This window comes from Malania oleifera, chromosome 13 (genome assembly GCF_029873635.1).
Source record: "Malania oleifera isolate guangnan ecotype guangnan chromosome 13, ASM2987363v1, whole genome shotgun sequence".
NCBI lineage: Eukaryota > Viridiplantae > Streptophyta > Magnoliopsida > Santalales > Ximeniaceae > Malania > Malania oleifera.
This window is the reverse complement of record NC_080429.1, coordinates 34,256,275-34,400,453: the sequence shown is the minus strand read 5'-3', so window position 1 is coordinate 34,400,453 and position 144,179 is coordinate 34,256,275. Positions and strand designations below refer to the sequence as shown.

The window sequence follows — 144,179 nt, the reverse complement described above, 5'->3', positions numbered from 1 at the left end:
ACTTATTTTCAGATTTAGTGGTTGTATATGAATTTGTGTTCTTGGTGCTTCATCATTTGCTGCAAGTTTAATTATTCCGCTGTGCATCCTATACTCGATTTCCACAACATATAGCTCATATAAAACCATTCAAAATAATATTAAAATTTTAAAAGTACTTTATACAATACAATAATAACAGTAACAATAAAAATTAAGTGCTAATATATGGGGTTGGTTACATGAATCCTTTTCTACTAATTTATTCAATTGAAAGGGTTTTTCCCCTATAACTTAAGAGTTATTAAATATTTTCTCACTATTGTAAGTTATTTTAGGTCTATTTCACGTCTATCTCTACTCCTTCTTCATCATTCACATGTATTGGTTGTCCCTGCTTCTCGCCTTATGCTACGCTTGCTTTGCATACCTCCAAGAATCTGGGAGGGAGGGGGTCTTTTTCCTGTGCAAGACCTCCCAATATTTAAAGGTAAGGTGAATGACACACATAAAATGAGCAAATGGAAAAACATCCTAAGGTGCAGATAATTTCTGTCCTTTTTTTAGCTATCCAATATTAAAAGCTTGGTAATTAAAAAAATGGAAGAATGAAAGTCTTGATCAGTTGATTTCAAAGTTAATATTATGTTAATTAGGTGTCGCCCATCGGACAAGTGTGTAGAGGCTGCTCTAATACCTTCCTCTCACATAAGCGTACTCCCAAACCTTATCTGGCTATGTAGACTTTGACTATTTGTTCATTGACCTTAGGTTAGCTTAAAGGCCAATTAACTGGTAGTAATTAGTTAGGCATTCTAACCTCATCTGGGATGAAATAGGTTAGTGGTGACTCCATTAGACAAGACCTTAAACCCATTACTCATTAATTTTAAGATCACTGATTATGCATCAAAGTTGCGTAATTAGGCGTTTAAAATCATGAATTAAGGATTACAATTTTACTTAAATGCCTAATTATGTCAACTATTTCAATATTGAGTTCAATTTATAATATTTGAATTTTTATCCTATACTTGCCTTAAATTTATGAGTTTTTGTATTTACTTACTTCGGGGTATTTTGGGAATTAAAGAAATGGAGTCATGCAAAATGATGCAAATGGAGGCGTTAAGTGCAAAACAAATCTAATTGGGTTATTATAGACAGTTTCGACATCGCTTCGTAATCTAGGCATACCTCTCTCATCCAAACTCCAATTGAGATTATTCAAGATGCTATGTAATTTCAATAAAAAGTTCTATAACTTTTATGTTTTGAGTTTTGAGATATACTAGCTACATCAAGGTCGAAATCGGGCTTGAAGTCTCTGCACCTGCTACACAAACCATGCGCTGGAAAGAAGCCTAAGGTCGTGCGTGCTTGTGAGTGGGCTATGTGAGGCCCATGCAAAATGCATGGGTCATGCATGCATTTAATAAGGAGCACGTGGGCTAAAGAGAAAAATAGGTCTACTATGCATTTTATTGAAGATGGGTCGTCCACCACAAGAAGAGAAAAAAAGGCCTGCCATGCATTTTTATGAAGATCGGTCATGCACCACAAAATAAGGAAATGAGGCCCATTTGGCCATGGAATTGAAGAGCAGAGAAGCCCATGCGCTGGCTATGAGCTAGAATTGAAAAAGTTTATTCGATGCTTTAAATTGAGGAGAGGCTAGAGGGTTTTAAAAAGGAGAATAGGGTTTTGTTTTTCAAGGTGCTTTGAGGGAGCCGAATACAACGGCCATGGAGTCTCTTTTTTGGGAGTTATTGGGAGCTACACTACAACATAGAAGAAAAAAATAGCGACTGTTGTTTCTGTGTGGAAGAACACTTACAAGAATCTCTTCATCTCTCTCTCTCTCTCTCTCTCTCTCTCTCTCTCTCTCCTTGTTTGAATTTAATATTTGTTTGAGTTATTTTTATTGTTGAGTTTTGTTTGTTTTTATTTAAAGTTATTGTTGAAATTAAATTTTGTTTAACATATTAGTGTGTTGAATTTATTTTAATATTGAAGGTTTCTCACTCTCTCTCTCTCTCTCTCTCTCTCTCTCTCTCTCTCTCTCTCTCGTTTCTTTATTCAATTATTTTGTTTAAACTTCAATGTCATTTTAATATTTATTGGAACTTATTATTTTTGGATTGATTTTCATTTAAGCTCATTTTAGTGTGGATTTATTTTGTTTAAGCATTTGGTTGAGTTTATTTTTGTTTAGGCCTTTGTTTAAGTTTAGTTTTTTTTTTGTTTTTTTTTTGTTTAAGACATTATGGAGTAAGTTTATTAAGTTGTTGAATGCTTTTATGAGATTAATTAAGTCTTCTTTCTTAGTTTATTATTTGAATGCTTACACGGTTGGTTATTTTGCTTGTTTAATTCGTTATTATTAATTTGAATAGTTGAATGAGTCATCGAATGGATTATACTAGGTTGACATAGTTGGTTGGTTTGTTTAGTTTCATGTTAGCTATCTTTCTATTTAAGCATGTCATGTTTTTCATTTAGGTTTCTCTTTGTTTTAATTTCGCCACAAACTCTCAAAAACCCCAAGAAATTGAATATAAACTATGTTCAGTGGATGCTTTTTTTTTTTTTCCCTTTTTGTTTTAACGCGAGTTTGAAATTAATCTACAATCTTTGAGGAGATGATCTAAACTTTTGGGCTAATTATGACACGATAGAATTCCTATACTTGGAATAACCTTTGTGTTGCTACCTATTTTTGAGCGAGTCAAGTTTTTGGCACCGTTGCCGGGGAATTGTTAGATTTAATTTCAAACTAGTGTTTTTCCTTTTATTTTGATTTTTCTCATGAAAAAAAAAAAGTTTTGAAGAAATTATGGCTGCATCCGCACCATGCACTCTTAAAGATTTTTTGCAGCCCACACGAACCACTACACCACATGCATTGCTTTACTTGATGATGCACCTAATTTTATGATTAAGCATGGGATGATGTGAGGGATACCTCAGTTTCACGGGATGGATTTTGAGAGTCCTTACCAATACCTAATGGACTTTGAGTTTGCTTGCACTACTTTTATTACTAGAGTCGACACTGATGAGTTTATTAAACTTCATTTATTTCCTTTCTCTTTAAACGATAAAGTGAAGATTTGGTTTAATTCTTTGAGGCCTAATTCTATCTCTAGTTGGATTGATATGCAATGTGAATTCTTACATAAATTTTTTTCCTTTTTAGAGAATTCAATTTGTGCAAGAGTGGATCAGTCAATTAATGCATAAAGGTGATGAGATTTTCCAAGCTTGTTGGGAAATATTTAAGGATTTGATAAACATCTATCCACATCATGGGTTTGATTCTTGGAGGCAAGTCAACAATTTTTACACAGCTCTCACTCCTGAATGCAAAAAGTTTGTTCAGATTATGTGTAACAGGGAATTCTTTAGCAAGGAACCGGATCAAGCACTCTCATTTTTTGATTACCTAACTAAAAGTGTCCAATAATGGAATACACGATCTGATCAGGCACCATTGACAACATAGCCTCTCAGAGCAATTGGTGGTGGAGGTGAATATGAAATCAAAGTGAAAAATGATCCCCAGACTCATATTGTTGCTTTGACTAGGAGGGTAGAGGTTATTGAATTAGAGAAGGAGAGTGGGTCTAATCATATACAATCAGCGAATTATGTTAACAGAGCACCAAATCAGCCTTTCGCTAACACTTATAATCCGGGATGGAGGAGTCAACCGAATTTTTCATGGAGGAATAATCAACTTAGTCAATCCTCTTCACATTTTTAGCAACCTCCCTATTGACTTTTTGAGTCCAATCCATGTTTTGATAATGACAAAGCACAAGTTACTTATGTGTGTATTCAGTGATTGAACATGTTTTAATTCAACACATTCATAAGGAGACTAACAATGGAAGTCTTGAAAGATGCAAAGACTATACACTCGACTAACAATGGAAGTCTTGAAAGATGCAAAGACTATACACTCAGGCGCACTCCATGATGTCAGAAAGCGAAGAAGAAGACATATTTGATTTATTTTGTATATGCATTTAGGTTTTTTTATTTATGTCTGTAATAAATGCATACATCATGTATAATATGATTTAATGCTTAGATAGGCCATAGACAGACCTTAGGACAGGCTTTGGTCGATCGAAGGTTGATTGATCTTGGGCTTTTGGGCTTAATTAAAAAGCCTAAGTCATTGAATGACAAAAGGAACCATGACCCTCACACTTGAATGCCACATGCGTTTTCACCAGGGTTAAAATTGCACTAGAGACCAAACAAGACATAAAGGCCATTTTTTTTTATGTTTCGGGCGATCGAGTTTTGGCAATATAAAATTTCTCAGTTGACAGAACTGGCTGGAGGTCAATAGTTGACCATGCCTCAGGCTATCAAACCAAAATGAATGTAGCTTCCACGGTCGACCAAACCTTAGTCACTGGCTTTTCCACTGTCCCCGGGCGCCCGATCTCTTAGTTCAAAATCACCTTGGGTGACTGAATCGTGAGGTTTGGCAAACCAAACAACTCATCGAGCGACCAAACCTCGAATGATTGGAAAATCACCTTGGCCCAACCAATCGAACTCACCCTCAGGCACCCAACTCAAAAATTCATCTTTTTTCTTTGTGTCTGTTCAGGCGACCGACACTAAGGACCGAGTGACTGAAACTCTCGGGTTGCCAAAAGTTAACTGTGGTAATTGGGGTTAAAATTTAGTTAAACTTTTTTAAAATTCCCAATAGGTCCCAACAGTCATATTTTGTTGAAAAATTATAAATACCCCTTTCATAACTTAGATTAGCAACTTTGATTAGCATTTTTTCTCAAATATTTTTAACCTCTTGTTAATCAAAGTTCCCTAACTTATTTTTTATTGCAAAAATTATTTCTTGGGGCAAATCTTTTATTCTCCAAAACTCTCTTTCATTTATTATTGTAAATCATTTTTACGAGTATTTTGTTTGGACTTTTACTTGCTTTGATTTGCACATAGAGCTTCAAATGCTTATATTTTGTTTTGTACAAAGTTTTTGAAACTATAATCCTAGGTTCTCCAATGTCTTATTGAAAATATTTTTGGAGAAACATTTGGTTTAGGGTTTAAATCTTTGAAGTCTTCATCATACATATTTTGTTCAAGGATTGCAAAAATATTTTGAGAAATACACCCTTACTCTACTGAGTACATTTCATATCATAAGAGAGCGTATGTTTTTAGAGCATAAATGTGTACATCTTTGCTTGTATTTTCAAAAGCATTATTTTGTATAAAAATGATTTTATTATACCGATTGGGTTCATACCATTAATTGAACTAGGGAGTCTCGGCCCCATAAGTGAGACCAGTTCGGTTCAGTCCGGAAATTGAACTGGGAAGTCTCAGCCCCGTAAGTAAGACAAGTTGGGCTTAGCCTTGTAATTGAGTTGGGGTTTTTCTAATCCCATAAGGAGAGAATGTAAATGGCTTTTGCTCTGCCCGTTTAGTAGGGATAGTGTAATCCTTGGGGGGATACCCAAGGTGAGGACGTAGGCTAGTTTGGCCGAACCTCGGAAAAAAATATCGTGTGTCTCTCTCTCCCTATCTTATTTACTTTCTGCACTTTTAATTTAAGTATGTGTATGCTTATTCATATTGTGTTATAACCATCTTGCATGCACATAGAATTAATTTAAATGAGATATGCAACACACATGTATGTATGCACATATTGCTCACTTACTTTACACACATGTTTTATTTCGAATGGGATATGGGATTTGGTGAATCGGCGTAATTGTTTAAATTATAGAAAAAATTTTAAATGTCTAATTCAACCAGCTCTTAGGATCACACCAATTCCAACACCCTCCAATCCTATGCACTACCTTCTCAGCCGACATATCATCAGGCTACCCCTTAGCATCAGTATCAGCCACATCAGATTTCTCAGATCTATTCTTTAGTAGCACCCGGTCCACTAAAGAAGTCTATTGATGATAGCATGACATAGATGGCTAATACACTTTAGCAATTTATGCAGAGTCAAACCACAACCAATACGTAGACTTCTCAAGCCATCAACGAGTTTAGGACTAATTTGACAAGGTTGAACACAACATTAAGGGCATTAGAGAAAGGTGAATCCCCATTTCAAGCCCAGCTAAATACTCAAGTGCAGGTTGAAGCCATGGAACCATCATCCTTTATTGCAGTAAATGTCAAGGATTGCAATGCCGAAGCAAATCTTCGCAGTGGTAAGGTGACTGGTACACCAGACAAGGAGGTTGAGTAGAATAGTAAAAGATCAACTTTCAAGGAATCAAGTAAAAATTTTAATGTTGATGTTTATGAAGAACCAAAGGTAACTATCGCAACACCTTTTCCTTAAAGACTCGTTCTTAAAGAATTAAATTTCCTAGAAAACATACTGGATAAAGATATTTTCTTATTAAAACAAAAAAGACAATTTGAACATATTTTGTATGAAACCTTGGAGAATATTGACTTATCTAATACTAATTCAATGAATCTTGTTGCAAGTAACAAAACAAACTCATCATGGTGACTCAAATATGGAGATCCACAAGTTCAATTTATAACCTTGCACCCACTAGATGAAATTCATCCTAAGCCTCCTCCAGACATACTATGATGTTTTCTTTCCTTTATTTCATCTTATTTTATTTTGTTTTATTTTTAGTTTATTTTCAGGTGTATTTTCCCTTAGTTTCAGTTTTTCTTTTCCTTTACTTCTTTACCCAAGTACTCCTTTACTTCCCTCATTATCATTCTTCCGTTTCCTTTATACTTTCACATTGAGGACAATGTTTCTATTTAGTTAAGGGGAGAGAATATATATGTGCAATTGTGTGCTGCCATATGATAGAATTTTAATGTGACAATTGCATGTGATGTTTGCATGTATTAGAAAGTTTGGTCCTCCCTTGGGAAAGTGTTAGTATTAAGCTCAGAGCATGCTAAATTCCTTATTTGTAAACATTAGATGCTAATTTTTTTTCTTTTGAGGATATGGAATATTGACTTTTTGAGCTATATCTCATTTTGATTATGACAAATACAAAGTATCTTACCTGTACTCTAAGTTTCTTGAACATGTTCATCCTTAGCATGCACTAATTGTAGGAACACAAGGATGTCATCGAGTCCATAAAGTTCAAGTCTAAGATGGCTCTTAAAGAAGTAAGAGGAATGAAGACAACTTTTATTTCTTGTAATTGCATTTAATTAAGTTTGGTCTATAATAATCATATCGTCTGTAATAATCTACATTGCTGCATGATAGGCTAATATAAGCTCAAATTACCCTAGGATAAATCAAAAGACATTAGACAAGACGGTCAATCGATGCCAGGATTTTAGGCTTAATTGAAAAGCCTAGACCATAGTCTGACCCTTAGGTCCCTGCACTTCACTTAGGAAAATAACAAGGGCTAAATATGGCTTAAGGTTTAAAAATGGAAGGATTTCAGGTGACTGAACCAGGCACATTGAAAATGCCTTCATCGACCAAATTGTTGACTGGTCAGAACGTTGACCTGTCTTCGGGTGACCGAACCAAAATGAACGTAACATTCTCAATACCGAACTCGTATTAAGGACTTTTCCAACAACTCGGGTGCCCGAACTTCATTGTTCATTTTCACCTTAGGTGACCGAACTTAGAGTTAGGAGATCGATCCTAGGACATTTTGGAAAATCACCTTGACCTCGACCACTCGAATGTTTCATCAGGCACCCAAACCTCAAAAGTACCTTTTTTGCATGTGTCATCCCCCGAACCCACGGATGGGCCCCATGTGTGAATTTAGTAACCTAACATGTCTCTGTATCAATTAAAACATACATGATATTACACTAAATGAGGGTTCGACCCTGTGGGGTACACGTATACCCTATACACATTCTCCTACACATACATACACATCACATACGTAGCAGAATTGTTCTTTCTAATACACACATCGTACCATACAGAGTCTATAGATAACTAGAGTCTACGCTCCCAAATATAGTATATACCCCAGGTGTCTACAAAACCCAACAATTACCACTCAGTTACAAAAATCAGTACTTACTCAAGTACTATACGTAGCTAACCAACAATCACACTCCCGAACGCTAGGACGCTAGTTTCGGCTACTCAAAGGACCTGAAAACACATTTGTATATTCGGGTGAGACATCTCTTAGTAAGGAAGAAATATGTTGTATCAGTGTGTGGCATACAAGTGTTCTTTCGACATAAAACATAACACGATACAGTTCTAGTATTTTTACAATCTAGTTCCAATACATACGATATAAAACATACGGTCAGTGTCATCACACTTTTCGGACGAAACCAGCCACATTACATGGAGCACCCGATAATTTGGAATTAGCCGAAGCCCCGCAAAGATATCGTTGCTAATACGGTGTCCACTCACACCCATCGGTGACCAATCGAAACAACAGACAATGTTTCACACCCTCGGATATAGAGCCGGATACTCTCGCCCACGGTATTTAGCCGAGACATGGCGTTTGCCCATGGTAATTAACCGAGATGTGGCAATTTCAAAAAACCTGGAACATTTTTGAACTCATGTTCCTATACCTCTCAGCTTACGGTAATTAGCCGTCATGATTATTTTCACACACTTGGAACATTTTACATACAACAGTTAATTCCACACTTATTTGGTATGCAACAAATCATATCGTTTTTAGTTTGAGAATATGGTTTAATACAAATATAGGTACAATCATCTCAATATCACAGTTTTATACAACATACGATTTTCCAATAGAAATAGAGATGATACCCGAAACCCTCAATTTTTTCCAAAACAGTAACTTGAAAATCCCGTATTTTCACTTGATATATTTTCCCAAATAAGTAGTCAAGTTATACATACAATCGTAAACTACATGTTTACCAATTTTGATTTCAAAAATAACTTATGTAAACAGAATCCCTTTACCTTTTCCCGAATACCAAAAACCCGAACTCTACGACCCCAAAACTACGAACCGAGTTCCCAAAACCTAAATAATGAAGAACAATACTTCCTTACAATACTATTCTCTACAGATCTACCGAAACGGAAACGGATTCAGAACCTTACCTCAATTTTGGGTCAAAACCCAAAAATCCTTAAAACAAAATTTTGATCCGCTATAAACGTAAAGATTCTCCTCCTGATCCACGTAGCAACGTCGGATCGTTGATTCTAGCAAAAGACGGCCCGAAATCCTAGAGAGAGAGAGTGTTCGATTTCTATAGAGAGAGAGAGAGAGGATTTTGGTTTCTTCTTCATTAAGCAAGTGATTTAGATATTTATAGCTTGGTTGACCCAACCAGACTTGTTGACCAGACAGCGTCCTTGTTGACAGGCTTCAGAAGGAAGTTCATTGACACCAAGGTGGACTCGTCTATGAGCCTGAGATTTCAGGATTCCCTAAAATCTCTTGGTATCTCCTCGTCGACGGGCTACTGAATCTTGTTGCTAAGCTGCACAAGAGACTTTGTTGATGAGAAAAGAAGCCTTGTTGATGAGTCCTGCTGATTTTTACCTTTTCAAATTTTCATTCTCTTTTCTTATTTATTTAATACACCTATAAAGGGTCGGGTTCTTACAACCTCCCCTTCTTACAAAAATTTTGTCCTTAAAATTTGTTATCTCTCATTTACCAACTTAGCAACATACCTAAATGCATAACTGATTCTAGAAAGAGCCGGTAGCCACCCACATAGTAGTCTCGTCCCAAATACATACATCATACCCTCACTTATGGCAGAGGAATACCATGGTTACATACATACCATCTCGGGAGCTCACAAAATTACAAAACTCTCTCAGAGACTAACCACACACCATTACTACGATAACAGAATATTACCAAAGCTACTACCAAAGCTACTACTCAGAACAACTGTGGATATTTTTGGTTTATTTCTATCTCTAACTCCCAAGAAGATTTCTTAACCACGTGATTCCGCCACAGTACCTTCACTAACGGTATCTCCTTGGTACGTAGCTTCTAAACTTTCTAGTCAAGCATCTGAACGGGTATCTCCTCATACGCCAAAGCATCCCTAATCTCTAAGGATTCGTAACTAACCACATGTGACAAATTCAAAAAATATCTTCTTAACATGGATACATGGAACGCATCGTAGATCCGAGAAAGCGCTGGGGGTAGTGCAATCCTGTAGGCTACCAAACCCACTCGTTCAAGTACCTCGAATGGTCTAATATACCTCTGGCTTAGCTTGCCCTTCTTTCCGAATCTCATCACCCCTTTCATCAGAGCTATTCTTAGCAATATCTTACCCCCACCTCGAATTCCAACTCACGGAGGTGAACATCCGCGTAACTCTTCTGCTGACTCTGAGCTGATTCAATTCTATCATTGATCAATCTAATTTTCTTAGAAGCTTGTTGTATGAGTTCAAGACCCAATATCTATCGTTCACTAACCTCATCCTAATACAGAGGATACCTGCATCTCTGACCATACAAAGCTTCGAATGGTACCATACCAATACTAGCTTGGAAGCTATTGTTATAGGCAAATTCCACTAATGGTAGAAACTGAATCCAACTACTGCCGAAATCTAACCCGCAAGCCCGTAACATATCCTCCAAGATCTGTATCGTCCTCTCTGATTGTCCATTAATCTGGGGGTGGAACGCTATATTGAAAGTAAGTTTCGTCCCTAGTGTTTCCTGTAAGCTCTTCCAAAATCGAAAAGTAAACCTCAGGTCTCGATCTGAAACAATGGACACTGGTACCCCATGCATTCTGACTATCTCCTACACATATAGATCTACTAGCCTACTCAAGGAGTAGCTAACCTTCATTGGTACAAAGTGAGTAGATTTAGTCAACTTGTCCATGATTACCCAGATTCCATTCTGCCCATGAACTGCTGGTGGTAACCCGTTGACAAAGTACATGGAGATGTGCTCCCATTTCACTTCGGGATACTCAATGGTTGTAATGGCCCTGCCGGCCTATGATTTCCAGCCTTTACATGCTGACATGTTAGACATTGCTCCACAAATCAAGTAATCTATCTTTTTATGCCACTCCACTAGAAAAATTCACGCAAATCCCGATACATCTTTGTACTACCCGGATGTATCGTATGCAAAGAACAATGCGCCTCATCTAGGATCATCCTCTTTATACCTTCGTTATTTGGAATGCACAGCCTGATCCCAAACCTCAGCACACCTCCCTCGGAGATGTTAAAATCTGTAGCCAACCCTTGCTACACTTTCTCCATATTCTCAACCAACTCCACATCACCAGCCTGTGCGACTTTAATCCTCTCTAATAATGTCGGTTGGATCACCAAGCCAGCAGTGAAAGTTTAATGATTACCATCCACTAACTCCACACCAAGACTCTCCAGATCCCGTCTAATATGATGCTGACCTACTACTGTAGAAAATGATGTGTGCTCTAACTTCCGACTTAATGCATCAGCTACCACATTAGCTTTCCCCGAATGATAGCTAATGGTGCAATCATAGTCTTTGATCAGTTCTAGCCACCTTCTCTGCCTCGAGTTCAACTCCTTCTGTGGGAAAAAGTATTTGAGGCTCCTATGGTCTGTGAAGATCTCACACTACTCACCATATAAGTAGTGTCTCCAGATCTTCAACACATACACTACTGCTACCAACTCCAGATCATGCATGGGGTAGTTCTTCTCGTACTCCTTGAGTTGCCTAGAAGCATAAGAAATTACTTTCTTCTATTGCATCAACATACATCTCAAACCCTTTAGCGATATGTCGCTATAAATCACAAAACGTCCGTCCTCGGATGGGATGGTTGAAACCGGAGTAGTGACCAGTCGGTATTTCAACTTTTGGAAACTCTGCTTGCACTTTTCTGTCTAGTCAAATCTCACACCCTTCTTCATCAACCATGTTAGTGGGCCAGATAACTTAGAGAATCCCTCCACGAACCATTGGTAATACCCAACCAGTCCTAGGAAACTCCAAACATCCTGCATGCTCTTCGATTTCACCCAGTCAACCACTGCTTCTATATTACTTGGATCAACTGAGATACCACCTCTCGACACGACATGGCCAAGAAATGCGACCTGCTTCAACCAGAACTCACATTTCTTCAACTTGGCATACAACTTCTTCTCTCGTAGAACCTGAAGTACCAACCTCAGATGGTTTTCATGCGCTTTTGAACTCTTAGAATATACCATAATATCATCGATAAACACCACTACAAACTGATCCAGGTTGTAAGAACCCGAATCGTGAGATGTGGGTTTATTATGTCAAAGAGAGGTAAAAATGGAATTCTGCAGACTTCGTCGACGAGGCCATAATTCGTCGCAAAGGCAGAAGGCTTCTCGTCAACTAAATTCAGAGGTTCATCAATGAGGAAAATCCGAGAGGCAAAAGTTGGAAATATTAGGATTCATCGATGAAATTTTCATCTCGTCGACGAAATCCCTGAAGATCTCATTGATTAGAAACACCAATTCGTCGATTAAATCCCCCGGGTCAAAGGTCTTTATAAGGATATTTGTAGTTTCTTCTTGGCTAAGTTATTATTTTTCTCTCTCTCTTTCTCTAGGATTTAAAGGTCTCTCTTTCTCTCCTCAATTGCTTCGTCGTTTGTCACTTGAATTGCAAATCCAAAGTTATTGAGAGGATCAGTGAAAGATTATTTACGTTTCTAGCAGATCGAAATCTCATTTCGAGCGATCTCGGGTTTTGAGCTAAAATCGAGGTAAGTCTTGATTTTCGTTTCTGATTCGGTATATGTGTAGTAGTACGGACTGTAAGTATGTAATGTATTGTGGTTTGTAGGTCTTGGAGTCATAGTACGTAGTTTTGGGGACCATAGAGTTCGTAATTGGAATTCAGGTTAAGGTAAGGGGATTCTGTTTATATCAGTTTATTTTCAAAATCGGGATCTGTAAGCTTATAGGCTACGATCGTATGTATGATTTGAATACTTATTTGGGAAAATCTATCGAGTAAAAATGTAGGATTTTTGGGTTACAGTTTTTGGAAAAATTGGGGATTTCGGGTATCATCTCTACTTTGTTTGGAAAACCGTTCGTTTTGTTTAAACTGTATTATTGAGATGACTATTATCTATTTTTGCATAAACTGTATACTTGAATTTGTAAATGATATGATTTGTCATAAACCAAATAAGTGTGGTATGTATGGATGTATGTATTTGTTCCAAGTATTTGTAAAACAACTATGTGGCTGCTTATTATCGTACACTGACATGTATAGGAATGTGAGTTCCAAAATGATTCTAGGGATTTGTAAAACAGCCATGTATCAGTTAACTACAGTGGGTGAGAGTGGCCGACTCTATATCCAGGGTGTGAAATATCACCAGTATGTTCCGGCTGGTCACCGAAGGGTGTGTTCTACACCGTATATAGCAATGTAATCACTATGGGCCTAGGTCGACGCAGCGTAGTTGTGCATATGGCAATGTAATCAATGTGAGACTAGGTGACCTTGTGTAGTTGCGTATGGAGCAATGTAATCACCGTAGGCCTAGGTCGTTGCGTTGTAGTTGTGTATGTAGCATTGTAATCGATGTAAGACTAGGTGACCTTGTGTAGTTGCGTATAGAGCAATGTAATCACTGTGGGCCTCAGGCGTCGCATCGTAGTTGCATATGTAGTAATGTTATCGCTGTGAGATGAGGTGACCTTGTGTAGTTGTGTACTAGTGTGACGACACTAACCGTATGTTTTGGGTATCGTATGTACTAGAATGGTTTTGTGAAAATACTAGAACTGTATAGAACTATATGTATACGTATGAAACTGCATGTAAATGTTTCGAACTATATCGTATTTTATAGTGTTATGAAGTATAAAAAAAACACTGGTATGCCACGCACAAATATAAACTACTTTCTTCCTTACTGAGAGGTGTCTCACCCCGAATGTACGTACAATATTTTTCAGGTCCTTCAGGTAGCTGTAAGTAGCATCCTAGCGTCTGGAAGCAAGGGTGTAGTAGTTACTACTAGTACCTACAAGGTACGGGATTTTGGTATCCAGGTTGTCGGGATGGTTTTTGTAGACACCTGGGGTATGTTTGATGTTATGGGAATGTATATCCTAGTTGTATAGACTCTGGTATGATACTGTATGTGTATAAAAGACCATATTTCACTGTGGATTTTGATGAGTATAAATGTTTATGTGTATGTATATAGGTTATCCGTTCACCCCACGGGGTCGGACCCTCCTTTTGTGTTGTATTATGTATGTTTTAATTGATTCAGAGACAGGTTAGATTACTAAATTCACACCTGGGACCCACTCATGGGTTCGAGGCGTGACAGCTTGGTATCAGAGCTAACTAGGTTGTTAGGTCTTGTAGACTTGGTTAGGAGTATTAATGTGTACATACCAAAGTATAGGATGTAGGAAATGGGTAGTGTTGGTCAAGGGTTGTTCTGTTGCTAGATCGGGATGTGTCGGCGGTATTCTGTGTTTTTCCTGAAGTAACTATTCCAGTAAAGGCACGGCAAACAATTGATGGATTTATGTCGGTGTGACAGGACAGGCTTAGACCTGTGGGCGTAATAGTTGACATGAGTAGGTCTATGATTGTGTTAACTGCGTATGATATAGGAATTCTAATAGATTCCAATTCTGTTTTCAGAATGGAGCCCAAGGATAATAACTTGGAGAGTGGCTCCGAGGACATGGCAAGCGATGAGTCTTCTTCTGTGTCTCGTGGTTTGGCAAAACAGGTGATCCGAGAGATTGGGCGAAGTGTTAGGAGACGTGAGAGCTCTCCTATTGATGCGGGGTGTACCATCGAGAGGTTCACACACATGCACCCTTTGACATTCATGGGAGGACCTGATCCGACAGTGGTGGAGGACTAGGTCGAGAAGACCGAGAGGATTTTGGAAGTCCTCCACTACACTGAGAAGCAGAAGGTTTTGTACGCTACCTTCCAGCGGACTGGGGAGGCAGGATGATGGTAGACGACGGTGAGTCTGCTTAAGAGGCAGAGAACTGGTCCATCTGGTATGATGTGGGGCCACTTTAAGGAGGTATTTTTCGAGAGATACTTTCCAATCTCCACTCGAAATGCGAAGGCTAATGAGTTTTCGGGCATGACGCAGAGAACTTTGATGGTGCAGAGGTATGCTACCAGATATGTTGAGTTATCTCGATTGCACCATACTTGGTTTCAAATGAGCACGAGAAGTCTCGGAGGTTCGAGAGGGGTCTGAGGAAAGACATCCGCCATCTTGTGGGGATGTTGCGGATCCGTGAGTTCTCTATCCTGGTGGATAAAGCCACCATAGTTAAGACCGACCTTCGGGGAGGTGAGGTAGTGCAGGTTCAGGGGAGAAGGCCAGTATCTTTTGGTCCTTAAAGTGGTCCTTGGCAAAGTTAGTGGAAGAAGAAGAAGATGAATTACAACTTTGGTTATCGGCAAAACACCGAGCGACCAAGTTCTCAGGGGGATCCATCCTCTACACCGTGCGCCAAGTGCCGTAAATGGCATGATGGCGAATGTCGGCCATTTTGGGGTGTCTGCTACAACTGTGGCAAGACAGGCCACATGGCGAAGAGCTGTCAAGAATCAAGGAGGATTATGCCTGTACAGAGTCAGAACCGTAGGAGTAATCAGATGCCTCGGGTAAACCACCAGGCAACCACGGCTTCGGTGAGAGTATATTCACTTACTCTAGCAGATGCAGAACACACTGGGAATGTGGTGACAGGTACCTTATTATTGCTTTCGAATAAAGCTTCTGTTTTGTTTGATTTGGGTGCAACCCACTCCTTGTATCTGTGTATTTTGTGGGACGGTGTGGGGTTGAGACCCAAGACATGAATGAGGTGTTATATGTTACAACACCATCTGGGAGTGTATCTTTCTATAGGAAGATGTTGGTAAACTGCCCAGTGGAAATTCAGGAGAAGCTGCTATCAGTGAATCTTATGGTATATGACATGTCAGGGTTCGATATCATTCTGGGGATGGATTGGTTATTCTCCTGTTATGCTGTGATCGACTGTCGTAGGAAGGTGGTAGTTTTCAAACCTCATGGGGAGTAGGAGTACAAATTCGTGGGATCGTGTGTGCGTCCAACGCCATAAATTCTGTCGGCACTACAAACGAGGAGGCTACTCTTGGACGGATGTCAAGGGTACCTAGCTTGTGTGCAGAAACCATCGTGGAATAAGTTGAGGCTCGAGGACATTCGGGTAGTCAGCGAGTTTCCAGATGTGTTTCTAGATGATTTACCCAGTTTACCTCTGAATCGTGAGGTGGAGTTTGCGATAGAGTTGCTGCTTGGAAAGACACTGATCTCTAAAGCTCTATACCAGATGGCTCCAGTAGAACTTCGGGTGTTGAAGGAGCAGTTACAGGAATTATTGGATAGGGGTTTCATTCGACCTAATGTTTCACCCTGGGGAGCTCCAGAATTATTTGTGAAAAAGAAGGACGAGTCGATGCGTATGTGTATTGACTACCATGAGATTAACAAAGTGATGGTGAAGAACCATTACCCTTTGCCTCGTATAGATGATCTCTTTGAACAACTGTAGGGAGCACAAGTCTTTTCAAAGATCGACCTACAGTCAGGATATCATCAAGTGAGGGTTAGGTCTGAGGATGTAGCGAAGACTACTTTCTGAACCAGATACAGCCACTATGAATTCTTGGTTATGCTGTTCAGGTTTACCAATGCGTTGGCAGTATTTATGGATTTGATGAACAAGGTGTTTCATGAGTACCTGGATCAGTTTGTAGTGGTGTTCATCATTGACATTCTGGTATACTTGAGGAGTCCGGAAGAGCATGAAAACCATTTGAGGTTGGTGCTATAGAGGTTACGAGAGAAGAAATTGTATGCTAAGCTGAAGAAGTGTGAGTTCTGGATAAATTAGGTCACGTTCTTAGGCCATGTGGTGTCTTAGGGCGGTATCTCTGTTGATCCTAGCAAGATCGAAGTTGTGGTCAACTAGGTTAGACCGAAAAGTGTGTAGGAGGTTCAGAGTTTTCTGGGATTGGCAGGTTACTATCGTCGGTTCGTGGAGGTTTTCTCTAAATTGTCTGGACCTCTGACACGATTGACTAAGAATGGGGTGAAGTTTGACTGGACTAGCAAGTGTGAGCAGTGCTTTCTTGATCGAAGCACTGGCTGGTTACTGCTCCAGTATTGACCATTCCTTCGGGGAATGGGGGTTTTGTGATCTATAATGATGCATCCCAGAAGGGTTTGGGATGTGTGCTTATGCAATAGGGTAAGGTGGTAGCTTATCCTTCTCGACAACTTAAGGAGTATGAGAAGAATTACCCTACACATGATTTGGAATTAGATGCTGTAGTTTATGCCCTAAAGATATGGCGACACTACCTGTACGGTGTTCAGTGTGAGATTTTCACTAACCACAAAAGCCTCAGGTACTTTTTCACACAGAAGGAGTTGAATATGAGGCAGAGGCACAGGTGGTGGCTAGAGTTGATCAAAAACTATGACTGCACGATTAGTTACTATCTAGGGAAGGCTAATGTGGTAGCTGATGCGTTGAGTTAGAAGTCAGAACATGCAGTAGTATCTGCAGTTGTAGCTTAACATCATGTCATGTGGGATTTGGAAAGCCTTGGCGTGGAAATGGTGTCTGGTGATCATCAAGCTTTCATTGCTAGCTTGGTGATTCAGCCGACTTTGTTTGAGCGTATTAAAGCCACGCAGACAAATGATACAGAGTTAGTTGAGATTGTGGAGAAAGTGCAGTAGGGTTCAGCTGTGGATTTTAACATTTCTAACAGAGGTGTGTTGAGGTTTGGAACCAGGCTGTGTGTTCCAAATGACGATGAGATCAGAAGGACGATTTTGGAGGAAGCCCATCGTTCTTTGTATACGGTATATCCGGGTAGTACGAAGATGTATCGGGATTTGCGCGAGTCCTTCTGGTGGAGTGGTATGAAGAGAGATATTGTCCGGTTTGTGGAGCAGTGTCTGACGTGTCAGCAGGTGAAAGCTGAACATCAGAGGCCGACAGGGCCATTGCAGCCTTTACCTATTCCGATATGGAAATGGGAGCATATTTCGAAAGACTTTGTTATCGGTTTGTCGCCAGTGCTTCATGGGTAGAATGCTATCTGGGTGATCGTGGACAGGTTGTCAAAATATGCTTACTTTGTACCTTTGAAGGTTGGCTATCCCTTGAGGAAGTTAGCAGACATGTATATGCAGGAGATAGTTAGATTGCACGAAGTACCTGCTTCCATTGTTTCAGATCGGGATTCAAGGTTTAATTCTCAATTTTTGAAGTGCTTGTAGGAAGCACTAGGGACAAAGCTTACTTTCAGTACAACGTTCCTTCCCTAAACTGATGGGCAGTCGGAGAGGACGATACAGATCTTGGAAGATATGTTACGGGTTTGTGTATTAGACTTCGGTGGTAGTTGGATTCAGTTTTTGTCACTAGTGGAGTTTGCCCATAACAACAGCTTCCAGGCTAGTATAGGGATGGCATCGTTCTAGGCTTTGTATGGTCGGAGGTGTCGATCTCCTTTGTATTGGGATGAGGTCGGTGAACTTCAGGTTTTAGGACCAGAACTTATACAGTAGGCGTCTCAAAAGGTAGGTTTGATCCGGGAGAAGATTAGATCATCTCGGTGTTGGCTGAAGAGTTATGCATATGTTCGCCACCATGATTTAGAGTTCAAAGTGGGAGGTAAGGTATTTCTGCGTATTGCTCCGATGAAAGGGGTGATGAGATTTTGGAGGAAGGGCAAGTTGAGCCCGCGGTATATCGGACCATTCGAGATACTTAAGCGAGTGGGTCCGGTAGCCTATAGGATTGCATTACCTCCAGTACTTTCGAGGGTCCATGATGTGTTTCACGTATCCATGTTGAGGAGGTACGTGTTCGATCCTTCACATGTTTTCAGTTATATTAAGTATGAGGAGATACCTATTCAGGTTCTGGACCGTAAAGTTCAGAAGCTTTGTACCAAAGAAAAAACGTTAGTGAAGGTATTGTGGCAGAACCATGAGGTTGAGGAAGCTTCTTAGGAACTAGAGAAGGAAATACAGCAGAAGTATCCGCAGCTTTTTTGAGTAGTATTTGGATAACAAGGTAGTATGAGTATGTATGTATTGTAACGGCGCTGCGTATAAATGGCCGCCGTATTCTCTAGAGAATGTATGTATGTATCGTAACGGGGTTGCGTATAAATGGCCGCCGTATTCTCTAGAGTATGTATGTATGTATCGTGAGGTTTCACTTCAAAGTGAGTATGTATGTAATAGTATGAATGTGTTTGTAATGAGAGATTGCAAATATCGAGGATGAAATTTTTGTAAGGAAGGGAGATTGTAAGAACCCGAACTGTGAGATGTGGGTTTATTATGTAAAAGAGGGGTAAAAATGGAATTTTGCAAACTTCATCGATGAGGCCATAATTTATCGACGAAGGTAGAAGGCTTCTCGTCAACGAAATTCAGAGGTTTGTCGATGAGGAAAAGCTGAGAGGCGGAAGTTGGAAATATCAAGATTCATCAACAAAATTTCCGTCTCGTCGACGAAATCCCTGAAGACCTCGTTGATGAGAAACACCAATCCGTCAACGAAATCCCCCGGGACAAAGGTCTTTATAAGAATATTTGTAGTTTCTTCTTGGCTAAGTTATGGTTTCTCTCTCTCTCTCTCTCTCTCTCTCTCTCTATCTCTATAGGATTTGAAGCTCTCTCTCTCTCTCTCCTCAATTGCTTCGCCATTTGTCACCTGAATCGCAAATCCAAAGTTACTGCAAGGATCAGTGAAGGATTCTCTACTTTTTTAGTAGATCGGAATCTCGTTTTGAGCGATCTCGAGTTTTGAGCTAAAATCGAGGTAAGACTCAGTTTTCGTTTCTAATTCAGTATATGTGTAGTAGTACAGATTGTAAGTATGTAATGTATTGTGGTTTGTAGGTTTTGGAGTCTCAGTACGTAGTTTTGGGGACCATAGAGTTCGTAGTTGGAATTCGGGTTAAGGTAAGGGGATTCTGTTTATATCAATTTATTTTCGAAATCGGGATCGATAAGCTTGTAGTCTACGACCGTATGTATGATTTGAATACTTATTTGGGGAAATCTATCGGGTAAAAATGCAGGATTTTCGGGTTATAGTTTTCGAGAAAATTGGGGATTTCGGGTATCATCTCTACTTTGTTTGGAAAACCGTTCATTTTGTTTAAACTATATTATTGAGATGACTATTATCGATTTTTGCATAAACTATATACTTGAATTTGTAAATGATATGATTTGTCGTAAACCAAATAAGTGTGGTATGTATGAATGTATGTATTTGTTTCAGGTATTTGTAAAACAGCTATGTGGCAGCTTATTATCGTACGCTGACATGTATAGGAATGTGAGTTCCAAAATGATTCAATGGATTTGTAAAATAGCCATGTATCAATTAACTACAGTGGGTGAGAGTGGCCGGCTCTATATCCAGGGTGTGAAATATCACCAGTATGTTCCGGCTGGTCACCGAAGGGTGTGTTCAACACCGTATGTAGCAATGTAATCACTATGGGCCTAGGTCGACGCAGCGTAGTTGTGCATATGGCAATGTAATCAATGTGAGACTAGGTGACCTTGTGTAGTTGCGTATGGAGCAATGTAATCACCGTGGGCCTAGGTCATTGCGTTGTAGTTGTGTATGTAGCAATGTAATCGATGTAAGACTAGGTGACCTTGTGTAGTTGCGTATAGAGCAATGTAATCACTGTGGGCCTCAGGCGTTGCAGCGTAGTTGCATATGTAGTAATGTTATCGCTGTGAGATGAGGTGACCTTGTGTAGTTGTGTACTAGTGTGACGACACTAACCGTATGTTTTGGGTATCGTATGTACTAGAATGGTTTTGTGAAAATACTAGAACTGTATAGAACTATATGTATACGTATGAAACTGCATGTATATGTTTCGAACTATATCGTATTTTATAGTGTTATGAAGTATAAAAAAAACACTGGTATGCCACGCACAAATATAAACTACTTTCTTCCTTACTGAGAGGTGTCTCACCCCGAATGTACGTACAATATTTTTCAGGTCCTTCAGGTAGCTGTAAGTAGCGTCCTAGCGTCTGGAAGCAAAGGTGTCGTAGTTACTACTAGTACCTACAAGGTACGGGCTTTTGGTATCCAGGTTGTCGGGATGGTTTTTGTAGACACCTGGGGTATGTTTGATGTTATGGGAATGTATATCCTAGTTGTATAGACTCTGGTATGATACTGTATGTGTATAAAAGACCATATTTCACTGTGTATTTTGATGAGTATGAATGTTTATGTGTATGTATATAGGCTATCCGTTCACCCCACGGGGTCGGACCCTCCTTTTGTGTTGTATTATGTATGTTTTAATTGATTCAGAGACAGGTTAGATTACTAAATTCACACTCGGGACCCACTCGCGGGTTCGGGGCGTGACACAGGTATTCATGGAAAATCATGTTCATTAGGTCCATAAATACCACCGGGGCGTTGGTCAACCCAAATGACATGACCAAAAACTCGTAGTGACCGTATTTGGTTCAGAAAGTAGTCTTTGCAACATCCTCCATCCTAACTTTCACCTGATGATACCCTAATCGTAGATCGATCTTCAAAAAGACCTGTGTTCCCTACAGTTGGTCAAACAAATCATCTATATGAGGCAAAGGGTATTGGTTCTTCACTTTTACCTTGCTAATCTCGCAGTAATCAATGCACATTTGCATCGACTCGTCCTTCTTCTTCACGAACAATATTTGAGCTCCCTAGGGCGAAACACTAGGTTTGATAAAGCCCTTATCTAGTAGTTCTTGCAACTGCTCCTTCAACTCTCTAAGTTCTGTTGGAACCATCTGGTATGGAGCTTTAGAAATTGGTGCCTTACTTGGAAGCAATTCAATAGCTAACTCCACTTCACGATCAGGAGGTAAATCGGGTAATTCTTTTGGGAATACATTTGGAAATTTGTTAACCACTCGGATATCTTCAAGTTTCAAATCATCCCATGGTGGCTCCTTCACAAAAGCTAGGTACCCTTGACAACCATCCAAAAGCAACCTTCTCATCTATATAGCCAATAAAATCTATGGCGTCGAACATACACACGATCCTACAAACTCATACTCCTGCTTCCCAAGAGGTATGAACATTACTACCATCCTAGGACAATCAATCACCGCATAACTAAAGAATAACCAATCCATCCCCAGTATGACGTCAATTCCACACATGTCGTACACTACTAGGTTCATCGTTAGCAGCCTTCCCTAAATAACCACTGGACAGTTTTCTAACATTTTACTATAGATCGTTACACTCCCAGTCGGTGTAGCCACAGACAACCACTCATCTATCACTTGGGTTTCAACCCCACATCGTTTCAAAAAACTTGCATATATAAAAGAATGGGTTGCTCCCGAATCAAATAAGATAATAGCTTTATTTGAAAGCAATAACATGGTGCCTGTTACCACATTTCCCGCATGTTCCGCATCTGCTGGAGTAAACGAGTACACCTTTGTCGGAGCCGTATTTGCCTAATAGTTTCCCTGAGGCACTTGATTACTTCCATAGCTCTAGTTCAGTGCAAGCATGTCGTTCCTTTATGCCTACCAATTTTGGGATATGTGACCCAGTTTTCCACAGTTGTAGCAGTTACCCTAGAATGACTGACATTCACCATTATGCCATTTATGGCACTTGGTGCATTGCGCGGAAGACGGATCCCCCTAAGGACCCTGTCGTTCGGTATTCAGGGGATAACCCGAACCATAGCTCTTCTTCTTCCACAGTCCTTGCCGAGAACCAGTATGAGAACCAGAAGATACTAGCCTCTTCTTCTGTTCCTACACCATCTCATCCCCCTGGAGGTCAGCCTTAACTATGGTGGCCTTATCGACCTGAACAGAGAACTCTCAAATCTGTAACATACCCATAAGTCTGCAAATGTCCTCCCTCAGACTCTTCTTGAACCTCCAAGTCTTCTCATACTCGTTCGTGATAAAACAATGTGAAATGAGATAGCTCAACATACCTGGAAGCATATCTTTGCACCGTCAAGGTTCCCTAAGTTAGGCTCAAGAACTCATCGGCCTTCACATCACGAGTGGAGGCCAGGAAGTATCTCTCGAAAAATACCTCCTTAAAACAACTCCAAATCATACTAGATGGACCAGCTCTCTGCTTCTCAAGCAGACTCATAGCTGTCCACCATTTTTTAGCTTCCCATGCCAACTGAAAGCAGAATAGAAAACCTTATGCTCGTCAATGCAGTGTAGAACTTCCAATACCTTCTCGGTCTTCTGCACCCAGTTTTTTGCTACTATCAAATCGGGTCCTTCAGTAAACGTTAGAGGGTGGAAGCGAGTGAACCTGTCAATGGTACAACCTATAGCAGTAGGACAAAGCTCACGTCTCCTAACACTTTGTCCAATCTCCCGCATGACCTGTCTCGTCAAACCCCAAGGCACAGAAGGAGACTCATCACTTGCAGTCCCCTCAGAACCACTATCCAAGTTATTATCCATGACCTCCATTATGAAAGTAAGATAGGAATCGGTTCGAATTCCTATATCATACACACTTAACACAATCATTGAAAGGTAATCATGTCAACTACAACTCTCACGGGTCCAGGTCTTTCCGACCACTCCGACACGAAACCATTAATGGTTTGCCGTGATTTTACTGAAATCGTCATTCGAGGAAAAACACAAAACATCGCCAATGAGTTCCCATCTAGCTACAAGACAACTCTCAACCTGCTCTACCCATTTCCTACATCCTATACTTTGGTATGTTCACATAACTATGCCTAACCAAGTCTACAAGACGTAACAACCTAGTTAGCTCTAATACCAAGTTGTCACGCTCCAAACCCGTGGATGGGCCCCAAGTGTGAATTTAGTAACCTAACCTTTCTCTGTATCAATTAAAATATATATGATACTAGTGGGGTACACATACACCCTATACACATTCACATACACATATATACACATCACATACACAACATAATTGTTCTTTCTAATACATACATCGTACAATACCAGAGTCTACAGATATATGCTCCCAAATACAGTACATATCCTGGGCATCTACAAAACCCAACAATGACCACCCGGTTACAAAAATCAATACTTACTCAAGTACTATACATAGCTAACCGACAACCATACTCTCAAATGCTAGGATGCTAGTTTTAGCTACTCAAAGGACCTGAAAACACATTTGTATATTTGGAGTGAGACACCTCTCAGTAAGGAAGAAACAGGTTAAATCAGTGTGTGGCATACAAGTGTTATTTCAACATAAAACATAATATGATACAGTTCCAGTATTTTCACAATCTAGTTCCAGTGCATACGATACAATACATATGGTTAGTGTTGTCACACTTTTCGGCCGAAACTGGCCGCATTACACGGAGCACCCGATAACCTCGCATTAGCCAAAGCCCCATAAAGATATCGTTGCTAATACGGTGTCCACTCACACCCATCAGTGACCAATCGGAACAACAGGCGATATTTCACACCCTCGGATACAAAGCTGGACACTCTCCCCTACGGTATTTAGCCGAGACATGACTTTTGCCCACGGTAATTAGCCGAGACGTGGCAATTTCACAAAACCTAGAACATTTTGGAACTCATGTTCATATACCTCTCAGCTTACAATAATCAGCCATCACGACTATTTTCACACACTTGGAACATTTTACATACAACAGTTAATTCCACACTTATTTGGTATACAACAAATCATGTCGTTTTCAGTTCGAGAATAAATTTTTAATACAAATATAGGTACGATCATCTTCATATCACAATTTTATATAATATACAATTTTCCAATAGAAATAGAGATGATGCCCAAAACCGCCAAATTTTCCCAAAATAATAACCCAAAAATCTCATATTTTCACCATATAGATTTTCCCAAATAAGTAGCCAAATCATACATACAATCGTAAACTACATGTTTACCAATTCTAATTTTAAAAATAACTGATATAAACATAATCCCCTTACCTTTTCCCAAATACCAAAAACTCGAACTTTATAGCCCCAAAACTACGAACCAAGTTCCCAAAACCTAAATAATGAAGAATAATACTTCCTTAAAATACTATTCTCTACAGATCTACCAAAACGAAAACAGATTCAGAGGCTTACCTCGATTTTGGGTCAAAACCTGAAAATCCTTGAAAAAAAATTTCGATCTACTATAAATGTAGAGATTCTCCTCCCGATCCACGTAACAATGTTGGATCGTTGATTCCAGCAACAAACGACCCGAAATCCTAGAGAGAGAGTGTGTGTTTAAGTTCTAGAGAGAGAGAGGATTTATGTTTCTTCTTCATTAAGCAAGTGATTTAGATATTTATAGCTTGGTTGACCCGGCCAAACTCGTCGACGAGATGGCATCCTCGTCGATGGGCGGCAGAAGGAAGTTCGTCAACACCAAGGTGGACTCGTCAATGAGTCTGAGATTTCAAGATTCCCCAAAATCCCTCGGTATCTCCTCATCGACAGGCTACTGAATCTCGTCGCTGATCTGCACAAAAGGCTTCGTCGATGAGAAAAAAAGCCTTTTTGACGAGCCCCGCTGATTACCTTTTTAAATTTTCCTTCTCTTTTCTTATTTATTTAATACACCTATCTCAGGTCGGGTTCTTACAACATGTGTCTGTTTAGGCAACCGAACCTATAGCTCAGTCAATTGAAATTCTCAGGTTGAACATTTTTAACTTTAGTAAAATAAGGTTAATTTTATTTAGTCTTCATTAATCTTTTCCAAAAAGACTCCCATGTCCCCCAACAATTATATTTCTATGAATGTCTATAAATACCAGTTCATTTAGAAATATTAATGATGGATTAGCATATATCATTAGCCAAAACTCTCTAAAATTCAAAACCCTTATTTTCTCATATACAAGCCAAAAATCAATCTCTTACTTATCCTACTTGCTAAAATCCTTTGGTAAGAGTTTTATTGAGATTGTTTATATCAGCTCACACTTTCATTGTAGTTGATTTTATTGAAAGTGAGCTAGAGAGTTCCCTTATGATTTAATTCATTAGTCTCTAGTGGGAATACTCTCTAGAATTTGTGAATCTTACATTATTGTTGCAAGTATTCAAAGGTGTTAGAATTGGTGTAATCTGAGGGGGGTTGAATTGGGTTTTTAAAAATTATTTTGGTATTTCAACCCTTAATTGAAAACCTAAACATACAAGCACAAATGTGGATTTACACTAATTTCAATATTATACAACTTAATTAATTTAATAAGTGGATATCTCAATTAATTCAAAATTACCCAATTATTCTCACATATTTTAGATATTCATATATACCAATATTTAAAACATGCACAACAAATATAATATGAATATAAAAGATGAAATATAAAAGAAATGGAGAGAGAGAGAGAGAGAGAGAGAGAGAGCTCGCGTAGACACTGAATTTTTAACGAGGTTCAGCCAAATTTGGCCAACATTCTCGCCTTGGGCAAAACACCCAAGGATTCCACTAATTCCGCTCCTTTAACTAGGACAGAACTTCCCGTTACAAACCCGCTACTTACAAAAGGTACAGCTTCCTCCTACTTCATTGTTTGCAAAAGGCACAACTTCCTCCTACTCCGTTGCTTACAAGAGGCGTAACTTCCTCCTTCCCCTGTTCACAACTTGAACCGTCAATACAGTAGATTGATAAAATTCCTAAAAACTCAGATGTTTCTCAAAAGCTAATGAGTACAATAAAATTCTTAAAACACATTCATAGGATATAACTTGAAGCTCAATGAATGTATGTGATAATTTAAATAATAATCAAATACATGATCTTTGTATATAAAAATATATATGATGAGTTCTCTCAGAGATTGACACCCAATACAATATCTCTCCAAAAATTAATTTTTCAAATAATATGTGTTGGAGATTTAAGGTTTTCTCAAATAACTTTTGAGATGAATAAAATAATATTAAATCTTTGAATAAAAATAATATCAAGAATGCTTCAAAGATTTAAAATCCTAGTGAACTTCTCCCACAAGATTTTTCAGACAAAAATATGAAACTTAAGGTTCTTGCTCTCTTTTTAAATTAAATAAAAATATGAGAGAAGAAAAACTTTTATAATGAATATTAAATGCCCAAATATAAAACCTTGTATGCCAAACCTCAATATAAAACGTGCTAGTAATATGTGTGCATGAATGCCCTTTGCGAAGCTGAGAGAATGCCCAAAAGATGTTTGAACTTGATAGAGTGTAGGCAAAGTATGCAAAAGTTTAGCAATCTTTTCAAAACTCTCAAGAGGTAGGAAAAAACTCATGTCCTAGGGTTTAGAGGTCATATTTAAAGGTGTTCTCGACCTTAGGTTAAGTTCTGGCCGTTGGATCAATTTTATTCAAGAATTTTATGTGCTTATCCGCATTGAACCGCCATTCTACGCCGCAACATTGGTCAACAAGAGCACACATTCGTCGACGAGTGTACAACACCCGTTCGTCGACGAAAACCTGATTTTGTCGACAAGAGACCTGTCTGAGCTTTTTGGGCTCTCGGTATATTTTTGTTGATGAGACAGCACTGTTCATCACCGAATGACCTTCATGCATTCGTCGATGAGGCCATGGGGTTCGTCGATGAGGCCTCTAAAATTTGCCTCTAAAAATTTATTCAACCTAAAACTAATGTAAATGAATTTTTCATGAAATGCATGAGTCCTAAGGTCTGTCTAGGGAAAATTTGAGCTTTCAACTATATCTTATGAAATATGTAAATACAAGTGAGACTAAACACACATTACAACTGAAAATCTGAGGTGTCCTCATCCTTTTGCACTTTTAATTTCATGTAATACATCAGGTTGTATGCGCTTCAAGTTCCTCATAGCTTCCATAGCATTCGTATCATCCATGCGTGCTAAATAATGATTCTGCTAAAAGACTCAACGCACATATGAAATAATTGTGTTTTGTCATTATCAAAAAAGGATCGGACGCGAAAAGTAAAGAATTTTTCCCTTTTTGATGATGAAAAATACAAGAGCAAAATGCAATAAAATTCAAATATATCCAGAGAGAAGACACTGAGATATTTCAAGTTGAGAATTTTAAGTTTAGCTAGATTTAGCAATAGAGCATATTCATATTAATCGTCACCCCTTAAAAATCCTTTCTCCCTAAACACAAGGAGTATATCATTTTGCTCATTAATCCTCTCCCCCTTTTGGCATTAGCAAAAATGGTTAAGTTAAGTGTAAGAACAAAAATTCTTAGCTTTAAAAAGGATGACTCCCCCTTTTTGAAACAAATTTTATTTTAGCTAAAAAAAACTCTCCCCCTTTTTGAAAAAAAAAAAATCTTTCCTTTTTTTTTTTTTTTCATTTAAGCTCATACACATTATAGACTATGCAATTTTTAAAAAATATCTCTCCTCCTTTTGATCTCAAAAAAAATTTCTCTCCCCCTTTAGATCACAAAAAGTTTTGCTCTAGTACATGTCTCTCACCATTTGGAGAAAAAAATTTGTTATGAATTTTTTTTTAAGTACTTTTCAAGAAAGATTATAACCAGAAAGACTAATCATACAGCGCCTATTTATATCAATGCATTTTAAAATAAGATCATATGGTTAATTCAAGGAACTTGTGGCAACACAATATATTTTTCATCTAGAATGTTCAATAAGATCATCATGATTGAGTGCATGCCACAGAAAGTTTAATGCACATCTAAGCAAAAAATATTGGTGAGCATAATAAGATAGGAAATAATTTCTAGATGTTCCTCCTATGAGTTTGAAATCTTACTTGGATGAAATAAAATGCTTATACTTATCAAGGATTAATTTCACTACTAGTTCAAAGTCATATAAGCAATCATTGTAAAATATTTTAGACCAACTATAGCTATATTATGATGCACATGAGTTCTTTATGCTCTTACTGGAGCTCAACTTCCCTAAATATTTTTAAGCATGCAACAAATTTAGTTTAGTATAGTTTTAAAAAAAAATTCATGTGGTTAACACATTACATCAAATATGCATAAAAAAATTTACACATACCATTCATTATTTGATATCAAATGTGAATACAAAATAAGATACCAAAATGTGATTATGCTTATTTTTTATAGTCATAGAATTTTCAAGTTAATTTGCTCCCCCTCAATTATGCACTTATCATCGTCTTATGTCTTTTTCTTTTAATCATTCTTCACCAGTTTAGCTGAGTATTCTAAGATTTTCAATGATTTATACTTGACTTTACCTGCTTTGGCTTAGAGGACCAAAAAGTCATAAACAATTCTTCTTCAGGTTCGTAAACCTATATTGATTCTTTTCCTATGGATCTCAATGCATAGGTTTCCTAGTCATTTGCATTTTCATATAGATTGAAACTTATTGCAAATAACTTAGCCATTTGACATATTCAAAAGCTTCTAATAGATTTGATTTAAGGTTTGGGAGCTTGTGAAGTGAGATTGGACAAATACTCCTAACAATTAAATTATCATTAGTTAAATTCAGAAGAATATTCATTATGAGTGATCAGTATTCAAAATATGTCATGGAAGCAAATATATCCAACTACTTAGGCAAAGAGAAATTTGGGAGAATATTAATTTTTGAATACTGCCCTTTGAGTATTTCTAATTATCTTACCATTGGACGGTACCTTATATGTATGTCTTCAATTTTAAGCAAGTGTATGAGCTTAGGATATATGAATCTTTACCAGATATGATTGTGATATGGTAATGATTTCTTATGGAGGAAATGACTTAATCACAAATCAAAATTAGGGATTTTTACATTTTAAGCACAAAGGGAATATTTATTAAAAATGTCTTGATAAAAAATTTGATTCCCTTAGAGAATGCCCCTAATTTGATTATAACAGAATGTCTTTTAATAAGCACTTGATAGATATAAAATTTATGATTTATCAATGCTGAATCCTAGAGTTAGGACTTATTTTTGATTAACGCTTTTTATAATAAGAGAAGAGTTTAGGGATAAATGAAATATAACAAGATGAATATCGTAAAACTCAAATTTGTGCAATGGACAACTACGCTTTGGATTTTAATCATGGATTAAGCATTAAGAATTATTTACCAGACATAGTTACCTTGTCCATTTGGAAGTGAATTTCATAGAACATGCTTTTGAGATTTTCTAGAAGATGTGATTTATATTTTTCATTTTATAGAGCAACGTTTCTAATATTTTAGATAGTTAATCTCTCAGCCTTCACTTTGAATAAATCAAGGTTTGCATGTTATCCAATATTTTAACATTTTACCCAATCATTATGATATAAAAGCATTAGGTAGTCAGATTGGATATATTGCTTAAAGAAATCATATTGACTTAACTTTCTTGTAGAATTCTTAGTATAATAATAGTGTAGTAAATACATATACTAAGATTTTACATTTTAAGCATATACTATTCCCCAAGCCTATTAGTCATCACGACTCCTTTTTGTTTATGTGGCTAACTCCACTAAATTCTCAATCCTAAAGTCTAAGGAGGAGTGGGGGTTTTTTTTTTGTACCCATTTTTCTTTAACTCTCCAGACCTGTTTGGGTTTCACACCTTTGCCCTTTATTTTTACATAGTACACAGGTGGTGTGAGCATACGGACCCAGAAGGTTCTAGCACAAAATTTTAATACTTTAACAAAGTACCCCATGTATAAGTTCTTTTTTCTTCTATTTTCAATTCCATTATAACCTATACCTTCCTTATCTAAGATCATCTTTTGAGAGCCCAAGAGTTTATCAAGATTTTCTTTGGCCCTAGTAAATGTGTGGATGATCTTAGCTTGATCCTCTATCTTTCTTTCTAGGTCTTGAATTTTTAAATTCTATAAGCCTTTACAAACATCTTGTAATTTTACAAATTCATCGGTCATTTTGTTTGCCTTACATTCAAGTTCAAAAATTTGAAAATCTTTTTCATTATCACTCGAAATCTTGGATCTTAACTCTTTTAGCTCATTTGCCATCATATCATTCTTATTTTCTAATTTCATGATTTTCAAATCCTTTTCTTTTTCAACACTAATTTTTTATTCTAAATCTTTCAATGATGCCTCATTTTTGTTTACTAATCTCTTAATTTCTAAGTCCTTTTCAATCTTTTCTTTTTCCTAAGAAGTATGAGACTCTTTAAAATCTTATAATTGTTTTGCTAAGTCTTTATTTTCATTTTCCAACATTGTTTTCTTTTTAGACATCTTTGTTAGAATTTTATGAGCCTTAACGAATCCCTTTTGTAATTCCTCAAAAGATGGCACGTTGTCATTATCTGATTCATCATATGATTCACTACCAGAATTGTCATAATATATATCACAAGATTTATCACAATCATTGCATGAATCATTTTGAGAATCATTATGAGAAGTGGAAGGAGATGAGTGTACCTCTTCGTTGATTAATGCAACTAGGCTACAATTTTTCACTACCTGATCATTTGAGCATGAATCTTCCCAAGTGGTGGACTTCTTTCCTTCGATCTCTCCAAATCTCCTATCGAGTTCTTCCCATATCTCCTTAGCACTTTCACATGACTTAATTTCATGGAAGACATTAGTATCTAGAGCAAGCAATAGAATATTCATGGCACCAAAATTTATTTGCATTAATTTCATGTCATTCTCATTCAGCTCATATTCATATTTAGGATTTTCAACATTATCAAAAATTTTCATAGGTACTAAGTTTCCTTGAGCAATTACTCTCCAGGTCCTCCAATCCATTGATTTGATAAAAATAGTCATTCTTGTTTTCCACTTGGTGAAATTTTCACCACAAAACATTGTAGTTTTTGCAGAAATTTGTCCCACACCAAATGGGGATACACCAAAATAAGTCATCGTGATCTTTTTACAAAAACGTTTAAGTATATTTAACAAGGCTCTGATACCAAATGTTAGAATTAGTGTAATCCCAAGAGAGGGGGTGAATTGGGTATTTAAAATTATTTTCGTATTTCAATCCTTAATTGAAAACCTAAACATACAAGCAAAAATGTGGATATACACTGATTTCAATATTATACAACTTAATTGATTTAATAAGTGGATATCTCAATTAATTCAGAATTACCCAATTATTCTCACATAATTTAGATATTCATATATACCAATATTTAAAACATGCACAGCTAATATAATATGAATATAAGACCGAAAATATAAAAGAGATAAAGAGAGTGCAGACACCAAATTTTTAATGAGGTTCGGCCAAACTCGGCCTACGTCCTCGCCTTGGGCAAAACACCCAAGGATTCCACTAATTCCGCTCCTTTAACTGAGACAGAACTTTCCATTACAAACCCGCTGTTTACAAGAAGCACAACTTCCTCCTACCCCACTACTTATAAGAGGCTTAGCTTCCTCCTTCCCCAGTTCACGACCCGAACCGTCAATATAATATATTGATAAAATTTCTGAACACTCAGATGCTTCTCAACAAGCTAATGAGTACAATAAAATTCCTAAAACACATTCATAGGATATAACTTGAAACTCAATGAATGTATGTGATGATTTCAATAATAATCAAATATATGATCTTTGTATATAAAAATATGTATGATGATTTTTCTCAAAGATCGACACCCAATGCAATATATCTTCAAAAATTAATTTTTCAAATAATATGTGTTGGAGATTTAAGGTTTTCTCAAACAACTTTTGGTACGAATAAAAGAATATTAAATCTTTGAATAAAAATAATATCAAGAATGCTTCAAAGATTTAAAGTCCTCGAATGAACTTCTCCCATTAGAATTTTCGAACAAAAATATGAAACTTAGGGTTCTTGCTGTTGGAATTGGTGTGATCCCAAGAGAGGAAGGGATGAATTGGGTTTTAAAAACTTTTTGACTAAATTAAACATTTACGTCGATTCACCACACATCATGTCCCATTCAATGTACACATGTGTATGTAAAATAATTTTAACAGTGAAAGTAAACATACACGTGCGCAGTATATCTTATTTAAATCAAATGTGTGTATGCAAATAATTATGACATTAAACAAACATTCATACACACGCTGAAATTTAAGTGCAAAAATTTAAATAAGATAGAGAGAGACTGACACACAAATTTTTTAACAAGGTTCGGCCAATACGGCCTACGTCCCCGCCTTAGGCATACTCCCCAAGGATTCCACTATCCTTGTTCACTTAAACGAGCAGAGCAAAAGCCGTTTACATGCTATCCTTACGGGACAAGGAAAAACCTTAGCTTAATTATAAGGCTGAGCCAAACTTGTCTCACTTACGGGGCTGAGACTCTCCACTTCAATTTTCAGGCTGAATCGAACCGGTCTCACTTACGAGACTAAGACTCCCTAGTTCAATTCTAGGTTGAACCCAACTGTTATAATAAAAGCATTTTTGTACATATGAAAAAGCTTCTAAATACAAGCATGTATGTACACATTAAGCTCATAAAAATACACACTCTAATGATATGAAATAATGCTCAGGGAGTAAGGGTGCTTATCTAAATAATTTGCACAAATAAAATACTTGGATATAAAAATGATTATTATATTCTCCAACAAAGATTTTTTTCAAATAAAAGTATTTGCGAATCTGGATTTTATTTTTAAGAAAATATTTGTTTAATAAATAATTTTCTCCTAAAAATATTTATCAAAGAAATAATCTGGGAGAAAACCAAAGCTATACTCTCAAGAAAATGATTTTCAAAGACGAATAATATGTGAGAGTGTAAGCATGTATATATATATATAAACAAATGCCCAAAATGAATATGCTCTCTTCCAAATTGATTTTGAAATAAGTAAATGGAAAGGGAGTTGGAGAGTTTTGTTTAAAGCATTTGCCCCAAAGATATGATTTTTTTGCAATAAAAATGATTTGGGGGAACTTTGATTAACAAAGGATTAGAGAGAAATTTGGAGTTAATCAAAGTTACTAATCCAAGTTACGGAAAAGGTATTTATAGAATTTATAGAAAATCTGACGGTTAGGGACATATTAGTCATTTTAGCCAAGGTTTAACTGAGGTTAATAAATGTTACCTATGTTTTAAAGCATATCATCTGTGTACCATGTATACTTTTTCTGTGCCTTAGTCACTAATGCTTTTGTAAGTTTATATCTTTCTATGTGATAAGGATATTGGGAATCATAAGGATTTTGAAAAATTGAGAGAGAAAAAGTCACCACTCTGAGCTCAAACGTTTAAGGAGTAAATTGGAAAGGTATATATTTATCGTCCTTATACTTTATTGTATATTTCATACCATGATTCATGATACTTATATTGTGTAAAATATTATTTGAATGATGTAAATTTTTTTGTGATTGCATACCAACTTATGAGGTGCACTTACGAATAAAATTTTATTAATACTCATAAGATTTTTAGAAATTGTTGTAAATAGGGGTTACTATGCTTTGAATGCTTAAATAGTATTTGTGCTTAATATTCTAAATCTTAGTAAACACTATTACCATACTAAGAACCCTAAGGAAATCTAGCCAATACTGAGTTTTAGTGATTATATCCAATTTTATCTTAATATGTACATAACATTTTGATTGGTGAACATGTGAAGATATTGGTTATCCTCTTCGAATGGACAAAAGGTTTTAATTGCTAAAAGATTCTTAATGCTATATATATGTATAAATATCTTGAATATAGCATAACTTGTCCATCACACTGATTTGGGGATTTAGAAAATTAATATTTTATATATTTTATTTTCCTAAAATCATCATTGAGCTTAAAGGATAAATCATTTTCAAATGATAAAATAAATTTAAGTAATTCATAAGTCTATCCCCATATTAAAACATCAGTTATGCCAAATAATATTAATTGAACATATAACTCTTTGACTACATAATTGAGAGGGGAGCAGCAATTTTCAGAAAGTTCATCCAATATGCATTTTATTATAATGAGCTTATGCTTTTTGGATGATTTGTTATTGAGCTGAATGCAAATATCTATCTTTGCTAAATGAATATATTTTCTGATGGAATAATATTTTTTTAAAATTTGATCTGCTTTGAGCAAATTGCCACTATCCATCAGTTGTTGCCTAATGATTATATCTTTGTATGGATAATTTATATTTTATTTGATATATTGATAGAACTACTGAATGCATGCCTGTATTGAATGTCTCCTGCATGGCGGATGCAGTGATGTGAATTACATGCTGGTAGTGGATATAGGTTCTTGCATGCTTGAACTGAATTATAAATTGATTGTGTGAATCTATCAGGTTTTAGGTATATGGAAAAATGGGAAAATGTTCAATTTACAAACGAAATGTTGTCGAAATTTCAGTAGAATTTTTTCCATAAGTGAAACCATGTATTAAGATAGATAATTTAATGCTTGCTAAAATATTTTTGAAAGGATGAGTGAATCATAAAAGAATATTAATTTTCATCCTTAGTTATAGGTGCATGCCAAACCGTCCGCTGGTGCATGTTGAATTTTTTAAATGAAATATGCTAAACTGAAAAACATGCACAATCTTCATAGTTGTTTCCTAGGAAGTTATATAACTGAATAGGTTGTACATGTAAAATCCAAACCTCTATATAAATTGAAGACATGTACACATTATATTGTCCTAGGAGAGGCTAGTTCATGGACACCATTTGGTCCAATTCTTGGGTTATGCACTTTCATTCTGGACCCAAATGGTAAAGTATCATCCTTGTAATCAATCGTCACATGTTTTGATGATGGTTCATAAACTATGAGCAATTGCATACCTTAGGGGGAGTTTTTTCATTTCACACACACTCATTGTGAATTTTGAGTTGTGTCGTCTTTGTTGAACCCATTTTGCATTACCCTTGAATATGGCCTTCATGGGTTATCGTATTTTAAATTGAAATGCAATATGTCATGCTGTGTGCTAAATGATCAATATTTGCTGCATGCTGAAATATTTTGAAATGATGAATTTTTTATGAATGTTTTTAAATGATTATCATCCTTGAACATTATTGCAAGTATGCATGCATGCAAATATACAGAGGAGCTTAAGCCCCATTCATAATAAAAATAAGACAAATGAACTCAATACCTATAATCTTTTGCATGGTAAGTAATATTTAGAAGGATGAACGTATGATGAATGTGCTTGAATGAAATTCATCCTTGAGCGTAAATGCACTTATGTGTGCGTGAGACTATACTGGAGAGTTTAAGCCCTATCCTTGAAAAAGGATTTGAATCACCTGACCCATGGACTCATATTTTCATTGCTTCTACTTTTGAGGCTAAAATTTATTTTTTTTTTTTTGTACCATGAACATCATATCATGTCTCTACTGAATCATTCTTTGATATGGATTGTTCACGGTATAAATGAACACCATGTAAGACCTATTGCTTGATATTTAGTGCATGTGTGTTTAAGGACATTTTACTAATGAGATTCATTTATCCAGTAAAATTTGAAAAAAAGTACTTATACTGTTTAAACTCTTAAACTTTCAAAATTTGTTTCAGTATTAGTTGCCAACATTCTAAGCTCATATTCAAAATGATAGGGGGAGCATCTTTTCTTTAAATCTCTATCTTGTTATGCTCACCAAACTTTTCACTTAGATTTGTGTTAGCTCATTGTGGCATGTGCTTTACTATAATGCTTTTATTGAATATCATAAATGAAAATATTTTTGATTTGGGGGAACTTTGATTAAAAAAGGATTAGAGAGAAATTTGGAGTCAATCAAAGTTACTAATTTGAGTTATGGAGGGGATATTTATAGAAATTTTAGAAAATCTGACCGTTAGGGACATATTAGTCATTTTAGAAAAGATTTAACTGAGGTTAATAAATTTTAACTGCGTTTTATCCTCAGTAATTCTCACCAACCCGAGAGCACCTGTCAACCGAACTTAAGGTTTGGTTGACTAAGTGGCTGGGTTCGGTCGATCGGGAGAAATTTGAACTATAAGGATGGTCGATTGGACTTGAGGGGTTCAAAGGAAATTTTCCAAATTCGCGCGGTTTGGTCAATTGGGTCAATTTGAATTATGAGATTCAATTGACCGAGCAATTGGAATTTCCCATATAGGGGTTCAATTGACCAGGGCGTTACCCATATAATTCTGGTCGATCAACCGGGAGGTCAACTTGTTGACTAGAGGAGATTCGGTCGACTAGGTCTTGCTTGTATATATCTGGTCGATCGACCGAGAGGTCAACCTGTTGACTCGGTGGGAGTTCGGTCAACTGAGGATCTCAGTGTAACTGAGTTCGATCGACCGAACATGACAATTTCGACATTTTTGGTCCTTTTCTTTTTGAAATACTTCCCCTATTCATATGATGATTAACTTAAATATCATAGAGCATTCATTTGTGCATGCATGGAGAACCTAAGGTTAGTCTAGGTCTCTTTGAGAAATAACCCTAAAAATCCGGCGTCGATTAACCGAATGGTGATCCCTAAGGTTATTAGATTCCCTATGGTCAAACTACGACCATCTGAGCATATAATCCATATCATGCAAATGCATGCATTATTACAGAGCAGAGATATGAAAATAAATGCAATACAAATAAAACACAAATGTCTTCTTCTTTCTTCTTTCTTCTTTCTTCTTTACTCTTTAACTCTATGGAATACACCAGATATGAGCTTTGAGTCGTGTCATGGCTTCCACGTCTTTTTGATCTTATGTGTGACCTGAATTATACCTGTTCACGCACTTAAAAGCACACATAAGAATCGCTTGTGTTTGTTAGCATCAAAACGGAGATTAGACTCAAAAAGCCAACACTTGTTCTCTTTATAAAATATTAAATAAAAACATAAGAGAAGAAAAACTTTTACAATGAAGATAAAATGCCCAAATATAAAACCTTGTATACCAAACCTCAATATCAAACGTGCTGGCAAGATTTGTGCGTGAATGCCCTTTGTAAAGCTAAGAGAATGTCCAAAAGATGTTTGAACTTGATAGAGTGTAGGCAAAGTATGCAAAATTTTAGCAATCTTTTCAAAACTCTCAAGAGGTAGGCAAAAACTCATGCCCTAGGGTTTAGAGGTCGTATTTAAAGGTGTTCTCGGCCTTGGGTTAAGTTATGGCCGTTAGATCAATTTTATTCAAGAATTTTACGTGCGTATCCACACTGAACCACCATTCTACACCGCAACATTCATCAACGAGAGCACGCATTTGTCAACGAGTGTACCACCCGTTCGTTGACGAGAACTTGAGTTTGTTGACAAGAGACATGTCTGAGATTTTTGGGCTCTTGGTATATTTTCATCAATGAGACAACACTGTTCATCGCCGAGTGGCCTTCATGCATTCGTCGACGAGGCCATGAGGTTCATTGATGAGGCCTAAAAAATTTGCCTCTAAAAATTTATTCAACTTAGAACTAGTGTAAATGAATTTTTTATGAAATGCATGAACCCTAAGGTCTGTCTAGGGTAAATTTGAGCTTCCAACTATATCTTATGAAATATATAAATACAAATGAGACTAAACACACATTACAACTAAAAATCTGAGGTTTCCTCATCCTTTTACTCTTTTAATTTCATGGAATATGTCTTGTCGTATGCGCTTCAAGTTTCTCATGGCTTCCATAGCATTCGTATCATTTGTGCATGTTAAATAACGATCCTGCTAAAAGACTCAATGCACAGATAAGATAATTGTGTTTTATCATTATCAAAACGAGATCAAACTCAAAAAGTCAACAAAAGGTTTGTTTTGTGCTTTGTGAAATATTTTTCAAACAAGCTTGATATCAAATATCTCCTATACTTTATACTTAATATTTGTTTTAGAGACATTTGGGTGTGTTCTTGAGTTCTTTGTGGTTATTGCTAGTCATTAATATGCACATTTTTAACACAAGGATATGTTCACACCATTCTCACATATTTCTTGATAATATTGACATTATCTTAAGAGTAGTCACATTTAGACTTCACTGAGCTTAGACTTTCATATCATACGGAAGTACAATTTGTAATTGAATTGAGTATATCGTGGTGCATATCTGCTTGTGTAGAAGCATTTGAATTGTACACATCTTGTATTGTTCATTGATTGTATTGCAGGCATGCCTTGAGGGGGTTTGATCTAACTCGGAAGGATTAGTTGTTACAGCCTTCTCTGCCCCGTAAGGAGAGTGCGTAAAGGTTGAGGTCAACCCTGCTAATTTGACCTGGTTGTAATTGGTGCCCTTCCACCCATTAAGTGAGCCTTAGTGTAATCCTCTAGCTTGCAAGCTAAGACGGGGACGTAGGCAGTATTGGTCGAACCTTGATAACATTTCTTATGCTAGTTTCTATTTTCCGCACTTTAAATTTTAGCACTTGAATGTGTGCGTTTAATTATTTAAATATTTGTTTGAGTTTATAATTATATAGAAAGACCCTAGGTTTGTGCAATACTGGTTAAGGAATTTGAATTGACCTAGGAGAAATTCTTAAATTTCCAATTCACCCCCATCTTGGGTGTAATGCCCCAAACCCAAAAATTTGGTCCGGTGCGTCATACCTAATTAATCGTGTCTTGTGGCGCCTCGAACTCGCCTTATGGTACCCGAGTGCCACGTCATTTATTTTCCTGTACCCTTTGTTCCATTAATAATTACACAGCTGAAAACATAACTACAATCCTCAATTAGTATAATACCAGAGTTTTCTACATCTATTTACATTCCAACATAAATCATACATCCACCTGTATCCACATATATATACATGACTTCAAAAACATAAACCACCACTTTCAATATTCACAATCATCCATTTCTCGAAAGACTTACAACATAAAAACATAAAACATAAATTTATACAACCCAAAAGAATCGTCAAATTTATACCCTTTTTCCTTTCTAACTCAAAAATGGTATAATAACATCGAGCTCTCTAAGCTCGATCTCATGGAGGTCTTGAAAAAGAATAATTTGTATTTGGGTGGGACACATCTTAGTAAGGAAATAAATAATATATTAAAATAGCGTGTGACCAACATGAGATTTGTATATAACATATAAAAATCATCATTTACAATTAATCATAATTTCTAAAATCCTTTCCTTTGCCTGATCAAATACACGTAAGGTATTTTACCAATGAGATTTCTTAAGGATTGAGGTGATTAGCCGCCCATACAAGTAGCACCCCTCTACTCTGATACTTTAGGTAACTCGAATGTCATAACTGAAGCATATCAAGGCACTCACCTTACTCAGTAAGCCTTCAAGTGAAGAAGTAATCTCATACTCACACTGCTCATACAATGGTTTACCAGCAAAGGCTCCTAAGAATAAGGAAATCTACCTGCCCATACAAGTAGTTTTCCTCTACCCTAGTATGTTATGCAGCCTAAAGGTACATCTGATACCTACTAGGGTACTTTCCTTTCTCAGCAAGCCCTTAAGCGAAGAGTTTGCCCCACCTGTATAAATATATATCATAATAGCATGAATACTGATACTGCAATATACAATTCATTCTTACTTTACTTGGTATCTGTTATCTCTTTTTATATATCTTTTCATGTTCTCAACAATTCATATTACACAATACACTTTCACAGTTCACATTACATAAAACTCATAAAAAGTCCACATTACGTGGATCTCATGTAAAGTCCAACCAACGTGGATCTCATGTATAGTCTAACTTACGTGGATCTCATGTAAAGTCCACATTACATAGGTCTCATGTAAAGTCCAACCTACTTGGATCTTATATAAAGTCGACATTACGTGGGCCTTATGTAAAGTCTACATCATGTGGATCTCATGTAAAGTCCATATTACGTGGGTCTCATCTAAAGTCCACATCACGTGGGTCTATTGTAAAGTCCACATCATGTGGATCTTATGTTAAGTCCACATCATGTGGGTCTCATGTCATACATATCATCTGCAACAATCCACATTGCGTGGATCTCGTGTAAAGTCCACATCATGTGAATCTCATGTCATATCAAACAATACACATGCAATACATATTTTTATCACATTTTAGTATTCCCAACATCTCATAAATGTACATATCATAATTCATCACATAATTTCTATTTTACTCATGCCACACAATTTAGCAGTATATTTCAAATATGTTTTGTAAAATAAGCCAACCCTTATTTAATATTCTTATACTGAAATTATACCTCTAATTTCTTACGTAATTATCCTAAAAAATTTTCCACTTTTATCTGTCCATTTTTGCATATACATAACTAATAAAATAACCCTAGGCTCAAAATACGTAATTTAAACGGTTGGCATTTTAAACCCATACAAAAACATATACACATATATTCATAACATATTTCATTTTTCAATTAATTTATAAAAATTTGATTTAATATATATTCCCCCTTACATGCTTTCTTGAACTACGCTAACAAGAATCCCCAAAAGATACTTGTGACGCTCACCCGAACCCTAGTTCAAATACCCTAGTTTAATTAAATAAACCACAAATAAACTACTATTTCTACATTTTCTCAACTTATAAACTTTAAATAAACCTTTAAAAACCCAAAATTGAGAATCTTAACCCTTACCTCAACTTAGAAGCGTTTCCCGAAAAGTTCAGTTTAGAAAACTGCTCAGTTAAATGTGTAGAGAATCTTCCCTAGAACACCATAGCAGTCTTCAATCGTCGATTCGGGCTAAATCTGGGTCGAAAAGCTAGATAGAAGGCAAAGAAACTTCTATAGAAAGAAACAAATGGAGGAAAATAAATTTCCTTCGCCAAGAAGTTTCCCCACCTCTTTTATACATGGTGCTGCCACGTGGCCTCGTCAACGAGAAGAGAGGGTTCGTTGACGAGTCACTGAAGGGACTTCATCAAGGAGGAGATTCATTCATCGACGAGTCTTAAAACTTGAAATTTGCTCATTTGGGATCATCTCATCGACGAGGAACTGAACTTCGTCGACGAGGTCTGTTATTCTCTTTCTACCAAAATTTTCCCTTTATTTCTTTATTCCTTATTTATCTATTCCATTTATCATTTCCCTAATTATTTAATCATTAAAATTTTCCAGGTCATTACATTAGGAATACACCAATTCCAACATAGAACATGTAGGATGTAGTGTAAATCAAAGTTTAAATCAAAAGGGAAATTTATCCATTTCACTTAGTTGCAACCAAGGGAAGGATGTTGAAAGTATTGCTAAACACACACAACATAGGTCAAAATACTTAAAAAGACTACCTTAGGTCGTTATTGATTGATGTACACTTCAGTTGTTTGAGACTCTAATGAACCATATCCTAATGGCTTAGAAAAGAAAGAAAAAAAAATGTTTGATGCAAATGAAAATAAGAAACAAGCCAGAGATCAATTGCAAAAAGAAAAGAAGAAAAAGAAAGAAAACAAAAAAAAATAAAAAAAATAAAAAAAGAGGGAAACAATTATGTATTGGAAAGGTCTACCTATTACTGGGGTCCTATCTAAATAAGAAAGTGGGTGCCTTTTAAAGTATTATAGTGTGAAAGCCACCAATGTACATTCATGTGCTGGAAATGGCTACCTACTACCGGGGTCCTAACATTCAAAGAAAACGTGAAGAACGCTAAGAACATTCAAGGAAAACTTGAAGAACTCCAAAAATATTCAAGAACATGTGAAGAACGTGCGAAGAACATGTGATAAACAAGAAGAACAAGACCAAAATAACACCACACAATGCCTAGGCAAAGCCAACAAAAGCAATGAAAGCAGACAAAAAGAAAGGAGGACTGAGGGGCATACCTAGTAAAGGAAACCTTTTGATTGAGACAAGGAAGAAGTGGGCAAGTGTGAACCTTTTATAAAGCAAAGTTGGCTTGAATCTCCAAAAAGCACATATCACGAAAAGACAGGAATCACTAGGTGATTCACATCTCGAAGAAAAATATACAAGTCCTCGTACAAGCACACAATCCAAGGAAGATGCATATCCAGTCAACCGATCAGGTATAGATATTGAACATACACATGCTGACATGACTTTGGAGCATTTACTTATCCTAAAAAAAAAGGTACGTATAAGCACGCATCCCAAATAGATGTGACACCAAAAAAACATGACGACAAGCCCCGAAAAGACTTTGAACCCATGCAAGTATGACTCAACTTATGAGCAAAGCTCACGAGGCCTAAAGACAACCCAAATGATGAGCACGGCTCTTGAGGTAAAGGAAAATCGGCTTAACTGATGAGTAACACTCATGAGGCCCGAAGACAGCCCAAATGATGAGCACAACTCATAAGGTAAAGAAAAATTAGTCCAACTGATGAGCAATAATCATAAGGCTTAAAGATAGCCCAAATGATAAGCACAACTCATTAGGCAAAGAAAAACCAACCCAACTGATGAGTAATGCTCATGAGGTCTGAAGACAACCCAAATGATTAGCACAATTCATTAGGTAAAGAAAAATCAGCCCAATTGATGAGCAACGCTTATGAGGCTTGAAGACAGCCCAAATGATGAGCATAACTCATTAGGTAAAAAAGAACTGGCCCAACTGATGAGTGAAACTCATGAGGCCTTAAAATCAGCCCAACTAATGAACAATGCTTATAAGGCCCAAAGACAGCCCAAATGATGAGTATAACTCATGAGGCTAAGGAAAAATTGGTTCAAAGAGATGTTCAGCACAAAAAGGCCCTTAAAGAGCTACTCAGCACAAAATTCCCCTTAAAGAGCTGCTCGACATAAAATGTCTCTCAAAGAGCTGCTCGGCACAAAATGCCCCTTAAAGAGCTGCTCAGCATAAAATGTCTCTCAAAGAGCTACTCGGCACAAAATTCCTCTCAAAGAGTTGCTCGGCATGAAATACCTCTTAATTAGCTGCTCAACACAAAATGCCTCTCGATGAACTGCTCGACACAAAAAGCCCCTTAGAGAGCTGCTCGGCACAAAAAGCCCCTTTGAGTGTTGCTCGGCACAAAAAGCCTCTCATAGAGTTGCTCATGACAAAAAACCCCACATAAAGCTATTCGGCACAAAAAACCCCTTATAGAGCTGCTCAACACAATATGCCTCTCAAAGATCTGCTCGGCATAAAATGCTCTCGAAGATCTACTCAGCATAAAATGCACCTCAAAGATCTGCTCGGCATAAAATGTCTCCTAAAAGCTGCTCGGCATAAAATAACATTTGGAGAGCTGCTCGGAAAAAAATGCCTCTCAAAGATCTACTCGGCATAAAATGCCTCTCAAAGATTTGCCCAATAGCTGCTAAGCACAAAAGACCACACAAAGAACTGGTTGGCATAAAGATTACCATGAAAAGCTGCCCAATTTTAGCTGGTCGGATCGAAAATGGCTCGAAAACATTGGCTCGGATAAGCCGACAACACTATCACCACGACTCGGCAAGTCGCGTACCCAACAACATCGGCTTGAATAAGACGACATCACAACAACCTCGACTCAGTAGATTCGCCTAAGCGGCTAGTAACAAACATTGGCTTGGTAAGCCGTATACACAGCTACATCGGCTCGGATGAGCCGACAACATAGCGACCATGGCTTGACAAGTTGTGTGAGGCTCGAGGCAAACACCAACTCGGCAAGCTACACATACAGCAACATCAGCTTGGATGAGCTGACGACCCAGCAAGTTCTGCTCGGCAAGCTATGTACTCTGCAAGATCGACTTGTATTAGTCGACAACGTTCTGACTTTGGCTCGTCAAGCTACACACGTAGCAACATCGGCTTAAATGAGCCGACGACCCAGCAAATTAGGCTCGGCAAGCTATATACTCATCAAGATCGGCTTGGATTAGCCAACAACATACCGACTTTGGCTTGGCAAGCCGTAAACTCTTCAGTTTGCAAAGCCGTGAAAGTTAAGGTGTAGTCCCAAGATAGGGGTGAATTGGGTTATTAAAATTTTCTTTTAACTCTTATTACAAATTTGCAACCTTTTGTTAATTAAATGAGCACATATGTTTGTTTTAACTTCTAATGCTTAGTTAGATTAACCACAACTTAAATATCAACACAACCCAATAATTCTCAACAATATCAATTAAACAAACATTAAACCATTCAACCACAATATCTCAACCAAGATATGATATGTAGTACTTTTGCAATTTTCAGCTTTTACAAGATCTCAAAGAAAAGTTTGTTTGTAGCCCTATGAATATGAATTTGATTCAAGCTCTCTATGAATGAACTTTGTTTCCTCAATGCAAAACACAACTCAAACTTCCAACTACTCAAACTTTAAATAAACTTTTAGTTAATTTTTCTTGGGTGTTAATGTAGAGACCCGAAGAATTATAGTAATTAAATAATAAAAGAAAGGAGAGAAAAAGATTTTTCCAAGGGGATTCAGCAGGGACTCGTCGACGAGCACAGAATACTCATCAATGAGTGGCCTATTAAGAACGTCGACGAGGACACGTGTCTCGTCAATGAAGAGAAACCGAGGGGATTATATCAGAGCCTAAAGTTCATTGATGAAGGTTACGAGTTCATTGGTGAACTCCCCACTTGGACTCGTAGACGAGGTGACGTGTCTCGTCTGCGAGGCTGCACTTTATAAATATGCCAAACTCGGGTTTCCAGTGAGAACTGCATGCAAAAACTCCTTCTCTCTCTAGAATTTCATCTCCTCTACCTTCTCTCTAGATTTTTGGCTTCATTCTTCGCCGGTTCGACAATTGGAAGTCATAACACTACTCCTGGGAAGATTCTCTACAAGTCTATTGGAGTAGTTTGTTTGTTAGGCCAACTTGGGCACAATCCCAAAATTTGGGTAAGTTGGTTTTTTTAAGTTTTATAAGGTATTTGGTATTTTTGGATTAAGGAAAATGTATTATGTAAGATAATACTGGAGTTTTGTGGGGAAAATGTGAATTTTAGGGTGTTGAGCTAGGAACACACGCAGTAGCAAGTTTGATTAGATTTGTGGGCTTCTCAGTAAGTCAGGTAAGGGAATAAATTTAGTCAACATTTTCATGAAATTATTTATTATTATACAATATTTATTTTCAAAAATTGCATATGATATAATACAGTGTTTGAGAATATTGTTGTTGAATAGAAAAATAGATTTTATACATTTTAGCAAAAAACATGGTTTTAGTCCAGGTTTTATATTTAGAATAACATTCACATTTGTGTGGCATGAGTCTAATTTTCCATGAAAATTATGCTATACCAAAATATTATGATTTCCCAGAATAAGTATGTTATAATAGTTTTCAAAAAAACCATAAAAATAGTATAGGAACTATGGTTTTTAAATAATATGTTAAAAGTGCAAAAATATCAAGATTTAGTATGTTATGTTTTATGCAGGCACAGATGCCGTGATTTATACGATATGATATGTTGGTGCAGATGCCGTGATTTATGTTAGCATAAATGCCATAATCATGTATGTTGTGTTAGAATTCATGAAAATATGATCATGTTAGATATTTCTATGAAATATGAAATAGTTATGTATCTGTTAGAATTAGTGTATTCCCAAGAGGGGAGGTGAATTGGAATTTAAAACTTTTTCTCCTAGGTTAATCTATCCAACAGCAGTATATACACAACCTAGGGTCAGTCTATTCAATTTCCAAATGTGTAGATAAATATAATGTGGAAATTAAGTCATACGCATCATTCACCCATAACATACATGTGCTGTAAATATAAAGTGTGGAAATGTAAATGAACACACGATATGTTATCGGGGTTCGGCCAACTGTGCCTACGTCCCCGCCTCAAGCTCGCAAGCTAGAGGATTCCACTAATAGCTCACTTAAGGGTGGAGCGAGACCGTTTACAACCAGGTCAAATTATCACAGGGCTGACCTCAACCTTAACCAGGTCAATTAGCAGGGCTGACCTCAACCTACACGCCTTAACAGGACAATGCACCTAGCTTTCCTAACCGGGTCTAAGCCAATCCGGGACTATTCTAGGGCTAGTCTCCCTCTTCAGGCCCGTGCCTAGAATACAACAGGTCTGCTTAATAAACCAAATGGTACAGTGATTGTGCTTTCAAGTAAAGCAGATTTGTACCCAATTACATTCAATCACATACACCACAATATGAAATAATATGTAAGCTCAATGTGGTCTAGATGGTTCAACTCTCAAAGTATATTCTATTAGTGTAATGCATACGTGAGAGTGTCAAACAAACAATCTTTGTATCACAAGATATTCAAAAATAGGTTCACACAAAGATGTCAAGTCTTATGTATTTCAATCAGTAAGATATCTCAAGCATGTAAGTATTAAACGATGTATATGCTTGGTTTGCAAAAGATGTGTATTCAACAAGTAATATATGAGTGAAAGAATATTGCAACAAAGACCACTGTTACACAAACAAATATCTCTTCAAATATTTTACAAGATTAAAGTGCAATAGATATTTGGGAGTGTTTGAAAAGTTTTTGCAAACAAAAACAAATGCACTCTTCTCAAGATCTTGCAATGAAGTTGCAAGCTTAGAAGATCTAACAAAGTTTTCTTAGGAAAGGCTTATTAGCAAAAGCCCCCTAAGAATCCTTAGGTTTGGCTCTCAAGAAAATCGTATCAAACAAGTAGCAAAAGGAGAGCAAACCTATTTAAGCAAAACACTCAATCAACTTACAAAATATGTAGACAATGATAGAAGGCAAGCTTGAGCGAATGAGGGCCAAAAATGAGTAGAATAGGGTTTTTATTTTTTAGAGAATTCTTCCCTAATCAAAGTGGCTAATCACCCTTAATTTTCTCAAATGAAGTCATATATATAGACATGGGAGAAAATATGACCGTTGGGGACCTATTGGGTATTATTAGAAAAGTTTTATGATGTTTAAAGCATTTTAACCCTGTTTAAAAAATATTAACTACGGTAAAAAATTAAGACAACCCGAGAGGTCCAGTCAACCAGAAATGGTTTGGTCGACCAGGACTCAAATGGCTTGGTCGACCAGGGGACTTTTGAACTGAATGGTCGGTTGACCAGGGCAAGGCGATTTTCCAAATTTCTGAGGTTCGATCGACCAGGCCATTTTGAACTGTCTAGTTCGGTCAACCAGACCGCTAGGAATTCTCCCAAGGACCCTTCGGTCGACCAAGTAGTTGGAGTACAAAAGTGGTCGTGTCGACCGGGAGGTCAAAATGTTGACTCCCAGGTGGTTCGGTTGATCAGCAAGAAATGAACTGTGAAGTTCGGTCGACCGGGCCTTGGTCAAACCGTTGACCCAAGGCCGGTTCGATCGACCAGGCCAAAGTAAATTGTGTTGGCCGGTCAACCGAAAGTGCACCAAGTGTGCATTTCGGTCCCGTATTGAACCAAACAAGTCCTATTCAAGTGCCTAACAAACATATGTGTAAATGTGTGTATCTTAGGGTCACTTGAGTCCAAAATAGAGACACCGAAAAAGTCCAATGTCGGTCGACCGAAGGGAAAACCCTAAGGTCTTTCTATGGTCATTTTCTCATTCATGGTTTGTTTGAGCTTACGTAGTAAATCATACATGTGATGTGTGTGAACTTATTACAAACCAAGTACCTACTTACTATTACAGACCAATTAAATATATTTATGAATTAAAACTTTGGTCTTTGGGCTTTTCTTGACTTTGTGCACATCTTTATTTTAACACCTTTAGTTCCTGCACAAATCCTCAAACACTCATTAGATACAATGAGTATTTGTCATAATCAAAACCGGGCGTGACCAATAAGGTCAACTGTATCAGTACTATGAAATGTATTATATGTTATCAGAATCCGGATGACCTATTTTAGTTTCACGAAGCACGGTACCGTAGCTATATGTTCATGATTATGATTATGTTAGTGCTACCACACATCTCAGATAAAGTGTGGGAGATGGTAGTCAATGTGGCTTCATGGTAGTGTAGGTGTCTCCCTGGCAGTCCAACCAGGTGAAGCAAGCCCATCGTACTTACATAGTTATGTTGACTTAGCGTGGTCGCCCAGCCATTGCTAGGTCCTGCCTTCGGGCCACACAGCCCTGTCATATGGAGGGTAAGACATGACATCAGCTAGCTATCCATCCTGAGTATTATTTCAGTATTGTACAGTTATATAAGATGATTCACATGTGTAGAAATTTAGTACGTTATACCATGTTATGTCAAATCATGTTTTATTCAGAAACTATACAAGTAATTTTACATGTTATACAATTAAGTACAGTTCATGTATATGTCATGATAATACTCATGTTGCCACACACTGATGTTAGTTTATCTCACTTACTGAGAGGTGTCTCACCCCAGCATTACAAATATTTCAGGAAATCCAGGTATGAGGGCGGATAGAGCCCTGCAGCAGTAGAAGTTGACTGAGCTACCCTGTCAGGAGGGTAAGTAGTTGAGCTAGGGTCAGATGGGTTTTTGGATTGAGACCCAAGGATACTTTTTGGTGTTTTTGTGGATGATTGTATATATATGACGGATTCAGTAGAACTCTGGTATTGTGTTTGGTGATGTATGGTATGTATGTAATTTTATATTTTGCGCTGCTTAGGTATCGATGATGTATGACAGGTATATCCCTTGTACCCATGGGTCTAGGTTGATTATGACTTTGGAATTTTAGCAGGTAATTAGAATTATGAGAAATATTATTTTGAATATATATATATATATATATATAGCAAAAATAAACAGATCGTTATAGTTAACCAATCAATGTACTCCCTTTAAGGTTTTCGCAATTTATTTTAATCAACCAACGTAGTCCCTTTTGGTTTCCGCAATCTCAAAAACAAATTAAAGCTTGGTTAATTTAATTTTCAATCCACGTGGTAAATATGATCAAGAATTAAAATCCAACCATGCAGTTAATACAAATAAGAAATTAAATGAGAGTAAGGAAGAGAGTGAGACCGAGATTTTTTACGAGGTTCAGCTTATGCCCAGCCTACACCCTCACCTTATGCCAATACCACCTAAGGTTTCCACTATAAAACTCCTTTTCAAGTGGATCAAACAGTTATAATCCCTTCTTCAAGGTGGAGCCCCCTCTCCAAGCGATACCCCACACTCGGTCTAACAATGATTCAAGAACTTGAATCGTCTACAAAATAAGAAACAAATATTGGTGTACAATTGAAATCTATATACTTCAATCAAAATCACAATATGGAAAGATGAAGCTCAAGAAGATATAATTGGGGTTCTTTCTTAACTGTACAACTCAATTAAGAACATAAGAACCGTGACCTTTAAATCAGCCAAACCTCACTAGTGAAATTTAGAAATTGATTGCACAAGAGAGCTTTGAGAGAATTGGGAGATTGAGAGTAAGAAAGCTTGATTGCTGTATTTTCTTGGTGTGTTTAATCCTTAGCCTTGGGGGTTATTTATAGATAAGAAATCAAGTCAACTTCGTGTTCCTCAAGTGACTTGGAGTGTTTCCCAAGTTTATAGAAATTTGGGACACAAGAAACTTAAATTTGAATTTTAAAACATTTAAAAATTATAGCCGTTAATAGTGTTCAGTAGACTGAAGTATCAGGTTCAGTCTTCTGAAGTTCTTTAAAATACTGAAAAACTAATTGGAAACGGGGTTAGTCGACTGGGCTGACATGGTTCAGTCTACTAAAGTTCAGGTTCAGTCTACTGAGGATACACTACCTCTTCATAAATTCATCCAAAAAGTCTTCAGTAGAGTGAAATTAATCTTCAGTTGTCTGAGGAAATTCTTCAGTCTTCTGAGATTAAACTTCAATCGTATGACAACTTTGACCCCCCTTTAATATTTTGGTCATTACTTTTTCTATACAATTACAAATTAAATGTTCTTGGTATCAACATAAAATTAAGAGAAAATCCTACAACTTTCATGTTGAATACATTTTATGATAAAGAGTTTTTTATAGAGAACAATGTACATCAATACAGATATAGAAAAAATAAATGAATTTGGAAAATCTCATTTTAGTGCTTTTCATTTCAAAAATAATTTTAGCCTTTTTGAAATAACTTTTGACCTTATAAAAATATTTTCAAGTATTTTAAAAGGTATATTGGTTCAAGAAATTAACTTAAGAGTTTCATGCATTCATATTGAAATTGTTTGAAGTAATTACATAAAGACTTCTTAAAATTTTGACATTTTAAGCACTTAAGTCTTCATGCTTGTCTTTCTTTGACTCTATCTTGTCTCCAAGTTTCAATATACTTTAAGCTTTTAGCAAGTTCTCTTTAATATTCATGCTCTCATGATCTTCAAACTTTATTAGATCATCTTGGAATTCATGCCTTAATATTCTTTAAGCTTCATTTGTTCATCTTTCTTTGGAGTATAAGTTTTAAATGATCCTTGTGAGCACTTGACCTTGTATTCACATACTTGAGTCCTGAAATATCATCACTTAACCAAATATGTTAAGTTCCTCTGATTTTTTGTCATCAAAACAAGATTTTAAGTCTTGTAAAGCCAACAATCTTCCCCTTTTTTATGATGACAAATAATGAACAAAAAAATTGAGTAAGCCTTAAAAAAACTTCCTCTTACAATAAGCATCAACTTAACAATATTTGCAATATCAAGATCAATTTCAATATTAATTTTAATGTCATGCTCATATATCAAAATCACATCATTCAAGATTAAGATCACATCATTCAAGATCAAATACTTTCATAGTTGAGCCAACATACATGCTTAGGTATGTAGTATCATGCTTAATTTTTGCCCAAAACTTCTCCCTCTTTTGACATCAATCAAAAAGAGTAAGATATCAAGAAAAACGTATAAATACTGAGGCAATGAGCAACCATAAGTAAAAGTATAGATCTAGTGAAGACTCAAATAGAAACTTTGCATTCAATATGCATAAAATGATAGATAGTTAGTTCCTAAAGTAGTATGAGAAAATACAAAAGATTGTATATCGTAATTTTCAATGATTTTCAGTAATGAACATAAATCATAATATCATTATTTATCAAGTCTAACTCCTCCTGAATGAAATGTATTTCATATTCAATAGGTATATAATTTCATTCTTGAAGTATAAACTATGTATTTATGAAGGTGTTAAGATTACCAATCATGCTTTTAAATTTATCATGTCATGCTCAAATATCAATTAATTTCATGTAAGTGCTCATGGATACCAATATTAAGAATAATATCAATATCATATCAATATCATCAATATCATAATATGCTTATGTTTAGTTTGTTCACATTCCAATTTTGCTAAACTTTCTCCCTCTTTTTATATTAACAAAATGATTAAACTAAAAGAAATCTTATGCTAAGGTACTAAGGACAAAAAAATTTCGCATTTAGATTGCAATAACAAGGTCCATAAGCCAGCATTTATCATAACATGTTTATCCATTAGTCAATCATGCAAGAGATATATAATGTGATCCATCATTAGCATGTAAACTGATATGGTCAAGAATTAATTTCATACTTATATATCAATATCATATCAAGATTCATTCTTCAAATCATGCTTAATAATTTCATGCTCAAATTGGCAATGTATAGTGAGCCATAAATCATCAATATAAGTCAAGTCATTATCATGTCTTTGGCAATATCAAGATATCATACATGTAAGCATTTTAGCATAGTCATAACTCAGTATTTAGTTCATATTACCATGTCATTAGTATCTCACCACATATGCATATCAGAATATCAGCATTTGGCATGTAAGTATGGAGCATATTATTATCATTTGTGCATTGTGCTACAATTTTGCTCAAATTGTTCTCATGTTGCTCAAGTATCTCTCATTTTGCTTAAATGTCTCTCATTTTGTTCAAATATCTTTTCTTAATCAAAATACTCATGTAATAAGCTCAATTTGCTTCATATTTTCTTTCTTTTGATTTCATATGAATTCCCAAAATTCATATTGCTTTCCAAATCTTAATACTTTCTAAGTTAAGTCTTGTACGAATCATCCTTGATTTTGGCCAACAATGTCATTTTTATTTTTATTTGTTTCAATGTTATAGTCGTTAATAAGCTTTTAAACTCTTCTTTGATATTTTCCATTTCAACTAGTTCAATATCCTTGTATTGAATTGGATTAAGTAGGTTTCTTAATTTCTAAAAGGGAATGACTAATCCTAATATCTTTTGAGTTCTTAGTTTGTGAACTAGGTTTTTTATCTAGGTACCCATACTTTCTTGGGTCTAAATGGTTTAGAAGAAGTTGATTCTTTTATTCTCCAAACTTGTCTAATTTTCACATCTTTCCTCTTTAATGAACATTCGAACTTAATGTGTCCTTTCTTCTTACATAGAAAACATGTAGTGTGAGTATAAGCATTAGAGGAGATGCTAGCATAGTATTTGGAGGCTTTCGTAAAGTACCCCATATAGAGGTTCTTTTTCTTTGTATTTTCAACTCCATTGAACCCTATGTCTTCTTTATTCAAAGACATTCTTTGTGCACCAATCATTCTATTAAAGTTCTCTTTTCCTCTAGTGAAATTGTAAATTATTTTAGCTTGATCTTCAAATTTTCTTTTAAGATCACCAATTTCTAAGTCTAGTATATTTTTGCCCTTTTCTTCTCGCTTTACTTGGTATTGAGACATCTTGCTAATTTTGTTCTCTAGTTCAGAAATATATTGATCCTTCTCATTATCCATGGAAGTTTGGGATCTTAAATTTTCTAATTCCTTCATCACTTTTTCATTCTTACTTTCTAATTTCTTAATTTTAAAATTTTTTCTCTTTCAGCAAGTTTTGAGATTTCGATTCTTTCATTACAACTTCATTCTTATTTTTCAATTATGTGTATCTTTTAGTCATTTTAACTAAAATCTTATGAACTTTGAATAGTTCATTTGTTGTTCTTCATAAGATGGCATACCCTCATCATTGGATTCATTAGATTAATCACTACAATAATCATTAAATGAGTTGGATGCCGAATTTTGTTCTTCATCATCGTCCCATGCCATAAAGTATGCAACCTCTTGGTCCCTTGATTCACTATCTGAACTACTTGTACTCATTATCCCAAGTAGGTGCTTTCATTGCTTTTTTCCTTTTCTTTTTGGAATCTTTTTTAAGTTATGGACAATCCGATTTTATATGTCTAACTTTCTTTTTCTTTTTTTTTTTGGATTACGCACCGGGTATCCACATGTCCGTTTTACGGTCCACGTGACTAATCCTGTGCCCCTTGAAGTTGACCCCACAACTCCAAAGGGAGGGTAAATTCAGGAGTTCAGGGGCAGAAATGAGCCCAAGAGGGTTTGAACACCTGAAATATGTCTAACTTTCTTACAACTATAGTATGTTGGAGGTTCAACCTTTGTTTTCTTTTTTTATTGATTTCCTTTTCTTCATCTTCTTCTTCTAATTTTGAGTTCCGAATTTTTCTTGTAAATTTATTCTTCATTCTAAGAATTTTTGCAAGTTTCTTGGATATGAAAACTATTTCATTTTCATCCATCTCTTCTTCATCTTTATCACTAGAGTTTTCGTTTGATGCTTTAAAAGCAATGGAATCCTGAGCTTTAGATTTTCTACTTCTTTCATTCATAGCCATCTCATACGTGAGAAGAGATCCTATGAGTTCATCTAGTGAGGTAGTCTTAAGGTTTCTACCTTCCGTTATAGCTGTAGCTTTTGGTTCCCGTACGGATGGAAGTCCTCTAAGGATTTTATGTATCATCTCATAGGTAGAATATGTTTTTCCCAAAGCGTTTAATGAGTTTATAATATGTGTAAACCTAGTGTACATATTTGTAATTGATTCATCGGAACTCATCCTAAAAGCTTCGTATTCACTAGTCAACATATCAATTCTATTGTCTCTAACATCTACGGTACCTTCGTAGGTTACTCCAAGTTTATCCGAAATTTCCTTTGCTATTTTACAAGCCATAACTCTATTGAATTCATTGATGTCAAGTGTACAATATAGGGCATTTATAGCACTAGAGTTGCAGCATTTTATGATCCATCTCAGTCATCTCTTTTTCTTCCTTAGGAACCTCTTTTTCGTCTACTAGTTTGGTAGGAATTAAGTCACCATTTGTGACAACCTTCCATGTAACACCCCGACCCCGAAGGGTCTAGGATATTAACTTTTTACTATTGATTTACAGCGAAAGTAAAATAAACTCAATTTTTATTAAACCAGAGCGCTAATTATCTATATTACAATAATTTATTTCAAAAGTAGAAAAATTACACAAACATAAATATCTGAAATCATACTAATATTTAATATAAATCTTTATTTTTCTAATCCCCACCTGCATGCTTGTTAAGCCTGATTTCCGATATGTCCTTCAGAGTTATCTGAAATAAAATATGATTGGGGTGAGACGACGCTCAGTAAGTAAATAAGATTATTATTAGTGTGTGGCCAAAATAAGCTTTTTAAAAATTTCGTAAAACAATATTTAATACTATAACTTCAAAATTTCTTTTAGAATAAATATAAATTTAAAATTTTCTACATAAAACTTTTGTCATCAATTACAACAGTAAAATTTTATAATTATATACTATAACTGTTAAATTAAACTTTTAACTTTAAAACTATATAAACATTTAATGATAAACATACATATACTTTTCCTTATACGTTTTCCTTAAATCGTCATTTAAGCACTAAAATGATCATTTTCACGTAAACTTACACTTTTTTTTCAAATCATCAGTAAATTTGTACACATAATTAAATACGTATAAACACATATTATAAAAACCACCCTTAGGCCTGTTTGTCGTAAGTCATGTTTACCCCTATGACTGGGTTGTGCGGTCCGAAGACTGGACTTAGTTAGCTGGCCAACCAAACTAAATTAACGTACATAAACTTTAAGTAAGATTTTCCTTATTAAATCCTGATCCGGAATCAGGTGTGCACTTAGGAGAAATCTACTAACATAAATAATCACTCTGTAAACAGTGTGGGTGCACTCTGATCCGTATAAATTTTAAGCTGCGGTACCGAACATCTGTAACTTTGAACTTACTTTACCATAAGGGGTTTTAAAATCATCTTATTATAATTTATGTAATTTAAAATAATCTCATGAAAATCTCACATTCACTTATATTTTCATAAAAAAATGCAACGTGGAAATAAACTTATGCCACACAATTTTTGTGTTAAAAATATATATGATTTTATTTTTGAATAAAAAGAAATGTTGAAAATTTACTCGAGGGGATTAGAACATTTCTTAACCAAAAAATAAATATAAGTATATTAAAGATAGAACTGATATAATTAAATATGCGTAAAAATAAACTCATGGAAATTTTGTGGAACTAATTAATATAATTGAAATTTACTTATAAAGTAAACTCGGATATGAAATTTAAATAAAAAAAACTAACATAATCAAAATTTACTTACATTCTTCTTTTACTGCGTGCTACGAACACAATAACTATCTTTAAGAAATGAGATCGGAAAGAGTGGGTGATTGAGAACTTATTCAAAAATTTTCTTTCCAACACAAATTCTTTCATTCACTAATCCTTCTCTTCCTTGGAAAATTGTTGTGAAAAATAAAGGTTAAGAGCTCCCTATTTATAGGAAAATTTTGGGGAAGAAATGAAATTTATAAAAGTGTGGGGAGATGGGTGAAATTATAATTTTTTAAAAAATTAAAGAATTGGCAAGGGATGGGCAAGGTATGAGTTTAGTATGAGATGGGGATGGAGGCCATGTGGGAGTACTTGCCACCATTCCCATTAAATAAATTTTTAATTAATCACTTACCTAATTAATTAGTCAATTAGTTAATTAATTATTTTTCTTAATCATTATTATCATTATTATTTTCATTGTTTTTACTTTTAAACTATTTTTAGTATTTATTTATTTTATTATTTATTTTTGAACAAAAATTAAATTTGAATTTTGAAAACTCATGTGGGCCCCACACAACTTTGAGACTCGAATGGATCCTACGTAACTCAAATAAATCTCATACGATTTTATACGTCCTACATAGCTTTAAAACTCGTGTAAACCTCTACATGGTTTCGGGACTTATGTGGGCCCCACACAGTCTTGTGGGCCCCGCATAGGATACTTATATTATTATTTTATCATATATTTTTATAAATTATATCAGTCAAAACATTATTTTATGTACTTATTTACGTATAAAAACAGTGTCTTGTGGCTCCGGGATTCATGTGAACCCCACATAGTCTTGTGGGCCCCACATATGATACCTATATTATTATCATTTTATTATGTATTTCTACAAATTATGTCTGTCAAAACACTATTTTATGTATATATATTTATTTATATGTACAAACAGTGTCTATCCTGTTTATCCTATGAAATTCCATTTTGACCAGGCCGACCTCCAAGGAGTGACTGAGCCGCAATGGTGTCTGAGCACTCGCTTAGACAAGGTCTTTCTTAAGCATCAAACATGGAATCAAGGATCCTATAGAAAAATACTTCTGTATTGATATTAAATCAATGACCATTTTATTATTTTATTATTATTGTGCTTTAATCATATATATATATATATATATATATATATATATATTTTTGGGTCATCACATTCCAAGTTTTCTAATCCATAGTTTGAAGATAAATCCCCATTCGTTGTTTCCAAAAGGTGTAATTAAGTCTACAAAAGATAGGTGATCTATAGTCCCAAGAGCGCCCGAGGGGGTGAATTGGGTTATTACAATTTTCTTTTAACTCTTATTACAAATTTGCAACCTTTTGTTAATTTAGTGAATGTAACACCTCAACCCCGAGGGGCCTAGGATATTAACTTTTTACTACTGATTTACAGCGGAAGTAAAATAAACTCAATTTTTATTAAACCAAAGCGCTAATTATCCATATTACAATCACTTATTTCAAAAAAAAAAAAAAATTACACAAACATAAATATCTGAAATCATACTAATATTTCTAATTAATATTTATTTTTCTAATCCCCACCCGCATGCTTGCTAAGTCTGATTTCCAACATGCTCTTCAAGTTTTCTGAAATAAAAATATGATTGGAGTGAGACGACACTCAGTAAGTAAATAAGATTATTATTAGTATGTTGCCAAAATGAGTTTTTTAAAAATTTCGTAAAACAATATTTAATACTATAACTTCAAAATTTCTTTTAGAATAAATATAAATTTAAAAATTTCTGTATAGAACTTTTGTCATAAATTACAATAGTAAAATTTTATAATTATATACTATAACTGTTAAATTAAACTTTTAACTTTAAAACTGTATAAACATTTAATAACAAACATACATATACTTTTCCTTATACGTTTTCCTTAAATCGTCATTTAAGCACCAAAATGATTTTTTTCATATAAACTTACACTTTTCCTTCAAATAATCAGTAACTTTGTACACGTAATTAAATATGTATAAACATATATTATAAAAACCACCCTTATGCCTGTTTGCCGTAAGTCATGTTTACACTCATGACTGGGTTGTGCGGTCCGAAGACTGGACTTAGCTGGCTGGCTGACCAAACTAAATCAACGTACGTAAACTTTAAGTGAGATTTTTCTTATTAAGTCCTGGTCCGGAACCAGGTGTGCACTCAGGAGAAATCCACTAATATAAATAGTCACTCTGTAAACAGTGTGGGTGCACTCTGATCTGTATAAACTTTAAGCTGCGGTACTGAACATCTGTAACTTTGAACTTTCGTTGTCATAAGGGGTTTTAAAATCATCTTATTATAATTTATGCAATTTAAAATAATATCGTAAAAATCTCATCTTTACTCATATTTTTATAAAAATGCAACGTAAAAATAAGCTCATGCCACACAATTTTTGTGCTAAAAATATATATAATTTTATTTTTGAATAGAAAGAAATGCTGAAAATTTACCTAAGAGGATTAAAACATTTCTTAACCCAAAAATAGATGCAAGTATATTAAAGATAGAATTAGTATAATTAAATATGCGTAAAAATAAACTCATGGAAATTTATTGGAACTAATTAACATAATTGAAATTTACTTATAAAATAAATTCGGGTATGAATTTTAAATAAAAAAAAAACTAACATAATCAAAATTTACTTACCTTCTTCCTTACGAACACTGTAACTATCTTTAAGAAATGAGATCGGAAAAAGTGGGTGATTGAGAACTTACTCAAAAATTCTCTCTCCACCACAATTTCTTTCACTCACTAATTCTTCTCATCCTTGGAAAATTGTTGTGAAAAATGAAGGTTGAGAGCTCCCTATTTATAGGAAAATTTTGGGGAATAAATGAAATTTATAAAAGCGTGGGGAGATAGATGAAATTATAATTTTTAAAAATTAAAGAATGGGCAAGGGATGGGCAAGGTATGGGTTGTATGGGATGGGGATGGAGGCCATATGGGAGTGCTTGCCATCATTCCCATTAAATAAATTTTTAATTAACCACTTACCTAATTAATTAATCAATTAGTTAATTAATTATTTTATTATTTTTCTCAATCATTATTATCATTGTTATTACTTTTAAACTATATTTAGTATTTATTTATTTTATTATTTATTTTTGAATAAGAATTAAATTTAAATTTTAAAAACTCATGTGGGCCCCACACAACTTCGAGACCCGAATGGTTCCTACGTAACTCGAATAACTCTTATAAGATTTTATGCATCCTACATAGCTTTGAGACTCGCGTAAACCTCCATACGGTTTCGAGACTCATGTGGGCCCCACACAGTCTTGTGGGCCCCGCATAGGATACCTATATTATTATTATTTTATTATATATTTCTACAAATTATATCAATCAAAACATTATTTTATATACTTATTTACGTATATAAACAGTGTCTTGTGGCTTCGGGACTCATATGGACCCCACATAGTCTTGTGAGCCCCACATATGATACCTATATTATTATCATCTTATTTTGTATTCTACAAATTATGCCTGTCAAAATACTATTTTATGTATATATACTTATTTACGTGTACAAACAGTGTCTATCTTGTTTATCCTATGAAATTCCATTTTGACTAAGCCGACCTCCAGGGAGCGACTGAGCCGCAATGATCTCTGAGCACTCGCTTAAACAAGGTATTTCTTAGGCATCAAACATGGAATCAAGGATCCTACAGAAAAACACTTCTGTATTGATATTAACTCAATGACCATTTTTATTATTTTATTATTATTGTGCTTTAATTATATATATATATATATTTTGGGTCATCACAGTGAACACATAGGTTTGTTTTAACTTCTAATGCTTAATTAGATTAACCACAACTTAAATATCAAAACAACCCAATAATTCTTAACAATATCAATTAAACAAACATTAAACCATTCAACCACAATATCTCAATCAAGATATGATATGTAGTACTTTTGCAATTTTCAACTTTTACAAGATTTCAAAGTAGAGTTTGTTTGTAGCCGTGTGTATATGAATTTGATTCAAGCCCTAAATGAATGAATTTTGTTTCCTCAATGCAAACCACAACTCAAACTTCCAACAACTCAAATTTTAAATAAACTTTTAGTTAATTTGTCTTGGTGTTAACCAATCAACATGCTCCCTTTGAGGTTTCTGCAATTTATATTGATCAACCAATGTACTCTCTTTCGGTTTCTAAAATCTCAAAAACAAATTAAACCTTGGTTTATTTAATTTTCAATCCATGTAGTTTATATGATCAAGGATTAAAATCCAACCCCACAGTTAATATAAACAAGAAATTAAATGAGAGTAGGGAAGAGAGTGAGACCGAGATTTTTTACGAGGTTCGACTTATACCCAACCTACGTCCTTGTTTTAGGCCAATACCACCTAAGGTTTCCACTATACCACTCCTTTTCGGGTGGAGCAAACCGTTACAATCCCTCCTTCAGGGTGGAGCCCTCTCTCCAAGCGATACCCCACGCTCGGTCACTCCTTTAATAGGCTAAAGCAACGCCTCTCCAAGCGATACCCCACACTCGGTCTAACAACGATTCAAGAACCTGAACCGTCTACAAAATAAGAAACAAATATTGGTGTACAATTGAAATATATATATACTTCAATCAAAATCACAATATAGAAAGATAAAATTCAAGAAGATATCATTGGGGTTCTTTCTTAGTTGTAGAACTCAGTTAAGGACACAAGAACCGTGACCTTTAAATTAGGAAAACCTTAGTAGTGAAATTTAGAAATTGATTGCACAAGAGAGCATTGAGAGAATTGGGAGATTTGAGAGCAAGAAAGCTTGATTGCTGTATTTTCTTGGTGTGTTTAAGCCTTAGTCATGGGGGGGGGGGGGTTATTTATATATAAGAAATCAAGTCTATTTCGTGTTCCCCAAGTGACTTTGAGTGTTTCCCAAGTTTATAGAAATTTGGGGCACAAGAAACTTAATTTTGAATTTTAAAATATTTAAAAATTATAACTATTAACAGTGTTCAGTAGACTGAAGTATCGGGTTCAGTCTTTTGAAGTTCTTTAAAACACTAAAAAACTAATTGGAAACAAGGTTAGTCGACTAGGCTGACATGGTTCAGTCTACAAAACTTCAGGTTTAGTCTACTGAAGTTCAGGTTCAATCTACTGAGGATACACTGCCTCTTCAGAAATTCATTCAGAAATTCTTCAGTAGACTGAACTTAATCTTCAGTCGTCTGAGAAAATTCTTTAGTCTTCTGAATTAAACTTCAGTCGTTTGACAGCTTCAACCCCCCACTAGTATTCTGATCATAACTTTTTCTATACTACTTCAAATTAGACGTTTTTGATATCAACAAAAAGTTAAGAAAAAATCCCAAAAGTTGAAAACTTTTTATGATAAAGAGTGTTTGATAGAGAACAATGTACATTAATGCGGATATAGAAAAAATAATAGAATTTGGAAAATCTCGTTTTAGTGTTTTTCATTCCAAAAATAATTTTTGTCTTTTTGAAATAACTTTTGACCTTATAAAAATATTTTCCAAGTATTTTAAAAAATATCTAAGTCCAAGAAATTAACCTAAGAGTTTCATACATTTATATTGAAATTATTTGAAATACTTACATAAAAACTTCTTAAGACTTTGACATTCTAAACATTTAAGTCTTCATGCTTGTTTTTCTTTGACTCTATCTTGTCTCTAAGTTTCAATATACTTTAAACTTTTAGCAAGTTCTCTTTAATATTCATGTTCTCATGATCTTCAATCTTTATTAGATCATCTTTGAATCCATGCCTTAATATTCTTTAAACTTCATTTGATCATCTTTCTTTAGAGTATAAGCTTTCAATGATCCTTGTGAGCACTTGATCTTGTATTCGCATACTTGAGTCCTGAAATATCATCACTAACCAAATATGTTAAGTTCCTCTGGTTTGTTATCATCAAAATAAAAAACTCAAAAAAAAAAAAAAAAGGACAACTTTCAAACTTTGGAATCGAGCTTCAAAAATTCGAAACCTTCGGGGGGGGGCGGGGGACTGATATACCCCAAATATCACTAGAAAACTAGCCTATCATAAATTAAGAGAAGACTAGCCCTACATTGATGAGGGTAATCACTATCCAAGTTAATTGCTTGGCCAGAGGAATTGACGCCAACACTATAATGACTATAAAGAATGGAGTGATTCACGCTAAGCACTATAAACGCACTCATAAATGACATATTAACCAGGGTCAAACGTAGCCAATATAAAAGATGGATGCCATGAAATGGTATAGGCATCTCATTCTAAACTATTCTGCCGTTGCATAAAACATCTTGAGCCAATCACTTGTTTAGACATTGGAGTGATCCTCCGAAATACACCCTGAGTTCTTCAAGCAACCCTTATTTCATTCTTTTTCAGGTGATCATGATCGGAAAGCATCTCGAAGGTCATTCGACTTTTTCATTTAACAACAAATTATAATTTTTCAAATTATCCAAATAAGATCGAACAAACAACATAAGTACTTTTAAAAAGTTGAAATAAAATCTAAATGAAACAAATGGTTAATTAATTTTTTATTAGATTTAATTGAATTTTATAGTTGGAACTAATTTTTAAAATTTTCATGCTCCAAGTTTTCCTACCGAAAAAAAAAAAAAAAGGAAATTCCAAATTGCATGACACGACGCACGTGTCCTGGCCACAATGACCGTAAGCCTGATGGCATTCAATTAACGAAAACAATCTCAAACATAACCGCCGTCAACTAACGGCGTACGCACCGTCAACATCCCCACACCTGCATTAGTTCCTTTCGGCTTTCACTGCATTTCCTCTACTCTCTCTCCCTCTGGAAAAGCTTCGTTAGCTCCGCTCTGCAACCTTCTGAGTCTCTTTCCTATAAGACTCTCTTTATCGGTTCCTCTTTGGGACTTTCCCTCTCTGCCATCCACTCCTTTGTTCGGCTGTCGCTAAATATTCGTCTGATTTCGAATAGATTCGTTGCATTTGATGCTTCGGTTCGATTTGTTTCTTCGATTCAAGCATTCGTGGCACGAAATGAGGATTCGATCTTTGCGTGTCTTTAGGGTTTCGAAGTAGCTTGGCTTCCATGGCTATCAGAGGAGTAGATTTCAAGTGGTGAGTTTGAAAATTTCGCTGAAAATTATCATGCATGTGTGCCTGCCTGCTTGCTTGTTTGTGTTCATGTCCTCAATTTTTTTCCTTTTTCGGTTAATCACATTCTTGGTGAGACAGTCTTGTAAATTTTGCCCTCTATTTTTCATTCTTGCAGGTATGATGGGTTTTTCTTGTCAATGCTTGCGACAAGTGTGTATCCCTGGCATTCGTCATTAGGGTTTCAATGTGGATGAGCTGAGGCATAGTTTCGCTGTATTATTTAAAGATTTTCAATTTTTGATAGGTCTCTGTAAAAGTTTTGGGTTTTATGTCGATAGGTTCGAATTAATACATTTTTGAGTCAGTTTTTACAATGCGAATTTGTCAAGTGTAATTCAATATCCGCATCTTTATCAAAGATTTTTCTCTATTTGTGTTCTTTAACGATTGAAAAATTAGAATCATAGTGGCAATCAATTGGAGACGGTACCATCTTTGTACATACCCATTGCATATATGGATTGTGGTGAGTTTTTCACTCTTGAAGGATTCTCATTGATTTAATATTTAATTTGGCTTTGGGTTGCAAGGAGAAAGTGTTGTTCTAAATTTTCAATGCTTGTATTCTTTTTACTGGCTCAGGTTGACTACACTACTGTGTTTGTGTTTCGGCTGCTGATGTTTGTAGATAATGGGCTTGCTGCTGGAATGGGTTTGTAAGCCCTCCTATCTTATGCCTTTGAGGTTATTATTCATTTTTTTCTTCATTATAGTTGTATGCCATTAGAGGCTTCTTTTTTGTTTTTTTTTTTGGGGGGGGGGGGGGGGTGGGGGGTGAGATAGGTTAAATGAGATTAAATAAGAATTCATTAACCAAGATAGAGCAAGTTGAAAAGCTGCTTCAGGAAAAGACTGCTAAATTAAAAACAAGGAAAACAAAAGAGCAAGAAAAACTGTGCAACCAGAAAAGGAGGATTTCTTTTCCTTGTATACATGAATTCCGGTTGTCTGACTTTATGCATACTTTGGAATCAAGTAATTCTCTTTGTACTGACTGCTTAAAATTCCTAAATGCTCATGAAAAATTTCAAGCACCAGCACTGAAAGGGCGAGGGCATCATTAATTATTATCTTATGTCTAGGCCAGACAACATGGGAATAATATTTTGGTGGTATATGTTTATTTATTAACTTACATAATGCATGTTTGATTGGAGTTCCATGTTAGTCTATCAATCCTTAATGGGAATGAGCCAATTATTGTTGTGGAAAAGAAGCACATGGTGACTTAAGCCTAAAGATTCTCTATGCCAAGTGACTTTAGCTTCAAGCTTTGAGCTGCTACAGTGGTTGTAATTTGGAATACATGATTTGTGTTGAATTGTTGCTGGATCCTTTTTTTTTTTGGTCACGGTGGAGATTTGATGCTTTTGAATATCTGCTCCATATTACAAACAACTTTATATTCACACATGATAATTTAATTGTTGGCATAGAATGCTCATCCACTTCAATTTCCCCCAATCCCTTGTCCAATCTAGAGAGAGAGAGAGAAGATTCCGGCATGAAAGAACAGTCTTGATATGGCTTCCATCCAACAGTTACCCTTTCTTCAATTTTTCTTTTGATATTTTAGATCTCCTTTTTTTCTTCAAAAGTATATCTTCTTGGCAGGAGTATCTTAATCAGTAAAAAAAGCTTCTGTTTTGAAGAAAATGGCAGTGCGCTGAACATTATCGAGACCAATAAGATGCATAGTTATTCCATCATTCTTTCATTAGAGGAGTGAAGGTGGTTTGTAAAGGAGTTATATGTTTTTTCATTTACCAAAACTCCATCTCCATGGGTGAAATCTCTCAGGGCTCCAAATCATTTCTTGTTGGCTTGATTAAGAGTCAACAAATTTGGTCATTTTATTTCAAAGGAAAAGATTCAGAACAAAGTGCCATCCAAATGATGTGTGCCTGGTGGTATGGAAGCCTTAAGGTGGAAGAACTTGCTTGAAATGTTGGAGGGGAGCATAGCAAAACAGCCTTAAGGAGAAATGAGGTAGAGAAGGGCGAAGAGGATAAGAATCCAAGGTGCTTGGATTGTATTTCTTTCAACTGAAGCCATGGATCAGTTCCATTGGTTTTGACTAGCAAGAATCATGGTAATCAATTTTCAAACGTTTAGAGGCTCCTTAGCGGTGGCTATGGAATTTTTCTGGTGGGTGGAGGCTGAGGAAGACAACCTCAGTACTACGCTATTTGGGGAGGATGATTCACGCCAAGAATTATAGGATGTTGCCAGCAAATCATGCTAATTAAGGGGGCAACAATTCAAAAGAAGTGGAGGCTGTGCAACATATTGATGAAGGAGATTGGGTTAGAAGTGAGCAAGATATTTTGTGTTTGAGGCCCTGTCCTCATGGTAAAACCCAAAACTAGATTAGGTTTGGGTCAACTAGAAATGGGCTGCTGGACTTAATAAACCGTGGGGCTAAGGCGGTCATTACGGATAACAGGCCCTAATTTTATGAAGCCCAAAAGAAGCCCTAAGCTTAAGGAAACTTATGTGGGTGGGCCAGAAGAATTCTATCAATTACAGGCCCTAAAGAGTTTGACTGAAAAACATAAGTGATCCATTTCTTTGTTTGGATCACGAGAAGGAACTTGAGCTTGTGCAGAGTGCAATCATCTCTTTTGGAGGCTGGGGAACCAAGGGTGCTAAAGATGGCAACAAGAGATAGCGATCAAGAATGCAGTTTTGAAGACACTCCGTCGAATCAGAAAGCAGTGATTCAGTGCCTTTCAGAGCTACATGAGGATATGAAAAAACGTTGAGGACAGGAGATGAAGATGAAAGGGAAGGAACTTTTAGTTTGTAATTCTTTTGAGAATTTTGGTGTTTATCAACAATTAAAAAATAATATTTCATGCCTATTTTTTCTCAAATTAAAAAGAAAAAATATATTAACTAATCAAATGATATTAACTAAACAAACTACACGAGTACTACCTTAGCCTATGAGTGTTATGCCCCTTGTTAATGGCAGAACACTATACTCCTCCAAGAGTGAAGAGTGGTTTTGTAAAGGCAACACAAGAGCTAAAGTACTATTTTTCTCCTCTTTCTTAGCACAAAGATTTTGTAGAAAAAGAATGGAAGGTAATTGTGTAAAAGCAAAGGCAATAAAAAAAAATTAAATCTGTTTTGAGGATTGTAGACCAGTCAGGCTGTTGGGATACGATGGGTATAGAATCGTGGTGGGTTCATACTGATTTATAAGATTCATGAGGTCCTGTATAGTTTCAGCATGATTCAATTGTTTTTAGACTCTCTAGTAAGATTCGAATAAATTTGGTGTGGAATTTATATGAATCTTATGTAATGAATTGAAAATTGTAAAATCTTCCCGCATGTTGCCTCCCAAGCAAGAAAAGCAGCCTTTTCGAGGGCTGCTGTCTTCTAGATGTGATTCCAAGGGAAATTGCAGCAATTCGTTCTGATTGGTGAGAGTTTCCTGTAAAAAAGATTTGACCGTGAATCTACCGTTAGTATCTAGGATCCATTTTGGTTCATTGGTAATGTTTTGATATTGGAACGTGTACAAACTGCTCTAAAAGTCAATGGGGTGATCAAGTTCCCAATCTTCAACATTTCCAATGAAGGAGAATGTTCCAAAGGATCCACAATATGATCTTCTTCTAGTATGAGTTATCCATTAATTGTGCTCGAGCCCATATTTAGAAGCAATGATTCCCGCCAAAGGTGATCTTTTTTCCCTCATGAATTTCTAGTGCCATTTCCCAAGAAAGGAATTATTGAAAATACTATTAATTTTTTTATCATCAAGGTTAATATTTTTCTAATATTCCTTCTATCATGACTAAAATTACATTTCATATATTTTGTATTATTTCTATTGTCTTAAAACCTCTAGATTCTAGAACTTCTTTTCACAATTTTGACCTACATTCTACTCCACCTATAGTTTCATCTTTGGTTGAGGTTTACCACACAGCCAAGTAGGTGGAAAAGTAGTGGTGTGAACTTATTGTGAGACTCATTGACGGGATATCTACAAGTTGTTCTCTTGACAGATTGGGATTGGCTTAGGCGTTGGCATTGATTATAGTCTTGATAAGGGAATTTGGATTCTTTTTGTCGAGAACATCAAGAGAGGGTGTTTGTGGATGCCTCTATCCACTATTTCTTCCAAATGTTCACATAAAGTTGAATTGTCAAGTTATAAATATATCTTGATTTCGTAATGCTTGAATTTAAATTGGGGGGTAAAATTTACATCATAAATTAGTGTGGTTTTATGCATGTGGAAACTCTGTTTGGGGGGGGGGGGGAGCAGTGAGTTAGTTGCTGTTTCTGACATGAAAAGGGTAGGGTAGGCCTAAAATAACTTGGAATGAGATAGTGAGCAAGTATTTAATAGCTCTTAATCTAGTAGAGAAAAATGCTCTTAATTGGGTAAATTAGCTGAAAAGGGTTCATGTAGCCTACACCACCAAGTGGGACTTAAGCCAGCCCTTTTTTTTTGTTTGGGGGGGGGGGGGGGGCACAAAGGGAAAATGTTACCAATTAATTTATTTATACTGCCAGTACAACCAAATAATTTTCCCTTTCCACTCCATTTTTCGTTCAGTTTTTGAGCTACTTTGGACAAAAAATTTTGTGATGATGTGATTTTAGCGTTCAGTTTTGTTCGATCATCACTTTACCTAAAAGCTTAAGTTGTTTTGTTGTGGGCCAACAATGTATATCATGCTATTTGGTACTCCCCTAATGTGCAACACCATCTTGCACATGAAGAGCCAAACATTCGAACTTGTACATGTGTACAAAGACAAGCATTACAAAGTGGCCTATAATTGACATAATGGGAAAAAACTCAAATAACTGGACTTGAACCTTAGACCTCCTGGAACCAAAGGTCTAAATGCTACCTTTCCTTTTATGTTGGTTGTTAATGTTGGGATAGAATGGTTAGAAGGCTAAATGGTGGGTTGGGGGTTTGTGCAGGGTCTTTTGGTTGGATCTGAAGAGTTGAGTCTTTTGCATTTATAGTTTGCTGATGATTTCATTTCATATCTAAGGAAAGAGTTTCTTTTGCCAAGTCCTTTGTTGCAATTTTTGAATAGAATATCTGGCCTCAAAATTTATATTTCTATGAGTGGCTTGGCTGCCTTGAATTTGAGATCTAATGAGTTATTTAATTTGGCTTCTCTAGCTAGGTGTTTTACTCTTTTCAACCTTCTAGTGATGATGGTATTGGTAGGATTTGGACCTTGGATAGTTATGGTCCCTTATGGAGTTTATTCTTGTAGATGCTTCTATTCTCATATTATTCAACCTTTTTACCTCTTTCCTTTTGTGAACAATTGAAACTAAGTTTACTACTTGGTAGTCCTTAACAGAGCTACAGCTAACACCAATAATCTGTTGCAAGTTTGATGGCCTTATTGAGGTTATTTGTTTAATGCGTCAGAGTCATGGTGAATCTCATTCTCATGTTTCTTTGCCTTGCGCTGGTCCTTTGAGGAATATACATTTTGGTTTGTTTGGAGAGCAGGCCTGCCAGATTCTCTAGATGGGGTTTCACCTTTTTCTTTGGTGGGGTAGGGGGGGAAGAAATAAGGAGGAAAAAATGTTGTGGAGCGGGGTGGCAATCACTGCGATTGGTGTATTTTGTTGGACAAGGTCAATATTTGACTTTGAGCCTGCTTTGGAATAACATAGTCTTCCTTGCCTCTTTATGGCCTTCTGCTGCTCAATTTTAAAGGAATGCTTTCAACTGATATTCACTGGAAAATATTGGTTGTATTGATTTTGCCTTGTTTTCTTTTTTATATATTTGAAAATTAAGAGGATGTCTTATCCTCTTGTATTATTTTGGTTTTCACCCTCACATCCTTGATAAATCAGTTCTTATTATCCAAAAAAAGGCTTGATGTGTGCAGGTATATTGTCAGGCCTCATATGCTTGCATTCAGTTCCTTTCTAATTAAGAAAATTAATAAATGTCCTTCGATAGTCTGCAATGTAGCTGTTTCAAAGTTTAGAGGCATTTACAAAAATGTGACTAGTGAGTCTTAGTTTCCTGGGTGTGATGCTTGTGATGCAGTGCTCCTGCGCCAGTGAATCATAGTTAATATTGTTAGTTGCTAATTGCTGTAGTATTTATTAGTTGTTGTTATCTGGGCATCTCTGTTAAAATCAAGTCAATGTGTTATTTCCCAAGGACAACTTTATTTTCAGAGTTCATTAATAAGGTTTCTTTTTAGTCTAGAGAAGTTAGAAACAACTGCAATCAAGATTAGTCATTTCCTTGGCACATTTAATGAGCAAGTTTCTATGTACTTATATTTATGTTACCCCAGATAATGAAGGAGCAGTCCGTAATTTCCCTTTTCCATTTTGGTTATCAATTTTGATTAGTTTGGAATTTTCCCAAGAATTTGGAAGTATGGGTTGAGGATTCACCCAGTGGCACCTTCCGTAGTCTACACGCTGCATTTCCATGCCAGAGGATTTCTCTCCGCCACTAAATCTCCCTGTAATTATCTCTAATCGGTCAAAATTCCAATATGATGGATCCCACAATCTTTTTCTCTGCACATGCTACCTCAGCTTGTCAGGTAGAATCAGTTCTATTTGATTTGATTTTAATTGTTTTCCTCTTATTTGAAGTTAGAACTTCAGGTGTGGCATGGTCCCAGCATCCTAGTTTAAGTTAGTTCACAGTGATTATATATTGAATAAATAATGAGAATTTTTATATGCCATTGTGAATTTTGCATTGCTTTTGTTAATCTTTCATCCAAATGAATCCCGGTAGATGTTGTATTATCTCTTTGGTTCAATTAAATTTCGAGCGAAGGGAATAAGTTGGCCCTGTGGGTTCTTTATTTGGTTTGACATGGTGTTGAATCAGAAAAATCTTCAGGACTACTGTCTGGATTTATGGAGGGAAAAAGCTGTTGCTTTGTTATGGATAATTTATTAACATTATAGTCCTGTTGTCTCAGTCACACAACTCAACATAATTACCTGGATTCTGGTTTCTTTTAGTTAAAATAATTATTTGCCCCTGTATCTGCTTGAGTGTTGACCTAAGCAAGTTAGAAATGTTGCTTTCAAATCATTTTATGATGTGGTTGTGTGACTTGTGTTGCTTTCAAATCGTTTTATGATGTGGTTGTGTGACTTGTGTTAGTTTGGTTCTTTTGGTACTTTATTCTTCACTAGCATCATATATGTACCCACATTGAAGATAATAAGGGCTCCTTTTTCTCAAATTTTAATGGTTTTAGGGATTTTGGGCGGCAGCAGAGATATGCTCGCTTTTGTGGAAGAGTTGTGGTTCTTTCAATTCTTTCTCTGCTACTTTATCCCTTTCTTTGGGCTTGGACTATAATTGGTACCCTGTGGTTCACAAGTGCAAGAGACTGTGTAAGTTATTCCTTTAAATTCAAACACATATTTTTTCATTGCCATATCTATGACACAGTTATGTACCATTAAACTTAGAAAATTGAAGTAATGTTTGTAAATGCTTTGCAGTTGCCTGAAGAAGGTCAGAAATGGGGTTTCCTCATTTGGTTGCTTTTCAGCTATTGTGGGCTCCTTTGCATTGCTTGCATGTCCATGGGGAAGGTGAGCTGCCATTCTTATATTCCAGTTCTCCTTGTATTAAATTTGGAGTACGACTTTGTTTGATTGCATGGTTGATATATTGTTTCATTCCCTATATTGCTCCATATCAATGTCTTAAAAGGCAAAATTGAGCCTTGCCTGGCGGCTCTCCTCAAGACGAGTGTGCTTAAAACTCCTTGAGGCATAGTATAAAATACCACACCTTCAAAACGTAATCACCTTTATTGCCTTCTTGGTTGAGGCTTTTACATTATGGATTTGTGAGTTTGAAGGCATACTTTACTTGGTTACTAAACTAAGGTCTGGTATAAGTTAATTAGGTGTATATATGAAAGGATCAAGACATGCTGTTATCTGAGTGAATTTCTAAAACTCTTGAACCTAAACTTTTTTGGAGCAATTGAGAGTTGCATTTTGAATTGTGAACGATTGTGAACACAATATATGTTATGTTTATCTTTTAGCATGGTTTACTTGAATGAATTTAAGTTTGTATCCTAGAGTGACCAACAACTACTTTACAGATCATATTTGATTTTATTTTTCAAATTTATTTTCAGTTTCCCTAATATTCCTTATTTTTTCATAATTGTTTTGTAATTTATGTATATATTTATGCATATATTAATATATGAACAAGTGAAATTCCCAAAAGGCTTACATTTTAACACCTTGAGGCTAATTCCTTGTCTTGTTAGGATTAAATGCCTCACATTACACTTTCCCCCTTTAATTCATTGCTCAATATTACTAATTTTGTGTGGTTGGTTTGGCATCAATGCATGACAAAAGCATTCAATGTTTACATTTTCCACCCACAAACACGTATGCTGACATTTGATCCTTGTTTTCTGATTTTCTCCTACCGGTGCAGTGGTTGACACGAAGACAAGCACACCTATTACGTGCACAACAGGGGATTCCTGTCTCAGAATATGGGGTAATGTCTTATCATAATTGGTGGGTTTAATTATGATTATTTGCTAGTGCTGTGTAAGGGATCATGAAAGAATTTGTCAGCTTGCAAATTTGGTGCTTTTTTTTTTTCCCCATTCACCTGTCTCTTTTGCATGAAGTTTGAAAAAAATGTGAAGAAATAGTAACTCAATTAACATTGTCAAGAAATGCAAGTCTTGCTGTACTGCTATAAATGATCTATCATGTGATGTTTGGTTTGTGGGATCTAAGATGCCCATTTGAGATGACATTCTTGGGCACTCTGTTCCTCGGAATGTGATGCATGGCTCAAGGGAATATTTTGTTTGGTTTGCTTTATAGGGTTCTAGGATACCCATGTATGTGTTTGATTCAACATGGAAATCTTGTTATGCATTCAATTAGCTCATGAAAATACCCTTGACCTGTGTCTGTAATATTATAAACAAAGAATAATCATATGTTAATGATATATAAATATATTTATTTTAATACTTTAACTTCATATTATTAATACTATAATAATTTATTATTGCATATACCATAATGGTGTGTGATTATAATGTATTATAAGATAAAGTACTTTATTATATCATTTTATGAATACAATAAAAATAAGTAACTAATAATGTGATATTATAGTAATACGTTCATTTTTAAAAATTTTATTAATTTATTTTTGGGAATATAATAATGATATTTAATGATATTATATTTTGAGGGGGGAGGGGCATCGACGTCCACCCTGCAAAATTAGTGGGGACAATTTAATCTCTTTTTTTACAAGAGAAAATTGTATTAATAGACAAAACAGTGTACAATGGAGGAGGTCAAGAAGTCCTCATGATAATCTACAACCGAAAAAATAAAAAAGAAGAAAATTCCACATGATGACTTCCAATACCTTTGAAGGTCAGACAGAGATAAACCCCAAAAGAAGACAGCAATGGGCTCAAAATGAAGCCAAGAACATAATTCTATCCCATAAGAGGCTAGGGCAGGATGTGCGGCCCATACAGATCCTCACATTCGTCTTGATCCAAAGGGTCCATAAGATAGTGAAAATTGCTCAACTCCATAAAAAACAGCCCTTTCTACTTGAATCTAAACCCCTATGCTTCATGAGCAATAAATCTCCCTCGTTTGGTAGTGCCACCCAAAGGCCGAAGGCTACTTAACAGTGCAGAAAATAATGTGCATTCGTTTCTGTGGACTCATGGCACACCATGCACATATCAGACCGAGTGACATATAAGACCTTTTGATCTGTAGCAGATTCAGCATGTTAATCCTATTCAGTATTTGAGTCCAGATAAATGTCCGGAATTTCCAAGGAACTTTAGCCTTCCAAATAATGTGGCTCCAAGGAAAACCATTGGAGAAAGGGGTTTTTAATAGGTGTGGGAAAAAAAGATTTAGAAGATCTGAAGAGTCGCCCTCCCCCACTCTGCCATCAACATGTTGGTTGGGATGAAATGCTCCTGTGCAGAAAGCAAGGTGGTGAGCTCATCAACCTCTCTTTCATTGAGTTTCCTGAAAAAATGGAAGTCCCATGAAAGATGGCCCCTCCCCAAGAGAGGAATGGATTGATAGGTGCGTTATGAATAGGAGAAATCTTGAGCAAACAAAGCACCTTCAGCTCCAAAGAGACCTCATCCGCCCAGACATCCTCCTAAAAATGCGCCCTCATCCACCCATTTCCTACCTCGAATCAAATTAGAGGAAAGACTGAATCGCACCTGGGACACAAACTTCCAGGGACATGCTTGAGAAATAATACCACTTTCTCTAGTCTCCCACTCATTTTGATGAATTCCATCTTTACTTTTAATCACCTTAGCCCCAAAAGTAGGATGCTGAAATCTAAGATTCTTTTTGTTGGAATGAGATTTCCATGTTTTGTGGGAATCCTTCGTTCCCAAGAATAAGATTACTGTTGTCACTTTTGAACATGAAACAAATAGAAATGGGATGCCACAGCATAACATTCATAGAAATCCTCAAGGATCCCTGAACTAAATGACACCGTAGTGTATATGCAGTCTTAGTGGTTGTTTGTTTCTTAATCCGTGTTACTTGGATACAAGTATGTCTATCAAGTGTGGATGCATGTCCAGTTGTTCATGTCAAACTCATCCATGAATGTCCAGTGGTGCTCCACAAAGTGTTTGGCATCTGTTTTTTAAGGTGAAGTGTAGGATCTGGATATCAGAGGTTCAGATATGCATGCTTTTTTAACTCTTCTTTTACTCTTCACGTGTATGTTTATGTTTATTTTTATTATTTTTGTTGCCTTCTTTATTTTTATCTCCCCGCATGAAAATAGCCTAGGCATGTTTTGTCTCCCTGCATGAAAATAGCCTGGTGCTTTTTATGTCCCTTGTTTATCTTTTTTTTTTTTTTGGCTGCTCCTACAATCACAAAGCTGTAAGATGTATTTGACTGCTCATTTCAGGTTTTGGTTGACATGATTCGGGTACCAGATTGGGCGTTTGAAGCTGCTGGTCAAGAGATGAGAGGCATGGGCCAAGATGCAGCTGCATACCATCCTGGACTTTACTTGACCCCAACTCAGGTAACTACTTGTTAGTCACCAGATATCATCGGCTAGAAACATTGAGCCAACTTTTTTGAGCGCCATTATTTGTTGTACCACTTGATTATAAAAATTATGATCCTAGAACCTTTCAAGCAGTTGATTTTGAAGTTATTGGCAATTCAAACCTACAATTTGGTGGCAATGTCTAATTGTCTATTGATTAGTATTGGGGACCAACTTTCCTTGAGGTACTTGTTATGAAATGTTCAACAAGAGGAAGTTGAACTCTCTCTCTCTCTCTCTCCACATGCACACACACGTCTGCATTGCATTTCCTTCTAGTTTGCTCTGTGGTTCCATTGAAAATTGTTTGCTGTATTCCTGGCAATGTTCCCACTATGAATAAAAGGCTCATGACTATTTTGCACATGATCTCTTTTGATGCACATGCAGGCTTTCGCTTTGGGGTGTATTAAATATCAACTTATAACTATTTAACTTCTTTACTGCCCCCTATGCTATTCCTTTCAAATAAAAATGGCGGATGTTGTATTTTTCACCTTATCTTTTTAGTGGATATTAGTACTATCATTTATTTCAGTGTGTTTAAATATCAAGTTGACACTTGTTTAATGTATATACAGTACCCCATGAATAAGAAAGGCTAATAGAGTGTTTTACACTTGATCTCTTTCAAGAATGTCAGTATGCATCTCAATATCCTTTTAGGATCTGTTACTTATGATTTCTTTTCTTCTTACTCAGGAGTCTTTGTTAAGGAATTCTATAATACTGTTTCTTGTACTCAGATGGCCCTGATTGTTATTTTGGTTTTGTGCAGAGAGAAGCTGTGGAGGCATTGATTCAAGAACTTCCCAAGTTCAGGCTAAAAGCTGTTCCTACTGATTGCAGTGAATGCCCTATCTGCTTAGAAGAGTTTCGTGTGGGGAATGAGGTTAATATTTCCTGTGTTCAATATTTATTCACTTATCCTGTGATAGCAGTATTATACAGATTTGAAAATTTCATATTTTATTGATTCATTTTTTTTCAAAAAAATTATTACCTTATAGTTCATTTCCTCCCTTTTCTGAAAGGGAAATACTGAACAAGTCATTTTTACCACCAACTCGATCCTAGGCCAGATCTTAGTACAGGTCTTCGATATTCTTTAATAGATTCATGCTCAGGGGGACCTACAAACAATTTATGCTGGCTGTCAACTACACACACACACAGAATTTGGGCTAGTGGCTGTTTTAGATAAATCAATGTCCTAAATGACATGCCCAAGTAAAACGGAGTGTCAGATACAAAACTGTACATTTACAAATTTACAAGGTATATGCAGCGCTACATGCACATGTGAATGACACTTTTGTTAGAAGCTGGACCCAAGTTTCTGACTAGAAGTGGTGCAGGTTCGCGGCCTTCCTTGTGCTCACAATTTTCACGTCGAATGCATTGACGAGTGGCTTCGATTGAATGTGAAGTGTCCACGGTGTCGTTGCTCTGTCTTCCCAAATCTTGATTTGAGTGCCCTAACCAATCTCCGTCCTGATTCGGAACGCTCATCTGCCAGTGTTGTGACTTCCACTCGGTATGTGAGGACTCAAACCTCCAGCCAGAGCTATCTGCTGAGATTGCAGGGTCTTCTACGCCCAGTTCGTGCAGAAAATGCTGGGGCGGGCAGTGATGCAGATACTGCTTTGGAAACTGCTGAGAATGGAGGTGTAGCGGTGGCAACTCAGGACCCCACCAGCATCGAACCACCCTTTGTTGAACATGTGTGTATTCACTCCTTCCAGCCTCAGCAGTAAACTGTTCCTCCAGTTGTCTCATACAGGTTCCTCCGATTCTCATATAGGTCTTACGTCATGCCCTAACATGGGTTCTTCCCATTCTTGATTTTTGTGCTGGGTTCTCATTGTAGTTCAGAGAATCTTTTGATTGAATCACATAAGTTGGTAATGATATATTTGATTTTTTTTTTTCCTTTTTTTGGCTGGCCATTGGAATTTAGGTATGTAGTCGTGTTGTAACTTGTGACTGCAGCCCCATTTTCTTCAATATTTTTCTTTTCCTTGTTTACATGGTTCTGCTTTTTGGGGACTGCCGGATCCTACCCACAATCATTTCTCATCCACCCTATAGATCATGTAAATTATGAAATTTGTATTTGCCCGCACTTCTAAGCAAAGTGTTTTACCTGTCATCGTGGCTATTTATATTAATATATTGAGACTCCCAGTTGCTTCCTACACTTGTTGCAGTGGCTCTATTAAAGTCTTGCAGGGTCCCATGCGTTTTGGTTGCTTTGCACTATTCCAAAGCAACTTGCTGGATGGTTGGTTTAGATTATAGGCTTAAAATTATGTTGATTTGGTAGAAATTCAATATAGTTGGATAAATTCACTTTTAAATTTCATGTTCCCAAACGTACCGTCAATAGTTTTGTTTTGTCTGGAGTTAAAAAAAGGAGTGGAAAGTGTGGAAAATGGAATTGCACGAGTGATCTAAGGCTGCATTTGTTTTATAGGTTAAGGGCGTGTTTGACAAAATTAAGCATTATGTACAGGTTGCTAAATATATTTCTGAATTCTGGAACCAATTTCAGTGTTTGATTAAACCCTAAATAGTGATAATTTGAGTTTGGCAAACCACTGCTGAAAGGAAAACAATGGTTGTTCTGATGGTTGAAAGTTCTGGATGGCTTTACTAGATTGTTGCTGCTACGCTTGGTAGAAAGGAAAAGCGAGGGAACAGGCTGAACAGCTTAGCGAGAAAAGAAAGAGGATAGAAAATGAAGGTGTTAATGTCTTTTCCACTTTTTAGAAAGATTGAAAAAGCATGTATTTTTTTTTTTTTTTTTAAAGTTTAATGTCAACTATTTTTTTAACATATCTATGCAAAAATAGTGAAATGATAAATGACTACTATGACCTGACTATTAATTAGTATAATTAAATATTTTTATTTATAAATTATATTTAATTAAATTTGTTATCTAAACCAATTTAAAAATGATATGATTTAAAGGGTGGAAACTAAGAGAAGGTTCTTTCGTCTCGTGCTTAGAAGTGATTTATATGCCATTTGAGGAACTAAATATTGATGATAACGTTTAATGGCATTTTGATATTTTATATACATCCCAACAAGATTCCCTAACGTTGTTATACTTAGTTAGGATAATAGATGTAATTGCATGAAATTATTGAGTTTTAAGTCTTTTTCTACTAGGAGATATTCTAGTTATTAGAATTTTAAACTTGTGTGTTAGAGATCTTAGATTGGTGTCCTACGAGCAGTGGGGATAGACATATAGCATACGAGATGGATTACTTTTGTTATCTAAATTACACCCATATAAGCTTATAATTGACTGAAAAAAGTGGATATGAATCTCAAATTGTATTAATTAAAAATATAGGGAGTAAAATAGATTTCACTTTATATATACAAAGAAGGGTTTTTTTTTTTGGGAAAGTCATTGAACTTTAGCTAACTCACGATCTCTTCTAACATGAATATGTATATTGAAACCATTGAGGCATCTAATAATAAAGTACTCAAATATGATTAATACAATTATGTTAAAAAGTGTGTTTTCTTAGTGTTACTTGATATTGACAAAAATAATGTAATGGTTAAAAATTGTGTAAGGCAAGTTGAGGGATGATGACAACATTGTATTTTGCATTTCAATTTGATAAAAAGGAAAGGTAAAAGAAGGAAAGATGGGTAGAAGTGAAAAGTAAAAAGAAAATGTGACCTATTTTCGGAGAACAATTTGAAAGGCTTGAGTATGAGATATTTATGTTAGGTCTAAGTTTAAGGTTTTGAGAAAATATAAGGATATGTACATAAAATAATGAATTAATTATATATGTTATGTAACTAGGGCCCTGTGGGCCTTATAATGAACAAAAAAGAAGAAGAAAAATGTTTTTCCTTTGTTAAAAGGAAAGAAAATAGATGGAAGTGACTTTGAAATCAAAGTTTTTATATTAATTCCTTTACGCTCCATTCGGAACTAAAAAAATATTAAAGAAAGGAAAGAAAAGGAAAGGAAAATATTAAGGAATTGATGTTTTTATGTTTGGTTATCAAGAAAAGTAAGAGAAAAAAATGAAAAATGCACCGAGTTCATGAACAAAATTTAAATTTTATACATCATTAATATTTAGTTTTTCTTAATTTGCAATCATATTAAAACAAACTTTCATTTTTAGTAAAATTTAATATAGAAGAAAAATATAATGAAGAATGTATTTCTTTCTTATTTTCCTTTCCTTTCATTTTTCAAAGTAAAATCCTTGATCCAAACGTATTATTAAAAGTAGGAGGAAATGTGTGGAAAGACATTTGACATTAACTAAATGATAATTATTTAATTTCTTTTTATTTTTTATTTAACCAAAAAAGAAAAGGAAAAGAAGATATTCCTTTCTTTTTCATTATGCACAGTTTTTCTTTCCTAATTTTTCCTTTTCTCTCACCCAACATACCCTTAGAATTGGACTATGCAAAAGGTCTATAATTTTTTTTTTACCGAGATTAATCATATCATTACCTTGATTTTCTTTTAAAAAATGTGATTGAGTTTTATGACGAGAGTTTTAGAAACCAAATGAATGGACTTGTATATTTCACTTTTTTTTTTTTTAATATACATGGAAGATCCATTTGTTTTAGTTTATGTAAGGGAAGTAGTACGCCCTTCTATTCTAATCCCTTTCTCTCTCTCTCTCAACTTATAAATTTCAAAATGACTATCTTTTGTTCTTTTGAACATGTTTAATTTTGTTTTAGTTGGTTAAATGATTTGAAATTTTTTTTTTATTACATAGGAACTTCAATCACCAACAAATCCTTCAAACCCCTTGATGCAGCACCAAATCTACGGATTAGTGTCATCTTCTAGATCTTGCTGATCAGATAAAGTTTGTAATACGGATACGACTTCCGTGCATCAGTTATTTGTAAATTACTGGTGACTCTGTTAACAATTATATGAATTTTGATAGGCTTGTAGTAATTATTTGTAAATTGCTCGTGCTTCACTATCAATAAAGTTGAAATTTTTGTATATATATATATAGAATGGACCGAGGTTATCCTGTTCCTGTTGGACCCACATTTAGGGGTCTGGATGTATTTTGAAATGGACCGAGGTTATCCTGTTGATTCTATCCATATATCGAAATCTCCGAGGAAGAGCTCGCAGCGGCGAGGGGACGGTGAGAGAGAAAGAGGGAGAGATGGCGGTCACAAATGCATGGGGCACGGCGATGGCACATGCAGTAGCCGTGCCTCGATTGAGACAGACGCACTCTTGTTTTGTCGACTTCTCTGCTAAGAAATTTGCCAATTCGAGCTTCTTTGGGCCTGATTGGGGGTGGGGTTGTGCTATCCACAAATTGCCGGTTTACCAGCAACGTAGCAATTCAAATCTCCGTTGCCGTTGCATCAACAACCGCAAGGAGTCCTCTGACTGGGACTGGAATCGTTGGTGCCGCCACTTCTCTGAAATTGAGCAGGCGGAGGGCTTCACCTCTGTACTCAAGGTAGCTCCCAATTTCTCTCTCTCTCTCTCTCTCTCTCCCTCTCAATGGGAAATTAGTATCGCGTGTACAATTTCTGAACTTTTTGGCGATTACTTTAGCTCTTGGATGGCTGCTTGTTGGTTTTGAGCAACCACTTCAATACTTTCTACTCTCTGTTTATTTATTTATTTTTTTCTTTTCCATCGGGTATGCTTAAATTTGGATAAGTGGGTTGTTTAATTGGCGACTCATTCGATGCCAGTCATAAAACTTAAATGATGGTTTATTGTTTGCCAGTGCAGCCATGTTAAGTTTGTTGTGAAATAAGTGTATGAATGCTGAAATTTTGGTTGTGCACCGTTAACAAACAGACGGAGAGTATCCTAGAGGACTTATGGGATCATCTGAGGTGTGCTTATGCACTATCCACTGTCCTAAAGGTAAATTCCATGGAGATAAAAAAACGCACCTGACTTTGAAAAATATGGTCCCTTTCAAGTTGAAACTAAGTTGTGGTTTAGGTGTTGGACAAGGGGATCTGCTATCTCCATTTTTGGTTGTGCTTGTTATCAGTATTTTGAGTATATTGTTAGATAGGGTGGTGGATAGCGGATTGCTGAGTAGCATTGAAATGGGTAGAGAGCGGGTACTTGTGTCTCACCTTATGTGCAAATGACATTGGTTTTTTTTAGGCAATCATAGAGAATCTTTTTTTGAATGTTCTTACTCTCCTTCAAATTTTTGAGCAGATTTGTGGATTAAAAATTAATGTGAGGAAGAGTGGAACTGCTTCTAGTAATCTTAGTTATAATAAATCTAAGGGGTTGGCATCTTTAGCTGGGTGTGGGATTCTATAGTGTTCCTTGACTTATTTAGGGGTCTCCTTGGATGGTAATCATAGGTTTGTGGGTTTTTGGGAGCCAGTGATGGTGAGGGTGTCCTAGCAGATTGATGGTTGGAAGGTTCTTTGTTTTCTTTAGAGGGCCGAAAGGGGGTTTCTGTCTTGGTAAGACGATGTCCAAGAACATTGCTTCAATGGATAGTTTTGGCAATCCCTCTTAGACAAGAATTCTCTTTGGCATGAAGTAAATTTGCCATGCATGCGAATGGCTGGGAAGAAAATGTGGGAATCAGATGTTCTTTTGTGAGCCCTTGGAAGTGTTTTGGCAGACTTCCCCCCTCTTCATTCCTTGTACTAGATTCCTTTTGAGTAATGGTTCCAGAATTTGCTTTTGGAGAAAGGTTATTGCTTTAAACTTTAAATTATGACCTTGATCACAATGGGTGGATATCGAAATAGGCTATGCAGTCCTATCCGTGAAGTGTCTGGAAATGAATCAGAAAGGTTGGGAGGATTTCTTCACTCTTATCCATTTCAATGCTGCAAATGGTGACCATATATTCTTTTGCCATGACACATGGGACAGCTCATCCCAACTTAGCTGTTTGCTTCCAATTTCTGACCATTTTCAATTTAGCCTGCAACAAAGATGCTTTATTGCACACATGCACTGACCGCTGATATCCAAAGAGGCTAGGCAGTCCAATTGTTATCCGAAGAGGTTAGGCAGTCCTATTGGTTAATTTTATGAATATGAATCAGAAAAGGTTGGGAGGATTTCTTCACTCTTATCCATTTAAATGCTGGAAAAGGTGAAAATATCTTCTTTTGGCATGACATATGGGGCAGCTCATCCGCACTTAGCTCCCAAATATCCTACCATGTTCAATTTTGCGTGCAACAAAGATGCTTTAGTGCATATGTACGCTGACCATTGATATTAGAACAGCCCAGATCCCCTGTGTGAGAAATGCCCCAGATTGAGAGCTTGACTGTTTTGCTGATTTCTATGGATGCTTATACAAAAATGCCTCCAACTGGACCAACCTGGATGTGCCTAAATGGAAGGTTACAAAAGTGGCTACTTCACTTTCAGATTCTTGTATAAGAAGTTGGACAACCCTCTGAGATAAGGATTAACTTTCCAAGAAAGATACTTGGAAGCTCTAGTGCTGACCAAAGTTGTTTTTTTTTTTTTGCTTGGCTGGCAACTTTGGGGAAGATTATAACTATTAACAACCTCTGAAAAGGTGTATAACTTTGGTTGGCAGATGCTTTTTATGCGAAGATGATGCTGAATCTATAGACCATATTTTGCATGCGGACCCTGGACCCGCGATCAATTGAATCTGGTACCATTCTGGTTGGCCGTGCTGGGCTACAACTGAAACAGTAGAACTGAAACAGTAGAGAAGGAGATATGGGAATGGAAGGGTATACATATGAACAGTCAAAGGAAAAAGCCATTTCCTTGATATGTCACCACTTTTTGGCTAGAATTTTCAAAGAAACTGCTACTTCTCTTACAACCATCAAGGATTGATAACAACTCTTACTACTTGGTTTAGCAGACTGTACTAGCTGGACTGGTTCACAATTCTTGATTTCTTGAATACATTGGTGAAGATTGATTTGACACTTGTTTTGCATCTTTCCTCTTCTTTTCTTGTGCTTGGGCGGCACCTCTTTGGTGCCCTTTTAATGAATTCTCATTTTACTGATAAGAAAGTGAATGTACGTGTACCATACATATGCATGCACATTGTGAATGTAAGCTCAACTAATCCAAATGCATGCAACTCCATGTGTGGACACAGTACACTTGTTCTGGGACTATGAAATCTTAATAAATTTGGAAATCTAAATTAACCAAAATACATGTAACTATGGGCGTGTACTGTTTTTCCAACAGTCAATGGCTAGAAGCAATGTGCAAAAATGTAGTGATGATGCAGAAATAAAATGATATTTGGAAGTCAAGATATTTGTTATTATTGTTTAATAATTTTAATTTAAATTTTTTTATAAATCTGGTATGATGCTCAATAAACATTTTAATGGGACTCTTTTTGTTTGCATCTGTATATTGAAAATTTTCTGAAAGATTTCCTAATTCTAGAACATAGAACCAACTTTACCTATAATTTTTGTACAATTTTCTTATTTCTGGATATGAGCTTCCTGGGTAATGAGTTCTTCTCTTCGGAAGTGATTTTTTTTGGAATTATGGCCCATATGTTAAAATGTATCTTTTTTTCATCCTATTTGCTTCAATTTCTCTTTAAGTTGTGTTGTCCATGTAAATATTTATATAAAAGATTGCATTTAAATCATCCTTGTAATGTCTCATTTTGACATATTCTAGATTAAGTGAAATTATTTCTCCTTGACTCTCTCTCTCTCTCCCCACAACATTTTTCTTGCTTCTGATGGATCTATGTGATGTAGCACATGCATCCGTGAGGGAAAGTGTGCGCATGCACGCACACACAAGTGATAATCATTTAATTTGATAAATTGGATGTGAAATTGTTGTAGGAAAAATGGGAGTTTTAGATTTTCTTTGCATGTTTATTAGGTATTCTAGTCAGTGATCCATAAACCACCAACTGATCGTAACTGAGATTGGGGTGGCTGAGATCCATCCACCTTGTTTAAAGCTAGGTAAGTAGAAAAGGAAAAAAATTGGAGTTGACCACAATTTTCTTTTTGGATAAAAAAGTCACTCTAATTTCATGGGATTATTTTCTTTAAAGCTAGATACACACCCAAAAAAAAAAAGTGACGCAATATTTTATTTTTACTTGATATTATGCCTTTTCAGTTTCAACTGGAAGAAGCAATTGAGAAGGAAGAGTTCCAGGATGCTGCAAAGTTAAAAATGGCTATTGTGGAAGCCACATCAAAGGACAGTGTTGCTGAAATCATGTTGCAGTTGAAGGTTAGTTTTGAAACACTAGTAGTAAGTAGTAACTAGTAAGTAGGACCCTGCATGCTTAACTTTTGGTTCTTAATGATCTTTTTGTTTAACTGCAGAATGCAATTGAGGAAGAGCGATATCGTGATGCTTCGAGGTTGTGTAAAGATACAGGAAGTGGTTTGGTAAATTTTATAGCTACTCTCCCGCAATGTCCCTTTCTGGATATTATGGAAATGCTTCAATCATTCCATTTAACTCCTTAGCTATCTTAATTAGCCAGAAAGCCAGATGGTGGATATTATTTGGCAGTTCTTTTTTTACTTGTTTCTTATTAATAATATCTGGTCACATGCACTTTGGCTGACAACAACAACAACAACAAAACCAAGCCTTAAGTCCCACTAGGTGGGGTTGGCTGCATGAATTATTTTCTGTCAATTTATGTGATCATGAACAATTTCTTTTGACGAATTCATAGCTATTAAATCCTTACTATCTCATTCCAAGTTATTTTAGGTCTGACCCTATCCCTTCTACTACCCTCCACAATAACTAACTCACTCTTCCTCACTGGTGCACTATGTGGCTTACGTTGCAAGTGCCCAAACCACCCGAGTCATCCCTCCCTTATCGTATCTTCTACAGGAGTTATGCCTAACTTACTGCGAATATGTTCATTTTTTAATTTATCTTTCAATGTCATGCTATTCATCTATCTAAGAATTCTCATCTTGACAACTTTCACTTTTTGATATGTTGTTTCTTAGTTGCCCAACATTTTGATCCATATAGCATAGCTGGTCTTATAGCCATCATATTAAACTTTCCTTTTATTTAAGGGCTATCTATGATCACAAAGCACACTTGAAGTAGTTCTCCATTTTACCCAACCTGATTTAACTCTATGCATTACATCCTCTTCAATTTCTCTTTCAACTTGCATAATGGAAATACTTATTCAATTGTAGGGTAAGGGAAAATACTTTCAAATACTTATAGTCAACCAGTAAGTGCTAGGCAAAGGTGGCATGCCCCTAGTACATTTATTTATTTTCATTTTTTTTTTTTTTTTATAAAATTTTTGTGCTCAACTTGAAGATATGTTGAAAGAATACTCTCAAGCCTCCAAGTCTCCAACATGATTTTTACATGATGCCTAGGCTGTAGTGTAAAAATGGTTTTTTTTTTTTAATCCACTTGAAATGGATGGTAGACATTTTTCTTGGATGATTTTGTAAAATATTATATGAAATAAAATGACAGAAGGAGATATGTTATCATCAGATAATTGTGATTAGTGTTTGAAATGCCACTAGTTGGAGAAATTAGGCTTTAAAGAATCAGCATTGACACAAGATAATTAAGTGAAGCCAAATAAACTGTTCCACCTTGCAATGGCAGTAAATGCAATAGAACACAAAAAGCAGTTCCCCACTTGAGGAATTCATAACCTAGATTTTAAGCTGCAGTAGTAAGGGTTTCTGATGTTTCAGAAAGTAGGTTTTTGAATGGTCATCTGCTAGAGAGGTTACGAGCATTATGCCTGTCGGCTTCATGATCTTGTCATATATTTGATTGTGGTTGCAGTTGTTATGTAACTATTACTGATCTTAAATTTCTTATTTGATAGACAAGGGGAAATTTTCATTGAGCCATTCATGGGGTGCATGCGCTATGGCGTTTTAAGAATGATGACTAACCTATTGTAATTGAACCATGCTAGAGATGCCCAATTAGAGAAAGGATTGGAAAAGGACATGAACTAGGAAAATATTTAAAAAGAGAGTAGAGGCTATTACCCAGTTCCTGGCCTGTTGTCAGCCCCTTGATCACTTGACACTGCCAAGGCATGTAGACCATTAGGCCATATGCCAAGGCAGCAGCAAGAGATGGCCTGTCATGGTCTATCCTGTGGTTTTTAGACCATGCACTGTATTGCTTAGGAGGGAGCACATAGTATCTCACTCGATGGTTGTTGGGGTGCCTTAATGGATGCTGCTTGACATGGTGAGAGATGGACATGGTTGGGGCCATGGTCTTTGACCACATTGCTACAGTGGCTAGTTTGGTTATGTAGCAGGATGTGTGGGCAATTAAATTGTTTGTGTCAAAAAGAATATAAGGTGATGTGACTACATGCTTTTGTGTGGGAGGTGGCATAATTGAAGGGAAATTATCTACAATACAGAGAGTTGACCTGCATGTCATGTGCTTTAGCGAAGGACGTGGACAGTTTGTTGACATGTTGATGCAGGGGCAGCATCAACGTTCTGCAGCCATGGAGAAATTAGAACAGAGGAAGGAAGAGGAAGGGAGAAGAGAGCAATTAAAATTCATCAACAACTAACGTACAGCATGGCTTTCACACACTATTTATAAAAAAAGCATAAAGACATAAAATTACACACACAACCCTAAACTACAGAAATTACAAACAAACCCTTACTTTACACAAATATTACAAACAACCCCCAAATTCACATAATCCTATACTAATTAATACTAAACACACATAATAAACTACTAACTACCAAAAATTCCTTAACCCTACTCTTTTTAATTATTCTCCAGCAAGGATCTTTCTCAGGTCTTGCTTCTTGTCCTACATCAACTCTCCCCCAATTATAAAAAATCTGGCCTCGAATTTTGAAATGTGTGAGGATCAAAAGGGAGAAACAACCTTGGACTCTTCGAAAGCTAGTGCTTGAATGAGACAAGAAACTGTGTTCCATTGGCAACACCATAGACTTGACTTGAGAATTAGCATCCATAAACACATCGGGAATGAAAAACTCAAGAATAGGACTGTCTGGAAGACTTTGGATGTTTTCAAACACTTCCATTGCCTTGCTTGTAGTGTCTTCAATATGAGTAAATTTGACATGATCACTAACCTCTGATTTTTTGTCTTGGTTGGTTAGTAAAGCAGGCTTCAAAATGATTTTCTTCCCATTATAGTGGAAGACATATGTGTTCCCATGTCCTTGAGTTGCAGCTAAAGCATCTAACCAAGGAGAACCAGGAGGGGGTACATGGCCAATCTTCATTGATATGATATCACACCAAACATGATCAAAGTAAGCACCCATTTGAATAGGAACCAAACATCTTTCATAAACATGTAAGGTAGTGTTATCAACCCAAGACATCTCGTAAGGCTGTGGGTGAGGTTCTGGATGAAGTTGCATGAGTGACTCCATTTATAGAAACCATATTTATAGGGTGTTGTCCATCAATGAAAATTTTGCAAACATTTCCTCCACACTCGAGAAAGGTGTGGAAAAAGCTTGAAATTGTGCCCAAGGTATGATAAATGGCATTCCTTTATCCAATAATTTGTCACCATGTTGTTGGACTTATACTTGTATGCACTGCAACTATATATCACCAAAAGTTCTTTACACACTTGCCCACTATTCTCAAACTAATCATGCAAAACCATAAACTTGACTCCCAATTTTCAAGAAATTTCTTCAGTTCACCTTAGATCTTGAGTGTCTTGCTGAAATGAAATAAATTCACTTGCAAAACTCTCAAAAATTGCAGCAATAAAACCTAATTTTTGATGCTGGCAGTGCAATTTCTTACTTCTCATAGCAAATTATAGCACTTGCTGCACAATTTCAGATTGGGAACCAAAATATTATAAAAGGGTAGCCTGGTGCACAATGTTCCTGCATATGTGGGGTCCAGGGAAGGGGTGGACCACGATGGGTCTATAGTACACAGCCTTACCATGCATTTTTGCAAGAGGTTGTTTCCACGCCTCAAACCCGTGATCTCTAGGTCACATAGAGACAACTTTACCGTTGTGCCTATGCTCCCCTTCAACCAAAATATCATACTGCAAATCAAATACTAAGAGAAAACACCAATTGCTCATAATTGGAACCAATTTCTCGCAATTTTGGCAGCAGGAGGGAAGTCTGGCAGAATCCCACTCGCAGTTGCCGATGTGTGCCCCCGCATGAGTTGCTGGTGGAGAGGCTCCGGTGATGAAAATTTAGTTGAAGGGAGATTAGGGGATGATGAGTCTAGTGGTGGTGGCAATGTGTTAAGAAAATCAACAGAAGTTGGGGATTCAAGGGGGCTAACAGCTGGAATCCTTTTGGCTGGCATGTGAGGCTGTTCTGGTGATCAAAAGGCGATGAAATTATAGGGGAAGGGGCATCGGGGTATTCTGTCTTTGATAGTTTGGGTGGTTGCAGGATGGTTGCTGGAAACTGGTGTTTGAGATTTGGGGACAAACAGGAATTCTGGAATTTGTTCAGAAATTGCTTTTCAGTGGGTTTTTTTATTTATTATTTATTTTTTATTAATACTGAAGTTTCAGAACAGAGATGATGAGATGAGAGACAGAGAGGGAGAGATTAATGGAGAGAATGGAAGAAGAAGAAGAAGAAGAAGAAGAAGAAGAAGGGAGAAAAACAGAACAGAGAGGAAGGGAGGACTAATACAGAACAGAGAGTAAGAGAACAGAACAGAGAGCTAGAGAACAAGAAGAGAAGAAAGAAGAAGCAGCAGAGAGGGAGCGAGAAGGTTCAAAACAGAGGGGACGAGGAAAGAAGAAGAGAAGAGGAGAAGAGTGAAGGGAAAATGGTTGGACTGAAATGGAAGAGTGGAGATCATGATTGGGCTTTAATACCAAATGATGCAGGGGCAGCATCAAGGTTCTGCAGCCATTGAGAAATTAGAAGAAGGGAAGGAAGAGGAAGGGAGGAGATACCAGGGGGAAAGCTCACATTCAATTCAATTCAAATTCATCAACAACTAACTTACAGCATGACTTTCACACACCCTAAAGACATAAAATTATACACGTACCCCTAAACTTCATGAATTACAAACAAACCCTTTACACAAATATTACAAACAACCCCCAAATACACATAATCCTATACTAATTAACTAAACACGCATAGTAAACTACTAACTAAACCCAACGATTCCTTAACTTTACTTTTCTTAATTATTCTCCAGCAAGGATCTTTCCAAGGTCTTGCTTCTTGTCCTACATCACATGTTGACAACCAATGTTCTAGCCATGCAAATATAGTTAGAGTGGGTTAGTGCCTTGTTGGCACGTGCTGGTTGCATCTAGTAGATTCTTTGCTTACATGCTATTCTGTCTCTCTACTTGCAGGGTAACAAACCAATGAGTTTGGTTATGGGAAATTGGCTGAACTAAGTGGGACTTGGTGGCTGTCACCATCACAAAGGGGAAAATTCATGGGAAATTTCTGCCCCGTGAAAATTGGTATGGTTTGTACATGGCAGATTTGGGTTGGAGGGATGTAGTTGATCAAGTGTAAAACTTTCTTGATTTTCCATATACAGATTCCATTGGCGTGTGGTGCAATGAATAATCAAGGAATTGGTTGAATTGCTGTAGAGGCATCTTGAATTTGTGGTTGCAACAAAGACGAAGATATCGTCTTTGTTGAATGATATGACAAGCCTGAGAGAATCCGTTGGAAGGCTCAGTTCTTTTGATGGGGAACTTATGCTTGTAAAGAGGGCCATGCCTTAAGTGGTGTGGGTGAAGTTTCTTATAATAATTGAGTTCAAGCCAAAGCCTTTGAAGGGGCTCGAAGTACAAAGAGCTTGGAGAATTTCTTGTGGGGTATGGAATGATATTTCAAGGCTGTTCATATTCTAGGGAATGAAAGGGCTGCAATTACATTAATGTATTCGGCAGGTGACCTGAAAGTATGATGGCACACTCAAATATAGGGCAATGCTAATGTAGGAAGGGCTCAAATTGAAATGTGGGAGACCCTAAAGAAGGATTGAAAGATCGATTCCTCCCATATAACATGACATAGGTTGCAAGAGATGCCTTGAAAAGGTTGGAGTGACATGCACGATTCATGACTATGTCAAGGAGTTTAGTTCCTTGGGGCTGGACATCAAGAACATGTTGGAGGAAGGCAAGTTATTCAACTTGTTGTCAAGCTTTTAAATTACAATTGTGGGCATTGGTGGAATTTTGGAGACATGGTGTGAAAGATCTCTCAACTGCCATAGTAGCAGCAGATGGATTGTGGATTTCAAAATCAATTCTGAGACCAAGAATTCCAAAGCTAAGCCAAAGAAAGACAAAGGTAAAGCCAAGGAAGACAATGAAAGGAAAAAGGAAAAATGGGACAACTCCAAGGTAGACGGGAGCAATCAAAACAAAGGAAAGCATGCTTCACAAAATTCTAGTTGCTTTAGCTTTAATGGTCCTCATCAAGTCTATGGCTGTCCTAAGCAGGAGAAATTAAATGCTTTGATAGCCTCAAATTCAAAGGATGGGGATTTTTATGTCGAGGGACCATCACAAGTTAATCCATGGCAATGTTTGAATGCTCTAACTTTTGAGAAGCCCCTCTCTCAGAAGGGGCTTAAGTATGTGCTGGTGACGATTATTGGGTTGAAATAGATGCAAATGGTGGATTTGGATGCTGCCCGTTTGCAAGCAATCCTCCATCGCATAACTTTGTTGTAGAGAAGGAAGTGACAATGTTTGTCTTGAAGCTCCCTTAGAAGTTAGAAGGGTCAAGGCTGTAAACTTTGTAGCAAAGCCCATTTAGGGGATGGTCAATGGCTATGACATTTCTTGCATTAAGATTGTGGGAAGGATAGTGTATTTTGATGATCATAACTTTGGATGACTTTGATTCTCCAGGCATTGAGTTCTTTGTGAAAGTCAAAGGTCATGTTGATACCCCATCTTATGAGAATTTCAATTTCAAATGAACCTGCCTTTTGCTTGTTCCTGCAGTGTATAAGGACCCAAGCAAGAAGGTAGGCAAGTGTAAAGTCGGTTGATGTCAGCCACACAAGTGAATGCTGGGTTATGAAAAGGGAATTCGACGTTCTTCACTGCTCTTGTGGAAGTCCCTAATGTGGCCCCTAAAGCCCCTTATGGTGCCCTAGTATTAGAGACAACATGGCTTGTTTCGTTGAATGATTTGCTGAAAAAGAATAAGAAATAGGTGTGGGCAGAGGCATGTAGGGGTGAGCAAACAGTCGGTTCGGTAAAATTCGGTTAATTAACCGAATTAACTGAAAATTTCGGTTAATCATTTCCATTAACCGAACCAACTGAATAAGAGATATTAACCAAACCTCGCCCGAATGAATTACTTGTTCGGGTAATTCGGGTAACCGAATTTAACCGAAATTATTTAAAACTAATTATTAAAAATAGAATATAATTATAAATTTTTTTTACGAATTTTGCATCTATTCATTTTATTAATAAAAAAAATATTTTACTATTAATCTATAAAAGTGAAATTTACACCATTACTATTAATTTATATTTGAAATTTAATTAATTATTAAATCGGTTAATCGGTTAACCGAATTTATATTTCATGTTCACCGAACCGAAACCCGATTCACCGAATTTTGGTGAAGCTTAACCGAACCGACCGAACCAGTTTTTTTACCCGAACCGAACCGACCAATTTTGGTCGCTTAAATTGGTTAATTCAGGTTTCCCCGAATTATGCTCACCTCTAGAGGCATGCTAGAGTGCCTTTGATGAATTGAAGATGGTTGATCTCCTATACCTAATACCTGCATTGCAATTACTTGTGTATGATATACCATTTGAGGGCGTATTGATGCTTCTGATAGAGCTATTGGTGCTATCCTTGTCCAAGAAGGGAACCTTATAGCATTTGGGAGAAGAAAGTTGCAGGATGCTGAGACTCGGTTCCACTCATAAGAAGAAATGCATATCCTCTTGGGACTTGATTCACAATGGTGACAGATAATGTGGCTAATACCTATTTTAAGACTCAAAAGAAGCTTTTCCAATGCAAGCTTTTTGGAAAGTGTTCTTGGCAGACTTCAATTTGAGTGGGTTCACAAGCCAAGGAGGCAGAAGCTGTGGAGGTCTATGTGGCAGCTCTTAGTTAGAATGCAACTTTGTTGATTGGATTTGGGATGCTGCAAAGAGTGCCTAAGATAGATGCTGAATTTAATAGATTCTAACAATGGTGCGTGATGGTATTGTGAGTCATTATTGGTTGAAGAATGGGTTATTGTATGCTAATAGGCAGAGTTTAGGTTCCTCACACTAGAAGCTTAGAAGGCTTCAGAACTAGTTGTTGAGGTAAGTGCCTGAAGCATAGTGGGCTGGACATTGAGGAAGGGAGGGTACATTTTTTGTTAGTATAGTCATACTACTGGCCCTAGATGGAAGAGGACAAGGAAGTTGATGTCGAAATTTGTTTTAATTTGGAGAAGTAGAAAGAAGCAAGGCTGTTGCAACCTCTACTTGTTCTAGAGAAGCAATGGAGGAACTTTTTTATGGATTCTTAGTGAGATTACCAAAGGTGAAGGATTTGCAATCTTTGTTGTGGTAGACCGATTTTCTATTTATCCAGTCTTTATTGAAACCCCACGTGCTTGTCATATAGAGGTGGCTGGAGAATTATTTTCCAAGCATGTGGTGTAACACTTTGGGATTTTTGAGGATATTACGAGTGATAGGGACACTTGTTGAATTGAGAGTTCTTGGGTTCACTTGTTCATTTGGATGGGGATTGAATTGAAGTTCTCTACAAGCAATTAGAAAGGTGAGTGCTTTGCTTAAGGAGTATCCGAGGCACTATGTGAGTGCAAGTTAGAAAAATTGGGTTGATTTAGGAGATGTAGCTTGGTTTTGCTATAGTCTGCCTAGTTCTGCCTCTAGAATGAGCTTGTTTGATTTGGCCTTAGGGTCTTGTTGAATAGTTGGGTAAAATGGAAGACTTAAACTCAATGGTAGGTTTTTCCCTTTATTTATAACATATGTCAAGTACAATAGGAATGACCGTAATACCCTTACTAACTCACACTTATTTACTAACCAAACTCTAACACATAGTAATAATGCTAAATGACTAAATAACCATTAGCGCTCCCCCTCAACCTGGAGCATATATTTATATGCTTTTAGCTTTTTGCAAATGAATTTCACATGAGCACCCCCAAGGCTTTAGCGAACAAATCAGCAAGCTAAAACTTAGACTTCACTTGAGTGTTAATGAGCTTCTATACAAGTTTCTCTCGAATAAAATGACAATCAAATTCAATGTGCTTTATCTGCTCATGGAAGACAGGGTTGGTGGCAATATGAGTAGTAGCTTGATTATCACACATCAACTCCATAGGCTGAGAATGTGAAAAACCTAGTTCTTTCAACATGTTCTTAAGCCAAACAAGTTCACATGTAGTGTACGCCATAGCCTTGTATTATGACGCAGCATTTGACCTGGCGACCACGGTTTGTTACTTACTTTTCAAGACACCAAGTTACCACCAACAAAGATAAAATACTCGGTTGTGATCGTCAGTTAGAAGGTGACCCAGCCCAATTTGCATTTGTATATCCCTGAATATGAGTGTGACCTCAATCCTAATATAAGAGATCTCTCCTTGGTGCACCTTTGAGATATCTCAAAATGCAAATTACTGCATCTCAGTGACTTGTTCTTGGTCCATCGAGAAACTAACTCACAACACTTGTCATGAAGGATATATCTAGTTGAGTGACTGTAAGATAATTCAACTTTTCAACATGTCTCTGATAGGGGTGTAATTGAGTCAAGCTTACTTGCGAGTTGCTCAGATTCAACTCGTTTCCTAGCTCGACTCGACTCGATTCTATTCGAGTTTGAGTTGAGTTTGAGCTACTTGAGTATTTTATCGAGTCGAGTTCGAGCTCAGTAACAATACTCAAGTCGAGTTTCGAGCCTAATCGAGCTTTTTAATTTTATTTTTAAAATTATTTATGTTATATAATATATATTTTATAAGTATATTTAATATTATATGTACATTAAATATATGTTTGTATATGTATCTAGTATTAATTTATAACTGAGTTGAGCTTAATCGAGTCGAGTTCGAGTTTTATGAACTTGTAGTCGAGTTGAATTCGAGTTTAACAATTAAGAGATCGATCGAGTTTGGGTCGAGTTTCGAGCTTAACATTTTCGAGTCTATTCAAGTTCGAGTATTTTACTATATTGACTTGACTCCACTCAAATACATCCTTAGTCTTTGGTACTGACTTGGGTTAGGCAACAAATAACCAATATTTGACACTAAATTACTATTGGAATCCATGGGTATCAACAGGTTTGGATCCCAATAGCCCAGTCCCATCTAAAAGATCAAGAACATACTTCCTCTGTGACAAGATAGTTTTCGTATGAGATCTTGATACTTCTGTACCCAAGAAGTACTTCCATGGTCCCAAGTCCTTGGTTTGAAACTTACTTTGTAGGAAAAGCTTTAGGTCTTGGATGCCTCATTTATCATCACCAGTGATCACAATGTCATCCACATACACAGTAAGCAAAATCCTACCAGATGGAGTATGGCGATAAAATACAGAGTGATCTAATGCACACGGATGGCGGCCAAACTCAACTACTACAGCACTAAAACAGCCAAACCATGCTCTTGGAGATTGTTTTAATCCATAAAATGATTTCTTAAGTTGACATACTAAGCCTCACTCCTCTTGAGCAACAAACCCTAGTGGTTGCTCTATATATACCTCCTTATGAAGATCACAATGTAGAAAAGCATTCTTCACATCTAAATGATGTAGAGGCCAATGACAAGTTGTGGCTAAAGAATTGAAAAAATTTGCTGAGGCAAGTTTAGTGATTAGAGAGAATGTGTTTGAATAATCCAAACCATTCACTTGAGTATGCCCCTTAGCAACAAGGTGGGCCTTCAAATGAGCCATAAAACCATTTGGATTGACTCTCACATTGTACACCTAGCGACAACCAACCAAAGACTTATCAGGAGTAAGAGGTACCAAATCCCAAATGTCATTAACATGTAGTGCATGCATCTCTTCAACCGTTGCTGTTCTCCACCTAGAATGGGATAGGGCTTTAGAAATAGATTTTGGAAGAGCAACAGAAGACAGAGTACTAGAAAAACAATAATAAGAGGGTGACAAGAAATCATAACAAGAGGGTGACAAGAAATCTTAACAAACAAAATTAAAGATTTGATGTTGAGTACAAGTGCATGTACCTTTTCGAACAACTATAGGAGGATCAACATCATAGGAAATAAGATCATTTGATGAGGAAACTAGAGGCACAGTAGTAGAAGCTGGAGGAGGCACTCCCCCCTTGAGTAGCTGTGTGTATGCCTGCAAATTGGGATGATCCAAGTGATGAGAAGGACTCAAATTGGATGAAGATGTAGGAGGATTGGGCACAGATACTAAGTTTGGATTTGGAAGGCAAGGCAGAGGAAGGGACTTATCAAGGTCAACAAAACTCAAGGATCAGAGTAGTATGGTGTAGACTCAAAGAAGGTGACATTAACAGAGACAAAGAATCAATGTAAAGCAAGACTACAACATCGATATCGTATTGGAGTATAGGAATAGCCTAGAAAAATACATTTGATAGCACAAGGATCCAACTTATTCATTTGTGGAGTTAACTGATGAACAAAGGACACAAAATCTATTGTGAAAATTGAATGCACAGCGGAAACAAATGATCTTACAATGCAGCAATCGACAGTGAAATATACAGAACCACAAACACACCGAGTATAATAAAAGCAATAAAACAATGACACGAAGAATTAAGTGGTTCGGCAATGCCTACATCCATGAGAGCAATTGACAATGAATTTTACTATCGTGTGCCCAAAGACACAGAGTTACATCATACAACATGTATATGTAACTCTCCCGGAGGCTTTTCCTCCAAAACCCAACCTATCCAACGTCCCAATTCAAAATTTGAAAACCAATGCTGAGTAACCGAGCCAAACCGTCGATGGTTTTAGACATACTGTCGACAGTTTAATACCGAGAGCAAACAGTCAATGTAACAGGATACCTGTTTTCTTCCATGTTTTTCTCTTTGTATATGCTTTCCAGCCACATGTTACAAAACAATCAAATATACGAGGAGGAAGGGAGAACAAAGCAACCTTAGGGAAGATAACTGAATATGGGATTTTACCGCCAAAGACAGAGGATGACATTTTATTGATGAGGGAGCAAGTTGTGGGCACAACATCACTCCAAAAAACTTTGGGGCATTCATTTGATACAGGGTATGAGTGACTTTAAGAATATGTCTGTTTTTCTGCTTTGCTACTCCATTTTGTTGTGGAGTGTGGGCACAAGAGGATTGATGGATCATACCAGAGTTAGTCATATAAGTATTGAATTGGCTACTAAAGTACTTCTTAGCATTATCACTATGGAGTATCCTGATTGGCATATCAAATTGAGTCTTTATTTGGGAACAGAAGGTACAAAAGATATCAAACAACTCGGAATGATCTTTCATTAAATATAACAAGTCATCCTAGAATAGTCATCAACAAATGTAACAAAGTACCAAAACCCCAACTTTGATGTGGCACGACTAGGACCCCCAATATTGGAATGGACTAGCATGAAAGGACTAACCACCTGTTTGTTGACCTAGGAAGCAAAGGGAACATGATGATGCTTGCCCAAATTACAAGAATCACACTCAAGATTAGACACAAAACTCAATGTTGGAACTAGCTGTTTCAACTTGTCCAAGGACGAATGACCAAGGCGACAATGGATTTGAAGTGGTGTAGCTGCGAATGTACAGGCAATGGGTTGAGAAGGCAACTCAAAGTGGTAAAGTCCATGAGCTTTACGTCCTATGCCAAATTGTCTTTCTTGTCTTTAGATCTCGAATAACCACAGAATCTGGAAAGAATGTGATTGAACAATTTAGTGACTTTGTAAGCTTACTAAGTAACATGAGATTGAAAGGAGATTTAGGAATGCATAAGGCAGAAGAAAGAGAGATATGGGTAGGATTTATTGTTCCTATCCCCTTGACAGCAATAGTGGACCCATCAGCAGGGTAACTTGAGCTAGATTTTTAGGATACTGTAGATCAGCAAAGAAGTTGGTTGCACCTGTTATATAGTCCGTGGCAGCAGAATCAATAACCCAAGGACTAGTAGGAAAGATACCAAATGACGTACAAACTATAGGATTATCTTTCTAGGCAACAGACGCAATGTGATGAGATGCTTGTTGAGACAATTGATGCTGTAGAAACCATGAATACTCCTCCTCTAATATAGTCACAGTATGGTTACACTCAAACAAGTGACTAATGAAGGAACCATATTTTTGGGATTTGCAAACTCCATCCCAACATTTACAAACTCAGACCAATGATCATAAAATTAATTGCCAGAACAATCGGAACAACCACGAACAAGGTGACCCACCATGAACAAGTCACAAATAAATCAATACAAGGCTGCCACAGCACCAAGAAACTTCGATGCAGCCCCAAGAAAGCAGCACACAGCACTGGAACACTTGGAAAGGTGAACGACTGAGACTACCATGGACAAATCACCAACAAACTTATATAACACTGCCACTGCTTCACACAAAAACAGCTTATGAGCACTGCCACTGCCCGAAGAAAGTCACCAATGACTGTTACTAACACCGAACAACAACTAACAAATTATCATGAGTGCATGGTCATAACAAAGATTGGATCTTTGAGAAAAACACATGTCCAACAGCTTGATATTTTGATAATGGAGGAATTAGAACATTGAATCAAAAAACACAGCAAATCCCACTATTTCAGACCCAATAAATTCAATAACCATTGATAAAAAGCTTCACAAAGCATTGAACAACCATTCCTTGGGTGCCGCACATGAGCAATTAAAAAAGTTGAGATCTTTGGGAAAAAAAGCATCAACAAAAACTTCAATAACATGTTAATAGAGGGATTGGATCACTGCTGGATGATTTTAGGTCAAAACCAAGCCTGAAAGTACCTCAACTCACCGGTGCATGGGGTCAGCTCTGGCAGCCTTTGAATGGTGTGTGAGGGCGCGTGGGACACTGCCAGGAGATGGGATTTCAGCGGGGAGTAGATCGCCAGTGTCTGGGTGATTTTGGTGTTGTTTTTGCAAAATCTGTAGTAGATTTGATGTTCTCGAACTGGCAGTGTCACCCAGAAAATTCCAGCGACTGGTCTGCCTCTCTGTTGTTGCTGGTTGTTTTCTAGGATTATAGTACAACAACAACAACAACAACAACAACAACCCTCAAGTCCCAATAGGTGGGGTCGGCTACATGAATCCTTTCCCGCCAATTCATTGATCTAGAGTGTTTTCCTCTATTAGATTAAGGGCTATTAAATCCTTCCTCAATACCTCATTCCAAGTTATTTTAGGCGTACTCCTACCCCTTTTCATGTGAGAAACAATAACTAACTCACTCCTCCTCACAAGTGCTCTACTAGGCCCATGTTTCAAATGCCCAAACCATCTTAGCCGCCCCTCCCATATCTTGTTTTCAATCGGTGCTATACCTAAATTATTGCGTATATGCTCATTTTTTATTTTATCTTTTAATGTTAAACCACTCATCCACCTTAACATATGCATCTCAGCAACTTTCATTTTTGTACATGTTGTTTCTTAGTTGCCTAACATTCAGAACCATAAAGCATAGCTGGTCTTATAGCCGTCTTATAAAAATTTCCTTTTAATTTTAAAGGTATTCTACGATCACACAATACACTTAACACACTCATTCATTTTAACCAACCTGTCTTAATTCTATGTACTACATTTTCTTCGATTTCCCATTCAGCTTGCATAATAGATCTAAGAGATCTAAATCTATCAATGTTATTAATCTCTTGATTATCGAGTTTAATCTTCTCTCTATTGCTACTCCTTGCATTACTGAAATTACATTTCATATATTTTGTCTTTTTCCTACTTATCCTAAATCCTTTAGACTTTAATGTGGCTCTCCAAAGTTCTAGCTTAGATTCCACCCCATTTCTGCTATCATCAATCAACACGATATCATTTGAAAGCAATATATACCAAGGGATCTCATTTTGGATATTCCTAGTCAGTTCATCAATTACCAAAGCAAAAAAGTTAAGGACTCAAAGTAGAACCTTGATATGCACCTATTGTGATTGAAAACTCTCTAGAATCTCCTCCTACAGTTCTAACGCTAGTCACTACTCTCATACATATCGTTAATGACCTCTGTATATCTACTGCAAACTTCATTCTTTTCTAATACCCACCAAAGAACTTCCTTAGGTATTCTATCTTAAGCTCTCTAGGTCAATAAAAATCATATGCAAGTCCTTCTTTTTCCTGAACTTTTCCATTAAAATTCTTAGAAGATAAATAACTTTTGTTGTTGATCTCCCAGGCATAAAACCAAATTGATTTTCTGAAATCTTCGTTTCTAATCTTATGCTATGTTTAATTACCCTTTCCCATAATTTCATTGTATGACTCGTAATTTTAATTCCACGATGGTTATTATAGCTTTGAATATTGCCTTTGTTTTTGTACAAAGGTACTATCATACTTTTCCTCCATTCTTCTGGCATTTTCGTGGTTTTTGTAATAGTGTTGAATAGATTAGTTAACCAAATAATTCCTTTACCCCCTAAACATTTCCAAATCTCAATTGGTATTTTATCTAGTCCTATAGATTTCCCACTCTTCATTTTTTTTAATGCCATCTTTGTTAGCAGAATTGACAGCTACATGTGCTGTAATTGACAGCTACATGTGCTGTATGTTGGCAGAATTTGTTTAGGATGTAATAATGTTGAAATCCCTGAAGTGTGAACGACGGCCACGATTGGTGAACGACGGCCAGCAGGGTGAACGACGGCCACGGTTGGTGAATGACGGCCACCTACCATGGTAGGTGAGCCACCGCCACTGCCACCGCCACCTACCATTGTAACACCCCGACCCTGAAGGGGCTGAGATATTAACTTTTTACTATTGATTTACAACGGAAGCAAATAAACTCAATTATTATTAAGTAGAGTGCTAATTATCCATATTACAATCATTTATTTCAAAAGAAGAAAAATTACACAAGCATAAATATTTGACATCATACTAATATTTCTAAACAAATCTTTATTTTTCTATCCCCACCGGCATGCTTGCTAAGCCTGATTTCCAACATGCTCTTCAGAGTTATCTGAAATAAAAATATGATTGGAGTGAGACAACGCTCAGTAAGTAAATAAGATTATTATTAGTGTGTGGCCAAAATGAGCTTTTTAAAAATTTTGAAAAATAATATTTAATATTATAACTTCAAAACTGTCTCTAGAATAAATATAAATTTAAAAATTTCTATATAAAACTTTTACCATCAACTATAACAGTAAAATTTTATAATCATATACTATAATTGTTAAATTAAACTTTTAACTTTAAAACTGTATAAATATTTAATGATAAATATACATATACTTTTCCTTATACGTTTTCTTTAGATCGTTATTTAAGCACTAGAATGATCCTTTTCATGTAAACTTACACTTTTCCTTTAAATCATCAGTAACTTTGTACACGTAATTAACTATGTATAAACATATATTATAAAAACCACCCTTAGGCCTATTTTTCGTAAGTCATGTTTACCCCCATGACTGGGTTGTGCGGTCCGAAGACTGGACTTAGCTGGCTGGCCGACCAAACTAAAACAACGTACGTAAACTTTAAGTGAGATTTTCCTTATTAAGTCCTGATCTGGAATCAGGTGTGTACTCAGGAGAAATCCACTAACATAAATAATCACTCTGTAAACAGTGTGGGTGCACTCTGATTCGTATAAACTTTAAGCTGCGGTATCGAGCATCTGTAACTTTGAACTTTCGTTGCCATAAGGGTTTTTAAAATCATCTTATTATAATTTATGCAATTTAAAATAATATCGTAGAAGTCTCATCTTTACTCATATTTTCATAACGTAGAAATAAACTCATGCCACACAATTTTTGTGTTAAAAATATATATAATTTTATTTTTGAATAGAAAGAAATGCTGAAAATTTACCTGAGGGGATTAGAACATTTCTTAACCCAAAAATAGATGCAAGTATATTAAAGATAAAACTGGTATAATTAAATATGCGTAAAAATAAACTCATGGAAATTTTGTGGAACTAATTAACATAATTGAAATTTACTTAAAAAATAAATTCGGGTATAAATTTTAAATAAAAAAAAAACTAATATAATCAAAATTTACTTATCTTCCTTACGAACACTGTAACTATCTCTAAGAAATGAGATCGGAAAGAGTGGGTGATTGAGAACTTACCCAAAAATTCTCTCTCCACCACAATTTCTTTCACTCACTAATCTTTCTCTTCCTTAGAAAATTATTGTGAAAAATGAAGGTTGAGAGCTCCCTATTTATAGGAAAATTTTGGGGAAGAAATGAAATTTATAAAAGTGTGGGGAGATGGGTGAAATTATAATTTTTTTAAAATTAAAGAATGGGCAAGGGATGGGCAAGGTATGGGTTGAGTATGGGATGGGGATGGAGGCCATGTGGGAGTGCTTGCCACCATTCCCATTAAATAAATTTTTAATTAACTACTTACCTAATTAATTAATCAATTAGTTAATTAATTATTTAATTATTTTATTATTTTTCTTAATCATTATTATCATTTTTATCATTATTATTATCATTGTTATTACTTTTAAACTATTTTTAGTATTTATTTATTTTATTATTTATTTTTGAACAAGAATTAAATTTAAATTTTGAAAACTCATGTGGGCCCCACTTGGTCTTGTGGGCCCTACACAACTTCGAGACTCAAATGGATCTTACGTAACTCCAATAATCCTCATACGATTTTATGAGCCCTACACAGCTTCGAGACTTGTGTAAACCTCCACACGACTTCGGGACTCATGTGGATCACACATAGTCTTGTGGGCCCCGCATAGGATACCTATATTATTATTTTATCATATATTTCTGCAAATTATGTCAGTCAAAATATTATTTTATGTACTTATTTACGTGTACAAACAGTGTCTATCCAGTTTATCCTATGAAATTCCATTTTGACAAGGCTGACCTCTAGGGAGCGACTGAACCGCAATGGTCTCTGAGCACTCGCTAAGACAAGGTCTTTCTTAGGCATCAAACATGGAATCAAAGATCTTACAAAAAAACACTTCTGTATTGATATTAACTTAATGACCATTTTTATTATTTTATTATTATTGTGCTTTAATCATATATATATTTTTGGGTCATCACAACCATGGTGGGTAAGCCACCATCACCTACCATGAGATCTTGCCACAAGCCAGATACTATAAATTGAGACCCCCTACCGAAGCTAAACTACACATCTCAACTACAAGTTGTGTTCTCTTCTGTTTTTCCATATTTTATTTTCTGTGTACATGTTAAATAGGGACCCGAGTATGTAAAGAATACACAATTGAATATACAATTGATTCATTCAAACCAAAATTGACATGGTACCAGAGCCCCAAATTATTTTCATAGTTATCTCTCAGCTTGGCTGAAGCTGAATTCTTGGTTTCTTGGTTTCTCGGTAATTTTTTTTTGGTAGCAGCAGAGAGTTTTGGGTAGTAGCAGTTTCTTTAGGAGATCGGTAATTTCCTGTGGGTTCTTAATTGCTGTTTAGTAGTTCTATTGAAGGTGTCAGGAATTTTTTTTGTGAAGTCCTAGTAAGTGGTTTTCTGGTTCGGAGGTTCAGTTTCTAATTGTGACGAATTCTTGGTGGCTGTCGGCAGATTTTGGAGGGGCAATTCTGGTGAATTAGGTTTATCCTTTCTGATTTTATCTTTATTGCAGGCCTGGTTCCTATGGCTATAAGTTTGTAGCAATTTTGTTTGGGTGTGTGGCTATCGGAAAATATTTTTTTGGTGTTGTTGGGCTGTTGAAATTCTTATTCCAATAACTGTTGAGATTTCTCTATTCTGCCCAAATTATTTTGGGTGGTAATTATGTCAGGAGAAAATTCTATTGTTTGCCTTAATTGCAAGAACTATGCCAGTTGGGAATTTCGGTTCCGAATGTTTGTGAAAGGGAAGGAGTTATGGGGTCATTTGGATGGGTCTTCTTAGGCTCCAACTGATTCCAAGGAACTTAGTTCATGGGAAAGTAGGGATGCCAAAGTTGCTTCTTGGCTACTCAGCTCTGTTGAACCTCATATGGTCAACAATCTTCGTGGGTTCACTACTGCTAAGATGATGTGGGATTACCTTCGGCAAATTTATTATCAAAATAAAACTACTCGAAAGTTTCAATTGGAGTTAGACATCGAAAACTATCGCCAGGGGAATCTCTCCATTGAGCAATTTTATTCTGGTTTTATTAATTTATTTAATAATTATTCTGGGTTAGTGCATTCTCAGGTTCCCAAAGAAGCTTTGGTAGCACCACAAGCGATTCACTCCGAGAGCCAGTGGGATGAATTCTTGATGAAGCTCCGACCCAAGTTTGAAAGTGCACGAGTTGGGTTAATCAATCGCACACCTGTCCCATCTTTAGAGGTTTGCTTGGGTGAACTCTTGCGTGAAGAACAACGTCTCGCCTCACAGCTTAGCCTTTCTCAAGATGTTGGTGGTTCTGAGACTTTTAATGTGGCCTATGCCGCTCAAGGCAAAGGACGATCCAGATCTCTGCCACAGTGTTATAATTGCAAGGAAATTGGGCACATTGCAAAACATTGCAGCAAGAAATTTTGTAATTATTGCAAGGAGGGTCATATCATTAAGGATTGTCGTGTACGTCCTCAAGATCGATCCGCTCCTGCTTTTCATATTGCTGTTCAGTTCAATTTTGTGCCTACATCTTTTGCACAACCTGCTATTCTGGGTCCGTCTTCCAACATTACTCTCGAACAAGTTCAATAGATGATCATTTCAGCCCGCTCTACTCTTGGTCTCCAAGGTAAGAAAAATCTTCTTACTTCTCCTTGATTAATTGACTATGCGGCTTCCAATCACATGACCGACAGTTAGGTAGTTTTATGTGATGTTCATATGTATAATGGTAAGCAACATATTCCGATCGCCGATGGCAGTACTCTTCCTATTACAGCTGTTGGAAATCTAGGGTCTTCCTTTACTAATGTTTTCGTGTCTCCTGATTTATCTGCCAATCTCATTTCGGTTGGACAATTAGTAGAAGAAAATTGTTCTTTTCATGTGCTGGATCAAGCGTTGGGACAGGAGATAGCAAGGGGGCCTAAAGTGGGACGTCCTTTCCCTCTTCAGTCATTTACCATTCCTCGTTCAATTTCTCTTGATTGCTTTGTATTGCTAATAATAATAGCCAATTTTGGCATAAGAAATTGGGTCATCCAAACTCTATAATTTTGACACATCTTATGAAACATGGTTATTTGAATAATACAAGTGCGTCTTCTTCGATATATGTTGATTGTGCTTCTTGTACACTTGGTAAAAGCAGATCTTTACCTTTTCCTTTACAGGGTAGCCGTGCGTCAACGTGTTTTGAAATTATTCATTCTGATGTTTGGGGTATGAGTCCTGTTTTTTCTCATGCTCAATACACATATTTTGTGACATTTATTGATGATTATAGTCGTTTCACATGGGTCTATTTTCTTCGTTCTAAAGCTGATGTGTTCTCAACCTTCCAAACTTTTGTTGCCTATGTAGAAACCCAATTTTCTACCCGTATTAAGATCTTACGCTAAGATTCTGGGGGCGAATACATGTCTCATCCTTTTCGATCTTTTCTCCAACAGAAGGGTATTCTCTCTCAGCGTTCGTGTCTTTCCATCCCTCAATAGAATGGTGTTGCCGAGCGTAAGAATCGTCACCTTTTAGATGTTGTTCGTACATTGATGATTGAATTTCTATTCCATCTAGATTTTGGGTAGAAGCCTTATCTATGGCTGTATATTTGATTAATCGTCTGCTTTCGTCTACCTTGGATCTTGATTCTCCATATTCTCGTTTGTTTGGTGTTTCTCCTGATTATAATTCTCTGCATGTTTTTGGTTGCGTTTGTTTTGTTCGCTTACCTCCCATTGAACGTCACAAGTTTGCTGCTCATAAAGGGTTTGTGTGTTATAATGCAGATGCTAACAAGCTCCGTATTTCTCGCAATGTGATTTTTTTTTGAAAATCAATATTTCTTTCCGTCTCGTACTAATCATGTTTATTCCTCTATTTTGCTTCCTCCTTTTGATGACGTGTCTAGTATTACTTCTCGTTTTAAGCCAGGTTTTTTGTATCAGTGACGTCGCCCACTGCCTCTTCCTTCTTTTGAACCGCCACCTGATCTTGTCTTGCATGCGCCTCACCGGTCTACTAGGGTTTCCCGACCTCCAGATTGGTACAGTTTTTCTTCTTATGCTCTTTAGGCTACTCTTAATACTACCTTTGTGCCTAAGTCTTATTCTCAGGCTTCTGCTTATGAGTTTTGGTGGCAAGCTATGTAGGACGAACTTTAGGCTCTTCAATACAATCACACTTGGGACATTGTCCCTTGTCTTGCTGGAGTTAAACCTATTGGGTGCAAATGGGCCTACGCTAACAAGCTATGTGCTGATGGTTCTATCGAAAGACATAAAGCTCGTCTGGTGGCGCTTGGGAATAGGCTGGAGTATGGGCTTGATTATGAGGAAACATTCGCTCCCGTGGCCAAAATGACTACTGTCCACACTGTTATGGCCATTGCTGTTTCGAAAGGATGGTCACTTCGCCAGATGGATGTGAAGAATGCATTTTTTTCCATGGTGATCTAAAGGAAGAAATATTTATGACGACTCCTCTTGGCTTGTTTCCTTCCTCTTCTGTTCAGGTTTGTCGCTTAGAGCGGGCTCTGTATGGTTTGAAGCTGGCACTTCGGGCATGGTTTGAGAAGTTTGTTACTACTTTACTGGGTTTCAATTTTACTCAGAGTTAGTATGGCTCTTCTCTTTTCTTTTGCAAGACTGCCCTTGGGATCGTTATACTTCTTGTGTATGTCGATGATACTGTGATTACAGGATTTGATCCCCAGTTAATTGAGCAGCTCTTACAGCACATCAAATCTTCGTTTCATATGGAAGATCTTGGTTCAATGCAGTATTTTCTTGGACTTGAGGTTCAACATTGTCTGAATGGTACACTCTTACATCAGCATAAGTATACCCAATAACTTCTTTCATTAGCCGGCCTTCAAGACTGTAATTCGGCTCTTACACCTATGGAGGTCAATTTAAAGACGCATCAGGCGGATGGTGATCCCTTATCTGATCCTTTGATGTATCGGCAATTGGTGGGTAGTTAAAATTATTTGACCATTACTCGACTTGATATCTCGTTTGATGTTCAGCAGGTCAGTCAATTTATGCAGGCTCCGTGGCAATCACATTTGGCTGCTGTCCGTCGTCTTCTTTGAAATCTCAAAGGGACATCTGGTCACGGCTTGTTCTTCCCTTCAGGGAATTCTTTACAGTTGATGGGTTTTAGCAATGCCGACTGGGCTGGATGTGCAGATACTCGTTGTTCTGTTACGGGTTGGTGTATGATTCTTGGTGATGCCCTCATTTCTTGGAAGAGTAAGAAGCAGGCTCGTGTATCGAAGTCATCCACCAAGTCTAAATATTGGGTTATGTCGTCTGCCTGTTCTGAAATCTTATGGCTTTGAGGGTTGTTAGGAGAACTTTGTGCTCCGTAGCTTACTCCTACTCCTCTTTATGCTGATAATACAAGTGCTATTCAGATTGCTGCCAATCCCGTTTTTCATGAATGCACCAAACATACTGAGGTGGATTGTCATTCCATTTGTGAAGCCTTTGCTTGTCAAGAGATTACTCTTTCCACACATTTCCACTGAACACCAAACCGCTGATGTTTTCACCAAGCTCTTTCTCGTCCTCGCCATCAACTTCTTCTTGCCAAATTGATGCTTCTCGATCGCCCAACATCAATTTGAGGGGGGATGTTAGCAGAATTGATAGCTACATGTTTTGTAATTGACAGCTACATGTGTTGTAATTGACAGCTACATGTGCTGTATGTTGGCAGAATTTGTTTAGGATATAAATAATGTAGAAATCCTGATAGTGTGAACGGCCACGGTTGGTGAATGACGGCCACCTACCGTGGTGGATGAGCCACCGCCACCTACCATGGTGGGTGAGCCGCCACCACCTATCATGAGATCTTGCCACAAGCCAGAGGCTATAAATTGAGACCCCCCACCGAAGCTAAACTACACATCTCAACTGCAAGTTGTGTCCTCTTCTGTTTTTCCATATTTTATTCTTTGTGTACATGCTAAATAGGGACCTGAGTATGTAAAGAATACACAATTGAATATACAATTGATTCATTCAGACCAACATTGACAATCTTAACTTCAAGGACTCTAATTTTGCGAATAAATCTCTTATTTTTAGTCTTCTCCTCAATTGTCACTTCCAAATTCAATCTTTCATTTGGGTTTTCATTAAACAACTTATCAAAGTATCTCCACCACCTCTCTCTTGCATCTTCTTCTCTAATTAAGACATCATCATTTTCGTCCTTTATACATTTACATCACCTAAATCTTTGCATTTTCTTTCACTAGCTCTAGCAAGTTTTCTAGGATTATAGTATTGCTGGAAATTCTTCTATGATGGTAGACATGCAACGGATTTTGGGTTTTAGGCTTCGGTTTTGATCCCAACTCCTTGATGTAGGAAAAACTAACTTTTTTGCTATTCAGCTTTATGCAGGGCCACATATCCTGCATTGAATTGAAGGCAATCATGTATTTTCTCACTTTAGCCCTTTCCTGTCTCCTTTTGACTCTTTCAACCTGAATCAAAGCTTATATTTGTGTATTAATAGGTTTTGTCTGTACATGACCTAAATGTAAAAGACAACTTTCCCTTTGTGTGACCATCAGTTGCACTGCCACTTCCCATCCAGTACTTTTGTATTTTTTATTTTTATCAGCTCACACTTTTCTATTCCATCCTTGTTTTAGCTTTCTTTTGAGCAGGTTGTTTCTTGACTGCACAGAATCAAATGTTAAAATTGGGATCTTACATTGATTTATTAAGGATTTTAGGATTGGATCATAAGATTCTACTGACTGGAAAATAGCATTTATGCCTAGAAAAGGTTCTGATTTAAGATTTTTGGGATTTGAAACACTTTCAAAGCCTAAAATAGGATAAAAGTTGAGAAAATAAAATTATTCTTCATGGTATTATTTAATCACAAATCTAAATTTTATGGACAAAAAACAATATTTAATGGCAGAAGGAATAATTCATATAGCTAACGCTGCATAGTGTAGTTATGGATTTTTTGTCATTGCAGAAGTTTTAATTAAAAATCGATGATGACATAAAGTTTCTCTCCTTGATGGCTATCACTAATTGAGAAAAAAGTTGAGAGAATTAGTCAGAAAAGAATGAATGAGATCTAAGAGAGTGGGTAAGTGGAAGAAAGATTAGGATTAAAGAAACCTGAAGGAGGAAAAATGGGAAAATAAAATGCATATCAATTTCTGATCCATTAGGGGAATGAGTAAATGAGGACTGACATGAATCCATAGAATATAAAAATTTTGAAACTTTCTTATCAAAGTGAGGCTGTAACAGTTTTTCTGCTTTGCATTAATAAAAAAAGTTCTTCTATTGTGCTATCAAAGCTAAGACTGTGATCAGGATAAGCCCCTTTTCTTTTTTTTTTTAGGCACATATTTAGACGTATTTTTTCATTTGGTCATGTGGTAGACTTAATTAAGTGCTATTAAAACACAACTGTATGAAAACTTGAAAGTAATTCTACTGGGTGTTTTATTCTTTAAATTTTATGAGGTGTAGCCTGTAGGATTGCTGGATCCCAAATATCGCTCAATCCTAGGACTCAAATTGGTATACCATAGGGATCCTACGATTTTAAGATTTTTGGTGGGAGTCTGATCTTTTTTGTGATTTTTACAATATTGCCAGCATTCTTACCACCTGTCCCTCCTACTTCTTACATTTCTTCTATATTTTTACCCGAATCTTGCCACGTAAGTCTTGTGCATCTTTATCAGTTCATCCTGTGTTGGATCTGTTGATTTGTTCTCAGAGCATTTACTATTATGTCAGTTGCTGGTTGTGGCATTAATGTATCAATTATTTTTTGATCGCATAAGTTACAGCCATTGACTTTCTTATTGAACCTCTATAGGTAAGAAGATATACTACAGTGCTACCTGGCACGGGCAAGATTCCTTTATGGTCATCTCAACTTAATTGGCAAGGTAGTAACTGCCAAGGCATAAATATCAATTGCAGGCCTGATGTTAACCAGCAGTTCAAATGGTTGGGCTGCTTGTTCAACATCCAGATCAAACAGTTGGACTGCATGATGTATATAATTGTGATATGCAATTCGAAAGCTCTTGAAAGCAGACCTGGTTGCCAACAAATCATTGGGTTGGGTGATTGGTTGAACCACTGGGGCAAAAGTTTAGACTGTTGATGTGCAATTTGAAAGCTTTTAAATGCATGTATGCAATTAAATCCTTAAATTGCAGAAGCGGTAGGGATTGTACTAAGCTATCAAAGAGATCCGTTTGCCAGTGAGGCTTCATATTTTTCTCTGAAAATAAATGCCTGGTATAATTGCTGAGTCTATTTGCTGAAAAGCTCCAGTTTTTGAAGTGGGTTACACCAGCTTGATCTGGTTTTTTTTTTCTTGCATGGCCAAATATAATAATCAAACCAACAAAGCTGATGGGTGGCTGATTTTCTGGTCTAATCAGCCACTCTAGTCTGGGTTTGATGTCTGTGTATTAGTGGATGGAATATTGCTAGAGCTTAAAAGATTCCTAAAATGGAATTAATGTGGCAGCCTGAATGAGAGCATTAAATGAGAGCAAGCCTTAGCCCAATGGTAAGTATGCTGCACCCAGCCCTGGAGGTCATAGGTTCAGATAGTAGAAATGTCCTTTCTGAAAAAGTGGAGATAAGTCTGCACATATCATTTTATCCCAGTCCTCTGCTGTGGTGTGTGAACCTTGTGCACTAGCCAAGATGTTTCATTGCAACTGTAGATGATGGAAAATTAGGATACATAGTGGAAAATTAGGGAACTTCGTTCTGAGGCTAGAGAAAATTGGAGGAGAAGATGTTTGTAATTATACGAGAGAAGAATCAGATTTGATATCAGTGGATGAAAATGTCATTGTTGGCGATTCACTGGATTGTTTACAATTTGTCCTCAAATTCATAGGAAAGGTTTGGTCCATTTGAATATTTCATTATTTGGTGGTGATTAGACCAACTAAAATTCTAGAAGTGGGTTTGATATTTAGAGGTAAGGGCTATTCAATTTTCATTCAGTGGGTTTGTGTGGTCATAGCTGGAGAATTTTTGTGGATGGATTACAAAGGATTTTAGAACAGAAGGGGTCAAGCAGCCCAGTCTTCCTAGATTTGAAGGACAATCAACCAAAATGTTGGAGGATGCTTTGATTGGGTCTAATAATTTGAGAAGGATGATAATTTGTTGGTTTGCACTTTATATGGTCAGAAAAACGGCTTCTTCTGGGGATCAGCTTCTCAAGTCATTGGTCAAGATTAGCATATATTCAGGTGCCTCAAAAGGTAGGAAGGAGGAGGGTGGCGGTGCTGGAGAGTTTAGGGCTTAGTTGGTTTGCAGGCTAGAAGGGAAGAGAAGGGCTGTGTGGTCTCAGGCATGGTTGGGGACTGTTTTTCTTATCCAGCGATGGGCATTTAGGGCTTGGTTAGTGAAAGATGGTCCAGGTGTATGGGCGATTCTGGATTTCAGCTGTGTACGAAATTCAAACATTTTTGCTGGCGTGAGCTTAAGGGGTTTGGGTTACTTGAAGGGAGAGTCTGATAATCACTAATCAGCCCATTTTTAATAGTGAGGTCCAGCAATTAAGTTTGGGGTTTGAGTTGTTGCTGCTGATGATGATAGTAGTTGTAATAGTGAGTGTGCATGTGATGACAGACTGTTACAGGATGTCTATCCTAAGGAATTTGGGTATGGCTCAGATCAATCAGATGTATTGGGTAATATTTCTCATGTCTCTCCAACATGAGAAGGTCTAGAAGGTATTCCTGTCTTTGGAGATGGGGTCAGATAAAGAAAATTAAATGAATAATAATAAACAGGATAGTATTTTGCCTACCACTGCATCTCCTGTAAAGGAACTAGAAAGTTAATAGAAAGGATATGGAAGGTCAACAAACCGGTGGAGAAAATGGGAGCATGGTTTTCTGGTGCTGGAGGCATTGAGATTTGGCTGGATGGTGGTAAGAATAAGGCAACGAAAGGTTAATGTGAATTAGCTAATTTAAAATGCTTAATTAATTATGATGGGAAGGGGTTGAAAAGGGGATTTTGTATTGGCTGTGTTAGGTTTTTCTTTCTTCTTTTTAAAATTTTCTTTTCCTGCTTTCATTTAGTTTTTGCATGAGGACTTCTTGTCCTCCTGGTGATTGTATTTTCTCTTTCCTCCCTTTTAATAAATTTCTTGTTATTAAAAAAAGGTACATAATCTTCATGTGAAATGCTCTTTAGTAGTCCAGTGGATCCCATCACTAAACATTATTAAATTTCATCTTGTTTGTCATTTCAGCATTAATGACCAAAATGGTTGGGCTGCATATGCTTATAAATTGGGAATGAGTTCTATTTTATCGTGTGTTCCGTTGTGAATTGAAAATGTTTTTTCACAGTTTGTTGGTGGAATAAATTGTTAACAGATATCAGCACTGACACTTAACACAATCTTAATTGTAGGCTGTCAGACTTGACGCTATACATTGGTGAATTCTCAAATAAGTCCATTTTCTGTTGTATTGGCATAATTTGATATACTTGCAATGGCATCCATGGTCTCATAAATTTTTTGAGTATTGAGCTGCTGCTGGCTTGTGGTAGAAACTAGCAAGGCAGATTTGTGTATCTTTTGATTAATTTCCCATTGGCATCTATCAAACCTTTTCTGTGCAGGTTGGTTGGTGGGTGGGCTGCTCAAAGGATTCTGATGATCCCTTTGGTACTCTAATACATATAGCTCCTGGGGTGGGCAGATTTGTTGGCAGGAGCTACACTCCAAGGTAGGTTTTCTTTCTGGTAGTGATTTGTTTATAAACTACTAGAAAAAACTAGTGATTGTTGATTTTTTATAGGCAGTTGGTTAGTGCATCCCCAGGAACCCCATTGTTTGAAATTTTTGTGATCAAAGATGCTGATGGTACATACAATATGCAGGTGATGTACAAATACTTCTTTTAGATTATAAATCATTTGATTTACTTGGTGTTCTGATCCCCATCAAGTCCACCTTTTACTTTCCAAAGGTCCTAATTTTTGTTATGAGTTGAAATTGAGTTTCTCTAGTTTGACAAAAATTGTCCTGTTAAGCTTAAAGTTGGGGGACTTGGGGTTCCTCTGACTGACCGTGTCTCAAGACTAGCATTTTATTACATGAAATGATTAGATAAATACGAAAGATTTATCCGTGTCTGCATGCACCTCATGTAGGACTAATGAATGGGGTGTGAACACTGCAGATCCAAGGTAGTTGGTAGACTTGCTATGGGCTGGATTTGACCAATCGAAATTGGGAGTGACATTATTATATCTGTAAATGTATCCCATCTGGACCCAAAAATGGTGGTTAACCTGGTCAAGATTGGTTCAATTCTAAACTGCTGTAACTTTTTTGGACACAATTTAAAAACATGATATGATGAAAAACTTATAGCAATGAAGCTTGGCCCAGTGCGTTGGCTTTGTTTAGAGGTGATGCCTTAAAGTACTCAAAATGACACAATGTTGATTGATTTTTGCTTTGTATGGGTGTTTGATTGTTCATATGGTAGCTGATCAACGTGATCAGCCTTACCCAAGTCCAAGATGTGGTTGTTTTGAAATTTCATCCTGCTGTGCTCAGGACCAGCTTTGTTTAGAATCAGCCTGAAAATTATTGGTGAATTACTGAATTTACTAGTGAAATAGTAGTTAGTGAAGAGAAATGAATTCAATTTGGAAGGGTTAGTATGCTTGTTTGCTATGACATTTTTAGAAGTGAATTTATCTTGTTTATGTTCATATCATTCAAATGACACTTTACTCTTTTCTGTTTGCGTTCTATATGGTAAATAGAATTCTTTTAAGATACCACTGAAATAACCTGTGTAAAAATAGTAATGGGTAGATTGTGGGGTTCTTTGGGCATTCGAACTTATGCTTTCCGTTATTATTTTTCGAAGGAGATCTGCCTGCTTGCCTGGGTTATATTGGTTATTTGGAATTTGGCTGGGATTCAGGGGTTGGTTAGTGGTCTTCAATGGGGTTGCTAGTATCTTAGCTGGATGAGCTGAACTGACCAGGTGGCTCGCTGATTGACCAGTCCAGTTCTGGTGGCATGTAATTTCTGTCATGCATGAAAAGTCAGTCAATTATCTAGAAATAGGGGCAGCTGTTTAGAAAAGAGCTGCTGAAATTTGAGCTCGAGTACTTTTAATTGAGCTGAGCTTGAATGCCTAAAAGTTTGGCTTGGTTTTTTGTTGCTGTAGATGCGGCTGTCCACTTGCCTAGTTCCCTTGGAGCCAGCCAAAAGCAGGAGTCTTATGCTTTGGGCTGACACATGAAATTTTTTTTGGCAAAGATATGGTTGTGGGACTAACAACTGCGGCCTTCTCTATATGTTGTTTATTTTATCTTTCTTTAGCGAGTTCTGTGATCACTGTGCCCTGAGTATGTCACTATTGGATATAAATTGAGTATATTACCCTGGTTTAAATTGGTTCTTAAATTTACAGCGCATGTCCCAAAGACTATCTGGTGGCTGGTAGTCCTATAGAGGTGCCAACATTTTCTTTCCTGAAGCCCCTTCATTCTTCTTGCATTCTATATCTTTTAATGTCTACCAGTCTTGTGGGATTTTTTAAGTGGGAAGTTTTCCTCAGTATTTGTTTAATTTTCTGAATTTCATCACAAAGTTCATGCAGAATTGTTTCCTTTGACAGGTAGTATACTTGCAACGAGCAAAAGGAAGTTCAGCAAACTCTGCAAGTTCAGCATCAAAAGCCACGAAAGGCTTGTCCACTTCCCTGAATGAGAATGCATCTGCAGTAGGCATTCAGGAGAATGAAGCTAAGGCAGATAAAAGTGAGGAAAAGGGATCAAATGTTGAAGGAACAACTGAGGAAGGGATAAGGAGTGTGATAAACTTTCTTAAAGATAAAATTCCGGGGCTAAAAGTTAAAGTCATGAATGTTGATGTTCCTGAAGAAGTGAGAGAGGTCAATGATACCATGCGGCAGTTGATGCAGGAAGATAATGAGAAGCCAAGTGCTGGTGAAAAATCAGATGATGAAGCAGGTAATTTGGATGATATTCAGCCTGATAGGGAAGAAAATGATTCAAAGGAAGATGGGAAGAATTTGGACGTGAAGCTTTTTATTGGTGGTGTTTTACATAATGACGATACACCTACCAAAGATGATTATGCGCGTTTACCAGCTGAAATCAAAGATATGGAAAAGGATTCTTTTTTACTTCATGTTCCTGGGAGAAGCAGAGGTAATGATACTGGAGAAGTTGAAACATCCAAGCTAAAAGTGGCTGCCATTGCTGCTCAAGGTGTTTCTGAGCTCATGCCTTCTGATGTTGCCAAGACATTTTGGAGTGTTGACAAGGTTTCTTCAAAGGTGAGACATTGATTTAAAGCATTTCTTCAGTAAATGAGGCTTGGTGTGATCCTGTTATGACATTTGTGTATGCTGTTTATCTTATCTGTGATACTCTCAAAATTCAGTGGTTCTAAAAGAAAATTCCTAGAAGAATGAGAGGTGTATTTTTTTTTTTTTAATTTTTAAATTCTTTTCCCTTTTCTTCTTTCTTTTTATTATTTTCAAGTTGCCGACATCCGCCTCTCCCAGACCCCACTCAAAGTGGGAGCCTTGTGCTCTGGGTACGGCCTTTTATGGACTGTTGACTGATTCTTTTTTTTTTTTTGTTGTGAAAAGTACGTAGTACTTTCTTTTGTAGAAATCTTGTGCTGGTGATGATTTTAAGTTGGGTATGACTTATGGTTTGATCTCACAATTGAAGAAACAATTCAAATTCATGGAAGTGACTACCTTTTGTGTAAAACACAGCTTAATTTATGAAATAGGCAAAAATTGATTTGGAAGAGAAAAGCAATAATTTCATTTTTTTTTTTTTAATTTTGTTGCTGTTTTCCACTTAGGATACTAGAGATGTGCGTGAAATCATCAAACTCGCTGTTAGTCAGGCACAGAAGCGGAACAGAATATCTGAGTATACAACTTTCAGTCGAATTGCTACTTCTGAAGGCAATTTTGATACATTTGATGGTAAGTTTGCTTCTCCTCACCCCCACATGTGCACACACACGCGAAGGGTAAAAAATGATCCAGAATAGATAATTTCTTTTAGAATGAGAGATGCTGATGCTGGATGAAGTGTAGGTCTGTATGTTGGTGCGTTTGGAGTTCACGGCACTGAGGTGGTGCAATTAAGGCGTAAGTTCGGTCAGTGGAATGTTTCAGATGATGCAGATGGCTCTTCTGATGTGGGGTTCTTTGAATATGTTGAGGCTGTAAAGCTGACAGGGGATCTAAATGTTCCCACTGGCCAGGTAGTTTTTTGAAGCTCTTTGGTGATTGTGGTGGTTTGGGTCATATGCAATGACATGCTAACTTTAAATGCATGAAAATGGAGCTGGTATGTTAACCAATATTCATTTGTTAACTCTTTAGGTGACATTTCGTGCTAAGATTGGGAAAGGAAACCGCACTTCAAACCATGGGATGTATCCAGATGAATTAGGAGTGGTAATTATGCTACCTCTCTCTCTCTCTCTCTCTCTCTCTCTCCCCTATACCTAGCTGAGGTAATTTTGTTATTTTCAAATGCTTGAAATTCACCAGCTATTGGCTTATCAACCAATGTGAATTTTTTTCTGAACCATGAAGCGGGAACTTTTTCAGGTTGTTTTCTATACTACTGCAAATTAGATATTTGGAAGTGTTGTTTGCAAATGCTTACTACTCTCATACAGGGAACACCAGGAAAGTTTACAATTCCCTCATTGGAAATTCTATAATTCTTCTAGATGAGGGACCTTGTCACCGTTTATTTTGGGAAACAGTACTGCCTCTACAGGCTTCATTCGTTTCCTGTCCGGCATTTCTTTTGTCCAAACAAAATAATTATAATTTAGCAGCATTAACTCTGTAAGGAGTTGCAATAGTAGCATCATTTTGAAGGCTGAAACTAACTGTTGAAATATTAGCATATTATCTCACTGGCTGCCTTCTCTTTGGCTTCTTTGGATTTTCTGTGCGCGGCAACTGAATGTAAAATCTTTTTCATGCAGACTGCAAGTTACAAAGGTCAAGGTAGAATAGCAGAATTTGGGTTTCGAAACCCACAATGGGTTGATGGTGAACTTCTTCTACTCAATGGGAAGGTAATGAAACAATTCATGATTTTTGCAAGCTCTTTGTTGAGTTGCACTCTTAGTTATTTAGCCGCAGCAATTGGTTTTCTGCATGGGGCCAACCCCATTCTTGGTTTTATGTAGGGCATGGGGCCAAATATCCGAGGTGCAGATCTAGGTTTTCTTTATGTCATCCCCGAGCGAAGTTTTCTCGTCTTGTTCAACCGTTTGAAGCTACCAGGTTGAGTGATGTAGCAATCATCTTTATACCCTGCACGTCTTTGATAAGGTTTAGTCTAGCAGAACTTTCATCAACGTGAAGCAGAGAAGAATTTTTATGCAAGCAAGATTGCTGATATATTCTGCAATTTGAGCTCCTGCATGTATGCGCCCCCTCGTTTTCCTCCCCTGCTAATCATGGAGTGACAAGTGTAAGAGCAATAAAGTTTTTGAAGAGTTCCACGTGCATCTTTTGGATTTCTTTGGGTCACTTTTTCCCTATTCATTTTTGTCCGCTTATGATCCTGTTTCCATGATTTGGGTTAGGAGATGGTCTCATTTTACACCTTTTTAAAAGGCTCAACTTGAAATCGTTAAGAATTATCATGCTCTAGTTGTTTGGACGCACAAAGTGGTATTTCATTTAATGATTCAAGGGCTGGTTTGTATATATATATTAGAGTATGGGTATGCATGGGTGCATATGGACTAAATTATAGTCTAAGGTAGTGTTTGGGAGCATAATGGATTTGAATTTGTATTGATTTGGGAAAAAGTCAATATAATTTTATATTGTGTTTTATTTAAATTCTCATAGATCTAAATCTAAGGCACTAATTTGATGTTCAAAAATTCAAACTAAGAGGAAAGGACTATAATGTGGAAAGTGAAAAGTGAAAAGCACAAATCCTAGGGACGGTTTAAAGTTGAAAGCAATGAGCTTCCCTTCTCTTCTTAAAAAATCCCATTGAATAGAAATAAGCTGCTGGAGGGGAATGGGGTTGAATGGAAGGGCATGAGGGAGAATGTGATGCTTTTCTTGTTGCTTTAAGGTATATTCAATAGGAGACATGGGGCGTGGGTGTAACTGGCAAAGGCTGTGTTATGATTGAGGCAGAGATGAGGGAGGGCAAAGTGCCATTTTTGTGATGGGCTCCCACTGCTGCGTTTATCTGTGCAGGAAGTATGATGTACACGAAGTGTAGGAGGAATCTGTTTGCCAAAACAAAAAGAAAAAGGGTGGTGGGAAGTGGAAGGTATCTAGGGCTTTATTTCGTGAGGGAAAGCCTACCCCTCAAAGCAATCTCCCCCTCTCCATGACTTTATGGTGCACCCTGTAAAGTCTCCACTTACATGCTTCGTAGAGGAGAAATTCTTGGGTGGTGTTTGGTACACGCGTCACTATCATTCAACTTGTGGATTTCACCATGGAATAGGGACTCCTAAAATGGATGGAGGTGATGCGTTTAGTACATGACATGCCAAAGAATTTCCCTTTATGACTCTCTCTCTCTCTCTCTCTCTCTCACACACACACACACACAATTGCTAGTCTATGTATATCATTAAGGAAAAATGACATTAATTATCTTTTAATGCTTGGAAATAGGAATCAAGAGTCTTGGATAATTCAACTATCTAATATCAAATTTAAGGCCTCTACTCCACATTGACAGAGCCTACAGTCTAACTAGGCAATAGGAGGATGGGGTGAAGAATGGAAGAGTCTTCTAATCAAAGAAAAAATAAATTCCACGTTGCCAGAGTCAATATTAAGGTATATTGTCAAAAACATAGAAAAAAGAAAAGAAAATTGTCTGAAATCACATTGCAGGGATAATTTGAATGGAATAAATTAGGAGTAACATAGAACGTGTGCTGTATCGAAAATGTAGTACTCTAAAAATTAATTTTATTTTTTTAATTATTATATTATATTTTATTCTATTCTTGCATATTACACAAATATCGTATTTTGTGATTTTAAAGAAAATATATTATTTTTAAAATTTTATTTTAATTAATTATATTTTTCTTATACAAATAAAAAAAAACTCGGCCTGTCTTTTTATCCAAATGAAAGATAAAAAATAAAATTGAGAATTATTAATGAAATGATTTGAAAGTGACAAAAATAGAATTAGTGGAGGCTGGGTAAATTGACTTCCCGCACTCCCGACTCCGTATATAGGCTGTCACATCTTCTCACTAAATACACCACTAAGTACTTGCCACGTCACCAATATGAAGCAAAATAACGACAGCAACTCTCAAAAATCTTTCCACTCTTCAAAACGTGGCGAAGACCTGTTGGACTCTTTCTCCACCTCACGCCTGCCACGTGGCGATGGTCCTTGTAACGTAAGACTCACTTTAATTAAGCTTTTGCTTTCTTTTCTTTCTTGCTTTCTTTAAACCTTCTCCCCCACTTGCTTTCCCAAACAGGCCTTTCCTTCTTTCTTCCTTCAGAGACGACGCAGCGCGACGCGGGGACACACGGAGAGAAGAAATGCAGACTCGAGAGAACAGAGTGAGAAACAACTCGCTGCCCGACTCAGTGGCTCAGAAAGAGTCACCTCATTCGCCACTTCGGGCCCACTCCCCCTTCCGATCCGATGACCCAGACCCTCCCTTCTCCACGCCGGAATCCTCTCCGGCCAAGTCCCCCTGCAAGGCCGTCATCGCACTCGAAAAGCACACCCGCTCTTACGCCCCGGAGCAGCAGGTTCCGGCGGCTCCACCTCCGCAGCCTGCGAAAGCGAACGTGACCGTGACCGCGGCCGCCCCCGCAGCCGTGCCAGAAAATGCGGCGCCGGAGAAGCCCCAGGATTTGTCGCGGGTGGTGGTGGTCAACCGCTCGGTGAGAGAGGAGGACATGGCGGCGACGGTGACGAAGGTGGGGCCTGGCCTAGGAGGAGGCGGTGGGAGGGAGGATGGAGGTGGTGAGAGGCGATCGGCGAGGACGGTGACGGCGATACTGGGGAGATCGAGGAGGGAGATTATGGTAAGGAGGGCGGCTTTAGGGTTTAGGGTTTGCGAGATGGTGCTTTGCTTAATTTCCTTCTCGGTCATGGCTGCCGATAAGACTCAGGGTTGGAGTGGCGACTCTTTTGATCGCTACAAGGAGTACAGGTAGGTCCATCTTCATTAACACCTCTTAACCTGTCTCTCTTTACTGATACAATGGCCAAATTTATCATTAGGAGTTGAAATTACTCTAGACAGTTTTGATTGTATGAAAAATTGTACTGCTTCTGCGCTTGTAATTAATGCGCGGGGTTAAATTTTATGGTTGTGCTCTTGCCTTCACAGAAAATTATTATTATTTTTTTCTAAAAGAAGGAGAAGCACATCAAATGTTTAAAGTTTAAACTGCTTGTTTTAAGTTGAAAGTTGAAACCTTTTTCGATTTGAGGAACAATTTGCTGACTATTGACTGACATGACGAAAGGGAAATCAAAAACCAAAACTGAAAATTAGAATTGGAAGTTGAAAACTGTAAAGTAGCATCATAATATTTCCAAAATTAAGACAAGTTGAGAATCTAATTGAACTCATTTTTTGTTTTCTAACAACTAGAAAATATGATTAAATAATAAAAAGTAAAAGAATATGACATTTAGGAAATATTATAGTAAAAGTATAAATTAAATATAATAATTTTATTTAAATATTATATTTTAAAATTCATTTTTATTGCTCCATTGTACATGACAATTAAAAATTGGTAAAAATGATTTTGTTTGAATAACTTTATTATTTTTTCAACATTTTATAAATTTTTTGGATATTTTAAATTCACATTGTCTTTTTATTTTAATTTTAATTAAAAAATTTGAATTCTTTAATCCGCAAAAATCAATTCTGGATGTTGAATTATGTACCACTGCAAACCATGAAATTTGGGCTTTAGTTTTTGTGAAAACTGATAACAAAAATGGAAAACTAGTAACACAATCAAATGCCTTGTCATAACCTTTTTCTTGTACAACAATGAATACAGAAATGATACCAATAGCCCAAAATGTAGAGGTGTAGACCATTGCTGCGCTGATATCAGTTAGTCTTCAGCCCCTCTCTTATTCTTGAACAACACTTGCAATGTTATTTTACTTTGTGGGCAGCAGTGAGCATTTTTGAATTTCCTTTCAGCTGTATTTCATATTGTGGTTATATTTCTACTATTTAGACCGATTAAAATGAAATCTTTTCTGTTACCAGCATTGAGCCAATCTGGCACATTTATTTAGTGACTTTCCCTCTGGACTACGATTATTTCTACTTTGTACAGAGTGGACATTAGTTGGTAACTTGGTTGAGAGTGGTTAGATATTATCTCACATGGTATGGTTTTTGTTACCAAACAGGTATTTGTTGCTATCAAGTGGAAACAAAAAGATCAAAACTTATTAATTTAATTATTTATAGTTTCTAATTCTGTCCTTCCCAAACTAGTTTGCAACTTCTCTTTCTGTTTCTAGTGGAGTATGGTTCGTTGATCCTCACTCACATCCTCATTTATGGGATTTATATTTCATTACATATTAATTAACAACAAAACATTCCCTAATTTTTGGGTGGATGTGATCTTTATGTTGAAGTTTGCAGCAAATTTTCTATAGAATGGATGGCTCACCATGGATTGGAAAAAAAAAAAAAAAAAAAAAAAAAACACAGGCCCTATGTAGTTGTGGGAAATTTTTTTGTTTCCAATTCTCCTAAGAATTACAAAAAACACAGGTTAACACCTCTTAACCTCTCTCTCTCTCTCTCTGCATGTATTTCTATGTGTATATATTAATGAATATTAAAACCATTACTAGGCCTCATGTAACAAATTTAATCTTTTAGGTGAATTGATTACTTGACATGGTATCAGGGCCTTTCTCAAGGTCTAGAGTTTGAACCTCACTGCCCTCATTTTCTTTTTAAAATTTAACTTATAGCATGAGGTATGGTGGGCTTGTACTATGCAATCTTGAAGCTCAACGGGCTTTCAAGTGCGGGATATGTTTTAGATATATTAAAATCATTCCTAGGCCTCACCAAACAAGCTTAAGCTTTTAGTTGAGTTGTTTCCTTTACACGCGCACACACACACACACACACACACACACCACCCCTCCCTGTGGTCACACATGACAACTTTATGTCTACTGCTCTCCAAATGTAATTTATGCTAATTTGTTTCGAAGCTCATTTGGTCCGAAGTCTGTTTGACATAAAGTGTAGTGCAATTTTTTTTTTTCTTCTTCATCATTGTTTTCCTCAATTGTTTTATTGTGGAGTTTTGATGTGATGATGAAGCTCATTTGTTGACAGGTATTGTTTATCCGTCACTGTTATCGCATTTGTATATTCGGGGTTTCAAGCATATGATCTAGCATACCACTTGATCACAGGGAAACATGTGATCCGCCACCACCTCCGTTGTCACTTCAATTTCTTCATGGATCAGGTAAGCTGTCTTCATTATCTATTTGACTTTTTAGCTACTGTTTAACACATGCTGTGTGTGTGGCTGTGTGCTTGTGATATTCCTTTCTTCCTTTAAATTTACCCCACCTTGGAATGTGCACGACTTATGAGAATTACTCAAAACACCTGTCTCCATATAATTGAAGCTTTAGGATCAATAACCTCATATTGGATGTCCATGAAGGCACTTCTTCTGACACTTGTTAAATGCATTATGTATCAAAACCATGGGAATTTGCTCATGTTGAGCAATAATCTACCTACCTTGAGCCAGCTTATTGGTTGGATCTCATCCCTTTTGCTGGCTGCTTATGCTCATGGAAGGGAGTTTGAAGTTTGTTTGTTCTTTCTAAATTGGCTGATTTCTATGAGAATGCTTGCCATAAATCTCAAGTTGGTTGTTGAAGTCCACAGCTGTCTAGTTGATGAAGCAAGTTTAGTGTCCATATGTGGGTTGCACCGAGTAGGATTAAAGTTTTTGTGCTTTCACATGCTTCAGGCTTTAATGGTCTTTGTACCAAAGATAGTGACAATAAAACCCAGCATTGTACTGAGTAATTTCCTAATTTTTGTGCATTCACATGCTTCGGGGTTAACAGCCTTTGTTTCACAGCTGGTGGCAGTAGAACCTGGAATGGCTTTGGCATTGCCTTTGTGCTGTATTTGAATAGAAGTACCCAGTGGCTGGCTTAATATGGTTGAGCCTTAGGGTCATAAATGTCAACTCACATGCTTTTATGCCATTCTGTAGAAGCCTGGAAGCTTGTTAAGTTGTATAATACATCTTTACCTACCCTGGACATTGTTACATTTACATGCCCTATTTTCTTGTACCTTACAAGTTGTTTGGTGAACGAAAAACTGTTTCAAGACCGAGGATAGCTCTGTACCGTATATCAAGTACCTGGTAAAAGTGCCATGCTTAATAGTTGTTCTTTGCTTGGAGCTGGCAGGCTCAAAGTTTTCCACAAGTTCTTTGATGAATATGACTAATGAGCCCCAGGCCTTGGATATACGAGATTTATGTGTCATTAGAATTTAGATGCTTTCTCGTTAACATTACTGAAAAAAACTCCCAAGTGCATGTTAACTGCCTTAAGATTACATTTGATTCACAGAAAGAATAAGATGGAATACAATGGGAAATTGGGGAATAGAGATAATAGTTATTCCTGGTATATTCTTTATTATTTCTCTCAACATGTAATAAGAAAAGAATAGACATTTTTTCTTTTAGTAATAACATAATTTTTTATATAACTAATTCTTACTACTATATAATAACTAATTTATTTATGAGAAAAGGCATTCTATAAACCAAACCCAACCTTAGGTTCAAACTGGTACTTCAAAACTCAGCTCAAGGCTAAAACATTCAGTTAGCTCTGCTGCACCAGTCCATCGATGATATACTGCTTAGGTTCCTAGACCCATTATCAACAAATGTCTTTGGCTTTCCGTGGGTATGTACTGAAAGTATAGTTTTTTTTATTCAACTGAACAGGTATTGGCATATCTTCTGATATCTGCATCATCATCAGCAGCCACCCGTGTTGATGATTGGCAATCAAATTGGGGGAAAGACGAGTTTACAGAGATGGCCAGTGCATCAGTTGGGATGTCCTTCTTGGCCTTTGCTGCCTTCGCGCTGAGCTCCCTCATTTCTGGTTATGACCTCTGTACCCGTGACCTGACCTGATTTTTAAACCAGTCTCCTTTTGATTTACTATTTTTTAAAAATTAAATCTGTGATTTAATGCTGAAAAAAAATGTTAATGCCAGTGAGTTCTAAACTTGTACAGGAAAATACTATGATAGAATCGGCAACCAGTTTTTTTTAATGCATCACCAACCCAATCTCCCTCATACCTCCAAGCATTTAGCTTGTTTGTCATATTGTAATGAAATAATTCCACTGCCTTCGATTTTGTCCCCTGCATTTTAAGCATACATTTGCTTCTCTCAAGATGTTGACAAGTTAAAAGATAGGAAAATGCCGAGTGACACGGGCCATAATATCATGGGTCCATGTAGCAAGACCAAGATGGGTGAATGAGAATGGATCCCCCTTGATCCAACCTTATCCTTCCACGGGTCAAGTTTAGAAGATGTTTAGTATTGCTTCTTCATACTTTATCATTACTGCCTAGAAGCTTTTTATTATTTAGCCTAACTAAAATTTTAACTAAGTTGCTTGTTCATGGCTTTCTGGGTGTTTTTTATTTTTTTGGTTATTTTAAATTAAAAATTAATTAAATTTGTGTGAATCATTTATTGAAATTTGAAGATTATTATTTTAACATAAAAGGCATATATTACTGCAAAGAGCTCGTCTCTGTCTCTTTTGAGAAAAACAAATATTTTTATTATGTTTTTAAAATTGAATGCCCATAAAAATTTCATCATGAATTCTTTTTGTTCCTAATCTGATTTTTTGATTTATGAAAAATGTTTATCAAATACATAATTCTTGATTTGATTCAAATGCTTTTAAAGAAATGGATGAACTATTATCATCATTATTATATCTTTCAGTAATAAGGAAAGGCAATGAACCAGTTATGTAGTATGAATAAGGAAGGAGTATGAATGAGTTATGTAGTATGAGTATGAATGACCTTGTCTATTCCTACATGCCCAAATTTAGTTGGTTAAATTAATGACAAATTTTAACTTTCTTAGAATGTTAAATAAGATGGTTGGCATGTAGGTTTGCAAACGAGTTAAGCTGAGCTTTAATCTCAAGCAGAGGAAAATTAAGTTCAGGCTTACACTTGGTTTTAAATGAATTGAGAACCACACTTAACCAAATCCAAATTGGTTTGCTAACTTTAAATAAAAATTCAATATCAAAGAGATAACCAAAGTAGGCTTGCAAAGAAGCATGCGCACAAGGAAGGGCAAGACGTAGCTTTCGCTCTTTGCCCTAGCTTTTGCACGTGACCGCTCGCAGCCTCTGTCGCTGGACGTCATCATAGGCGAACCTCCAAACGGTGAATCTTTGGATGACTCGTCTTCTTTTGTTGTTCTCCGATCCCTTGTCCAACGACCAAAGGGTATTCAACGACTCCCCTAGCTTTTGCTCTTTACCCTAGCTTTAACTCGCGACCACTTGTAGCCTCTATCGCGGGATGTCACCTCGTCGTAGGCGAACCTCCGAATGGCGAATCTCTAGACGACTCTTCGTCTTTGGGTGTTCTCCGACCCCCTGTCTAACGAGTAAAGGGTTTGTTCTTAAAAATGTGCTGAAGTTTCGCAGCCCTTCTCGTGTCAGAGAGAGAGAGAGAGACTCTCATCCCTTTCTAGGGATGCACGATTTTAGGGCTGGTTCTTCTACATCTATGCATTTCCCCTTCTCTATAGCCGGATTTGCTCACTTTGGGCTGGTCAAGGGTTCTTATTCTCCATCTGTGTTCGCGAGGCTGTGTTTTCAGTTTTGACTTTCTTGTCCACTTGTGAGATTTGAAATTTGAATTTTTTCAGTGTGGCCATGGGTCGTAGAGATGCGCCTAGGGTGGTAAGGAACCTGAACTGGATTTGAAAGAGGAGATCGAAGATGCTTTAAAATTCATAGAAATCAAAGGAGGCATTAGAAATGATTGGGTCAAAAGGAAGCACTGTGAGATTATGGTAGAGTTTGCGAAACTTTTTGAGAAGGCTATTCAAAAGATTTAAGGTGGTTCGAGTTCTACTTCGGACCTGCTTGAGTCTTTCCATAGTCAAATGGGTATACATGTTGGCCAGGCCTTTGGTAGTTTGAAAGGGGCTAGTAATGTCGAGGGAAAGAAGGATATGGCCAAGGTGTGAAATTAAAAGTTTCTTGAAGAGATAGGTTTGATTGATGAAGAGGAAATCAATGACTCTGTGCCTACAAAGAACAGACCCTGGGCTGACGATGAGCCTACGGTACTAGAAATGTTAGGCACGAAGGACACTACGCAGAGTATAGAGATAACTGATGGTGTTGAATATGTTCAGGATGAGAATTTGAAGGCAAGCACCAAGATGCAGGTGCCAGAAAAGAGGAACTAAAGCCAACAGAAGGAACTAGAAGGTAAGGCTGCTTGGGTTGAGCTGTTTGCTAACAACAAGAACCCTCAATGCTGTGTTACAATTCCAACTTTTGCTTCAGATGATGCTGGTGCTCGCATTCAAGCATCTGAACTGATTGACTTAGTTGGGATTTTTAACAAACACCTAGCGAGCTACTTCACTAGTAAACACCCAGGTAAGTCTGCTTTGAATTCGTTGGTTAGTTTCTGGAAAGTGCAGGTAGAAGCTATCCATCATGGGTAGGGGTGAATTATTTTTAAGTTTTAGAATGAAGTGGACCTTCGTAATGTGTTGGAAAATGGTCCATACATGATTTATGGAAGGTCATTGCTCTTGAAGAAGATGCCCAAGTATTTTCAGTATGATTCTGAACAAAGGACTACATTACCTATGTGGGTTCAGTTGAAGAATTTGCCATTAGAGTTGTGGACTCCAATGACCTTAGTGAGAATTTATTCAGAGATTGGAAGGCCATTATTTGCAGACAAATTAACAACAAATAAGGATAGACTTTCATACGCTCGAATTCTTATTGAAGTTGACATTGCTAAGGAAGTTAAACATAGTGTCAAGGTGTGGCTCCCCAATGATATGTCAATAACTCAGGAGGTGGTGTATGAGAGTTTGCCCAGATACTATAAAAGCTGTTAAGCTATTGGCCACTCAGAGGGTTTCTGCAAACCCAAGAAAGAAAATGAGGGAATTTCGGGAGTTAAAAACAAAGGGAAAGGTGTTGTTCTTGAGGTTAATTCAGGAAAAATTAATATTGAAGTTGATGATGCTGCATGTAATTAGCAGGAGGGTCTCCCTCAAAATGCTGATGTTTAGACTGAAGGAGTGTCAAAAGATGATATTGGTGAAAGAAACATGAATATCCCTTATGCTCCTCTCCTTGTGGTTAACATTGAAATAGATGAGGGATTAGGTGGTGTTTAGAATCAAGGAATAAAGGCTTCTACAGCAGATAAAAGTAAGGAGGTTTTTGTTGTAGCTGAGATGTCATTCAAGGAGGACAACTTGGTAGAGGCTTCTATTGTAGCTGTCCCATTAGGGTCATCCAGAAATGAAATTGAAAATAGTCCTACAAAAGACAAGGTTAAGATCATGAGTAAAGACTCAAAGGCTCTAAAAGAGAAGGGAATGGCCATAGAAGAGGGATTTGTGCAAGTGAAGAGCAAGAACAAACAAAGATGGGTATGGTTTCTAAGCAAGCAGTTAGGAAGGGAGGCTTATGCCTCCAACCTACCCCATAAAAATCTTTACATGGAATATAAGGGGCTTTAATAAGTCCTTGAAACAGAATGGGGTCCAAGACCTCATTAGCAGAAATAAAATAAATGTGCTTTGTTTGCTGGAAACAAAACTTTCAACAAATAGCTTGGAGGGTTTGCTGAATAAAAAATTCAGAATGTGGGAACAGGTGAACAACTTTAACCATCACAGGGTTGGAAGGATTCTGGTGCTCTGGAATCTCCAAAAAGTCCAGCTGCAAGCTATTGATATGAATGCTTAGGTAATTTATTGTGCTCTTAAATGTTCAGTTTCTGCTAAAAGATTTACTATGAGCTTTGTTTATGGTTTTAACTCCATTGTGGCTAGGAGATCTCTATGGCAAGATCTAGTTTAGACTAGTAAACGAAATGCAGGCCCATGGCCGTTCTTGGGGGATTTTAATTGTGTTTTGTCTGCTAATGAGAAGAGGAATGGGCAACCTATTTCTACTTGTGAAATTAAAGACATCAAGGAATGTCTTTTTGATCTGGGGCTCTCAGATTTGAGGTCTACTGGCTGTCACCTTGCGTGGTCTAATGGTAAGGTTTAGTGCAAGTTAGACAGGGCTGTGGTGAACTCTAGTTGGCTGATGGCTGGCTACAATGCTCATGCAGTCTTCCAATTACCAGGGCACTTCTTTGATCACTCAGCTTGTATTGTTTCAATTTTTGAGGAGGAAGGGTTAAGGAGAAGGCCTTTCAAGTTCTTCAATATGTAGACTGTGCACTGTGACTACTAGGAAATGGTTAAGGAGGGTTGGGAGTTCAGAATCAAGGGCTGATGGCTGGCTACAGACAACTTGTTAAAATTAGTGGGTTGTAGATGGTTAGATTTTTTCTTCAAAAATTTATAATTACTAGAGGAACAAGGGAAACAAAGTCACGTGGCACAAAGAGGTTTGTAAATGTGGTGGCTTGTCTAAACATGCTTTCATATTGTAGTTGGGAATAAAAGGGAAACTTTTTACAAGTGATAAACTGCTTGTTGAAGGAGTTGACTAGAACTGTGTATTTTGCAGAATTGATACTGAGACTATCGACCATATGTTTTTTAGATGTAAATTTTTTAAAATTTTGCGGTATCGTGTCTGACATTGGATGGGGTTCACTAGAGTTATGTTTTCCCTGAAAGCTGCTTTGAAATGGTTGCATAAGGAGGCAAAGGGCACATGAATTAAATCTATTGGAAAGAAGATTCGCTTGACTATTATTGTGTACTTCCTTTGGCATTTTGGGAACAAAAGAAAGTTTAAAGGCAAATCAATTGAATTAAATGGACTGTTTAAGACGATTCAAAGTCACACTTATAGAGTCGTTTTGTAGAACCCGGCCCAAATTTTTATTAATTAATTATTATTAAATTGAAATAAATAAATAAATAAATAAAATAAATAAGGGTATAAAATTATTGGTATATATATATATATATATATATATATACATATATTAATATAATATAGTAAAGTTATTTATAAAGTAAAGGAAGGCAAAATTTTCTTAGTAAGTCACCCTCTCTCTCACGCCCCTCTTTGCCTCTCACCGTCTCTCTCAATTCTCTTTCTCTCTCCTCACGCTCTCCCACTCTCTATCTTCATTTTTTCTCCATCCGTAAGCCGAATAAAAGAACAGACCACCACCACGAGGTCCCAGCTTCAATCCTTAACAAGTTAACCGAAGTGGAATCGTCATTTGAGGATCCTAGACACCACTCTAAGGTTAAGGTAAGGGGAATAAATTATTTCAAGAAATTTCTAAAATTCAACCGATTAAATAGGTGATTACAAAAATTGATATAGATGCTTTCTAGGTATTCATATATACAGAAATTGGATTTTGGATTATTATTATTATTATTATTATTATTATTATTATCATGAATTGATTAAACTAGCGTTTGTGAGCTTAGGGATTTTATAATAATTGTTATTTCAAAGTTGAACCGATTGAATTAAAGCATGTGATTTTTGGATTATTGTAGTGGACTTTTTGAATGATTTGACCGGTTAAAATTATGGATTTGATTTATTATATGTATTTTGGTAAAGGATCAAAGTGACTAGGGTTGACCATCTTAGTTTAGTAAGTGTAGTTAACACTTAACTCGTGTGGCATGAGATTAATTCTTCATAATAAACCGGTTGTGATTGCTGTGGTGTGAGTACTTAATGTATATTGCAATATAACGTAAGCAGACAAATGAGGAGTTCATTATATTGTCCATGAAATAAGTTGCAATATAACGTTGGTAGGATTTTGAGGAGTTCGTTATGTTGTTATTTATATAAATTAGGTAAAAACGTTGGCATGATGGATAAGGAGTTCGTTTTTGTCAATTTGTTATGAATGGTGTTGTGTGTGTTGTATCTGTGAAAGTCCCTATGTGGGTCATGTATTGAGATCTACTTGGTACGCAGTGAGATCGATGAATGCTGAAGTACTTGTGCATTATCCTTTGTGGGTGTGAGTATGTGTAGGTGAATAGAAATCATTATGATTGTGGATATGCTGTGGCATTATGTGTGATGGTGAGTGTGCTATGGTATTATGCATAATATGTGCATGCAGATTTTTGTGGTATGACTGATGACGTATGTGTGAGTACAACCTGTTGGTGTCTTTTCAGTTGTAGTTTATTAACAAATGATTATATTTTGTATATACTAAAACTCATGATAGCCACACACTGATAATAATTTATTCGTTCTTATTAAGAAGTGTCTCACCCCAATATACAAATCATTTTTTAGGACCATCTCGAGATTGAGCTTAGCGAGCTCCGAGGCAGGGTGATAGTTTTTGTGAGTTTCTGTAAGAATTCTAATGTATTTAAGTTATGTATTAAGTTCTTGGATTTGTAATATGGTTGTATGGACAAACCTTTTTGGTTGTATAGTATAGTTGTTAGCTTTGGTGCAATCCCGAGAGGGGGGGGGGGGGTGAATTGTGTATTTAAAATTTATCGCCTAGGTTAAACTAGATAAACAATATTACTCAACCTAGGGTCTGTATATGCATATGTAAACCTAATCATTCACAATATAACATACACGTGCAGTAAGTAAATTGCGGAAATGTAAAGAACACGCACGATATGTTATCGGGGTTCGGCCAACTGTGCCTACGTCCCCGCCTCTAGCTTGCAAGTTAGAGGATTCCACTAATAGCTCACTTAAGGGTGGAGTAGCACCGTTTACAACCAGGTCAAATTAACACAGGGCTAACCTCAACCTTAACTAGGTCAATTAGCGGGGCTGACCTCAACCTACACGCCTTAATAGTACGACGCACCTAACTTTCCTAACCTGGTCTAAGCCAATCCGGGACTATTCTAGGGCTAGTCTCCCTCTTCAGGCCCGTGCCTGGAAATACAACCAAAGTGTATTACAATCAAATGGTACAGTGATTGTGCTTTCGTGTAAAGCAGATATGTACCCAGTTACGCGCAATAACATACACCACAAATGATATAATATGTAAGCTTAATGTGGTCTTAAGATGTCTACTCTCAAATAGATTTACTATCGATGTAATTGGTGCGTGAGAGTGCAAACCTATATGATCTTTGTATCACTAGATATTCAATCTAAATGCTCAAGCAAAGATATTAGCCACACTTCATATATTTCAATCAACAAGTTTTCTCAATACATATATGTATATGAAGCTCAAGCAGTATATGGATTTAGTTTGCAAAATGAGATTAATCTTTTGTTTTCAACTAAAGATATAAATCAATGAACATAGCAACAAAGATTTTTCTCACACAAACAAATATCTCTTTAAATATTTATCAAGATAAAGCACGCTAGATATTTGAAAGTATTTTGCAACCAAGAACAAATACAGTCTTCTCAAGATATTGCAATGAAGGTGCAAGCTTAGAAGATCTATCAAGGTCTTCTTAGGATAGACTTATCAACAATGTTCCCTAAGAATCCTTAGGTATGGCTCTCAAGAAAATCCTGTCAATCAAATAGAACAAGGAGAGCAAACCTTTTCAAAACAAATACTCAATCGACTTACAGAGGGTTTAGACAATAGTAGCAAGTAAGTATGAGTGAATGGGGCTTAGATCTGAGTATTATGGATATTTGAACTTGAGAGAGAATTTTAATCAAGTAGGCTAATCAAGTTACTAATCTTCCCAAATGAAGGGGTATAAATAGAGCACCCCTAAAATATGACCGTTAGGGATATAATTGGGAATATTAGAAAAGATTAATGATGTTTTGAATATTTTAACCCTGATAAAAATAAGTTTAAACGCGGTAAAAATCAGGGTAACCCGAGAGGTCCGGTTGACCAAAAATGTTTCGGTCGACCAAGTCTCATATGGTTCGGTCGACCAGGAGAATTTTGAACTAAGGGCTCGATCGACCAAGAGAGGGTGATTTCTCAATTCTCCGAGGTTCGGTCAATCAGGCCATTTTGAACTGGCTGGTTCGGTCGACCAGACCACTGGGATTTCTCCCGAGGACCCTCCGGTCGACCAGGTAGTTGGAGAACAAAAGTGCTCGATTGACCAGATGATCAAAATGTTGACCAGGGAGGGTTTCGGTCGATGGGGGGGTGGGGGTTTTGAACTGCATAGGTTCGGTCGACTAGGACCTTGGTCAACAGTTGACCCAGGTCTGGTTCGGTCGACCAGGCCAAAATGAACTATCTTGGCTGGTCGACCGAAAGTGCACCAAGTGTGCATTTCGGTCCCATTTCGAAATATACAAACCCTATTCAAGTGCGTAATGCATGCAAGTGCAAAAGTGAGTGTCCTAAGGTCACTTGGGGTCCAATTTTGAAGACATCGAAAAAGTCCGGTGTCGGTCGACTGAAGGGGTGTTCCCTAAGGTCTGTATAAGGTCGTTTTCATTTTGAGTTGGTTAGAGCTTACCTATTAGATCATGCAGGTAATGCATGCAATTATTACAAGCCATAAGCCCTAATTACTATTATAGACCCAATGATAAACATAATATGAATTACAACATAAGACAAATCTTCTGGGTCTTCAGGCTTTACTTCATGTGCTATCAATTAATTTACTGATATAAACTGCACACAAACTTGAAAGCCATCAAATACTAGAGTATTTGTTATTATCAAAACTGGGTGTGACCTATAAGGTCAACAATAGTACTCAGGTATTATAAATTGAGGATGTTTTATTATTATCGCTGCGTATATGAGAATGGCAGTATCAAGGATAGAGGAATGGAACATATAACACCGCGGGCCCCAGTTTTGGGTTCGGGGCATTACACGTTTATGATAAATTTGGATTGTACTCCTTTGATTGAGTTTTGGAATGCTTGTTTTTACTTCCGATTGTTCTTTTTCATTTAGTCTCTATTGGAATTTGGTGTATTCCCAAGAGGGGGGTGAATTGGGTATTTACAAAATTATCTCCTAGGTTCAACTAAACCAACAATAGTAATACACAACTTAGGGTCTTTCTAAGCATATACCAATTGCACAGATAAAATTAATATGTAGAAATTAAATCATGTGCAGTATTCAAAATATATCAAATATAACATACATGTGTAGGAATATAAAGTGCTGAAAATTAAAAGTAGACACATGATATGTTATCGGGGTTTGGCCAATACTGCCTACGTCCTCGCCTCAAGCTCATAAGTAAGAAGATTCCACTATGATTGCTCACTTATGGGTGGAGCAGCACGTAATACAACACCTTACTGGATGGTGCAACTAGTTCTTTTAATCAGGTCTGAACCAGTCCAGTGCTCTCCTAACCGGGTCTGAGCTTGTTCGGGACTATTCATAGGGCTAGTCTCCCTCTTCTGACCACACGTCGGGAATACAACAGATATTCAAATAAAATATTTTTGTACAACTAGAAAGCTTTTCAAAAAGCAGATGTGTACAACACTTTGCTTGAAATACACTTACGTATGATAGGATTATAAGCTTAAGTAAGATCTTGATAATACAGTATATCAACTCACAATAGATTGTGTATCTATATGTTTATGTGTGAGTAAGTGAGATTTCTGATTCAAGATAATATATTCAAGATAGGAATAATCAGAGAATCTTAATAACCCTAATCAAATGCCTCAACAATATATGTCAAAAGTAAAGCACAACAGATATTTAGGGTTTTGTTTGCCAAAAAAATATTTTTCAAATAATGCACAATACAAGCCTTTGAATCTTGTAATTAAGTGTGCAAGATTCACAAGCTAAGAAGAGTTTCCCAAAAAATATATATCGAGGAAATAATATGGGAATAATTCAAGAAATAATCTCCAAAATGATTTTAGATAAATAACACTTAAATGAGAGTGAAAATACTTTGAATATTAAAATATATATGCCCAAACAGATGATTCTTTAAACAATCCTCAATAGCAATGAATTTGCTAATGAAGAGAGTAAAAGAACAAATCATAACTCTCAAAACAAATTTTCAAATGAATAAAGTAAGAGAGTATAAAGCCTTTTGTTTGATTTTATAAATAAAGCTCAAAAATATTTTGAAGGATTTTCAATCTAATCTCATTACTTAAAATAGAGTAATGTAGGGGTATATGTAGAGTCTGAGGGAAAATTGACCGTCAGGGACAAATTAGAGATTTTTAGATTTGTTTAATTAAAAATTTACCCTAATTATTGCGGTTAAAATATGGCAACCCGAGAGATTCAGTCGCTCGGTCCTTAGAGCCGGTCGCTCGAACAGACACAGATGGAAAAGTTGTTTTTCAAGTTCGGGTGTTTGAGGAAAGGTTCAGGTGGTTGAGCCAAGGCGATTTTACGAACATTCGAGGTTCGGTCGCCCAGTGAACGGTTCGGTTTTCCGAACTTGTCAATTTGGTTGTCTAGGCCTATTTTGAACTAAAAGTTCGGTCGTCCGGGAAAGGTAAAAAGTGGCCATTCTTATGTTTGGTCGCCTGTGGACTTTCAGTTCAAATTAGGTTCGGTCGCCCAGGCCATGGTTAACTATTGACCTTTTGTACATTTCGTTGCTCGAACCATTTTTTACTCTCTAGGTTCGGTCGCTTGAATCCCTATTTTTGTCTTATTTGAGATTAAACAATTTACATATGTTTTCATAGATATGACTTGTAAGATAAAGGGGATTTTCCAAGTGATGTGTAAGGACCTAGGGTTAGTTTATGGCCTAGACTTTTTAAGCCTAAAAACCTGGCTTTGATCTACCGAAGGTCGACCGAAGTCTTTTCTATGGTCTTTTGATTTCCCTATGGTTAGACTATGACCTTTGAGCATACACCTATCATGCATGCAAATGTATTATTATAGACCAAAATAATTATTACAGACCCAAGAATAGTAAATGCATTACAATACAACAAAAAAATGTCTTCATTCTTTTTGCCTCTTGTTAGGCCATCATAAAGTGTGATCTTTGTAGTCCTTATGACTTCCTTGTGTCCTTACCTTTAGTACATGCAAATGATGATCCTGTTCAAACAACTCAGTGCACTGGTAAGATACTTTGTAATTGTCATAATCAAAACGAGATAAGACTCAAAAAGTCAACAGTCTCTTGGCCCCTGGGTATGGCCAGGTTGATTTGTATCTAGCTATTGTCTGGTTTTGATTTGATCTTCTGATTGGGAGTTTGGCTTCCCCTTGCCTGTATCATGAATTGGCAGGAATATTTTCATTTCTTGTCCATCCTTTACCTGTATTTTATTTTCCGTACTACAGCAATTAGGAATAGAAAATCGATATCAAAGAAAGGTCTAACCATTGGAATAATGGTATCCGTTGTTATTTAATTTGATACATTTTGGTCAGTAACATTAGTGAATTGGGTAAAGGTACGAAAAGAGAGGGGTTCGAACTCATATGCCCAATGTATATTGTACATATCCTTTTTGATCAATACTATTTACCATTAACTAATAAAAAAAAAAAAAACAAAAAAATGGAAGGGCAAGATGCCAATATGTCCAGTGCATCTATTTGGGCATGGCTTTTATAAGCAATAGAGGGGCTAACCTTTTTGCATTTTTGATGTGGGACAACTTCTATCTCCCTAACATGCAACTCTCTAGCTTCTCTCAAAAGTCTTGCCCTCCATCTCTTCACCTCTCGACTCATCGAACTCTTAAACACCTTTGGTTGGTATTCTTTCTTGATCAGAATTCACTCTTGATTTTATTTCCCTTATCTTCACTCTTATCCTCCTATCTCACTGCAAAACAAAAACAAAAAGTAGTTTTTCTTCATTATGTGCATGTGTTATCTTTACCTTCGAAATACAAATTTCAAATTCCACCATCAGTTCACATTCACATACCACAAAACAAATGGAAACAATAACAAATACACAAAAACAAAGAAAATGAGAAAGCACCTTCATCTTTTCAAGTCATCTTTCTTCATCACCTCTACAACACTTTCACCTACAAAACATTCACAAATTGATCATATTAATCACAATAACTCACATAAACACAAAGACATAATAAGTGCACACAATATACAAACTCAAAACCCAAAAACCTTCAATCTTGAACCCAAAACAAACCCAAATACCCCATTTGAGGATTAATTAAGCTATAATTGTTAAAAGTGAACCCTAAATTTTCAAAATTGAAGTTTGATTGATCTCTAATTTTAAAATTAAGGTCAAATTAGGTTTCACCCAATTTCATAAATTGATCTCAATTGAACCTTAAAACCCTCAAATCAAACTCCCATGCCACATTTTGAACTTAATTTAATCATAAACCTATAATTGAGTGCAAATCCATGTTGTGTGCACAAAATTGCAATAAGAGCCTACATCAACATTCAAATTCAACATTCCACACACATTTTACACTCAACTTCATCAATTTCACTGAATTTCATTCAAATTCAATCAAAATTCATCTGTATCTCCATCAATTTCTTTCAATTTCGCACACTTACACCCAATTACTCCTAACTTCCCTAAATTCAACACACATATTTCACATATCACCCAAATTCCACTCAATTTCACAAATTACACTAAGTTTCACACATGCAACTTCACACATTACATTCAACTCCATACATATGATTTCCCACACTCACTTGGAAAATCCACACGTTACACTTAAGTTCACATGTGCAATTGCACATTCCCCTAAATTTCAAACCACTTTACACATTTACTCGCATTTCACTTCAATTAACTCATATCAACTCACCTTATACTCACATAACCTCACATTTCACTTCATGCACATGCACACACCTAACCCCAAAATTCCTTCACATTCAAAACATGTTTGCTCCCAATAGCTCCTCCTAAAAGACTATAGGAAAACATTTAATAGTACTAAAGTGACAAAATATGTAGTGTCAATCTTACTCTTATGTTATATAGATGTCACATTTGTTGCAAAACTCAAATTTTAATCCCCAATTGAGATCCCTTGTCTCCAACTACCTCTTGGGCTTCTAAATTTTCAAATTTCAAGATTTGATTTGCTATACAACGGCACAATCTCCCTTCAACCTCTAATTGGCGCCCTTGGCTATTATGTGCAATAATGTTGACTGTCCAACCATCATTGATGAAATATTAAGCATTCATAATGGTATTGTGTTTTTCCTTGATTATGGATTGACTTTCTATTTCATTGCCTATAATGTTGAAATATTTTCTAAAATATATGATTTTATGGGTTTTTCAAAGTCTTCTTTTGATGAATTTTCTAAAGCATTTAATGTTATGTGGGTTTGTCCCCCACATTGAAAAAAGTAGAAAAGGAAAGGTCATTAATAGATGATAAGGTGGAATAATCTCTTAAAATTGGTTAAGAGAAAGTGTTAGTGTGTACTCTAGTGCATTTGCACCGTCCACACATGCACACGCACTTGTGCACGCAGCGTGGGCTATAGCGCGCTAATGGTGCATTTAGTTGGCGCACAAACACTTAGCACTTTGAACGCTTACATCATTGCGAGATCGTCATCGTCGATCATGATCGGATGACTAAAAATTAATCTTATATTTTTTAAGATCAAGTGGCGTGACCAAGTGGTGCAACCAAGATATCAGGTGTGACCTGGTCGACGATACCACCGAATGAACATGAATTCTTGAGAGTCTCGACCAGGGGTGCGACTAGGTCAATGCCTGGTGCGACCAAGTCGATGCCAGGTGTGACCAGGTTCAATTTGCTTCGCGATTTGAACAGATGCAACCTTTTGGAACAGGCATAATCATGTCTGGATTAACTCCACGAAAAGCATAGAAAATTCATCATTCTCTCATTCTCTTTCTTACAAAAGCTTCCACAAATTATATCTTTTTCAAATCTGGATTCTATTATTTGTAAGAATAGAACTCCATAAAATTTGTTCAAATTATTCTAAGGGTGTTTGTAATCAGTTTTCGTTTGTTTATAACGCAAACTAATATCAAATTATATTCTAGGCTTTATTGTATCTTGGAAACGTATTTGCTGACCCAATACACACTGATTTGGTGGAGGCCAATAACGTTTTAAGGAAAACGACATTATAATGTACCTTGAAGCATTTTCAGTACTGCACCATATTCTCTACATCTTATTCTTACATATAAGTGGGGGCTCCTACAATCTTGGAATGCATACTCAACTTGAGAAAGGAAATCAATATTTTTTTTGTTTATAAAAAGAGGGATGCTAGGTTAGTTTTGATTTGTGCTTCTTCAGTCTTCAAATTTTAATTTTCACAGTTGATTCTATCCTAATTTCATGTGTGAGTGTAATTTAAAGAAAGTTTTGCCAATAATTGTGTTTAATTTTTTATATTTGCTTTTAACTTTCTATATTTATGTTTGAGGGATAATATTTGATTTATATTTATACAAATTTAATTTTTTTTTGATATGGTAAAATATATTAATTAATAAATGAGCCACAGCCTGATGCAATGACAAAAAGAAAAAACTCTATGTTGACAAGCATCAATGTGTAGGTGTGAGGATCATTCACATTCTGGTTCTATTTATTGGGCCTACCGTAATGCCAAACTCTGGTGCTATTCATTTTTAGCCATGGCCATAATCAGATGCTTGGCTTATGTGATTTACATATTATATCCAAATTGGTGGGCAGAGTATACTTATCTTTTAGGCAGGTGGATTAAATTTTGGAGCATCACTATTAGGCTTTTTGGTAAGTTTATGCCCTCTTGCAAGCTGTCCAACCACACTAGGGTTGCATTTTTCCGGTTGCCCTAGTTATTATTGATACACTCAAAATTAATAGGTATACTTATAAGGTCAAATGATTATAAGAACATCATTTGATGCATCAAATAAAGGTTATCTATAACCCTCGGTATGGTTACAAGAGCCGCTATTGATTTCCTACATAACTTCTCTTAAGTTACCCATAACCCCTCCCCCCTAAGCATAATGACACACTTATAAATGCCAAGATGAAGGAGGGTCTTCCTCCACCACTATAAAAAAGGGGATCCCAAAAAAAGGTAAGCATCTTATTCTCACTTACTCTTCATTTACTATTATAATCTAAACCTCCCATTCCCTAAATTAAGCACTAGAGTGATCTCTCAAAGTACACTTCAGGTCCTTCAAGTTTTTCTTGTTTGATTCCTTTCAAGTGATCGCGGTCAAAGGACAATTTGACAAAAGTCATAAGATTCTTGGTATTATTATTATTATTATTATTCCCATTTGATAAGACATGCTTATTGAATTTTTTAGATTGTAAAAGTTATGGTCTCTTTTTCTTTTAATTTTTTTTTCATTGCATATAGTTATTTAACTTGAGATGTACATAAGCATATGTTGTGTATACAAGATAATGAAAAAAAATTCATTGACAAGTGTCTTTGGTTAATGAGATCCCTTTATCAATTCTTGCGCTGTGTTTGAGAGTATGAATTTCAGACTTTGAATTTGAATGAGTAAATTTTGATAAATTTTAGTATAATTTAATACTATATCTTATCTAAATTCAATATAAATTTAAATTTAAGATTTCTCCAAATTTTATAGGGTTATGATATTTACAAGTTGAGATAGAGATAATGTGGCATGGATTTCACTATGAATTCTGGCATGTGAACTCTGGCATGGTTATAAAGTGTAGAAGCCAAACATAGTATTCTCAATTCTAGTCGCTATACTGGCACATAGCAAAGTGTCATGAGCATTATGCTTGCATGTGACTGCTTGCCTCGTGTGTTTGGGATGGGTTTCCATCATGTAAATACTAGTATAGGGTTATTTTTCAGTATTTATTTCATTGTATGCCAAATAAGGCAGTATGACTCCTCGGTCACTTTGATGTTTCCTAGTGCCAAAGTGAGAACAGCCTAGAAAACTCTTTAGGGGAGGGTGAGTGTTCATCAGTCATTGTAAAACTCACTAGCTTTTGTCAACGTGTTTAGCCTACTTGCCTCCCTCGCTAAACACACATTGTCAACGGAGGTATTGTTAATGAATTGCGTAGATTCAATGTTTACTGCTTGCTTGCCACTGTTGTCATGATTGCTTACTGTTTTCGCTGCCATTTGATTGAATGCTAATGATGTGGATGAATGTTGGTAAACGATAGGCTAGCTAGTTAAACAAGAGTGCTTTAGCTAGCATCATACAACCCTTTCACAACGGTGTGAAAATAGTCGGACCGTGACACTTGGTATCAGGGCCAAAGCCCAATTGCTACGAGAATTCAATTACCTTCATTATGGGATTTGGAAGCTTTGGTGAGCAACCATGACACCAAACAATGCTGAGAGGATCAGCGCGCTGAATGCGTAGGTTGAAGAAACAACCAACAATATGGCCAATGAGATGACCCAATTGAGGAAACTTGTTGATGAAGTGATGAGATCACACCAGCATCAAGCAAGTTTGACAAGTGAAATGTCAAAGGACTTTCACCACACACTGGAAACTTTACAAGCTCGAATGTCTAATCTAGATGCAAAGGTGAATCTAATGGTTCTTGCTATGGGGAACTCCAAAACTTCAGGAGTTAGCATGACCAAGGTATTAGAACCCAGGACGCATAGGGGTGCCTGTGATGCCAAGAAGTTAGAGAGCTTCTTATTTGATATGGAACAGTATTTTTGCGTTGCAACCATGTACTTGGTTGGTGACGTCAAACTGTGGTGGCATGCTAAGTACAATGACATTGAAAATGGAAGTTGTGTAATTGATAGTTGGGCAAACTTGAAGAGAGAGCTCAATGCCCAATTCTTTCCTGAGAATGTTGAGTATAATGCAAGGAAAAAGCTGAGAGACCTCAAGCATATTGGGTCAATCAGGGAATACGTGAAACAATTTTCTGCTTTGATGTTGGATATCAAGGATATGTCGGAGAAGGAAAAGTTATTCTATTTTCTAGAGGGGATGAAACCGTGGGCAAGAATTGAACTTCATAGACAAAGAGTTCAAGACTTGTTTACTGCACAAGCTGTTGCAAAACGCTTGACTAACTACATTGGGGAGAATACTGCTTCGTCCAAAGGGTCTGGCGGAGAGGGAAACAATGGAAAGTCTTTCAAGAAAGGCAAACCCAAGAGTGGGGGAGCCGATTATAAAGCATCAACCTCAAAGGAAGCTTCGTCATCTCGAAGGTTCAAACACCCAAGGGAAAGGGTAAACTTGAGTGTTACTTGTGTCGAGGTCTTCATAGAGTTTTTGAGTGCCCTCACAAAGCAACACTTAATACTTTACAGGCTTCCATTATAGAACGGGTAGTGGAAGACGATGGGGAAGAGGATGATACCCCAAGGATGGGTGCAATGTGGCATGTGAGCACATTGGAAAAGCAGGCTAAAGCCCAAAATGTTACACGAACTAGAGGGCCAATGTTTGTGGACTTGAGAATCAATGGGAAGAGTACCGCGCTATGGTGGATACCGGGGCTACCCATAACTTTGTTTCACAACCTGAAGCTTGGAGACTCAACTTATCCTCAGAGAAGGATAAAGGACGCATGAAAGCAGTTAATTCTGTAGCCCAGCCTACTCTAGGAGTAGCCAAGCAAGTTACAGTGAAGCTTGGGCAGTGGGAAGGTCACGTGAATTTCACAGCGGTGCCATTGAATGATTTCCAGTCATTTTGGGAATGGATTTCCTAAAGGGGACAAAGGCAGTGCTGATGCCTTCGGCTGGTTCCTTATGTATGATGGGAGATCACCTGTGCATGGTGCAAGCTGTTGCAATGAAAGGAGACGATGGGAAGTTCCTTTTAGCCATGCAACTCAAGAAGGGTTTAAGAAAGGGAAAGCAGACATATCTAACCACAGTGGTGGTAGAGGAATAAGTAGGCCAAGAGCTAGGGCCTACGACCATCCAAGTGGTGTTGGATGAGTACAATGAGGTGATGTCGGATAAGTTGCCTCACAAATTGCCTCCACCACGGGGTGTGGAGCATGATATCGAGCTGTTTCCAAGAGTGAAACCACTTACTAAAGGACCATACCGGATGGCGCCTCTAGTGCTAGCCGAATTGAGGAAGCAACTTGATGAGTTATTGGAAGTGGGATATGTCTGCCCTTCTAAAGCATCGTTCGGAGCACCGGTGCTGTTTTAGAAGAAACATGATGGGAGCCTGCAGATGTGTGTAGACTACCACGTGCTCAACAAGGTGACAGTGCGCAACAAGTATCATATTCCATTGATTGCTAATTTATTGGATCAGTTGAGTTATGCCAAGTACTTCACTAAACTTGACTTGAGGTCAGACCACTATTAGGTGAGGATTGATGATGGGGATGAGCCGAAGACTACTTGTGTGACACTGTTGACTTTTTCAGTCCGATCCCTATTTTGATACTGACAAAGCATATATATCTTATGTGTGTGCTTAGTGCTTTGAACAAATTTACAATTCATAATGCTCACATAGAAGAGGAAGATGGAAGCTAGAAAGCTCACATCAACTGGTGCTTTTCACGAAAGACAGAAGAGTAAAGAAGAAGACATTTGTTTTGTAATCGTACTACATTTAATTATTTATCTTTGGTCTGTAATAATGCATGCAATTGCATGATATGGATGAATGCTCAGATCGACCATAGATAGACCCTAAGGACTAGTACATTTCACCAAAAACCTTTTTCTAAAAAGACTAAAATCATACAAAGTTTTTGGAATAGCTTTAGGGACAAGATCGAGGCTAAACGAAGTTTACAAAGGTCGATCGACGCCAAATTTTTAGGGATAACTCTCAAAGACCATAGACCGACTTTAGGTTCCTAAACATCACAAGAAAAGTCCTCTATAACTTAGAAATTATAAATATATGAACACAGGTGACTTTAAATAGAAATCCGGACTTAAATGCACAATTTGAATAGCCTCGGTCGATCGAACCCGAATCTATATATAAGCTTCGGTCGACCGAACTCGCCAAGGTCAACAGGTTGACTATTCGGTCGACTGACCCCGAATACACACAGACCTTCAATCGACCGAAAGTGTCCGGGGTCAACAAGTTGACCGCTTGATCAATTGACCAGATATATATGGGCAACGGTTTGGTCGACGGAACTCCCACGTGGGAAATGCCAACCGTCAGGTCGACTGAATCTCATAGTTCAAATTGAACTAGTTGACCGAATCACGTGGATTTGGAAAATCGCCTTTGAAACCCTCAAGATGGTTGACCATACTTTCAGTTCAATTTTTCCCTAGTCGATCGAACTGGACACTACGGTCAACCGAACCTTATGTACGGTCAACCGAGCCTCTCGGGTTGTTGAATTTTTTACCACCGGTAAATGAGGTTATTTTTAATTAAACATCATTAATTTTTTTCTTAAATGACCTCCATATCCCTAACGGTCATAATTTTCACAAACTCTATAAATACCCTCTCATTACTCCAGATTAGTAACTTTGATTAACTAATTTTTCTCTCAAATCTTTTTCTTAATCAAAGTTCCCCCACACACTATTTTACTTGAAAAATCATTCTGGGGTCAAATTTTTTACTCTCTTAGTCTCTTTATTGCTAATTGGAAAATCTTTTGTAAGAGAGTATCTATTTTGTTTGAGCATCTATTTTGATCGAGTTTATTGTAAATTTTTTTTTTGAGCATAACTCTTAATTTCTCCAAATACTTTTTATTACTAATCTTTATTGGAGATATACTTATTTTATTTTGACTTTGAAGTATGTGCATATTTATCTCAACATCAAAGATCACGCGTCTTAGTTTTTGCAAAAATATTATTAAGACCAAAAACCTTAGGTTCTCCCATATTATTATTGAAATATCTTTTTTTTGGAGAAAATCTCTTATTAAGGTTTAAATATATTTAAGCACCCTTACTCCCTGAGCATTTTTTCATATCATTGGAGTGCGTATTTTATTGAGCTTATTGTGTACATTTCTGTTTGTATTTTTCAGAAGCATTTTCATGTACTAGTTAGGTTCAGCTCGTTAATTGAACTGGAGAGTTTCAGCCTCGTAAGTGAGACCAGTTCGGTTCAGCCCGAAAATTGAACTAGAGAGTCTTAACCCTGTAAGTGAGACTAGTTCAGCTCAGCCTAGTAATTGAGTTGGGGTTTTCTTGGACCCGTAAGGAGAGGATGTAAATGATTTCTACTGCACCCATAAGTTAGCAGGTTTAGTGGAATCCTTAGGTGGTATGCCCAAGGTGGGGATGTAGGCTGTTTTTTTCGAACCTCGATAACAAATCCGGTGTCGCTCTCTCTATCTTATTTAAATTCTTGTACTTTAATTTCAGCACGTGTATGAATGTTTATTTAATGTCATAATTATTTGCATATAGACATTTGATTTAAATGAGATATTGCACACGTGTAAGTTTGCTTTCACTGTTAAAATATTTTTACATACATGTGTATATGTTGAATGGGATATGATATGTGGTGAATCGGAGAAACGTTTAAATTAAAGGAAAAGTTTTTAAAACCCAATTCAACCCCCTCTTGGGATCACACCAATTCTAACAATTGGTATCAGAGCCTAGTTGCAATAAGCTTAACCGCTATTTGCATAAAGATTGCAACGACTCATATTTCGGTGTATCCCTGTTTTAAGAGTCAAGTCTTTGCAAATCCTCCCCTAGTTTTATTGTGTAGATTTTACGGTTTGAAATTTGAAAATGATTTTTGTAAAATCAATT

At 36.6% G+C, this 144,179-nt stretch overlaps 3 protein-coding genes across 5 annotated transcripts; all 3 read left to right on the top strand.

Moving 5' to 3' along the window:
- The first annotated feature begins 63,232 nt into the window (after positions 1 to 63,232).
- On the top strand, positions 63,233 to 76,932 carry LOC131145996 (E3 ubiquitin-protein ligase SIS3). Of its 3 annotated transcripts, XM_058095210.1 has the most exons (10): positions 63,233 to 63,566; positions 63,721 to 63,759; positions 64,005 to 64,071; positions 64,188 to 64,261; positions 70,856 to 70,994; positions 71,106 to 71,198; positions 72,073 to 72,138; positions 74,590 to 74,709; positions 75,515 to 75,628; positions 76,095 to 76,932. In XM_058095210.1, the coding sequence occupies exons 1-10, from the start codon at positions 63,538 to 63,540 to the stop codon at positions 76,491 to 76,493; spliced, it is 1,140 nt and encodes a 379-aa protein (XP_057951193.1). In that variant the 5' UTR covers positions 63,233 to 63,537; the 3' UTR covers positions 76,494 to 76,932. The 3 variants fall into 3 exon arrangements, with proteins under 3 accessions (XP_057951193.1, XP_057951194.1, XP_057951195.1); XM_058095211.1 differs by lacking the exon at positions 63,233 to 63,566 and having other exon boundaries at positions 64,188 to 64,289; XM_058095212.1 differs by lacking the exons at positions 63,233 to 63,566; positions 63,721 to 63,759; positions 64,005 to 64,071; positions 64,188 to 64,261 and adding an exon at positions 69,941 to 70,180.
- A 2,847-nt stretch (positions 76,933 to 79,779) lies between these two features.
- On the top strand, positions 79,780 to 117,094 carry LOC131146102 (protein EXECUTER 2, chloroplastic-like). The gene is made up of 11 exons (XM_058095431.1): positions 79,780 to 80,243; positions 83,888 to 84,004; positions 84,100 to 84,165; positions 111,822 to 111,928; positions 112,001 to 112,082; positions 113,846 to 114,529; positions 115,072 to 115,198; positions 115,313 to 115,482; positions 115,604 to 115,678; positions 116,224 to 116,316; positions 116,431 to 117,094. Exons 1-11 carry the CDS (start codon positions 79,938 to 79,940, stop codon positions 116,530 to 116,532), a joined length of 1,929 nt encoding a protein of 642 aa, XP_057951414.1. The 5' UTR covers positions 79,780 to 79,937; the 3' UTR covers positions 116,533 to 117,094.
- A 1,282-nt stretch (positions 117,095 to 118,376) lies between these two features.
- Positions 118,377 to 123,692, top strand: LOC131146103 (CASP-like protein 4A3). Its single transcript, XM_058095432.1, has 3 exons — positions 118,377 to 119,418; positions 121,609 to 121,744; positions 123,269 to 123,692. Exons 1-3 carry the CDS (start codon positions 118,796 to 118,798, stop codon positions 123,461 to 123,463), a joined length of 954 nt encoding a protein of 317 aa, XP_057951415.1. The 5' UTR covers positions 118,377 to 118,795; the 3' UTR covers positions 123,464 to 123,692.
- The last annotated feature ends 20,487 nt before the right edge of the window (positions 123,693 to 144,179 follow it).

Excerpts from the sequence above, each read along its gene's own strand:
- LOC131146103 (XM_058095432.1), top strand. The coding sequence starts at position 118,796 with ATGCAGACTCGAGAGAACAGAGTGAGAAACAACTCGCTGCCCGACTCA. Across the intron at positions 119,419-121,608 it reads GATCGCTACAAGGAGTACAG|GTATTGTTTATCCGTCACTG; the intron begins GTAGGTCCATCT and ends ATTTGTTGACAG. Across the intron at positions 121,745-123,268 it reads TCAATTTCTTCATGGATCAG|GTATTGGCATATCTTCTGAT; the intron begins GTAAGCTGTCTT and ends TCAACTGAACAG.
- LOC131146102 (XM_058095431.1), top strand. The coding sequence starts at position 79,938 with ATGGCGGTCACAAATGCATGGGGCACGGCGATGGCACATGCAGTAGCC. Across the intron at positions 84,005-84,099 it reads AAATCATGTTGCAGTTGAAG|AATGCAATTGAGGAAGAGCG; the intron begins GTTAGTTTTGAA and ends GTTTAACTGCAG. Across the intron at positions 114,530-115,071 it reads TTGACAAGGTTTCTTCAAAG|GATACTAGAGATGTGCGTGA; the intron begins GTGAGACATTGA and ends TTTTCCACTTAG.
- LOC131145996 (XM_058095210.1), top strand. The coding sequence starts at position 63,538 with ATGGCTATCAGAGGAGTAGATTTCAAGTG. Across the intron at positions 70,995-71,105 it reads TCACAAGTGCAAGAGACTGT|TTGCCTGAAGAAGGTCAGAA; the intron begins GTAAGTTATTCC and ends AATGCTTTGCAG. Across the intron at positions 74,710-75,514 it reads TTTACTTGACCCCAACTCAG|AGAGAAGCTGTGGAGGCATT; the intron begins GTAACTACTTGT and ends GGTTTTGTGCAG.